This window comes from Callorhinchus milii, unplaced genomic scaffold, assembly GCF_018977255.1.
Source record: "Callorhinchus milii isolate IMCB2004 unplaced genomic scaffold, IMCB_Cmil_1.0 Scaffold1, whole genome shotgun sequence".
Taxonomy (NCBI): domain Eukaryota; kingdom Metazoa; phylum Chordata; class Chondrichthyes; order Chimaeriformes; family Callorhinchidae; genus Callorhinchus; species Callorhinchus milii.
In genome coordinates this window covers 122992287-123136465 of record NW_024704742.1, presented here as the reverse complement: position 1 = coordinate 123136465, position 144179 = coordinate 122992287, and the positions used below count along the sequence as shown (strand labels likewise).

Sequence of the window (144179 nt, the reverse complement as noted above, 5' to 3'; positions counted from 1 at the left end):
TTAAATTCACCTAACAGAAGCCTGTTTCCAATAAAATATCCCATAGTTTGCTTTGGCTTTCAAGTTCAAAAGTACTTGATTCTGTTTCCAAAGATTACACTACTTATAAACAAGTGGTTTAGAAACAGATAACCCCATGTACCAATGTTTTCAGTTTCCTTAGCAACAGTGGAAAGGTGAATTCCTCAGGAAATCAAGTGTTTTGAATCGGAAAATTCCGCTTGCTGTTAAGGAAGAATAAACTGAACATCAGCGTGAGAAGCTGCAAGTATTCCATGAAGTGAAAACCAAAGACTAAAAGCAAAACAGTGTGTGTCCTGGCTCAGTTGGTAGCACTATCACCTCTGAATCAGAAGGTTGTAGGTACGAGCCCCACATTGATACTCTGAGCTCAGGATCCAGGCTGACACTCACTGTGCAATGCTGGGGTAGTACTGCATTGTTGGAGGTGCCATCATTCAGACAACAAAAAATAAACTGATGTCTTGTGTACCTGATATCTTCTGGGGCCAATGATTCTCCAGATAAAATATGTGATTCACTTTATTGCTGTTTGTGGGACATTGTTGTGTGCAAATTGTCTGCCACATTTGCCTACAAAGCACACAATCATCACACTTTACAGTGTGAAATTCTGTCAAGCATTTTGAGACATTTGGATGACACGGTAAGGCAATATATCAAATGCAAGTATTATTATTATTACTATTATTAAATACAAAGAGTGTCAGTCAACGTTTCTGAGCATGTTGTTTGCCAGAATTGCAAAACAGAGTTCATATTGAAAGCATTCTGCAGATAACTAGTCAACCAAAAACATATCAACAAATTAGCTTGCCCCTTGTTGGCTGGTGACTCATTTTATCCTATTTATATCTGCCAATTTCATTGCCTGGTTCCGTTCCACTGATTATTACTGGGTCACACCTAACCATTATAGTTCTAACATCAAGCAGCCTAAAGCCTTTCCCAAGAAGAATACAAATGCTACAGTGTACTGTAACTTGTAAAAAAAACATCCCTACTGTTGTTGAAAGGGCACCATGAATGTATAAAACAGAAATGATTTTCTTTGTTCATCTTCGATCTTAATCCTTCCTTTCTACATTTCATTATATTTCTTCAGCATTTGAAAGTATCAGAAAGTAATATTCATCTTATACTAACACAAAATGCATGGGAATGTTAAACAACTTCAAATGTTAATGTTCAGTTCATGGAATTAAAATGTAACATGTATGTTCACAAGAAGATACTTACAGAAAAGCACTAGCTGTGTTCTAGTGTACAACTATATGCCAAAGCATTGCAATTTATCTTGTACTGTGTAAAGCTGCAAGTTAGTATCTGAAGGAAACATGAATCACTGGACATATCCCTTTGCCAATATGAATAGTTTTGACATAAAAGTTGGAAAGCATTCAGTTACAATGCTGGAAGATCTGCAGATAACTCACATGCAAGTATCAGATAAACTTCATCTTGCACGTAGAAAGCACTTCCTCAATTAAAATATAACAAATTGTTGAAATGAGACTTCTGATGCTTCAAACCATTTGCACTTACAGCCACTAACAATAAGAATAAGAGCACAAACAAAATCTCAGCTGCNTTTTTTTATCACGGGAAGCACCTTTGATAAACAGCGATTTACATTATTCCAAGTTTAGGACTGATATCAACAAGTTCATAAATGAATTCAAGTCAATATGTTCTAGAATTGGAACATGTTTTTCTAACTTTAGTGCATATCGTAGTTTCAATCTATTATTAATAATCCATTATTATTTTGTGTTAATATTATTTGATATTATATTTTGGTGGTATTATGTATTATTTCAAGTTAGCATTATATCATGTTAGCATTAGGGTTAGTATTTTGGAAGGATGAGATCAAATTTGCTGAGGGGCCTTTTTCTTCAGAATCTATCTTTTGATCTTATGAACAAGCTTGTCCAGCAGGGGTCAACAGATAGTGATCAGAGCAAGAATGCTGACTGATCTTTGTCTTCCTATTCCTACACAAATAAACACTAACAGACTTGTTTGACTGTGAATACGTCAAAATAAAATTGTTGCTTCAGCAGAGAGGCTTACTTAGCCTTGCATGCATATAGACGTGAAACAAAATACAGTACATATAAGGTAGAATGTATATGCAAGTAATGAGGAACCCTTACTACTGAAATGGCTCTCATCAAAGTCACCAATCAAGAACTGTGACCAGAGGTCCCTCTGCCTCTTTGTTTGGGACGTCCTCCTGACGTGAAAGGCGCTCTATAAATGGAATCTTGTTGTTGTTGTTGTTGTTGTTATTCGGCTATCCTATCTCCTTGGGTAGAAGGTAAGTGGGATCTCCTTAGAGCTGAACTGGCTCCAAGGTGACATGCCTGGCAATGGAATGTCAGAATCGAGTCAACCCTCTGTGGCAGTCTCGGTAGTCCGGTTCCTGAGCCAGGTAGATCCATGGTATTCCAGGACACTGATGATGACAGTACAGCCATCTTGGCTCATCGGCAAGACCTGGAAGGGCAAACCAGTCACTTGGGGCAGGGAGTCATCCCACTCAGCTGCTGTTAACCCTGCTAGCCAAAAGCCCCAATGGGTAGGGTGGTCCTAGCTGGACAAGCAGCAGGAAAGCTTGCCAGACAGCAATATCAATTGCAAGCTGTGCAGGTTTAGCTGGTTAGACTCCAGCACACACGCTGGAATCCCCAAGCCTTAGCTCTTGCCAACCTGCGCCTTCAGAATTAGGTAAGCAACAACAACAATAACAACTTGAATTTATATAGTGCCCTCCACCTGGACTGCGTCTCAGAGCGCTACACAATAATGGATCCCGGCGCTGAGCCAGGGGGAAGGGGAGGAAGGTGACCAAAGGTGCGGTCAAAAAGAAAGGTCTTCAGCCGAGTCCTGAAAATAGAAAGAGAGGGGCGAGGTGAAGGGAGTGAGGAAGGGAGTTCCAGAGCCTCAGGGCATAGTGGCTGAAGGCACGGCTGCCGAGGGTGGAGCAGAGGACTCGGGGGACGAGGAGGAGGCAAGATCCGGAGGACCGAAGGCAACGGGTACTGTTTTGAGGAGAGAGGAGGTCAGAGAGGTAGGGGGCTGCAGAGGAGTGCAGGGACTTGAATACAACAACAAGATTGCATTTCTAGAACGCCTTTCACGTCGGGAGGACATCCCAATACGAGGGTGAGGATCTTGAAGTCGATCCTCTCTGGGATAGGCAGCCAGTGCAGTTTGGCAAGGACTGGGGTAATCGGGGAGCAGAGTTTGGTGCGGGTGAGAATGCGGGCAGCACAGTTTTGAATTATTTGGATTTTATGGATGGTAGTGGAAGGGAGGCTGGGGAGGCGGACGTTAGAATAGTCCAGCTAAGAGGTGACAAAGGCATGGACCAGGGTTTCAGCGGCTTTTGGGGAGAGTTATTGGCGGAGACGAGCCATGCATCGAAGGTGGAAGAAAGCGGTGCTGGTGAGGGACCAGATGTGGGGGAACAAGGATAATTGGGGGTTGAACCGGACGCCTAGGTTGCGTACGGGTTTGGAGAGTTTTAGGGGGAGGTCGGGTAGGTGGAGGAGGTGAGAGCTGTGAGATTTTCGACGTTGACGAGAGCCAAAGAGTATGGCTTCCTTCTTGTCAATGTTCAGCTGAAGGAAATTTGCGCTCATCTAGCCCCTGAGATCTGACAGAACATCAAGGGATTGGGGGTCGGAAAGAGAGGTGGAAAAATAGAGTTGGGTGTTGTCTGCATACATGTGGAAATGTGCCCCATATCTGCGGATGACATTCCCAAGAGGGAGCATATAGATCAGAAAGAGGAGGGGGCCAAGGATGGATCCTTGGGGTACACCGCAAGTGACTGGGTGAGAGCGGGAGGAGAAGCCGTTTGTGTAGATGTACTGCTGGCGGTTTGTGAGGTAGGACTCGAACCAGGCGAGTGTGGTCCCACTGAGGTGGATGACGGAAGAAAGGCGGTGGAGGAGGATGGCGTGATCAACTGTGTCGAATGCAGTGGAGAGTTCCAGGAGGACAAGGAGGCAGGTTGCGTCCCTCCAGAGAGTGAATGTGCATTCCATTCCAACAACCTATCTCTGGGATTTCCATGTGTAGGTGGGATGCATGGAAATCTCAGTTTGGTTTGGATACTCTGAAGCATAGTGATGGGTTCCCTCATGTCTCAGACATCCAGCTGACCCAAAAAAAAGCCACTACGCCCCTCACCACTAGTCAGCCTAATCTGTGAGGTTAAAGTCCCAATGTGGGGCTTGAACTCACAACCTCCTAACTCAGAAGCTATTAACTGAGCCAATATATTGTGTATAGTTAAGGCATTGATTCAAGCATTACACCATCTTTCAAATGAAAAAAAATGGAACAGTGGAAGCTGCTGCACCAGTAGGAACTTCTGGTTTGCAAATGTGGTCAGTGTCTTTGTCAGCTTATTTACCAGCTGGGGAAAGCAACAAAAAGCTAGACCAAAGGTCAGAAAGCAAAAGACCGACTACAAACTGAATTTGTTGGTCTTTCATTGAAACAGTTCACAACTTGTGAATAGTACATCCTTGGGCTGAAATTCTGGTTGGTGTTACTCATTATGCCTTCATAATAATAATAATCCTTGCATTTGTTATAGAACTTCATTACGTCGTTGAGACATCTGAGAGCGCTTTACAGAATATACTGTAAAGTGAATTGATTGAACATTTTGTAGGCAAAACGTGGCAGTCAATTGCACACAGCAGTGTCCCACAAACAGTCGTGGGTTGAGTGAACAAATTCTTTTTTTTTGAAGGGATAATTATCCCCCGGAAAAACGATCCACCAGTTGACGAACAACTGGGTTCCTACTTACTGCTCGCTAAACAGAGACTCGTGGAGTAAGGAAATTTGCCTAAAGTTTCGCCCTGCCCGGGAATCGAACGCCAGTCCTCTCGCTTGCGAGGTGAGTGCTCTACCCAATACGCTACAGGACTCCATGACATAATTGCCTTTGGTAATTATAATGGGGCAAATCCCATTCAGCAACTGGCATCACTACAACACTACCCGTAATGCTGGCCGGAATTTCAACCCAATTATTTTCACCTCTAAATAGCTTCCTCACTGGAGTGTGGTAGAAGTTAAAGAACAACCTGTTCTCAGTAATAAGTGACACTTACTATCTGCTCCATTTGCTTACATGCAATGACTCCTCCAATCGTGCTTATAATGTGGAATTCAGACATTTCCTACCCATAGCTAGTAGAGTAGAAAAATCTAAATGCAATTTATTTTTCCTTTGATGATTAATTCTGCATTCTGCAGGTGTTTCTTAACAATCTCAACTGGAAAGTTCACTTCACAAGTTTCATAAAAAGTGTTTCATTGAGTCACAATTGCTAACTCTCTTGTTGGGGTACGGTTATATTCAAGGACTGTGCCCAAGAAGGCATTGTGCATTTGTAATCTTGGCAATGAGTATTGGCAATGAGTATCAGTGCAGGAGGTTGTTGTTTTGCTGTTATCGAGTTTCAGTGTTTACAGCAAGTCACACGTGCAGCGCAATAGAAATTTACGCTAATGTTGGCAACTGGGTTTAATGATTACTGTTTTATTTGGATTGTCGTATTTTCAATGGAACATTAAATTCAAACTGTTTAATGTAACAGAACAAAGCCAGACTCCCATCGTCAGCTATCCTTTTTAAAGTTTAATTTAAAAGAATTCAGATCAACTGCACCGTCCCTTTGGGGCTTTTATGCCCGCTTGCTAGGTTTGTTTTTGACTATTTAGTATTAACAGCGAGTGCCAATTACATCATTGAAGGAAGTAACTGCAAGGAGTTACTGGGCCAGGATTGCCAGGTGCTGAATTAATATTCGGCGATAGAATCACTTACCCCCATGAGTTTCAGTGCCTGGCTTGTTTCAATTAGGCTACTCGGCTCAGCCCCTGCATCAGAATCTCCTCCCAGGCCATTTGCTGATCTTGTTTTATCTGCTACACTTAAAGTAGCATTCAGTGATTCAGGGATTCATCCCTGAGTGTTCAATTATGTGAAACAACTAATACCAACATCAGCAAACTGGGGCTGGGTTTCTTCCCACTCAGCTCCTGTTAATCCTGCAAGCCAAAGCCTTGAAGGATAGGATGGACACACAGTGGAAAGCTTGCCAGATAATGCTCTCAATTGCAAGCTATGGAGTTTTTGCTGGTTAACCTCCAGCAGTAAACCGACACACATTCAGGGGTCCCCCAAGCCTTGGCTCTTGCCAACCTGTGCTTAATAATCTCCGGAATTAGGTAACTCAACAACAACTTGCATTTATATAATGCCCCTCATGCAAGGTAGCGCCCAGATGCTTACCTAATTCCAGGGAGGGAATGCACATTCCATTCCAAACATGGTAATTTTCATGTGTAGGTGGCATACATGAAACTTTCAATCTGGTTTGGATACTATTAAGCACGGTGATGGGTTCCTGCATGAGTCAGACACCTGGCTATGAAATAAAAAGGTGATTAAATCATCTCTGCCTGCCCTCCCTGAAATATTTTTGGATGCACTTATCATAGTTTAGTTGGAGTGGTGTTATTTTATTTTTTACACCTCCAGGTGTATATTGATAGAGTGTAAAAATGGCAGGGAAGTCTTTGCATGGTGCTCTGCCACCGTGTATGTGGACCTGATTTGTGCTGATTGCTAAATTAAGCATGTTTTCCATTGTGTCTTCAAATGGATTTTAACTATTTTCTTGAAATCTGTGGGTGGCTGGTGGGGAAGTTCAGACCTAAATCCATTGTTAAAGACAGGTTAAGGACAAGTTTCTAACCACAATTTCCGTGGATAGTGATAGTTAAGGTGTGATAATTGAAGAAGAAGATTGGGCTTAGGAGTATCACAATTTTGAGCCTTATGTTACTTCAGCCAGAGACTGGGTACTATATCTTTGTGTAGCCTGCTTGAGTTTTTCTAATGGCTTTGTTATGGCCTTGGGATTATTAACATTTTTGCTTTTCAGACTACTGTACCTTTAAGAGTGCTATGCGTATGGCCTTGCTTTCACTAATCGCTTGCTGTATAACTTGCTTTGTGGGATCTGTCATTCACCTTTCTCCATGGCACAGTGTCTGGTTACCTGCTGAGTTCTTTCCCACTGATCTCTGAGAGTTGTGTAACATTAGATGCAAAGAACACTGGAAACCTGTAGGTTTATTTTACTCCCAAATAATCTTCAAACCTATTTCTTATTCAGTGCAGTTAGGGCAGAACCCAGGAAACTCTAATCCACCCTGTTTATTACAACTGGCCTCCAACGGGGTTGTCAGGTTCCAAAGTGAATTTCAATAAGATTAGTATTGTCTGCTATTACACGTAGTCTGTAAGGGCTTTTGGATATTAATTTACCAGAGGTTCACTCTATCTAAATTTGCCTATTATTTGTAGAAGAGGGGTAATGCCATAAGTAATTTGTGTCTGAAAGGTGACTTAATGTGGTGTAAAACTAGAAAAGAGTGTTCTAAACTTTAACTGTGGTGTTTACTTTTTTTCCCCTCCTCCTCCAATTTTCTGCTCCACTGGAGGAGTTTGACTCATTTTTCTTCTACCCGGGAATGGTTCCAGGTGCCCTCCAGTCCTGTGCCTAAGTGCCCAGGTTGCTATTGTTTATATGTGTGCCTTGATGTTGAGTGTCGGCGGGCTTTTCTAACTGTAGAGGCAACACAGTTGAGTATGATTCAACCTCGCTCGATATCCACACAAATATATCTTCCAACTATAGGCTCTTGATAGCAATAAGGAACAGGAACCCTGGTTAATTATCCTCTCCCTAATCCAGCAGTTCTGAGGACAACTTTATCACTCTCATTATTATTATTAATGGCTAACCCTTAACCCCTCACAGAATAGAATTCAAACCTACAATCTGTTTTTCAATACTTCCTGTCTTCCAACATATAGCCTATACCCAGTGCTCACCATGCAGTCTCTTTGCCAATAAGATAAAATCGAAGGAAGCAAAGAGGGAAGGAATGATAGAAAACATTCTCACATAATAGTTTGCTATTTTACCTATTGCAGAATAGGAAATGGTCATTTCACCCCCAAAATATACAGTCAATTCACTTTACAGTATATTCTGTGAAGCGCTTTGAGACATCTCGAAGACGTGATAAGGCGCTATATCAAAATGCAACTGCAAGGATTATTAGACCTGTTGAACTGCTACTGGAGCTATTTACTCTCATCCCAAATCTCTACCTTTTCCCAGTAATAATAATAATCCTTACATTTTATATTTGTCTTTCATGTTGGGAGGATATCTTAAGCGCTCTGAGACACTACCCTGCGTGGAGGGTGCTGAACAAGTGCAAGTTGCTGTTGTATCTCAATAGTACTTCACACAATTTACTGTAAAGTGTAGTGACTCTTTACTTTGTAGGAAAACACGGCAGCCAATTTGTATATGGCAATATCCCACAAACAGCCACAAAGTGATTGATCAATTTTATCCGGGGGATTGTTGGCCAGGACACCAGGAGAAATTAATTTCTTTATGGATTACTTAGATTGAATGGTTCAATTAACCTTATACAGCTTTTCTTAATTTCTTCATGAGGGTGTGCTGGGAGGAAGAGGTCAGGGAGAAAATGTATGATTGTGAGTGTATTATCAGCCCAAACTAGAAAACGCAGACCTCAACAGACATCAAAAGCCTTTAAGTAAAAGATAAACTCCAAATGCCTCTGTTTACCTAGCAGTAAGTAGGAACCCGGTTGTTAGTCCATTGGCGGATCGCTTTTCCGGAGTAATAATCCTTTAAAAAAATAATGATTTGGTTACTCAAACCACAACTGTTTGACATTACTGTGTGCAATTGGCTGCAGCATTTCTCCCACAAAATATGCAGATAATTCACTTTACAGTATATTCTGTGAAGCACTTTGAGATGCCTCGAAGACGTGAGAAGGCGCTTTATCATATGCAAGGGTTATTATTATGATGATTAAGTAGTGATCTTTATGATAGAGTAAGAATATACCCTGACACACACAAAGCTGGCCTCCAACACAGGGTATGAGTTAGTAAGACTTTTCAGAGACAGCAGTTACATTCGTAGTATCAGACGACTGGCATTTGTATTATATCACAGATTAGCATAATTTGTAATCGCCCCTTTGCCAGATACCAAAAATGTTCATCCAATTAGTCTACTGGATAAAACAAGCTTCGCTCCAAACCTTCCAATTATTCCGCTTATTAGCAAACTGGAGCATCCGCACTTGTCTAAAGCATAAATACTCAGCTAATTAGAGCAATATAAATCTGGCCGCCACAGCTGGAGAAAAATAGCTCCGGTTACATTTTGGAAACTATACGAAAATTACTTGGAGCTATGGTACAGAAGAGTGTATCACATGATAAAGGTTTATCGTGAATTAGAAGGAAAAAGAGAAAGAAAGACTGGGTAAGGGTGTGGGTGACCTGGCAGACTGCCCTAGGTCAACAGCTGACTGTTGCCATAACAACAAAAGGATTGGTATTTTCTGCTTGTCAGTAATGTTCCTGTAGTTGTCCTGTGATTTCTGTTATGCCGGCAGCAGTAAAGCTGGGCTACTCCCCGGGTTCCCTCATTTTCCCATTCTGCTCAACTACATCGGCAGACAACTACCACCAAGCCTCAGGAAAAAGTGCAGGCCCCTTGCCAGATGCCAGCCAAGTAAGCCATCACAATGAAAGGAAATGTTAGGTTCGGCATCATAAACTTCTTTTTGGCTATCGGTGCAATGAGGCCAGGTAAAAGCCAGTTCATCTCCATCATTTTACATACATACAACTCCATCAAAATGCAGAGCATGATCTGAGCATCAGAAAATGATCTTAAAGTCTGCCGGGTAGATGTTTACTAGTTGAAGAAGAAAGTGCATTTTTATAGCAACTTATACTGACCACAAGTAATTACTGTCATGTGGGGAGATTGTTTTGTAAGAAATGCGGCTTTCATTTTACATCAGCAGCTTTTTGCACAAAGCAGAGTCCCACAAGCAGCCAGAAGGTGAATGGCCAATTAGTCTGAACTATTTTTAGACAGGATGTTGGGAGAAACCCCCTTTTTTCAGTGTCAAGTTATCTTTAACTTTCACCTGATCAAACACATAGGACCTTGGTTTAACTTTTTCCCAACACTGTGCTATATTGTCAGCCTAGATCAGGTTGGTCCAACATTTTGGCTGCTAAGGGCCGGATGCCCTATTTGAGAAATGTCCACTGGCCGCATAAGCAATATTTTTGGGTTTCCCTTCCAGAAACATAACATTAACGGGTTACGCAGGGAACGGGTGGGCCAGATGAAATGGAGGAGTGGGGGGTGCCAGATGAGGCTCGCACCACCAGTTGGACCACCCTGGCCTAGACCATAAGCTCATATCCCTGGTTGGGCCTTGAACCCACAACCTTCTGTTCCAAACGCAAGAGCGATAAGCTGAGCCAAGTGTGTCCCAATTTAATAATACTTCTCCATCACATGAGTCTTCAAATGAGGTGTCGTACCTTAAAAATGTAACAAGACATTGCAGTGATGAGGGATTGCATGAAGTAAGAATAGGCAACACGTGTTGCCCATGGATGGGAGAGCACTTGCCAAAGGGGAAGCTAAAAGATATCTGGTGATGTTAGATGACTCATCGTTCATCTTGTCAGAACAGTGTGCAAGACAAACAGGATGCTGGACTATATTGCCAAATCAGTTGAGTTCGGATCCCCAGATGTTATTCTCAAGCTATACACTGCTCTGATCAGTCCGCACCCAGAGTTCTGCATACAGCATTGGTCTCCGCAATAGAAGGGGGCTGCTGCCCAGGCATTAGAGGAAATGCAGATCCCAAATGTTAGAGGAATGAGCTATGAGCAATAATTAGAGCAAAGTTGGGCTCTCCATACTTTATGGAGATGCCTCAGAGGGGACCTTATATAGGTATATAACATATTAAATTAGATTGAAAGATAATCCCAGAACAATACTTTAGGATACACAAAGCCAGTATAAGAGACCTAGGTTTTTACAATTGCAAATATCAATTTCAGGCCAGACATTGGGAAGTATTTCTTTACCCAGAGGGTATTAAATTGAATTGGTGACTAAGAAGAGTGGTTGAGGCCAAGATTTGAAAATAAAACAGTTTCATGCTTTGATGGCAAGATGGTAATGTGGGTATTCTGGAAGGATGAGATCACTTGGGCTGAAGGGCCTTCTTCATCCAAAACGATCTTGTGCTCTTGTAGTCTGCTTGAAGATTGTTACATCTTCAACTGCTAAGAGTGACTCTGGACCTGTACTGCTGGTGTGTTGCAGTGCCACTGTCCCACCACTGAGCTGATGGCGGTGTAGGAAAAAGTTTCGGTGCCATTTCAGGCCGCATCGGAGCCTGAAATGGGTCCATCGGCAAACACTCCATGTAAAGCGTGAAAGGCAAAAGCGTTCGGTCTGGGTCGGCCTGATTGTGGGAGTAGCTTCTTTGGAGGAAATGCTTCACTATTTTTGCAATTGGAAGCAGCCTAACTCTTTTCATTTGCAAAAAGTCAAACATAGTATCTGCTCTTTATTGAGTGCATGGAACCATAGAATATTTACATCAATTCAAACCAAATTATTGAATCAGATTTCCTTTTTTACACATATATGAAAGGATTTATTTCATAGCCTGTCTTATTTTGAAACGCAAAGGATTAAAGTTCCTGTTTCAGATGTAAAAGATTGCATTTTTGTTTCAGGACAAACATCACACAAGCAGCATTTTGTTTACTTCAGCTTTTTCGATGCAGTTACAAATAGATGTGAGCAGCCGGGATGTCAAGCTTGGGGCTGTTAGCAGCTGCAGGCCCTTCCCCCTCTTATGCATGCATGCGTGCGTATCTGTCTGCCACATCTGGGTGTTCAATGGTGAGTGCGTTCTACAATTTGGGCTGCTATTTATGATGCCACATTAATAAAAGAAATCTGAAATAATATTTGTTGCTCTGTGGGAAGAGCATTCTCTCAAAGTTATTTATCCAAGCATATTAATGCAAATAGATGTACAAAAAAGCAATGTCAAAAGCCTGTGAGTGATTTATATTAGAATTAGCCCTTATAGTGCTAATATAAACTCCTCCCATTAGTCTCTATATATGCTGCTATAATAATCTCCAAAACAAAACAATAATAAATTGGTCATTTTCAATCCACGATTGTTTGTGGGACACTGCTGTGCGCAATTTGCTGCGTGTTTCACCCATAAATATACAGTCAATTCACTTTACAGCATATTCTGTGAAGCACTTTGAGACGTCTAGAAGACGTGAAACGCGCTATATCAAATACAAGGATTATTATTATTATTTTCTGCTCACTTTTGGTAACTCCCCATTAGTGGTGGAAAAATCTATTTAATGCAATGGGTGGTGCAGGGATTTCCAATAGTAAAAGTACCATCTCAGACATTATTGGTGCTTGAATATGTGAAAAGCTATGTTTAGATATATACATTTTCTTGATAATTTATAACTGCTGTAACATACAATGGTAACAGTTTCAGGCAGAGATAGAACACTGGGCCAGCTAACCTTGCCATCCAATTTCCTAAAGGATTCTTTTGACACATTTATCTCATCATCTAATAAGCCTAAATTTGTATAATTTCTAGGATTTTTTATAGTTCCCTTTAGAAACGTTTTAAAGCTCCTTTTTCCACCACCTGTTCTGTTTTGAGAACAAATGCTCTCTGCTAAAATTATAAAAATTCTGGAACATTCTAAAAGTTAATCGCAAGGATTTTCCACAATTTTGCACTTTCTTAAATATTAAGAGAAAATGGTCTTTTATACTAAAATGAGATGGAATCTCAAGCCTATAGAAGCTCATTTCCATTGCCCTGGGCATTCCCTCTTCAAAAATAGTTTCTTCTACTGTGTAAAAACAGCATTTTTCCAGATCTATATTCAGCCTAATTCAGTCTTTTAAATTAAAATTGAATATCAAGTTCTCCACAATCCTGAACGATCTCACATTTTAATATCTAAGTGGTCTTGCAGGTTAAGACCAGGTGGAATTTCAGGCGTTATATACCTGGAAGGGGAGGTAACTATTAATTGATGCTACCTTTAGCATGTCAGCCCACCACACTGGCGATTAAAGTAGACATTGAGTAAGACCAAATGCTCTGAATTTTTAAAAAATATATATTTTTGTTCACCCGGGTGTCTGACACATGCGGGAAACACATCACCAGGCTTCAGAGTATCCAAACCAAGCTGAGAATTCCATGCATCCCACTTACACATGGAAATTCCAGAGATAGATTGTTGGAATGGAATGCACACTCTCTCTTGGAGGGACATATCCTTCTTACCCAATTCCGGAAAGTATTAGGCCAGAGCCAAGGCTTCATAGAATCATAGAGTTATACAGTACAGAAGGAGGACATTCGGCCCATCGTGTCTGTGCCGGTTCTTTGAAAAGAACTATCCAATTCAATCCCACTCCCACCCTCTCTCCCCGTGGCTCTGCCAGCTTGCGAACCACAGAGTGTGCGTTGGGGTACTGCTGGAGTCTAACCAGCTAAAAACGCATAGCTTGCTATTGATACCTCTGAATTATACAAATATAAATGCATTGAAACTCTCAAGCCATTTACCAAATCAAAGGGATCATGAAAGACTGCCCAGTCACTTTTGAAATAACAGCAGAAAAAGCAAGAATCTGGATGGGAAAATTGTCTCTATGGAATATTGAAGGATACTGCATTGTGTTTGTACCAAAGGTAAAGGAATTTGATTTGAAACCAATGTAGCAAAGCACAACGTTTTGCTGATCCAGAATTTAAACATGTCACAAATCTATAATGTGCCAATAAGCAAAATAGAGAAGAGATTTTCAATCTTGCAATTCACTCCTGTATCTAACTCAGGATTGCGATTCAGATGATGATCATTGCTGCTGTGAATCATATACAATTTGATCTTCTGGACTGCGTTGATTCCTTTCTAATCAATTCCAATGTTTCAGTGTTCCATTATCAGCTTTTTTTTGCTCAATATTAAAGAATTTGATTTCAACTAATGGCAGGGTACCGACTGGGCTGTAGAACAGTATTCTTACCACAGATACACTAATACAGACTTTATTCACAAATTCCTTTCAAAACCCTGGCAGCTGCACAGTGTTCGAAGTGCACAATGTAAACAAACTGACATTTATGGCAATGAAAATAGCACCTATTTGTTATAAGTTTATAATTTTGCAGGTTTTATAAACATTCTCAGCAGGATTTCTCAGCACTTATGTCTTGGCCAATAGCCTAAAAAGTAATAATGGCTAAACTACAAAAGGCAGAAATCTATTAAACCCGAGTCTGCATTTATGGTTTGTCTCTGAAGCGGTGCTTCTTGACAAAAGAACTAGATTTTGGCATGGCTCCTAATGTGCTTGCTGCGTAACACCATCTTTCCTCACATGCAGTCAGTTAATAGGTAGGATCTTCCTGCAGTTCCTGAAATGCCTGAAAATGCTTTAATAATGACAATCCTTGCATTTGCATTTAGTGGGAAAAACGATTTGAAAAATATTTACTTTTTGCAGAGAAGGGAATTTCTCCCAGTGTCTTGGCTAACGATCCCACAAATAAAATTGGCCATTCACTTCATTGTGGTTTGTGGGACACTGCAGTGCTTTGCAATATATCCTATATCCTCCTGACATGAAAAGCACAATATCAAGTGTATGGAATTATTTTATTATTATTATTAGAGGAGCCCAGTGTGCTGAGGAGAACGTCACCCTGAGCCTCCAGTCCCTCTAGCCTCTTGCTCCAACCCCATTCTCCTGCCCATACCCTCCATGATTCCAACCACTACGTGCTGTGTTCCCCCCTCACTCTACCATTTGTGGGCAAGTTTCAGCCACTGTGCTCCCAAAATACCTTCACCTTGTCCCCTCTGTTTGCTAAAACCCTCTTAAAAACTAGCTTTTTTACCATGACTTTGACCAATGTCTTCATACCCCATTCCACTTTTTAATATAATAATAATGCATTTGATATAACATTTTAATATCTCACAGGAATATAAAGTGCAGTGACTATATATTGGCAGGTAACTTTCTTTCCCACACTGTTTCAGTGATGCATCTCTAAAGCACTTCAAGGTGTTACCCTGAAAGGCGTTATGGAAGTGTAAGTAGTTGTTGGTTTAATTAGAATTAGTGGCTTTCCTATCATATTTTAAACCAAAACCAGTTAGACCCATTATATACCCATTTTTTAGATGAAATTAATGAAGACAGCGCTTACTTATTTGGTAAAATGTGAAGACAGGAAATATATATATATTCTATCCGTGTTCAGTTCTTGCTCTAAGTTGGTGAAAATAATTTGTTTCACTTGAAAAGTATTCAGAATGGATGGGAATTCAGCACCAACTGAAAGGAAATGGGCAAGATTGTAAGTGCATAAATGGTCAAACATAGTCATATTGAATTAAAATGTTTTATTTGAATATTTGTTTAAAACATGTGAGCTATTATACTTTCAGCTAATATAGTCAGCGTCTGTAAATGAAGGCAACACTTCTTATTTGGTAAAATATTTAGAAGTGAAATATATATATGTGTATTCTATCAGTGATCAGATCTTGGCTCTAAGTTGGTGACAATAATTTGTTTCACATGAAAAGCATTCAGAATGGATGTGAATTCATCAGTAACTGAAGAGAAAGGGGAAAGAATACAAATGCGTAAATGCGTAAAGTCATATTGAATTAAAATGTATTGCTTGAATATTTGTTTGCAACGCATGAGCTATAATACTGTCAGCAAATATAGTCAGAGTCTAAGATAGGAACATAGGAAATAGAACCCCCTCAAAATCTCTTTGCCATGGTCTATGTACTACATCCTCCCCGAATCCTATCACCCCTCTTCCACTATATCTCTCCATATTTTACTCTCTGAAATAGTTATACAACTCTCTTGATACTTGTCTTTAATGATCACCTTTGAAGCTGACTTTGGATGACCTGAATAAACAGAAATTTCACCTAGTCTCAGGCTGTAGGATCATTTTGAATTAAAATTATTGCCACACAGAATTGAGGAAAATTCTTAAATTGTGTTTAATTTTTCCACATTTCGGGATAGGACTAGGTGAAATTTTAAGTCTGTGGTCCCTTGTGTTCAAGACTAAATTAGACAATACCTTTTGGGGGATAATATTTGAAGGTCTACAGTCAAATGATCTCACTGTTATTCTTACTTATTGGTAATGTTCAGCATTAAAATTATTATCAAATACTATCAAATTCTATTTGGGTCTAGATTCATTCTATTTATGTAGCATTTTAGAGCATCTTGAATTTGGCGAATCGTTGAATTCAGCCTCACCTTTGAAGCCAGTTTTCTGTTAGTTCTTAGAAGAAACGTACAGAAAACCGCCTTCAAAGATAAGGCAGCATTTAAGAATTTGTCAAATACTGCACCCTCTGAGATGCTACTTTTTGAGAGAGTAAATCTGGATCCAAGTGGAATTTTATTTCAACTATCAACTGATAAAGTCAATTCTTAAAAGATTTGTCCTGCTCCCTTGAAGGTGGTGACTCATCCACAGGTGCCCAGTCCTTTAGTGTCTCATCAAGTGTCCATTTATCATGTGGACTGTGAGTGAGCCATCACAGCTGAGCCCAGTCCTGACCCCACCTGACATCCACACCCAGGCATTTTCCAGCAGGGGCTACTGGAAATCAATCAGGAATGGGAACCTAGGCTCATTCTCCCTCCTCTCCTCTCCTCCTCTCCCAGCCGAGGAATGCTGAAACCAACTGCGGCTACCCATCCAATTCCCCAGATGAGATCAGCTAACTCAGCACAGACAAGGAAGCTAATCTGGGATCTTCTGATCTGTGTTGCTCAGTAGCACAATGGGTCATGTCTTTACCAACTTAGCTATCATGAAAAGATCAAAAAAAACTCAAAATTGTACAATTTTGATATCACATGAGCAAGTCTTCCATTACTGTTAGAATGTGTATGCTTGTTTCAATTCATTTTATTTTATTTTTAATCTAGTCTCTATTTGACCAGGAGTGTTTGGCAAAACATAATTACCACAGGATTTGTTCCTCCAAACAACACAGAGAGGCACACAGACTCACGTACACACTGGCAATGAAACAGAACACATGACGTCTCTGCAGTTTCAGAAACTCTCATTTCTTTCATTTCTGTTACTTAATGAAAGGAACAATTTATTTTCCACCCTTTCATGTGGTTTCACACTTTTCTTTTGCTTTTAACATGTGATCTTCTTTCAGATTTTACGATGAATATCAACTTCTGGAAAATGGGGAAAAGAATAACTGATACGCCAACATATGGAGCAGTTTCAGTTGGTGACCCTTTGAAAACTCCCAAGAATTTTACTTTATGATCCAGGTCTAACCCCAATACAACAAGAACAATTTACAGCACCTTTCATGTTGAGAGAACATCTCAAAGCAGTTCATCATGAGTACAAGCTGAGGAAGAGGGGAGCTAAGAAGGAGAAGGGGGGAAACAGTGGTTGAATTTCCAATCCAATCATTATCTAGCAACTTTGATTAAACTGGGATATGCGTGGATGTCTCTTTGACCATGCATTTAGTCACCTTTCCCCTCCCCACCTAACTCAGCTCCCTCTCTCAGGTTCAGGTCAAAGTGATATACAACTACTGTATATATATATATATGTAAGTTACATGTTGATGTATTCCAGATAAGGACAAGTTTGGGCTCTATTGTGATGTTCCCTTGGTCACATTGTGTTTTGACAGTCAAGACTTGGCTCACACAGGAAACAAACCAGTCTCTACAGTAAATCATGTGAATCGCTTTGAGACGTTTCAAAGATACAATAAGGTTTTGAATCAAATGCAAGATTTATTATGAGCATTGTTGTTAAAATTGTCCTTCAGGCTCAAACCAGGTGGAAGTTTGGGCCTCCAGGTCTTTGGGGCAGATTGTTTAAAGAATTTAATAATAATAATTCTTGCATTTGATACAGCACCTTATCACATCTTCGAGACTTCTCAAAGCACTTCACAGAAAATACTGCAAAGTGAATTGACTATATATTTTGTGGGTGAAACGCGGCAACCAATTGCGTTCCAAATTAAGCTAACCCTATTTTTTTTAATATTAAGCTATTGAGGAGTTTATATTTCAGTATTTGTGCACTCTACTTTTTTGCAGCTAATTGCTTGTACATTAAGTTAAAGGGCAGGATCTGATTCAAAACATCAGCTCACCTTGGGAACATGTTGTAGTTCAGCACAATAGCAGCATTAAAAGCACTCACAGATTTAATCTGAGCACTGGCCATCAGGCTTTTCCTTTTATTGAGCGAAAACAATAAAATCTTTCCTCAAAGCTGTTTCCTGCCTGAATGAAAAAAAGTGGAATCCAAGTCTTGCTGATCCCAAAGCAAATTTAAAGGAAAACATGTTTAGTTTTCTATCACAGCACAAATGAGAAACATATTTTCTGTGCATTGAATGCATTATTTTCCCTTATATTTTTATTGTCACAGTAGCTGGCGTCACAAAGGGAAACAATTCTCAGTAGGAAGCACAGAGCTTTGGAGCTTTCTTAACTTTCCGGGGATAAGGAGGGTTGAGCTACCACACTTCTGCTCTTCCTTTATTCAGATAACATTTAGCTTATTCTCGACGTGTTGCAATTTTCTCAGGACGCAACACTTTTACATGCCAAAAAATCAGAAGGAAAAAGTTACTGATCAAAACAATTTTTTTTCCCCCTTCTTGCTCTGCGAAAATCTTATGTCAGGCTGTTTTCACAAGGCAGTTAGTTAACAGCAGGTCCAATAGCTTTGTTTCTACAGGAAGCAGTTCAGTTCAAAGGGTGGAGGTTCTTTTTGTTTCTATAAACAGTTTGTGGAAAAATGTGCAAACATCAAGGGACCTGTTACTCCTGTGAGTTCTTCATCCAGAACCATTACTCAGTTGCCTCAGATTAAAAAAGAGTTACAACCCATTAAAATATTCTTGGGTGCATTGAGGCTGCAGGACAAGACGACACAGGTTTACGATAGCAAGGAATGATTTCAGAGCAGACATCAGGAAGTATTTCTTTGCGCAGAGATGGTGATTAACAGGCTTCCAGGAAGTGTAATTGATGTCAGGATACTCAACTCATTTAAAAATAATTTGATGTTGTGAAGGGAAGTTGGGATATTCTGGAAATGTGAGATCAAATAGGCTGAAAGGACTCCTTCATCTCTTGCAATCTTATGGTGTTGTGATTACACCTGCGTATACTACGCATTTTATATTAATTGTAGCACACACAAAAATATGTGTGCACCTCATCATTTAATCACACACAATTATCATATCATACACACCACACTCACTCACCAATTATACTCCACTCATATAACGATAATAATAATAATCTTTGCATTTGATATAGTGCCTTATCATGTCTTCAAGAGTCTCAAAGCACATCACAGAATATACTGTAAAGAGAATTGAATTTTGTGGGCGAAATTTGGCAGCCAATTTTCCACATATCCCCTTCCCCCCATACAGCACACACTCACAATATGCTCACCCACCTCATATGCATCATACTGGAAACACCATACACTCATACACCACCTTCTTGACTGAGCTGGGGTTTAAGAACTTGTTCTACTGTGTCGTACATATTAGGGCAAAATTACCTTGAGGCTAGGACCAGGAGAAATTGCAGGGCCTCATAAATGCTTCACATCGAGTTCATCCCAACCCACAACACCCTCAATGAGGGTGACTGGGTCAGAGAGGGAGAAAGAGAGAGAGAAAAAGAAAGAAAGAGAGAGAAAGAGAGAGAGAATGTGGATTTTTTTAAACAATTTTTTTTGTGAAATTAGGAAGAGGCAACCAATGTAAAATAACCAGAAGTGAATTGATTTCCCCATCTCCTCCCCCCTTTCCTTCCCCCCTCCCTCATCCCAACTCGCGATAGATTGAGCGCACAATGTGAAAGGATCTCAGCTGGTTACAAGCAAGAACAGTGAGGGTTGATGAGCTATCCTCTCTCTGTATGGGGGGATATATACCATTTATTCTATATACCACAATCAGCCCATAAATTCACACACTATACAGCCACCACACCACACTACCTACTGCACGCTAATCCACGCACACAATTATCACGTCATACACACCACACTGTCACACACCAATTATATCACACTCATAGAATAATAATAATAACCCTATATAATATTTACATAGAATTACATTGAATAATAGGGCGCAGAAATAAATAATTCAGTCCATTATTCTGTGCCTGTGTTCCACACCAGCCCACCCCACTCTTATTCCCCTCTCCCTCATTTATGCATCAGGTTTCCTCTTAAATACACTGATGGTTTTTGGTTCAATCATTGTTTCTGGCAGTTCCACATTCTAACTATCTTCTGTGAAAAGAAGTTGCTCCTAAACACCCTTTTTTTTACATCTGCTTGTGTTATCATATACTCATGCCCTCTAGCTCTGAACCCATCAAAATTTCTTCTTTCTTCTCATTTTAATATTTATTGCACAGAATAAAATTTGGAAAAAATGGGCAATGGAACAACATAAAGAGAAGATGCATAGCGATGTATTATATTAATTAAATTAAGTCTCATTTTAATTCAGTTAAGTTAAAATGATGTGTATAGATTAGATATAAATTTTACTTTTAATAAAGTAATTGCATCTCTTCCGCCCCCCAACTTCTGCTCTTATTTCCTCTCCTGAAGGCAATGACTCTTTACTGGAGAACAAATCAAGCATGTCAGCATGTCTGGTGCATCACTTAAAACACAATATGAATACTCATCCACTTACTTAGGGGTATCCAAACCAGCAGTACCCCAACATACACTCTGGGGTCCCCAAGGCCTTGGTTCTTGTCAACCTGCGCCTAATGCTTTCCGGAATTAGGTAAGCGGGATGCATCCCCCAGGAAGAGAGTGCGCATTCATTCCAACAATCTTATCTCTGGGATTACTATGTGTAGGTGGGATGCATGTAATTTTCAGTTTGTTTTGGATAATCTTAAACACGGTGATGGGTTTCTGCATGTGTCAGGCTGACCAAAAAAAGACGAGCCTGAGAGTTCCACATACTTGTGCATGCCACCTATGTGTAGCAATTTCCCCGTGTCCAGAATGGAATGCACACTCGCTCTTTGGAGGGAGGCATTTGGCTCACGTAATTCCAGAAATTATTTGGTGCAGTCGCTACAGTAAATCCTTAAAGCTCAAGCACAGGAATAGGCTTTCACATGGGTCGGGTGCTGAGCTGACCAACAAAATAATAAGATTGACTTCTGCTATAATGCCCTTGCAGTCAAATCAGTATTAATGCTCACTTATGAATATTGGCTGCCTGATCGAGGTACCATACACTTGTAGAACCATACCCCAGGAGGCAACAGTAGATCCCCTTCAGAGGGGAGGAGGAGGAGAGAAAAATAGACGGGAGAAAATCTTCTGCTATCCTGTCCCATTTGGTGGATGAGATTCTTAGGATCACAACAATAAACAACAACAACAACATTAGATATATAGAGCGCCTTTCACATCAGGAGGACATCCCAAAGCGCTCACATAATTCCAGAAATTATTTGGTGCAGTCTCCACAGTAAATCCTTAAATTTCAAGATCCCTTTAGATGGGAGGAGGAGGAGGAGGAGAATTGAGAGAGAGAAATAGTCAGGGGAAAATCACTTTCTATAATAACAACTTGCATTTATATAGCAGAGTTCTATGAAAGAACATCTCAAAGCGCTTGACCAATCTATTGGTGGAAAACAAATAGGAAAATCAGAGACTGTGTCCGATGCCATGGCTAAAATTGTACACTTGTTGGAGGGGTGTGAGGACACAGTGAGAGGAAGCAAGGCAAAGTTGTATTAGAGTGAAATCCAGGGTGTTAAAGAACATCATTTCTATTACAAAGGATTCAACAAATATAACTGGAGAGAGCTGGAAATTTTGCAGTAAATGCTTTCACTCAGATAGCAGTGGACCGCTTCATGTCTCCCATTCTGGAATCCCTCCATCTTATCCCTCTCTATTCCTCCCAACCTTTAAAGCCTACCACAAGATCTAACTTTTCGAGAGCAGTTTGCAGTCATCTTCTCCTCCCCGCAGTTCAGGAGTCAATCAGCGATGACAAGCACTTTGAGACATTGTCCCAATATGAAAGGCATTATATAAATGTAAATTGTTGTTGTTCTTTTATTCTGATTGAAATGGGCATATTGCTTAGCTGTCCAACTAATTAAAGCTTGTTGAGTTTGATTCAGATACATTCTACTTTGAAGGTCATGATGTTCAGTCTGGAAGAGACAGGAATCCCGTGTTCTCTCATTCATCCAGAAATTTGTTTTCCTTGAAGCCTCTCTGACAAATGTATGGGACTGAGCCAACTGAACCGTTCCAACTCACTGACCGAGTCTCAATCCTTCTGTGTTTTTTCAATATAGAGTATAAATCTGTTTGTACATGGCACATTATCATTTTCAATCTACGACTGTTTGTGGGACATTGCTGTGCGCAATTGGCTGCCGCGTTCGCCCACAAATATACAGTCAATTCACTTTATAGTGTGTTCTGTGAAGCGCTTTGGGATGTCCTCCCGACGTGAAAAGCACTATATCAAATGCAAGGATTATTATTATTATTATTATTATTATTATCATTGCTCTCAGATTTGGCTCTCTAGATTATACTAGGTACAAGGTATCAGTATGGCTCAGTTGGTAACATTCTCACCCCTGAGGTTTGGGGTTCACACACATACCCTTCCCGGCCAGGTCTTTGAACTCTAATAGTCCAGGCTGACATTCCTGTGCACTGCTGGGAAGTTCTGCATTGTTGGAGGTGTACTCCTTTCGATGAAATGTTTAACCAAGATCCTGTCTACTCAGGTGGATATTAAAGATCCCATAGCACTGTTTGAAAAGAAGCGCTTTGAGATGTCCGCTCAGTGTGAAAGGTGCTGTATCAAATGCAAGGATTATTTTATTATCCCTTTTCTCAGACCCAGTTCTCTAGACGATATTAGTTCCATCATGTTATTGCCACATGAATACAGAATAAATACTTCATTAAAATCCATGCTTATATTCTGTTCATAATTAATCCCTTCAAAAAAAGAATGTGGTCACTCAATCCATGACTGTTTGTGGGACACTGCTGTGTGTAATTGCCTGCCGTGTTTCGCCCACAAAATATACAGTCAATTCACCTTACAGTATATTCTGTGAAGGGCTTTGAGACGTCGCAAAGACTTGATAAAGCGCTATATCAAATGCAAGAATTATTTGTATTATATTATCTTAACCAGGCCAACTATTGAGGGTAAGATGTTTTATAATCTGAAAAGGATTAAACTAAATTCTGGTCTTTAAAGAAAATGAAAGGTGTGTTAGTATTATGTACATGTGCTATTTCTATTCTCTACAATTTCATCCTAATCTATTTTTTGAGTTGTTGACTGAAAAGCATGGACAGGAAAAGGAGTGTCTCCTCTCTCCTGAAAATGACTGCAGGCATGTTGCTAACGCAGCCACTCTTGTATGTTATTGGAGCTGGCAAAAACATCTACTTCTGATTCATTTATTAATATCAAATGAGTGTCTGTGCCTGGAGCATGAACCTACGTGGGTCTTCGGTTCATGCACACCCCCTTCCCAGTCAGGTCTTTGAACTCATATAGTCGAGGCTGATCCTCCAGTGCACTGCTGGGAGGGCTTGATCCGGTGACTTTCCTATCCAGTAAGGTCAGGGGAATTAAGCCATAACTCTTCAATGTTTTTTAAAGACGGTGCCATGTCTTAAGGCAGTTCATAGAAGTCACACTTCTCTACATCAAACCTTGATCCTCGACAAATTGGGACACTTTAAGGTGTAATTTGCAGGTTGACAACCCAAGTGTAAAATTTGTGGACTTGTGCAAATGCATATTGCTGTGCTGATTGAAATTTCCTCTGTCTTTACAATGGGAGAATTTGTTCACTTTTGGCTAAAATTCCAGTTGGCATTCTGCATAGCACCTAAGATGGTGCGCTGTCAATGTCACTAAAGGTGTAATGGGCAACCTCAGGCGAGAGGTTTAGCCCATCAGTTTATAACTATCTCTGCCAGTGCTCAGTATCCAAACAGTTTCCTTGAATCTCATCTGCACTACAGCATCTTAAGGACCTGAATCATGTCTGTCTTTCCCTGTCCGCCCACCGCTCCCCTCCTCCCCCTCATCCGTCTGTCTGTCTGCCCCCATCCAATTTTATTTCCTTCCTAATGAGAACAAATTGAGCTCAGCAAATTTGTCCTCATAACGTGGAGCTTTAATTAATAGAAACATTGTTGTTACTCTTCTCTGAATCCTCTTTAGTGCATCAGTGTCCTTTGAAAGATAAGATGGTCAAGTTTCTACCAAAATCTATCACACAGCAGTTGATAGCTCAAATAATATTTTAATTATATAATAATATTTTAATCCTAGGCTTATAATCGGATTTATTATTCTTTATTATTTACTTCTTATTTCACTTTGCCCACAAAATACACAGTCAATTCATTTTACAGTATATTCTGTGAAGCGCTTTGAGAACTCTTGATGATGTGATAAAGCACTTTATGAAATGCAAAGATTATTATTATTATAAACTTGCAACAAAATAAGTGTTAATAATCAGCAAGTCATAGACTCCACAATAATGTTCCAAATGCTATCCTCATGCTCGGGACAGCCCCGTGCTTGTGGAGCATCTAAACATCCATCAGAGCTTTATTTATTCTGTGTACCTAGAAATTTCTAGGGTGTGTCCTGTCTGGATCTGTAGCCTTGTAGACATTCCATCATTTAATTCTCTTTACAGCACGTATTCTACTCATATTTACATGTGTCAAGGATTCCTGAGACAATCTAATTGGATCTGGATTGATTGTTTGTAAAGAAAAAAGTAAAAAGTCTATTTAGCAGAATTTCCATTTGGAAATCTAATTAGGAATGTGAGGGCAAAAAACAAGTACAGTAATTATGATTAAGTGAAGAAAGGCAGTGTTGTAAAATACCCACAGCAACAATTAGGGGCATCAAACTTTCATTAGGTAGGTGCAATACACTGTCCAAATCTGTCTATTTGTGCAGGTAGTTGGATTGACTCATACTGTCAGTTGAACTTTTACTCTGCTGCCAAGTCTTGGTTTAACTTCTGTAACTATAGACAAACAAGCCTGAAAAACTAGTTCCTGCGCGGTTGAACAGAGGTCCATTTCAGTAACTTTAAACCACAGGCTTGGTTGAGGCCCAATTCTTTATAATTGTCCTGAATGATTTATTACAACACACCTATCTTGTGTTACACCGCAAAGCTTCTCGAGCAGTCGCAACAAGTCTGAATATTTTATCAATTCAGCAGACAGACACACCCAGATGATTCTACAGATGTCATTGAAGAGAGAACTCATATTGCTCAATAGAGCACAAGGCAATTATGAAACATTTTATCAGAGGGCAGCTGCTGAGTGCCACTCATCAAACCTTTCTCATTCGTGAAAAGTTTATGATTAAACAACTAATAGAAAAGAATTGAACAAAAAAGTAGCATTAGGGTCGAATTTGCAATATCTCTTGACTAATTTCTTAGAATTTCAACAGTTATGGATTTCTTATGCAGAAATCTGTTCAAAAGTAGCGTAATCTATACCATAAATGTATATTTTAAAAAATCAAAAGAATTAGTATCAATTGAAGTAAAATTAACTTTAAGAAAAATGCAAATCAATTAAGTGGCTGTACAAGTGAGGGGAATCCATTTCACCAGGACTAAAATTTACAACCCTTCATTATATTAAAACTGGAATTTATGCATCTGAAAAGGTTCTGGTATTATGGGATTAAGTGTGGGCTCATTTTCTCCACCAATTTACAGAGTCAAATAGCATTTTGATCAAAATCATTCTGATATTCAAGAAAAAAGTTTGTTAATGAAAAGACAACATAAATGACAGGTTGCAGACTTCTATTTAGATTTCTACAAGTTTCGTCACAGCCTGTTATAATAATAAAAAATAATCCTTGCATTTGATCTAGTGCCTAATCACGTCTTTGAGACATCTCAAAGCACTTCACAGGAGACACTGTAAAGTGTAGTGACTGTATATTTTGTGGGCGATTTTACAACAACAACCTGCATTTATAAAGTGCCCTTCACGTGGGGTAGCATCTCAGAGCGCTGAAGAGTGTACAGTATGGATGCTGTATATAGTGTATGTTGTGCTCATACCCTCCTACAACAACAGCAACTAATTACATTTGTATAGCACCTTTCATACCTTGGGAGGACGTCTCAAAGTACTGGATAGTCAGGGATTTGTTTCTCTAATATATTTATGATTGGAAGCAAACAAGCCCTGATAAAACCTCTACAATGTTTGAAAGGAATAAATGCTATTGTGCACTCTTCTATAAATAAGTAATTGATCACGAGTTCCTTGTTTCTAGTCATGTGATTCTGCTTACTTCTCCAATTTTCCTCACAATTTGCTGAACTCCTGCCAATATTGTCTTTCCCAGAAATGTTGCTGGGTATAGTTCCTTATTTGAAGTGAGCTGTCTTCATGATTGATGTCTTTGGCAAATCTTTCCTCGCTTATTTACCAAGCTGCCTCTTTGACCACGTTTTTGGTCATCTCTGCACTCCACACCCTCTTCAGCTTCCAACCACCCCGCCCACCCCACCGGGTATCCAGCTAGCTGCGTAAAGCGCTTTGAGACATCCTTCTGAAATGAAAGGCGCTATATAAATTGCATTGTGAACACTTGACATGATGCTACAAATCATAATGTCATTCTAATGAAAGTGACACATGGCTCTTCGCTCTACTCAAACAAGAAATCTGTCAAATACTCGATCAAAGAGATGGTGCTACTTTATTATATAATAATAATAAAAATAACCCTTGCATTTGATATAGCGCTTTTCACGTCGGGAGACGTCCCAAAGCGCTTCACAGAACACACTGTAAAGTGAATTGACTGTATATATGTGGGCGAACGCGGCAGCCAATTGCACACAGCAATGTCCCACAAACAGTCGTAGATTGAAAATGACCAATTTATTATTGTTTTGTTTTTTAGAGAGATTATTATTAGGTGTGTGGAGTAAGGAAACTTGCCCAAGGTTTCGTCCTGCCTGGAATTGAACTCAGGTCTCTCACTTGCAAAGCGAGTGCTCTAACCACTGAGCTACAGGACTCTACACCATATATTCCATCAAAGTAGCAGTAGCAGTGTTTGTACCTATGAATTTCTTTGTCTTGTAGCTATTGTTATGTTCCCTGCTCCAGGGAATTACAGACCCAAATGGTCTAGGTTTGATAACTGGTGTGTACAGAGTTAGCTGAGGCAGCAGAAGGGGTGATATAATTTGACATCAAAGTCACTGGAGAGGGAAGGGGGGAAGCAAAATCAGTCAGAGTTTCTGTTCCTCGTCATTATGCTTGCTGAAAAATTCATATCTTGACATTGGGCTCTTACAAGATGTATCCCACATGAAAATAGTCTGCCAGCAATCATTCTTCTATGCTCGCACAATAAGAATGGTCACTTGGGTCAGGTCCCAGATGATGGCTTCAGCCTGTGAAACTGTACCCCAGCAAGGGTGAATTCCTTCACAGAGAAGAGGGGAGATTCCATCTCAGCAGGAGTCCTGGTTGATATTCCCTTCTCTAATCCAGGGTCATTGAGACCAATTGCAGTACCAACCACTATCCCAAATGAGAGTGGATAAATCAGAACAGCCTTGGGAGGCATTTCCTGGTCTATGTGGTTGACCACATAAACCAGGAAATGTCTGCCCACCCAGTGAGTTAAATACCAAGTAAGTGATTGGGAAGCCAACAATATTTTTTCCAGAAAATAATTTTAGCAATGAGCTCAAATGTAAGGCCAAGCCTAATTTATTTTCTCTCCATACATCAATGTACTAAAAGGGACAATGCTCTAAAAGGGACACTCCATTATCGTACTGGGGTGCTGCATTTGTTGGGAGGTGCTGTACTTCGGATGAGACATGATAATTGATCCCATGATATTATTCAAAGATAATTTCTTCTGGTTTCCTGAACAGCAATCTTCCAGAAAATTGGAGGCGGGATAATGTTTATGGAGCTGCACTGTACACAAAATAGCTGCTATTTTTTTGCCAGTAAAAATAATCAGCAGACTTGACAAAAAATAAGGTAAAGCATGTGCTGATATGATAATGCAAGGTTCATATTCTTTCTTTCTCTTACGTTTAGAGTAAGAGAGAGTGAAATCCTGTAGCCTATGGTTAGAGCAAGCGAGATGAGCTGGGTTCAATTGCCGGGCAGGGCGAAACATTGGTCAAGTTTCCTTACTCCACATGCCTCTGTTCACCTAGCAGTAAGTAGGAACCCAGATGTTAATCAATTGGCGGATCGCTTTTCTGGGGGTGATAATCTCTTTAAAAAAATCAATAATAATAATATGGTCACTCAATCTATGACTGTTTGTGGGACACCTGCTGTACGCAATGAGCTGCCGCATATCGCCCACAAGATGTACCAAATGCAAAGATTATTATTATAGAGTAAGAAGGATTTTAATCCAACGATCTCAGAAAATCACACAGCAAACTTAAACAATAGATCACCTTATAGAGTACTGGTGAGTTTCAGTTCAGGAGATGATTTCTGGCTGTTTGGACCTTTTGAAAGCTACGGTTGTTCTTGCAATAGCATCTGATTGGGATTCTAGTAACTAATGGTGCGTGTCATGTTTAATTTTCGAACAGTGTTTGAATAGATTACGCACTAATGCACCAACAGATGTTGAGAAACATCTGTCTCCAACACCGATTCATAATTGCTGCCTGATTGCTTCTGAAAAACGAAAACCTGAAACTCACAATATTTACTAAATATTTTAAATTATACAAAAATAAGATCTCAATTTTATTTATATTTAAAAAGTGGTTTTGTGAACTTTACCCTCAACGAGTTTGCACAGATGGACCAATAGAAATACTGAGAGGCCAGAGACTGAAAGTCTCCTGAGGTCGCATTGTTAACTCAATAATTTCATGAGTCCAAACAAAGCCATATTCAGAAAGCAATTATGCAGTGACCTTTTGCTGATCAAGCTGCATCACCAGTTGTACTGAAGCTGACATTTTTTTATCCAGCTCCATTCATCACACAACATTTCAGCTCTCACAACTCAGTATAGTCCCAGCTCCTTCCTTTATTACTGCTACCAAATTGTTCTGAGCTTTGTCGCAAACATAGACATTCTAACATTGGGGTTGAAAAATACGTGTGGCGTATTTCCAAATTCAATTTGGGAATTAACTTGCTGGATTCCTCGGTGACATTAAACAACAAACACAGAAGAGGACAGAGATTCTTCCCACTCAGCTTCTGTTAGCCCTGCAAGCCAAAGCCCTAAAGGGTACATATGGTGTTCCTAGCAGGACAAGCAGTGGGAAACTTGCCAGTTTGTTCACAATATACAGTTTTAGCTGGATATACCTCATCTCACAATCTGGGGTCCCCAAGCCTTGGGTCTTGCCAACCTGCGCCTAAACCTCTGTCGAATTAGGTAAGTGGGATGCGTCCCTCTGGGGAGAGAGGCCACATTCCCTCTTCTGGTTCCCGGTTGGAGTTGCTGTTGTTCTCAACTCCAGTTATGGATCGCCACATATTAGATCTCAGTGACACATGCAGCATACAGTGGTTTCAATGCATCTTTTGACATGACCTTGTTCATTGTAATGAAATAACACTGGTGAAAATGATGCTCTTTAATATTAGGGAAGGAATTCTGGAAAAAAGTGTTGTTAATTGGGATTACTGCACGTATGCAGAAATCAGATCCAGTGCATCTACTTGTCATTTTTGAAATTGCCATCAACACTTATTGAGCTAAAAAAAATTAAATCTGATTAAATCTGTGGGGGCAGTCAAGGACTCCGAGATGGGAACTTTGCCACATAACGTCAGTCAAATTTGCAAACAAAGAACCTGCCTGAAATCGAGAAATGGGGTCTGAGATTAAATAACCACAATATTTCTTGGTGTGGTGCTTGGTGCTTGTCAGAGAGGTGTTACTGGATCTGGCAGTGTCAGTAGCTGAATCAACACACTGAGTGAGTGCAAACTGAAGCTTCCAGGATTAATGCTTGCGTCTCCATGGATGTTAATACAGTTCCCTCACAGTGCTGGCTTCCTCACTCTTTACTATAACTGTCTTCCACATTTCACTGTTTCACTTTGAAGTGCTTTATGACACCTTCAGACATGAAAATGTATGGATTATTGTTTGTTATTGTGACTTATTCTTCTTCACAATAAAAGTGTAATTTTGTAACTTCCTCTCCTTAAGGTGCTGAGGTCAACTATAACATCCAATTCCTGCCCCATCACAGATCAGCTAACTCAACCTAGACTTGGGACCTTACAGATCTGTTTGGCTTAGTTGCATCTGAAGCACTGAATTTACTATTATGGAGCTATAAAAAAGCTTTTAAAAAAAAGGTCATATGTCTTAATTTTTCACATATGGTGTAGAGAACAACAACTACAACAACAAAATTACATTTGTATAGCACCTTTCCCATCGGGAAGACGTCCCAAGGCACTGGACGTTTCAGACCTGAGCTGGGAATTGGTATTGGGGAGGGTAGAGGGCAGGGGGGAAAGGAGGGTGATTGAAGAAACGGTCAAAGAGGAGAGTCTTGAGATGGGTTTTGAAGGAGGCGAGGGAGGGGGGAGAGGCGGAGGAACTGTGGGATGGAGTTCCAGAGGGTGGGGCAGAGTGGCTGAAGGCCTGCCCCTCATGGTGGAGCAGGCAAGGCGGGAGACATGAAGCAGGCTGCAGCCTGTTGAGCAGAGAGAGCGGGCAGGTTGGTAGGGGGTAGGAGGTCATCACAGAGGTAGGGGGGGAGCAAGGTCATGGAGGGCTTTGAAGGTGAGGACCAGCATCTTGAACTGTATCCTCAGTGTGATGGGAAGGCAGTGGAGTTGGTCGAGGATGGTGGTGATAGGATAATGGAGCTTGGTGCAGGAGAGGACACGGGCTGCAGAGTTCTGGATGATCTGCAGCCTATGGTGGGAGGAATTGTGGAGGCCGACAAGCAGGGAGTTGTATAGTCAAGCCTGGATGTCATGAATATGAAAATGGAAGAAATATCTAATGGAATGAATTTGGTTTTACTGTGAAGTGTAGTGACTGTATTTTCTAGGCAAATGTGGAGGCCACTTTGCAATGTCCCTCAAACATCTATGAAGTGCATGACCAATTTTATCTGGGAGAATGTTGGTCAGAACACTGGAAAAACTCCTTTAGTTTTCAATTATTGCCATGGGATCTTTGATGAAACTTTGATGAAACATTAATTGTGGGTGATTTTTATCTGAACATAGATTTAATCTGCACATAGATTAAAAAAAAGAAAAAAAATGACATTAAACTAGGTGGAAGAGTAGGCTCTGAGGAAGATGCAAAAGATTGCAATGGGATATAGATAGGCTAGGGGAGTGGGCGAGTAGGTGGCAGATGGAATTTAATGTGGGGAAGTGTGAAGTTATTCACCTAGGTAGCAAAAATAGAAAAACAGATTATTTTCTAGAGGGGGAGAGATTAGATAGTGTTAGTGTTCAGAGGAATGTGGGTGTCGTTGTACACCAGTCTCAAAAAGTTAGTTTGCTGGTGCAGCAAGCAATTAAGAAGGCAAACGGCATGTTAGCATTCATTGCAAAAGGTTTAGTGTACAAGAGTAGGGAAGTCTAGCTGCAACTGTATAGGGCCTTGGTGAGACCGCACCTAGAGTATTGTGTGCAGTTTTGGTCTCCTTATTTAAAAAAGGACATACTTGCCCTTGAGGAGGTGCAGCGTAGATTCACTAGGTTAGTTCCCGGGATGAGGGGACTGACCTATAGGCTGAATAAACTAGGGTTGTATTCTCTAGAAGAATTAGGGGCGATCTTATTGAAACATATAAGATTCTTAAAGGGCTGGATAAAGTAGACACTGAGGGACTGTTTCCCCTGGTAGGAGAATCTATAACCAGGGGTCACAGTCTTAAAATTAAGGGTCAGCCTTTTAGAACAGAGTTGAGGAAACATTTCTTCACTCAGAGGGTAGTGAATTTATGGAATTCACTACCCCAGAAGGCTGTAGATGCTCAGTCCTTGAACATTTTCAAGGCTGAGACTGATAGATATTTAAAAAATAGAGGGATTAGGGGATATGGAGATATGGCAGGTAGTTAGAGTTAGGTCTGAAGATCAGCCATGATCTTATCTAATGGCGGGGCAGGCTCGAGGGGCCGAATGGCCTACTCCTGCTCCTAATTCTAATGTTCTTATGTTCTTATGTCCACCTGAACAGACAGACAGAATCTCAGTTTAACATCTAATCCAAAGGATGGTGTCTCCAACAGCATAGCTCTCACCCAGCAGCCTCGCCTATGAGCTCAAAGTCTCAAAGTGGGGCTTGACCCAAAACCTTCTGACTCTGAGCGCTACCAATTGAGCCAAGTTGACAATCAGTACAAAGTGAGAGACAACTGAATATGTAGGAAAAACAGCAAAGATAATAATGAAAAAAAGAGTAGATATTTTTTATTCACACTGTGATAATTAATAAACACAAACACTAATGACCAGTCATCCAACATTGGTTCCCACGTTACTTTTCCTGCATAAGAAAGCATGAGGTAATTGACCTTTCTCTTTCCCACTGATAAAAATCGTTACTGAATTTTTGTGTGTATTGTGACTATATTTTGGAACATATCCTGTTCAATTCTCCAATTTGTTTCCTGCATTCCTATGTTTGGTAATTTTGAAAAAAGGTAGATGAAATTCAACATTCACTTCATGGCTGTTAGTGGAACATTGCTGTGCCCAAATTGGCCTTCAAAATACACCACACTTCACCATCACTATATTTTACAGTTAATCCTATGAAGCCCTTTGAGATGTCATCCTGATGTGAAAGGTGCTAAATCAAATGCAACAATTTATTTTTATTTTTATGAACAGAACAGAATATAATGGTTTAGTCGTTTCCACCACTTGACACCTTATTTTCTTGCCTGACTGGTACTCTTTCTGTCTCTCTGCAACCACACAAAATTACATTAATGCACAAGAGACAGTTTGCCTGCACGTTGCCTGTATGTCTCATTAACATGCCCCTGTTGACAGATTCATATGAACGCTGGACATTAATATTGATTTTACACTTGTGGAAACATGCACAGCTGCACATAGATTTGTACACTAAAACAGGTAATGAATGTAAATTCAATGAAATTACATGGCACTATATAAGACAGACCAAATTCAATACAATTTAAAATTATATAGTACCTTTCATGTGGAGAAGATGTCTCAAAGCGTTTCTCAATTTATATTGTAAACAGGATTTCCATTAACTTACGTAAGTATGTGTATTTTTCTTAGCATTTTGCATTTCATCCTTAACTTCTGGAGGTGATCCAAATAACTTAACTCTTCAAAATATATTGGGACCCATACATAATATCCACCATGCAGATTCTCTTTATTTGTTCTTGTTTAACTGGAGATGATAGCAATTATTTTTCCTATCAGCAAGAGCAATAACAACAACAACAAGAAAATTATATTTGTATAGAGCCTTTCACATCGGGAGGACATACCAAGGTGCTGGACAATTGGTATTTTGGACCCGAGCTGGGAGGAGGGATCGGGGAGGGTGGATGGCAGGGGGGGAAGGAGGGTGATCGAAGGCACAGTCGAAGATGAGGGTCTTGAGATGGGTCTTGAAGGAGGCAAGGGAGGGGGCGAGGCAAAGATACCGCAGGATAGAGTTCCAGACAGTTGGGCAGAGTGGCTGAAGGCCTGCCCACCAATGGTGGGGTAGGCGAGGCGGGGGACATGAAGCAGGCCGGAGTCTGCTGAGTGGATGGTGTGGCCAGGTTGGTAGAGGGTTAGGAGGTCACAGAGGTAGGGGGAGCAAGGTTATGGAGGGCTTTGAAGGTGATGGCCAGGATCTTGAACTGTATCCTGTGTGTGATGAGCGGAGTCAGGCAAGGATGAGTGTGATAGGGTTACGGAGCTTGGTGTGGTATCCCATCTGCAAATAATGGAGGATTATTCCCAAGGGTATTGATACTGTTTGTTTTGACTCTTTCAAATGACAGATACACACCTCAGGACTTGAATTTAACATTGTCCTATCTCTCTAATGCTTAGGTAGGTTCTTGTGTTCCTATACTGAGATGCCTCATCAGACCTCATTCAAAAAAAACTACTGCAATAAAAGTGATTGCTCCAAAAACAACCAGGTCACAGAACATGGACTCCTTAAGCACCTCAACATTAATGCTGTAAACTGTATCATGCATTGGATAGTATAGAATGGAAAGGAAATCTGAATCCTTAGAGAAATAGTAAAAACAAGATTAAAAAATTGCTCAGAAAGAGGGTATTCTTACACATGCCTTTTATTACAAATAAACTTTTGCTATATCATTTTACTAAAATGATGGTATTCTAGGATATTATCATAGCAATGAAGTCTGAACTATCACTCGCAGTGTGTCCACTGCCAGTATTATGAAATCATGGCAGTAGTTGTAAAAATAAAGGGGGTTATGACCTTCTCCACACACACACCCACACAGCAGTTTAAATCAAATACTTTCGGTGGGAAAACTAAGACCTTTAAACCTCCACTATCAGATTCAATGCACACTGTATTTGTGTCATTGCTAAAAACAATTTGTTTTTCAAAATTCCAAAAAAAAGCCCAATATGATACCACCAAGAAATTCTTTATTTAATTAGCTATTCTTCTGTGTAAGGGTTGATTCCAGAGCTCCAACAATCGCTTCTTTGTAAATGCTAGCTCCAGTGACATGTACCACATGTACAGTATACTGTGTTTGCACTAAAAAGCATTTTCTATCAATTGTATCAAATGTATGCAAAGTATGCTTGCATCTGAGTAGTGCAGGAAATAGCAGCAGAGAACAGAGCTGGGCTGAGCGGATCTGCTTTACAAGTTATTCATTAAGGAGGAGCTCTCTGGAACTTCCTCCAAAAATCCCTCCACCTCACTGCCTATCTTTAAAGCGTGCTAAATCCTATTCCTCCCATCAGGCCATTGGTCACCCAGCTGCTCTCCTCCACCCTACACATGCTTCCTCACTTTGCTTGGGTTTCCATACCTCCGAAGTGCCTTGAATTGTTATCCAAAGTGAAAGGTATAATAATAATCCTTGCATTTGATATAGCGCTTTTCATGTCGGGAGGACGTCCCAAAGCGCTTCACAGAACACACTGTAAAGTGAATTGACTGTATATTTGTGGGCGAACGCGGCAGCCAATTGCGCACAGCAATGTCCCACAAACAGTCGTAGATTAAAAATGACCAATTTATTATTGTTTTGGTTTTTTTTTGGAGGGATTATTATTAGGCGTGTGGAGTAAGGAAACTTGCCCAAGGTTTTGCCCTGCCTGGAATTGAACTCAGGTCTCTCACTTGCAAAGCGAGTGCTCTAACCACTGAGCTACAGGACTCCACGATCCTGTATGATCTGATCTTGTTGTTGTTGTTGTTCTTGGATTACAGGGATTTGGCGGCACAAATTGGAGCTCTCATCTGCCGTCCCATGAAATATTTAGACAACACACAGACCAGGAAGGCCTTACGCTTGGTCCCCACTCTGTGCTGTAGGAATATGTCCACCTATATGTTAGCTGAAGGCAGGTTTGGGCCAAACCATAATTCCCTCCATTACCCACTCCCCACCATGTTCAAATAGCTTATTGATACTTACGGATCTAGGGCAGTGGTGGGCAATCATTTTGGTTGGCCAACAAAATATATTTTCTAGATTGAATATTTCTTGTCTTATGCCATAAATGAAGAAATTATCAATCAAGAAAAAATGGAAACAAAAGCATTGATTTAAAACAGACTCACCAAGACTAGTGGGAATATTCGGCACAATTCTTGACAGCCCCACGAGCCAATTCTGTCCACTGGACTAGAGTTACAGTTGAATGAGATATTGGAAGAGGGTTGAGCAATGTTAAGATGCACAACACCAAGTATAGTTGTGTTCAGGGCTGGAATATTACATTTTTCCAGATATTTTCAGTTACAGACAAAAGGAGTAAAAAGGGCAGGAGAGAAATCTATTTTACAAAGTTAACGTATGGTATGCTTTACCTTAAATGTCTTTTGAAATTGAGTCTACAAAAACATTAAATATGGGAACAGGAAAAATAGTCAAGAAAGAGTGTGGGCAAAGAGCAGGGAAATGGAATTTCGGTAAAGCTCCAGTGGGGTTGCCAGCACAGAAACCATGGGTCAAATGGCCTCCTTTTGAGCTGTAAGCTTTCTATGATTCTTTGTCATTCTCACACAAAAAATACCTTGGAATGTTAATAGAATGTTAAGTCCAAATGTCATTGCTCCTTAAAGCATAAAATACAAGTAAAATCATTCATTGCTGTCTTCTCTGACCAATGTATCATTATATTGTTGTAAAGAGTTTGCATCAATGTACTGCACTCATCTGACCCCTACTTTTACATGATTGCAAAAGTACAAAATCCTCCTATATTATTGCAAGATTGACAATTATGACAATAGAATGCTCATAAATGGACTGTAGTCAGTGTAGTTGTATGTTATAAGAAATGGAAGTAAAAGCCCAGTCAGATCTTATCCTATGCAATAGGTCAACACATGTTTAGAGCTAGACTTGTATATATTGGAATACCTACACTGTGGTAAATCCTAAAATAAATTGAGCCCTGGTTGGAAATTGCTTATTATTTTGTTCAATTACAATTCTTGACGTAATTGTTTTATATGAAATTAATTAGGAATTACAGAAAATATTTGTTCGTTATACCCATCAGAGCCAGATTAGAAATGATATCAGACTTGATAAAGGTTGTTGCATATGAGACCCACATATAAGTGGAGTGGAAGATATACAGTATATAAGTATATATACTGTGAAAATGATTCTTTTAAATCTGTGCACTGTACCAGTCTATCACCTGCTCGAATATGTTAAATATGGCAACTTGATACAATTGGTAATATTGTTGTGCTTTAAGAAGGTTGTGGGTTTCAAGACCCGTATTATAATTTGAGATTATTGTCCATGCTGGAGGAGCGCTGCATTGTCAAAGTTGCCAAATTTTCACTGAGACATAAAACCAAAGTCTCGTCTGCTTGTACAAGTAGACATTAAAAATCCTAAAACACCATTTGAAAAAGAAAGGATTCAGAAGGAAGATTCTCTTGTTGTTCTGGCCAAGCATCTCTCAGATTAATTAGTTATTCACCTTATAATGACTGTATATTTTCGCCCACAAAATATACAGTCAATTCACCTTACAGTATATTCTGTGAAGCACTTTGAGACGTCTCAATGACATGATAAGGCGCTTTATCAAATGCAAGGATTATTATTATTATATTGCTATTTGTGGGACCTTGTGGGACCTTACTGGAGCAAATAACTGCTGAATTTGGTGCTATAAGAATCTTTATTTCCATCTTACAGCAAATAATTAAAACAATTTTCTTAACACAGGCTTCACTGTATCTTTGCATCATTATTCCAAGCCTATTCCATCCAACTTTTCTCTGATATCAGCATGTAAACATTTTAGCTAGCTGTTAGACTTCTGCTCTTAGAGCTCCAATGTTTCAGTCAAATGCCCCCCAAAACAGGTTGAAGATTGCCCAATATGACAATGGAGCCCATTAAGCCACTTGATGTTTTTAACAATTCCTGGCATTTTGCAGACTGATTCATATAAGCTCTGACTGTGAGCCAAGCCCTGATTTTTGGCAGGTATTAATGTAAAATATTTAAATTTGTGTGCATTCTTCTTTTATTTATTTTAATCCCAGAATGACTGTTTGGAGGTATTATGATGAATGTGGCCATCAGTTTTCCCAGCTTCATTTTTGAATGAGATGCCATGTTTAAAGGGATGCTAGGGAGGAACAATATATCAACAACAACTTGCACTTATATAGCACCCTCCATGCAGGCTCGTGTTTCAGAGCGCGATTTGTTTTGTTACACGTGAGTGAAAGAGCTCTCTGTTAAGTGTCACTTCATCTAGTAATTCTCAATTCTTTCCATCAACAGGAACTTGTCTAGTTTCATTTTGAGGTTTCTTCTGCTATCAGCTACGCTGATGTTTTCCTGTGTGCCTAGTGCCTATTTACATGAAATAACTGGTCATTTTCAATCTACGACTGTTTGTGGGACATTGCTGTGCGCAATTGGCTGCTGCGTTCGCCCACAAATATAGTCAATTCACTTTACAGTGTGTTCTGTGAAGCGCTTTGGGACGTCCTCCCGACATGAAAAGCGCTATATCAAATTCAAGGATTATTATTATATATAGGGAAAGAGCTCTTTCACTCACGTGTAACAAAACAAATCGCGCTCTGAATACAGGGGTGAGAATTGCACCTATGATGTTATTTATCACAGCAGTGAAAATGTTTGCACTGTCGCTGTCTTAATTTATCAACTAGTGTGACTCCTTCACTCCCCAGCTGGAATCGGAAAGGTTGGTCTTGAAGCTGACTCACACTACCCATTAGATTTGGCAACTGCAAATTGCATTGTGCTGGGGTGCTTGGACAGTGGTATTCTTTGGTAACCTGCCAACTGGCACTTACACCACTGCGATCATGGCTGGCAAGTCCAGTGGGCAACTGCAGGACAGCTTTCAAGCGATAGCACCCGGATTTGATTCCCGGGCAGGGTGAAACCTCAGGCAAGTTTCCTTAATCCACACCAGTAAGTAAGAGGCTGGTTGTTAGTCGATTGGTAGGTCGCTTTTTCCGGGGGTAATAATCTTTCCCCTTAAAAAATGTGGTCACTCACTCCACGACTGATTGTGGGACACTGCTGTGCGCAATTGACTGCTGCATTTTGCCACAAAATATACAGTCAATTCACTTTACAGTATATTAATATTTGGAGTCCTGTAGCTCAGTGGTTAGAGCACTCGCTTTGCAAGTGAGAGACCTGAGTTCAATTCCAGGCAGAGGGCGAAACCTTGGACAAGTTTCCTTACTCCACACGCCTAATAATAATCCCTCCAAAAATCAAAAACAATAATAAATTGGTCATTTTCAATCCACGACTGTTTGTGGGACATTGCTGTGTGCAATTGGCTGCCGCGTTCGCCCACAAATATACAGTCAATTCACTTTATAGTGTGTTCTGTGAAGCGCTTTGGGACGTCCTCCCGACGTGAAAAGCGCTATATCAAATGCAAGGATTATTATTATTTATTATTATTATTATTCTGTGAAGCGCTTTGAGACGTCTCAATGATGCGAAAAGGCGCTATATCAATGAGGATTATTATATTACTATTACCTTAAATGAACACACAAATTGGAGTGAATTATAACAGTTAAGTCATTGTGATAAAATAATAGAATGTCTACATTGACTACACTGTTATTCAATAATTCTCCTGAGACGTGGTCACATTCTGATCATTTCTATTCCTTGTTTGATTTTCAGTTTTTTAATTAATAGAAAAATGATTCCTACATTTGATATAATGATATGGAATAACATTTAATTTGCCAACAAAATACACTTTACAGTAAATCCTGTGAAGCACTTTGGGACGTCTCAATGTGAAAGGCGCTATATAAATACAATTTGTTTTTCTTGATATAGCTCCTTTCACATCAGAAGGACACCTCAAAGCGTTTCACAGGATTTACTGTAAAGTGTAGTGACTGTATTTTGTAGGGAAATTCAATGTTATTCCAACAACAATCACACAGAGGACTGTTGCATTCTCAGATTGAGAAACATGGAAGGAACGACAGAGTTAGAACATTGTTGAATTAGTCTTTCTTGACCCAGATCCTTCATAAGAAAACACAAGAATTCTGGAGATTAAAAAAAGGATCAAAATGAACATGGTTAGATATATCTATTCCTTAAAATCTATTTTAGATTTCTAACATGTTATGTTATTTATTAGCTGGAGTTAGATTAGAAGATCAGCCATGATTGAATGGCGGGGCAGGCTCGAAGGGCCGAATGGCCTACTCCTGATCCTACATGTTATGTTATGTTAAAATCTATTTTCTAAATAAATTTCCCTGATCCAATTTTCTCCCTTCATTTTCTAAAGGGGTCACGATTGCAGATTAACATGTGTGCTCCTGCCTTTTCCACGTGGACATTATTCATGTGTCATCCCTGTTCGTTTCTCCCAGTGTTCTGGCTAACAATAAAAATTGGTCATTTATCGCATGCCTGTTTGTGGTACATTGCTGTGTGTAAATTGCACAAAATACATGGTCACCACACTTTACAGAAACTTTCTAAAGTGCTTTGAGATGTTCTCAACGATATAGGCACTATGTTAAATGCAAGTTTTTTTTGAGGGGAATGGGATTTAGATGGGAATTCAGACATGTCTGAAGAGATTTAATGTTGTTTGTCAGTACAAAAGTAATAAGGTGATGTGTGCAGGCAAGCTTGTAGCATAGCTTCAGTTGATGTTTTGGCTCAAATCCAATATAGCAGTCGACAGCTCACCTCATAGGCAAATTTCTTTTCCATAACGTGTGCATTTCTCAGGCACAAAGGCCAGAGCTGTAAGCTGTATTTTATAGGGAGAGCTCATGTTTGATGAATTGCAAATGTTAACCATAAGGATTTAATCTCAGTAGCTGCAATTAGTGTGCAGTGGTCGGTAGCTGCAATTATAATGAAATGTCAGAATGTAACACAAAATGAATTATAATAACCCTTGTGTTTGATCTAACATCTATAATATTAAAACATCTCAAAGCACTTCACAGATAATTGCTTTCAGTGACTATGTATGTGTGAGCAAACACAGCAGCCAGTTTGCACACCAATAGATTTCACAAGCAGCCATAAATTAACTGACCAATTAATCTGAAGGATTGCTAAACCAGACATTAAGAGAAACTCTCTTCTCTTTTTTAAAAAAATATTTTGGACTTGAGAAGGCAGACAGGATTTCGATTTAGCATCTTCAACAATGCCACACTTCACCCAAGTTAGCTAGGTTTAAACCCATAACCTTCTGGCCTATAAGCAAGAGTGCTAGTGATTAAGCAAAAGTTGAATTTAATAATAATCCTTACATTTGCTTCAGTGCTTTTCATGTTGGGAAGATGTCTCAAAGTACTTCACAGGAGTTATTGTGAAGTGGAGTGACTGGGCACTTGTAGGCAAATGCAATTGCCAAATAGCACACAACAATGACCCACAAACAGCTGTGAAATAAATGAGGGGGAATGAGGGGGAAACAAATTGGGAGATTGTTGGCCAGGACACATGGGAGAAGTTTCTTTGTCTTTTAGAATAATGCCATGGGATCTTTAATTCACTGGAACAGGCAGATGGGACTTCAGTTTAATGTCTTATCCGAAGGACAGAACTTCCGACAATGCAAAACATCCCCAGCACTGCATTAGAGTGTCATCTTAGACTATGTGAGTTCAAGTCCCAACGTGGAGCTTGAATCTACAATTTGCTGACTCAGACATGAGAGTGCTATGCACATGCTTTTAAATTTCTTTTTGTTTCTAAATTGCAAAACCAACAAAATTATTGTGGACTGAGGTTGTTCAGGGGCTGGAGTACACACCTTTTTTATATTTTCATTATCTTGACTACTAGGTTACAGTAATGCCACCTCTCAGCTGGTAAGATGTAACCAGTCTTCTTGTGAGTTAGATAGAGCCAACCAGAAAAATTGCCAACCTACCCTTGTATTAATTGGCCTACTCTGCTTTGCAGAGGCACACACTCCAGTTACTGGCATTGCTAGTAACAGGGATGCACAAATAACATATCTGTTTGAACATAGTAACAAACCCTCCATTTGTTTCAGTGCTAGGGTAGAAAAATGGCTGAATTATGCATAAGAAGAATAAACAATAATAATGGCAAAACACAGTGCCATTATGTGCTTGCATTAGGTGTTCATTTTGAATTATCTGAATGTTGAGAGTAGAGTTTGGATAAGCAATGAACTGCAACATGAATTATTCATTCATCGTGTTTACAGAGTCAGTCATGGGATTTTCACTTTGCACCCAAGGATAAACGAACTGTAGGACATGTCCTCCATAATTCTTCTGTAGTCATTGATGTAATATCATGAAACATTTTACAACACTCATCTTTTCTTGTATAGATAATCTTTTTTTTCTGTGTAGACTTGGGGGCTGGGGAGGGATTGCAACAAGTGATTGTCAACAGCAGTCAATGTTCAATTCTCAAAACAACTTTAGTTCACAAAACCAAACAAAACATTACACAAATCAGATTGAGAAAATAAACTCAGAACAATTCTATTAGATACCTCAAGGCATCAGAACAAGAATGCACCAGCTCAGAGTTTGGAAGAGCAATTTCAGGACAGATACCAGGAAATATTGCTTAAAGTGTTAGAGTTAATTGATGACTGGGATGGATTACCAGTCGAGGTCAAGGGAGGTTGAGGTCAAGACACTAGACTCATTTAAGAAACATGTTCAAGATGTACCGGGAGGATAGTAGTATTCAGTAGGATAGGTATTCTGAAAGAGTGATATCAAATGAGTTGAAGGGTCTTTTTCATCCAGACATCTCCTTTGATCTTCTGAATGGTTTTGATGGCCTCAGAGTTTTAACTACTAACTAGTGCTGAGTGTATTTTTGGTTGATATAATAATATTATCAACGATAATATCACATCCCACAATCTTCCCCTGTGGTTGCAGGACAAAATATTGAGAAATACTAAACCAGTTAAATAATATGTTTAATCTATTGTTTACTCTGGGCTCTTTTTCTGTTCCCAGACCTTTGCCTCTCCTTGCTGCTTTTGTTTGCTGATCAACATAAGTTAGTCTCTAATATCTAAGCTCACACAGTAAAATGACCCGAGGAGTGAAGTACTGAACAGTAGCCAGTATCCATTCCCTTACATACACCACCACCAGTCAGGAGAGGTTAGAGAGAGGTGAAATATAATAACCAGCAGTCCTGAATCGTGCCTACCTTATATTTCAGATTGCCACATACAGACATGTACTAACATATGGGGAGTCCTGTAGCTTAGTGTTTAGAGCACTTGCCTCGTAAGCGAGAGGACCTGGGTTCAAATCCTGGGCAAGATGAAACCTTAGGAAAGTTTCCTTACTCCACACACTTCTGTTTACCTAGCAGTAAGTGGGAATCGATTGTTTGTTGATTGCCGTATCGCTTTCTGGAGTTTATAATCCCTTAAAAAAATATTTGGTCACTTAATCCACGACTGCTATGACAGTGGGACACTTCTGTGTGCAATTGGCTGCCGCATTTCGCCCATAAAATATATGGTCAATTCACTTTAGAGTATATCCTGTGAAGCACTTTGAGACGTCTCGAAGACGTGATAAGGCGCTATATCAAATGTGAGGATTATTATTATTTTATTATTTCATTTCAAATCAAATGTCAAAATCTTACGCATTTTAAGATTTTTATTATCAGAAGATCAGGAAGTGCCACAGGAGGTTGTGTATGTTTGATTTATAAATGTTAGATTTGATGGGTTTACCAGTACCAGACTACCAAAGGGATCACCTCCAATTGCATTTTTCAGTATTGGACAATGTAATACTTTCCTTCGGTAGCTCTATGCTGTTCTTTGTCAGGAAGGTGGGTAAATGGGGCTCAGAAAAGAGTGGTTGAAATATAGCAGAAGAAGCCAGGTGAAAATGTCAAAGTGATTGTGATGAAAGACTGAATGGGGGAGAGGATGAGAGGGATATATATATATATACAACGAATATATGGGATGGTTCAAAAGGAGATAAATAAATACTTGGGAAATAGGGATATTAAAGAAAATGGAGAAAAGGTACGGAAATAGAATTAAAAGATTTGCCTAAAGCTAATAATGGTGAACAGGCTTGATTGGCTGAAGAGCCTACTCATGTTCCTATGTGAAATGATGTTATCTTAGCTGTTCTGTTCAAAACTCCTGAATCTCAGAAGAAAGATAGCTTTTTATAATATTTTCATGATATCCTTTTATTTTTGTAATGTTGATTTTATAATGTGCATTCAGTTAAATCACTCCATGTGCTAGTTACATAAGAACATAAGAAGTAGGAGCAGGAGTAGGCCATTCAGCCCCTCATGGCTGATCTTCTAACCTAATTCCATTTACTTGCCCTATCCCCATATCCCTTAATCCCTTTAGCTTTTAAAAATCTAGTTGAGCAAATTGACTGCCAGAAATCTGACCATATTGGTTTAATGAGTTCAGAAGAAATTCCACTTGGGTCCAGGTTTACTCTAATTGTGTAATATTTAAGAACTTGCAGGATTTGGCAAATTCTTAAATACAGTCTGAATTTTGAAGCTGTTTTTCTGCAAGTTCTTTTAAGACTGAATTCGAACAATTTGCCAAATTCTGCGCTTCAAAATGTTGTATAAATAGAGTTAATCTGGACCCAGGTAGAAATTCGCCTTATTTTCTAGCCCAAGATCAATCTTATAAATTTCCTCAATGTCCAATTTCCTGTCAGTTTAACAGAAGAACAATGGGTTAATGAGACAAGGTGCTGGACTCAGTTGGGTGAAAGTTATTTTGCATAATAGTAGATGAAGCATTATTCCTTCAGGACTCTTTATGATATCATGGAGCTTGAACAGCTGTAGCAATATTCAACGAACCAGATGGAGAATGAAGCTTCACATCACCTATGCAGTGAACAAATCCCATTGCTTTAAACTGTGAATTAATTCCTTAATTAACAGGTAGAGTTGTTATGATAGGATCACAGGAGAGGTTTGGATGAGGAAGCCCTTTGTCCCATCTAATTTCATCCTTCTAGATCCATTCTAACTGTAAAGAAATACTTGCTGGTTTCTGTCCTAAAATTGTTCATCGCAATCTTCAATTTGTAACTCTTGTCATTTTGCTTTGCCATACCTGACATTGTTGTTCTCAGTTTCCTTTCTTAGTCCCAAGTAATATGTACCCCGTCTCTAAAACTCATCCCGGAGTTGGCTTGACTCGCCCCTTCCCTCAAGGTCTGTCTCAAGACCTTTCTATTTGATCACACTATCAGCCATCTTTCCCCTCACCATCCCCTTGTCACCCAACCCTTCAGCTTCCACCCCCAAACTTGAATGCAAACCTTAGACTGTTCAGTGCCCGGGGACGTCTCCTCATGTGAAAGACGCTATATGGATGCACATTCCACCCTACTAAGCCAGTCTGGAACATTGGCATCTTGTTTGACCCTCAACTATCGTTTCTACCCCACATCTGTGCCATGACCCGCTCTGCCTTCCCCCATCTCCACAACATCGCCCGGCTCCGACACTGTCTCACACCGCAGGCCGCCAAAACTCTCATGTACGTATTCATAACATCGGGGCTTGACTATGAAACTCCTTACTTGTTGTCCTCCCCAACTCCTCCCTCCATAGGCTGCAGACCATCCAGAACTCTGCAGCCTGTGTCTCTCCCGCACCAGGCTCTGTGACCCTATCACCCCCATCCTCGCCTGACTCCACTGACTTCCCATCACACAGAGGGTACAGTTCAAGGTCCTGGTCCTCACCTTCAAAGCCCTCAATGACCTTCCTCCCCCTACCTCTGCAACCTCCTAAACCACTACCATCCTGCCCCCTCCTTCCGTTCAGTGGGCTCCAGCCTGCTTCACGTCCCCCGCCTTGCCAGCCCCCTTCTACCACTCTGCCCCCAACCCCTGGAGCTCCATCCCGCAGTCCCTCTGTCTCGCCCCCTTCCTTGCTTCCTTCAAGACCCATCTCAAGACACTCCTCTTCGACCGTGCTTTCGATCACCCTGCTTTCCCCCCACCCTCCATCCTCCCCAATCCCGACTCCCAGCTCGGGTCCAAAACACTGATTGTCCAGCGCCTTGGGAAGTCCTCCTGATGTGAAAGGCGCTATACAAATGTAATTTTGTTATTGTTATATAATTGTAAATTTGTATTGTATTATAACATTGTAACATCTTATTTAACATTGTTTGCCTTTCACCGCACTTTACAATAAATGCTGTGAAGTGCTTTTAGGGTCATCCTGGTGGGAATGGTCCCTTTTGAGAAATCTCCTTTCAAGGCTAATTTTTGCCCATAAATATACAGTCAATTCACTTTACAGTATATTCTTTGAAACGTCTAGAAGACGTGAAAAGCGCTATATCAAATGCAAGGATTATTATTTTTTGCCTAATATGCACCGTTTTAGAGTTCTTCCTCTACTTTAGGGATAGTGCAGGAAGGTTATGCCTTTACAGATGGTTTCACATACCTCCCTCGGGAGATAACATCAACCAGCGCAGACGTCTGCTGATGGCTTCAAGGTCGCTGTACTTTCTGAGTGGGGAACGTCTGGACTATCACTCTCCCCAAAAAGCTAACGCAAGCCCGTGCCTCCTTTGCCATTCAGGGGAATATCTGAGGCAGAGAACAAAAGACTACGAATTGTGAGTGAGAAATAACTGTATATGTTTGAACTCAGGCATGAGCATTTGTTTCCGTTTTGCTCTTGGTTCCTGGAATTCTGCCCTGCAAAGTAAACGGGGCAGGGGAGAGGGATTCCAGGCACTCACAGCCTCAGGCTACGTGAGAACTGGTTCTATTTAAACTGCTTCCCAAGTAATCTGTAAACTATACACAACATTACAGGCTACTTGAGAAGCAGTTCAAATAGAATCAGCTCGCCTGAGGCTACTGGTGACTGGAATTTGCCCCAAATGTTTTCACTGGGTAGCGGAATCCAAAAAGAGAAATAACATGCATTTTATTTCATTTTCATAGCTCCTTATCATGCTGAAACATCCAAAAGCATTTCACAGTAATTACCGTCAAGTGTAATAATTGCCTTTGCAGGCAAATGTGGCAGTCATTTTAGTACACTTTAGTGTACTAAGGTCATTTTAGTCATGGGGTGAATGACCAATTCATTTGGAATGGGACACTGCTGGCCAGGAAACCAGGAGAAACTAGTGTCATGAGATCTTTAACATTCACCTGAGTAATGCAAGAATATTGGCATAACTATGTCGTGCTCCCCCATTGCTACGCTGAGACTTATCATAAACTTTGATTGCAAATTCTAATTTGGGGTGTGAATCCATAACCTTCTGACTCAGAAGTGAAAGTGCTATCAACTGAGAAGGTGCTATCAACAGGCTGACATCTCATTCATAAATAGCTGCACACAACAGTACAGGTAGTTGTTTCTAAGATGAACTGAATGACTTTTGTTCTCTGTTTGAAAATGTTGTTTGATCTCTAGGGAAGATATATAATCTGGAATCCACAGCATCGGAAAGTGCAGTGTTGTATTTCAGGTTAGTTTTACTAAGAGTGGTGAACAAAGAAATCAGTCAGCCTGCATCTCACCTCTTTTCCGTTTTCCTTTACTCTTGAACTTCAGCCTCTGGGCCAAATGTTTGTGAATTCAAGAAGCCCCACTTCAGGACTTGATCTGAAAGGCCAGGTGAAAAACCAGTGCCTACTGGGAAGTGCACTGGATTGCTCAAGATGCCATCCTTTGAATGAGATATTAAACAGATGTTCTGTTAGCCTATTCAAGTTAAAGATCCCATGATAATAGTCACAAAGAGAAAGGAATTCCTTCCAGTGTCCTGATCAATAAACTTGCAGGTTAGTTTGACATTTACATGAGATAGGCAGATATTTGGGTAGCAGACTTATTAAGGGATTTGGCACTGCAATTAAAAGATTTACCAAGATCAAATAATCTATTGGAATAGGCTCAATGGGCTGAATAGCCTCCTCCTGTTTTGCTATGTTTTACTAACTCTTAATGGATTTTGACTATCCACCTCGAGATGACGGGTGGGGGTAAGTGAGGTCTACTTGGAAGTGAAGTGGGTCCAAAGGGACTTGTTTGGCAACAGAATGTCAGAATCGAGGAAACCCTCTGTTGTGGTCTCAGTAGTCCAATTCCTGAGCCACGTAGGCCTGAGGTACTCCAGGGCACTGCTGATGACAGCACAGGCAGGCTAGTTTATCAGTAGGATTTAGAGGGCAGACCAGTCACTGGATCTTGCTGGTGGAAATGGCTGCTGTGTTTGCCTGCAAAGTGTAGTACATTTGACAACAATTAATTGTAAAGCAGTTGAGATGTTGCAACACAATAAGGAGCTATAAAAATGCAAGTTCTTTCTTTAAGCATTTGCTGTCCTTAGCACAGTGAGAGTTCTAAAGGAGGAAGAATATTTCACACTGTGCATGTGCTATCCAGCAGAGAAAGAGCATTGTGAAAGTATCTGCTTCCTTTTTAAATATTCAGCTTTGAACTCTGTTTTGCCTTGCAAAAAAGAAGAGTATGATTGAATGTAAACACCATTTGAGTCAAGGACAGCAGTGGTACAGTAGTAGACAGGCAGGCAACTCCGAGATGCTATCCTGCCTGAAGGGTGCTATATAATAGCAAGTTGTTGTGTCCTAATCATGTTAATCCAGAAATATGACTGCAGAAGTAAAAAGGGGAAGGGGTGAGGGAACAAAAGCAAAATTGTTGGAAACCCACATATGTCTCTGAAAGAAAAATTACAGGCACAGGACTGTTGGTGGTCTTTGTCTGAAACAAATAACCTTTCTTTCTATTTCAGTGATTCATTATCCTGCTGTTTATTTCAGCAGGATCATGACCACAGATCTTGTTTGCATCTATACTGACGGTATCTCCGCATCCAGAGATGTGGGAATAAATGAAATCCGGCAAGGATTTTGTTCATTAAAAATGCCCTAACTACATGATGTTGATAGTGATTAACATTCATTCATTGACTCAGTTCTGCTTTACTGCTAAGTTAATAAATCCCTATTTTTCCTCTGGTTAGTGATAGTAAGTGATAGTTCCTTCCTCTCTCCTGCTTGGAGTCAGGCTCCGTCACTGTTAAGCGCTGCTCTGCATGAAGAATGCTATATAAAGGCAAGTTGTTGCTGTTGTATTCCTGCCAGTGGTACCAGTAGAGAATCCACCACTGTCCACGTCCTCGATTTCACCCCTCACCCAGCAAGTAGTTTTAGCTACATCTAAATACATGTAAAGATCTCTCCCAATGGAATTACTTTTCCAGCTGCCATCAGCATGCCGGTATGCAGTGGGTGGTCTAGTCTGTTGCCTGCTTCAGTTTTCAAAGCTGCCTTTTGGCTGTGCTTAGTTTAAAAACGTTCCTCAACCTCCCCCCAAGAGGACTGGAACTTGTCCTGCTGATGACAGTAAGGTATTGTTATTCAGACCCATAGGCATCAGAGAATCACTGTGAACTACAGTGGCAAAGTTAAAGCCTGAGGTAGAGTTAGACCAACACATCCCAAAAGCATAACTAACAGCTAACAGAGGGTGGAATGAGCAAAGTACAGGATGACACAGAGGAAATAAGAAAGATTGACAGTAGTAACAGGGTAGCATAGTATACCATAGGATAACAGGGTGATGCAATGTGTAAACAGGTTAACTTAGTGTAACCGTAACACAATGTAAAGACTAACCTTGCAATAGGTTAACAATGTGTAACAGATTAACTGAAGGTAACTTTGTGTAATGGGAAATTAATGTAAAATACAGGGTAATAGTGTACCAGGAAACAGAATGTAACAGGGTAAGGCAATGTATGAAACAGGAATAATAAAGTGTAACAAAAATAACAGTGCAACAGAATAACACAGTCGTACAAGATAACACAGTAATTCTGGGTAAAATTATTGTACAAGGTAATCGAGGGAAAGGTGACAGCCTGGCTCAGTTAGTAGCACTCTCACTTCTGAGGCAGAAGGTTACATGTTCAAGCTACATGCGAGGCCTTTGAGTTCAGAGTCTAAAGTTAATCTAACACTCGAGGGAAGGCGTACTCAATTGTGGTAGTATTGTGAGATACTTCAATGAGATATTAAACCAAAGTTTTAGTTTGCAGGTCGATTTTAAAGGTTCCATGACACTATTTGTAAAGAATAGAGAGTTTCTCCCTGTGCCCTGGCCAACAATCTTCCAGGTAAAATTGTGGGAGAATGCCATGTGAAAGTTAGGTGTTTGCCTACAAATACACAGTTTATACACTTGACAGTAGTCCTCTATAAAGTGTTTTGAGACAGTTTAATGTTAAAGGTGTTATCTGAAACAGAATGATTAATATCTTTAATAGAGCAGGGTAAAGCAACATGTAACAGAAAGAGAAAATACAGGAAAGACCAAAGAGAGAGAAGGAAAGAGGCCCGAAGGTGGGAAGTATTGGATTTCAATGTAGAGACCTGATACTTCNAAAAAATGTGTTTTCTTTAGGTCAAGAATAAAACCAATAGATTCCTTAGCAATTAAAACCTACTTCACAGCAAGTATTATTTTTCAATAATTAATGTTTTCTACCAAATAGGGGGCAATAATTTCTTCAATTTTTTTTGAAAGATTGATCACTTCAACCCGTGACTGTTTGTGGGACACTGCTGTGCGCAATTTGCTGCTGCGTTTCGCCCACAAAATATACAGTCAATGCACTTTACAGTATATTCTGTGAATTCTTTGAGATGTCTCGAAGATGTGAAAAGGCGCTATATCAAATGCAAGGATTATTATTACTATAAATAGTATTTGAAATGATCCACAATGAGCACTGTACAACATGCAGCATCTGGATTCTCTCAAACTACTGGAGCTGGATCTGCAGAGCGTAAAGTTCCCTTCTGCCTAAGTCCTGCCACTGGGCTCTTTCCAGACTCCAACAGGTGACATTCTCAAAGTCATTTCTAAACGCGGAAATCTCCTCTTGAAAATGCTGAACATTTGTGCAGGACATTTTCTGCATTGCTTGAGCCATAATGAACCTCCATTCAGTTGCAGTTCTTGCAAATAAAGATGACGTCACAAAGCTTCTGACAGACCCAATGGTTCAATGTAAATGCATCAGTTAAAGCGGATGCTCGTATCCTTCACTTCTCAGCATCCACCCATTGTTCAGTTCCACTGTTCTTATAATAAATTACATGATCTGGAGAATGCTAGTTAGAAGTGAGATCAGAAGATGAGTCTTCCTACAAAGGATTGTGTGAAAATGTGGAATGCAAGCCCCAGAAGGTCATAGAATGCAGAATCAATTGGATGTTTAAAAAGAGAGGTTTTAACAGATACCGTGGAAGCAGCTTTAGCTGGACACCTGTTAACCTCAAATGTTGGGTCGATTGGACAAAACGCCCAGCCCGATTCATTTGTATTCTTATCTGATTTAACTATGCCAGTTAATTCGTACAACAATCCAATTAATCCCGACAAAATGGTCGCCACTGAATGTACTGACTAGCACCTTCTGTGTCTTGAGCAGCTCCATTCAACCATAGGCTTAATAACTTTCCCAGATTGGAATTTTACAAGGAGTCAGTCTGGTTCAGGTGGTTCACTCCTGCCTCTGGGTCTGAAGATTATGGGTTCAAGTCCCACTTCAGGACTTTGAGGAGTTCTAGACTGATGCTCAACTGCTGTGCTGGGGAAGTACTGGATTGTCAGAGATCTGTGGATAAGACTTTATGACTGTTTGTGGAACAACATCAACAATTTTGCATTTTCATAGGGCCCTTCATGCAGGATAGCATATCACTGAAACATTGCTGTGTGTAAATTAACTCCTGCATTTTCCTACAAGTTCACAGCTTTGAGATGTTTCAAAATGACAGGCATTATAACAAATACTAGGATTATTGTTATCTTGCATAAACACAGTTGAGTTGGCCAGCCAACAAGGTCATAATTGTGTGACTTCCTTCATGCCCCATTTTATAAACATAAATGTACATTTTGTTTCCTAAACAACTGGGATACATTTAAAATTAATGTGATAAGCTCCCCCAAGATATAATCAAGTCAGTCGTAACGTGTAGGAAGATCCCATGTTTCATCCCCTGGTCTATACTGATTTAGCTGATCTCTGCTAGGATGGTGCAGGGGCCACCAAAATTGGCCTTAGTAATATTGGGTTTAAGAGAAAACAATCAGGAGGATCATATAAACACGTAAACAGATACATAGTCAGAGAGCAATCAGATAAATTGTACATACTCGTAAATAGATGCATAGACTATACAGCTCTGAAACAGACGATTCAGCCTAACTAGCTGTTTATACTCCACATGAACCTCTACCCTAATCCGTCCTCTCTCGCCTCCCCCCCACCAACTTTCTATTCCTTTCTCTCTCGTATATACATCACTGCCAATATCACTATTAATAATTATTCTTGGATTTGACCACTGTTGACCAATTTTCCTGAATGTGCGTATGACCCTTATGGCCATGTTTAAAACAAAAGCACACAAACACTAGAAACCTGACAAGAAAATCTGGGAAATGTCAATCAAATGAAACGTTAACTTATCCTTCTCTTTCAAATGCTGATAGCCTGCTGTGCGTTTCCAGCATTTTTTGGTTTTGTTTAATATTGTGCAACTACCTTAAAAGCAAATTTACGTAACACTCTGCCATTGCCCCTGTAGATTCACATGCTTCAGCAGAGCCTAATTGTTACCTGCAATTAATGTCTTCCCTGCAGGACTAAAAGTATATGTCAGCGTCTTTCGATACCTGAAGTGCCTCAGGCTCTCATTGCTGGGGAAACTGCTGCATTTACATATACAGCAACTCCCATTGTGCTCGGGCTGCTTATATATTCTGTTGTTGCAGCAATAATGTGGATGGATTTCAGCACAATAAAATATTTCTACAAAAATCAAATCCATACTCTTAGTCCATAGATACATATAATGGAATGATTTACACAGAGAGAAAAAATAACATGTGCCATTATGGCAATTTCACTGAGACAATCAAATATAATCTTTGTTTTGTTAGCAGAAGCAAAACATTCTAATTAAAAGCATTCCAATCACTCACCAGATGTGAGTAAGTATATTGTCAAGGGGAGAATATCCATACATCTGAAAAAAAAACTATTATAGGCAATAGCAACGGGGAAAAGTATTAGATGCTAGTATTTATACATAACAGCATAAATTCCAACCCCCCAAAAAAATCATTGCTGGCCAATATTACCATTAACCAAAGTCACAACTGGAGTCCTGTAGCTTATGGTTAGAACACTTGGCTCGCAAGGGAGAGGACCTGGATTTGATTCCTGGGCAGGGCGAAACCTTAGGCAAGTTTCCTTACTCCGCATGTCTCTGTTTACCAACAGTAAGTAGGAAACTGGTTGTTAGTCAATTGGTGGATCACTTTTCCTGGAGTAATAATCCCTTAAAAGAAATAAGAGTAAGTCACTCAAGTCATGACTGTTTGTGGGACACAGGTGTGAGCAATTGGCTGCCATATTTCACCATCAAAATATAGTCAATTCACTTTACAGTATACGCAATGTATCAGTTCTGACAAAGGATCGTGGACCCAAAACGTTGACTCACTTTCCTTTCTCCATAGATGCTGCCTGACCTGCTGAGCGTTCCCAGCGACTTCTGTTTTTGTTTTCACTTTACAGTATATTGCGTGAAGTGCTTTGAAATGTCTCAAAGACGTGATAAGGAGCTATATCAAATGCAAGGATTATTATTATATCATTACAACTGACCAGAATTACTAGTAATCAATATCACTACTGGTCACTACAATTGCTGCCCAATATCACTACTGACTAGCATTGTCACTGTCTAATAGACCTAGTGGTCAATATCCCCAGTGATCAATATCACTAGTGATCATTGTCAGTATGTAACTGCTGATCGATAACTATTAATCATGTATAAATGCTTCTTACATGACAAATATAAGTTGCGCTTACTTTGTAAATCACTGACCACAATCCATTTTGCTGATGCAGCAGCCATACACCAGAAATTCATTTGCATTAACTTAAACATATCAATTCATTAATATCAATAATTCAGTGAGGTTAAATTGCAGTTCACAAACCTGAAAAAAAATTAGTGAAAGGTATTGATGCAGAAAATCAGCATGGGTTCTCAACCCACAATAGCTTTCAGTTCTAGCCTGGGAAAGAAAAATATCAGAGAGGACCGAATTTCATGGGATCCATGACCCCTGTGATAAAACTACATTCCTATTAATTTGCTGCTAGTAAAAGGGAGGACTGGGATTAAACTATGCACCACTGAAAGAATGTTAAATCTCAAGAGCATTCATCCCTATATCAATGTCTTACCTGGTATTTGATCTGCAAACACCATTAGACAGAAGTATGGGATAATAAGTGCAAACAGTGAGGAGTGCAGTGCTCGCCTATCTGAACAAACAGTCACAGTAAATATTTACAGTTAATGAGCTCTCAGTAATAAAATCAGCCAGAAAGAAACATATTTTTATACTGGATGTTTTCAGTCAGATAAAAAAAAATGTTATTGAATAAAATATTATAAATTTTGCAACTATCACATTGGCTGAATTGGTCTTATTTTATTTTATAAAAATGTTTTTTTTATAAAAATCGCCGGCAACAGTTATGAGCAGATCCCATCATACTGTCACAGCTAAAGTTGCAGTTAACATAAAAGGGCCTGTTTTACTCCCTTGCTAAGCCTTTTCTAACAAAGCACAACAGTGTACCATTAATAATTTCACAGCGTGAAAGAATGAACCATGAATGCACCCCTGTTCAACACAAATTTGTAGGCATCTACTTTTATTTTGTCTGCTTTCGTTCATTTAAAAAGAACTTATTGCGTCTTGTAACACTTTCCAAATGCTCTTCTGAACCTACATTAATCAGTCTGGCAGATTCTCAAAGTAACAGGCTTGAAAGGCTCACGAGACTCAGTGCCAGGGGGCTCAGCTTGATGTGTTTCAGGTGCTCTGTACTTTTTCCACCTTGAAACATGGAATTTCTAAAAATCTTAGCTAAGATCTTGAGGATCTTTTATAAATATTTCTTACACATCAATATTCTTGGTATCTTAGGAGTGCAACTTAGGACCGGAAGATCTTGGGTTTGATTCCTAAATGTCCACTCATCCTTTCTTCCCTTTGAGAGTAATAAAATGAATACAGTAAAACTCGCATAAGTCTGATCTGTATAAATTGTACAATCGCCTCAGTCATAATCTACACCAAGTCCCATTCACGAATTTATATTCTAGCAAGTTTGACATAACTCATACTTTGCACAAGTCATATTAAATACGACTGATACGACTTATATTAGATTTACTGAACCACCATGTCTGAAAGATATTCTACTGGGGATGGATTGAGGCAGGTTATAGGATCTCCTTGGAGATATATCATGGCAAAGCCAAATGGGCAGTACTGTGTTCAGTTTTAGGCACCACGCTGTAGTGAGGATGTCAAGGCATTGGAGAGGGTGCAAAGGAGATTTACCAGGATGGTCCCAGGAATCAAGGATTTCAGTTATCAGGAGAGTCTAGAGAAGCTAGGATTATTCTCCTTGGAGTAGACAAGGTTAAGAGGAGACTTAATAGAAGTTTTCAAAATTATGAGGAGATTTGATTGGGTGAACAAGGAGAAACTATTTCCACTGGTGGATGGGTCGGTAACCCGAGGACACCGAGTTAAAATAGTTGTTAAAAGAAACAGAGGAGAGGTCAGGAGAAATTTTTTCACACAGCGAGTTGTTCGGATCTATAATGCATTGCCTGAAAGGGTGGTGGAAGCCAATTCAATAACAACTTTCAAGAGAGAAGTAGATAGATATTTTGGGAGGACAAGTTTGCATGGCTAGTGGGAGAGAGCGGGGGAGTGGGATTGATTTGGATAGCTCTTTTCAAAGAGCTGGTGCAGAGCAGACACATAGTGTCAAAGGCAGCAGAGAGGTCGAGGAGGACAAGACGGCAGAGGGATCCCTGATCACAGATGTTCAAAATGTCATTAGTGACTTTGACCAGGGCTGTGGGCAACGCGGAAGCCAGATTGGAGGGGTTCAAAGAGGAAATGGCAAGAAAGAAAGGAGCGGAGCTGGGACGCAACGACTCGTTCCAGGATCTTGGAGAGGAATGGAAGGTTAGCGATGGGTCGGTAGCTGGAGAGGAGAGATGGGTCCAGGGAAGGTTTTTTTACAGGTTGGGGATGATGACGGCTGTTTTTAGTGGGGTGGGAACTGAACCGGTGGACAAGAAGAGGTTGATGATGTCAGACAGGAGAGAGGCCAGAAGGTGGAGCTGGGAGACGAGGATGGGGTTGGGGCCTAAGGGAGAGGTGATGTGGGGGTGGTGGTGGACGGGGCAGAGGTGGCTGAATGTATCCCCTCAATTTTAGTTTTGAGGAAATCCAGCATCTCCTCACAGTTGGAGTTTGAGGAGAGGATGGGTGTAGTGACTTCAGGGAAATGCAAATATGTTTAAATTCATTCACATTATGGACTCATAAATCAATACATTTGTATACACTGTATGGTATAACAAGGTATAACAAATCAGAACGCAAGCCAATAGTTTTCATTATGTAATTTTACGGTCGTTACTTATTCAAGAACATTTTTTACATTCCTTTCATTGTGTTATTCGAACTGGCTGAAATTTCTTTGTTTCCCTTCCACCTGCAATGCTGGTCTGTTTCCTACAGTTGATGATGCATTTTCCTGGCACCCAGTTCTGAACCAAATATTTTTCTTAAATTATTTTCTGAATGTAAATAGTCAACCAATGTTCTCCAACGGTCCTTGATTCCAAGTACTGGAGCCAAACAATATGTATTCACTCGAACAATTAGCTGCACTTTATATTTTAAACTTTGATTCTTCTATTTACCAGATGGTGCATTGAGGCATATATTTCTCTACACCAGCTGGCTACAGGATTCAGGTTGGCTCATTTGGTAGCGCTCGTGCCTCTGAATCAGAGGGTTGGGGGTCAGTCTCAAGTCAGGATTTTGAACTCACAGTCTATGTTCATACATTAGTACAGCACTGGGGGTGGGCTGCATTGTTGAAGGTGCAGTCCTTCAGATGAGATGTCAAGCTAAGATCCCGTTTGCTTGTTCAAGTGGATGTTAATGGTCCCATGGTATGTCAAAAGGGAAAGGAATTTATCTTGGTGTCCTAGCCAATAATCCCCAGACAAAATTGGTCACTCACTTCATGGCAGTTCCTGGGACATGAACAAATTGGCTGCTGCATTTGCTAACAATTACACAGTCACTACACATCACAGTAAAATCCTGTGAACTGCTTTGAGGTGTGTCAACGATGTAATAAGGTGCTATATCAAATGCAAGGATTATTATAATCTATAGTGGGTATATTCTATATACAACACCTTGCATTTATATAGCGAGCTACATGTGAGTAGGCTGGCAGGAGTGCTTATATGACTAATGGGAAATAAGGGGGTAGTTAAATGATTAGATAGGCACTTTTAATATAACTGTTTGAACCATGTTACCCATGGAGATAAGATACCTTTGCAGCTCTGTTATAGCTCAGTTAAAAAGGTATCACTTGGCATGGCACTGTGCAGAAATTGAGTCATCCTGGAGTGTAATTCTGCAGAAGCCAGTTGAGTTCCAGTACTTTGCCCAAGCAGGCGTTCTGACAAAGGGTTGTGGACCTGAAACGTTGATTCACTTTCCTTTCTCCATAGATGCTGCCTGACCTGCTGAGTTTTCCCAGCTCTCTCTGTTTTTGTTTCAGGTTTCCAGCATCTGCAGTATTTTGCGTTTTGTAGGCGTTCTTCATCTTTGAGGCTAGAATGTTAGGGCAGACCATTAATTTGGCTGTGGGAGAGCGACAGCCAAGATTAATTGTGTACCTGCCCAATGTGCACAATTTCCTGGCAGGATTCCATGGTACCAGAGTCAAGTCCCCAAACTGATTTTTCCTCAGCTCAGCACAGGAGCACCAAAGTTAATCTTAACAACTGGTTGCTGGCCTGGCTGAGTCAGCACAGACCAGCAATCAAACCGGGGATTTTCTGCTCTGTATGGCTTCATTTTGATCCACGCAATGTCAAAATACATCATTTTATTAAACACTGCCTCCTCATTCTGATTGACTATGAGCATGTTACATTCAATTGGAGTCACACATTGCTTTTTTTTAAAAAAACAAAAACTGTACCTAGGCTTTTATGAAATTGTATTTTAATTTAAGGAATTCAAAAGATTATAAATACTGTGATTTTAAAAATCTGTGAGAGGGGTGAATGGTGCAATTTATCAACAAACTCTCACTTACTGCTGCAGCTTTTATATATATCTGGAGCATTTGAGATAATCCAGACTGAAGAAAGATGTGTGTTCTCCTCTCCTAGAACACTATCTTATAGCAATTAGTGTGATACCAATGATGAATTGCAGAGAACTCCACAGACAGACGTATCTAACTAATGGTAGACATGGGAACGAGAAATAAACATAAAATAACAGAAAAGACAAACATAGAGATTTAATCATTGCAATTGAAATCTAATTTGCAGTATTCCTTTTACGGAATTTGCAGCCAGAAAATTGCAAATCGCCAAGGTCTGAAAAGAGGCAAGGGAACAGAAAAACAGTACAACCTGCATTTAAAACCGCCCTTCACATAGGATAACGTCTTGAGGTGATTTTATAAGCTGATTTCAGCTGTTTCCAGTTATTTTGTTCACTGCCCTTTTTTTTCCAGACTTTGCCGATTTAGGAGTCGCAGCTCACAGCCCATAAGGAGGTGCAGACCAGATGTTGAAAACCAGAAGTTGCAATTAAAGAAATCAATCGGGTTTGCAAACGTTGCCCAAGATTTCCTGATTTGGCCACGTTGTAATTCTTAATGTATCATTAGGAGGAACCTAGCAATTTGACAACTTGAACATTAATATTTGAACTTGAGGCTCAAAGACTCTGCCGTCTTTGCCACTTATCCTTGAATCTGGTTGAAACAGATGGGATTTTTATTGGTTTTCATTAAGGAACACTACTTTGCAAACTCCAAACTGTCTACAAAAATTTTTTAAATCTACAATTCAATTTATTATTTTCTAACCTGTGAAGAAAGTAAAGATTGAAATGTAATGAAGAATGGATTTTCAGTGGCATTTTTACAAACAGGAAGACACTAAAATACATTGAAATAATTCAAATCCTAACATGTTGACACTACTTAATCTTGTGATTTCAAAGTCTTAGCCAAAACTGATGAAAAGATCCTGATCAAATTGGGAATTTTGTGGAATGGTTGCCCATTTAAACTACCTATAGCTCGAACAATGCTAATTCATCAGGTTCAATGTAACATGCACATATAGCTAAGAATCTATATCCAATCCTGTAACACAATGCATTCAGCAATGTATTTGTTGGAAGGCATTGCAGTCTTCCTGGACTCAGATCAGCTGTGCTTTTTATAAGTATTATGAACAACAAAGTGCAATCTTTCTGACTGCAAATGCTTTTGAGAGAAGTGGATACAAATGAAACTCACTTTCAGCGTAAATACAGCACAACTGAGGTACAATGCTTAGTTTCCTGTTCATTTCATAGCAGAGGTAAGAAACAGATTGCAATCTGCACAGCAACACGTAGGACCTTTAAAATGTTATGACATATTGTTGATATTCAGCAACTGCACCAGAAAGGCCTAAGGACATACTGTCATATCACTGCCAACTGGCACATTTTCAACACAGTAGCCATCAATAATTTCTTGCTAGGACCATCTGATAGGACATCAGCCATCTCACAGTGGAATGTCAGCATTCCTCCCCACTTGTGTTTGCACAGTTGCGTCCCTCTCTTTAGAAATTCACCATTAATAGAAACGCCAGCACCTGCCTTGCACACCTCAGCCAGCCACGTCTCACAGCTTTAAGAAATCAAGGAGCAGAGTAATGCGTTTAACACTTTGTCAGCACAAAGCTGCTCTTTGCCTTGTTCCATCGGAGAAATGTATACAATGGCTTTTTTTTGTGAAAAGTCAAATTACAAGGGCAAAATGTAAAAAAAACCCTACAAATTGTACAGAAATGCATTGCATGCATTAGTTTAATAAACCAACTAACTTTTTATATGGCCAGTTTTCAACCCACTTGAACTGTTCAGCCACGACTGTTTGTGGGACACTGCTGTCCGCAATTGACTGCCGCGTTTCACCAACAAATACAGTCAATTCACTTTATAGTATGTTCTGTGAAGTGCTTTGAGATGTCTTAATGACGTGCTAAGGCACTATATCAAATGCAAGGATTATTATTGCGGTACTTTGATATAACTTGTTATCACATAAGCTTTCAGGATTCTCAAAATTATATCATTGCCAAAAGTACACAGAAACAAAGTATCTCATACCCAAAGTATCTAGTAACTCAGCAAATTGTTTACTAGAGTCCAGGCAGACCTCAAAGGTGANTTTTTTTAACATATGTGTATATTTTAAATAACATTTAGCATCTATTCTAGATGGAGAAACGAGAACCTTTGAAGTATCAGAACGGTGTCAGAGTTTCCTACAACATTCGACCTGTGTTAACAGGAAATGAGTCAGTTTTAACACCATTTTCTGTGCTGTCAATCTTTTAAATTCTTGAAGGCAATATAAAATGCAGTAGGAAATAGGGGTTGTGATGTGGAAATAATCACCAGTGATAATTATCCTAACACATCCTACAAATTTCCCCCCAATGTCTCTCTATTAAATTTTACCTTGCTTTTCCTGAGAGCACTGGTTCCATAATCACAGTCATTGTGTCAGATACTGCTGGAGTTCAACCAGCTAAAACTGCATAACAATGGCAAGTTAACCATTGTAGTTGGTTAAACTCCAGCAATACCTCAACATACACTCAGGAGTCTTAAACCTGGGCTCTTGCTAATCTGCACCCTATATTTTTAGGTAATCAGGGTGCATTCCTACAGAGAGAGAGGGAGTATGGAATTCCAGACATTCCAGATAATAATCCTTGCATTTGATATAGTGCCTTATTACATCTCCAAGATGTCTCAAAGCTCTTCACAGAATATACTGTAAAGTGAATTGTGTGTATATTTTGTGGGTGAAACATAGGATGTTGTTGCACTGATTTCTCTGTGTTCTCTGAGCATCCTGCTCTGTAATAAAAGAGTGGCTCCAGTGGTTGTTTAACCATTTTCATTTCGTTGTTGAAAATTAAGGGTATTGGTAATGGCCACCTTGCACATGCTTTAGTTACACATGATTTGCACAACTCAGAAAACTTGGCCCAGGTTTCCCTCGGCCAATCCAGGGCACCCAGCCAATTGTAGGTTCCTCTTGCTGCTCTGCCCTACAACAACAACAACAAGATTCCATTTATAAAGCGCCTTTCACGTCAGGAGGACGTCCCAAGGCTAACTCAACAATGACCATGGATCAAACCTGGGACCTTGCAGTCTGTACATTCATATTTAACACTATGTGCTTGTTGGTGCATTGATCCACTGCAAATAATTTCAGTAATTCGATTCAGAATATGAACTAGAGCCGATCAAAGTTACAATAACATATTGTTTAATATGGAAATTAACAATGCAATTTTGCAATACTCTTCCTCTCCTGAAAGCTGTCCCTGGTAATACTTCTAGTGCCTCACCAAAATGTATGAATAGTTACTTATATAATAATTATCAAGTGTAAATATTAATAATCCTTGCAGTTGATATAGCACCTTTAATGTTGGGAGGATGTCTCAAAATGCTTCACAGTCTAAAGTGACTATATTTTGCAGGCAAATGCGACACCCAATTTGCTCACAGCAATGTCCGATTCATTTTAAATGCAAGGATTATTATCCTATTCAGTTTACAATAAATCTAACAAAAAGCATTAGCTTACATTTCTCAATGTCCAAAACATATGGCGTTCATCACCCACGTTTTACATCTCTCCAAATGTCTTTGAATTTTATCTTTTTCCTCTGAACATCCTGCTTCCCCCCAAGGAATACTGTGGTATCGTATGCAAAGCTTTTTACTTACACTACTTCCATCAATATCATTTATAATTACGAACAACAAGAAGATCCCTGGGGCACTTCACTCTTCACACAACTGGGACCATTGGTAACTACCATTATTTAGCCAATTCATTATCCAATTAACAACATCCTCCTTTATCCCATGAGATTTTACTAGAGCCACAGGTCCCTGATATGGGAGCTTATAGTATCAGCCACAACACCAACTTACATCCTCAAAAAATCCTAATCTTTTTGTTATGAATGACGTCTTTCTTTTATAAACACATAGCTTGGATCTACTGCCTTTACTGTTAATCACTAAAAAACATTAGTTATTTTGCTATCTTGATCCTGCATAAACAATCTATGTTTTTCTCACACATAACTTTGGGACTGTTTTCGTTGTAGCAGATGAGGTTAAGGGAGGAATCTAAATGGAAGTTCTCAAAATTATGATTGTCTTGAAAGGATAAATAGAGACAATTATTGATCAGCAAGTTGGTCACAAGAGATGATAAAATGAGGATTTTCACAAGAAGAAAAAGGAGGTTAGAAGTCATTCAATGTTCGTCTCAAGACATACCTCTTTGACCGTGCATTCAGCCATCTTACACCTCCCAACACCCTTTAACTTCCAGCCCCATCTTGGGTGCCCAACTAGCAGTGTTAAGCACTTTAAGACATCCTCCTGACTATATAAACGCAATTTGTGTTGTACAACAACAACAATAAAATTACATTTATAGAGCGTCTTTCACGTCGGGAGGACGTCCCAAAGCGCTGAACAGTCAGGTGTCGGGACCCGAGCATGGGGGAGGGGTGATGTAGGGGTGAGGGAAGGCGGAGAGGTGGGAGGGAGACCAAAGGCACGGTCGAAGAGAAGGGTCTTGAGACCGGCCTTGAAGGAGGCAAGGGAGGAAGCGAGGCAAAGGGACCGTGGGATGGAGTTCCAGAGTGTGGGGGCAGAGAGACTGAAAGCCCGGCCACCGATGGTAGGGCAGAGACATGGAGCAGGCCAGAGCCCGATGAACGGAGGGAGCAGGCAGGTTGGTAGGGAGTCAGCAGGTCAGAGAGGTAGGAGAGGGCAATGCCATGGATGGCCTTAAAGGTGAGGATGAGGATCTTGAACTCGATCCTCTGGGGGATAGGGAGCCAGTGGAGTCGGTCGAGGGTGGGATGATGAGGTCATGGAGCCTGGTGCATGAGAGTACACGAGCTGCAGAGTTTTGGATGATCTGCAGCTTGTGAAGGGAAGAGTTGGGAAAGCTTATGAGGAGGGAGTTCCAGTAATCGAACCTTGATGTGACGAATGCATGGGTGAGGGTTTCGGCAGCTTGAGGGGTGAGGCAGTGGCGGTGTATGGCAATGTTGCGGAGGTGGTGGTAGGCAGTGCCGGTCATGGCACGGATGTGGGGGAGAAAGGACAGCTCAGGGTCAAACAAGGCACCCAGGTTCCTGACTGGCTTAGTGAGGTTGAGTGTGCAGCCGTGGAGGCTGATGCTGCCAGCGCTTGAGGTGCGGAGGCACTGGCACGATCCAATCAAGAAGGCCTCGGTCTTGCTGACATTGGGCTGGAGAAAGTTGGCCCTCATCCAGGACGATGTCGGACAGGCAATCGGTCAGGACACCAGTGTTCCTGGAGTTCAGGGTGGAGGCAGAGAGGTAGAGTTGGGTGTCATCTGCATACATGTGGAACTTTACCCCATGTCTGCGGATGACATCACCAAGGGGGATCATATAGAGAGTGAAGAGGAGGGGACCGAGGACAGAGCCCTGAGGAACACCGCACGAGATGATGCGGGGGCTAGAGGAGAAGCCGTTTGCCACGATAAAGTGGAGGCTGTGGGCAGCACAGAAACTCGATTGGAGGGGTTCATAGAGGAAGTGAGAGGAGAGGAAAGAGCGAAGCTGGGAGGCAATGGCTCTCTCAAGGACCTTGGATAGGAAGGGGAGATTTGAGATGGGCTGGTAACTAGATAGCTACGATGGGTCGAAGGAAGGCTTCTTCAAGTTGGGGGTGATAGTGGCTGTTTTGAGGGGGGAAGGAACAGTGCCAGATGTCAGAGAGAGGTTAATGATATCGGTGAGCAGTGGGGCAAGGAGGTGGAGCTGGGATTTAAGGAGAGGGGTGGGGATGGGGTCCAGGGAGTACAGTATAAACCAGGAAGGTCCCATGTCTGTGCTGAGCAGTTTCCACCAAGGTAAGCCAAAGTCAATGTATTGTGTGTTTGAAAATATTTGTTCAAAAATTAGGTCAGTATTACTCCTAAACAAATTCCATTTCTTATTTGAGGAAGGAGGTTAAAAGGTGTTTTGAAATACCTACCCAAACCCACTTATATAACATTTGTGTCCAAATCCAGCTGAAAAGCCCTGGGCCTTGCAATGAAAGTCTTTGATTCCCACTTACTGGAGATCAGTTTCATGCAGCAAATGTTTTTCTGGGGATACTGGCCTACATCAATCTGTTAAAACAGTGCCTGTTGAATAATCCCAGGGAAGTGGTTTTCATGCCATCCAAGAGACATCTTGTTGAAATCTTTAACTCCTCCATATGAAAATTAGGTCAATTTTAATTTCTATTCAACTTTTATGCCACCAATATGTGTATTTCGCCCCCAAATTTACAGTGAATCCACTTTACAGCAAATCTGTGAAGCGCTTTGAGACATCTCAATGACGTGATAAGGCGCTGCATCAAATTCAAGGATTAATATTATTTATATTATTTGTTATTATTATGTACTGCAGAATAATGTACACTTCTTAGCCTGAGGTCAAACTACATTTGCCCAGAGAACATAGAGTCACTGCACTTTACAGTACAGCCTATAAAGTCCTTAGAGACTTTCTCCTGAGGTTAAAGGCGCTGTGCCAAATATAGTGATTATTATTATTATGGTATGCAATGCCTGTAATTCTGAGCCTTTAATTTGCTGATAATAAAATCTTCAAGAAAAATGTGCTTTCTCCATTATATTGTCAAAATAATTATCAGTTACAAACTATTCCATTTTTATTACGATAGCAAACTGAACATCTGAGACAAACACAATTGTTGAAGATTAGAAAATAGCAATTTTGTAGTGTACAATGTTGGCATTGTGTTTCGTGCAATCTCTCTGTCAACCTGGTCATGCACGTTGAAATTCAGCCTATCAATAGTGCACATTCATTCCATTATCCATTCATTTTCATATCTGATTATAACACAATTTTTTTGGAGGAAAAAAGGCAATTGTTTTGGGCAAGCGTATATGAAAATATATGCAACATGTAACAACAGTGACAGGTATTGCATTGTTCCCTCTATAAACCCATATTGCACCCTAGTTTTCTAAAGTTAGGTTTTTCATGAAGTCTATGCCATTTTAGAGGTTATTTGCTCTGAAAAATTCCAATGGTCATATGGTCTGTGTTTTTCCAGACAGGGTTAGGTTAGGCTTCGTGTTTTAATAACAGATCCTTCCTGACTGCCTTCGGGCAGCAGTGTCCTGTTTTGTTGGTGTATGCATACAGATCTGGAAAGCTGAATGAGCACAGTTCTGTACTCAGTGACTGGAAACTTTTGAAAACAAAGATAAAACTTTTTGCTTTAAAATGTGGAGCTTCACAACATTTAAATGCAATTTTTAGATAAAGGTAGTGTGAAGAAAATCTCAGGATTTATATCTGAAATGTTACTTTTTAATGCCTCATTCTCTTCTACTTAATGTAGACTCACACAAGTGTACAATTCTACATGCACCAGGGAGCCCTATGGCACTTCATCCAACTGGCTGTTCTTCGTGTGTGAGCCTAGACAGAGTGTCAGCAGGTTAGTCAAGCATGGGTCGTCACAGCCAAGCCCGATCCTATCTATTTGAGATAACCATTTGATGTGCATTTTGCAGGCGATGTTACAGCATAGTGATCAGGAACAGAAACCTTGACTAATTTTCCCCTTTGGTAGCCCAAAGGTGAGATGCTGAGGTCAACTGTAGAGTCCCTGCTGCCACCCTGGACAGTGGCTAATTCAGCACAGTTGAATCAACGTTACATAATTCCTGGTCTAGATTGCTCAGTATCACACTGAGAGTTGCGTTTACAAACTGAACCATTGTATGTCACACTACGATATTGAAGTAAGCTAACACTTAGAGATGCTANTTTTTCCAGAGACAGCAGACCTTTTTTGAAATTGCGCGACAAACACCAGCCCTGCAAATACAGTACTTGACCTCCCGAAATCCTGCACTTGCCCACAGGCCAGCTGGGAGCACATGTGCCTGCCTATCAGTATCATCTTTAAGGTTAATGTTTATGAGTAATATACCGGTCTCAAGACCTTTCTCTTTGACCGTGCCTTCAGCTCCCCTTTCGACTCTCTACCCCCTCCTCGCTCCCTCCCTTCCCTCCCTTCCCCCTGACCATTTCCCCCCTGCTCGGGTCCTGACCCAACTGTACAGCGCCTTGGGACGTCCTCCCGACGTGAAAGGCGCTCAATAAATGGAATCTTGTTGTTGTTGTTGTTAAACTCTAATAAAATATTGGAAAGGATCAACATTTCTTTTACGATAATATCAGCAAACAACAAGAAACTGCATTCATCTCTACAGAAATAATACAATCCCAGAGCAGGGAAGGGCAAAATCTATGCTTTCATATTGTGTGGTAGGACTTGCAATCTGGGACAAACACTTACCTACCTTTATTTTTTTTAGCTTCTGTAGTGCTTTCTCTTCTCATGCATCCATGTCATGCATTCTCTACTGATATAAGGTTGAGCTGATAGTCTGGGATATTATTTTTATCAAGTTTAACCCAACTTCAACCTGCATTATAGACATTTGACATTATAATTTCCATGGGCTATCACAGACCACAGATTTATGTATGACATGTTACAGTATATGTGCTAGTATATGAATACTTAAATGAATTTCCACTATCCAGTACACAATATTAAACCTTAGTTAGAACTTTATAGAATCGTACGGAATCCAGACTCTGTTGTTGATCGTAACTGGAACACTCCAAAACATTAATGATAAGTCAGTCCTAATTTTACACAAATCTTAGTTTGTAGTAAAACTCACCGATACTTTTTTTCAACTATGCTCCCATCAATCTGTGTACTACAAGATATCTGACAGTCTCTGTGTGAGGGCTGAAAACGCAACTGTCAGCGGTTCAAACAGATGGCTTTTTTTTGCAATGGACCTGTGGCTACTGACTAGTATAATTTATGATGTGCAATATTTTTAGGGTCTTAGCAACCTTCTTTGATTTCAGAAACATTAAAAATATTTGCCTTTCCTTTTGTCAACCAAACTGAAAAAAATGAGTTTCCATTTTGAGAAATCTTCAGCCAGTGGAGAATGCAGGGTGTGATACTTGCTTTTAGTGAAACATAGTCAATAAGCTCTGACTATCAAAGTCAAATCGGAACTCCCTTCAGCTCTTCCTGTAAAATCTATTATCTGTAGCCAAAATGCAATTCTGCCAAGTTACACAGATATCTCAGAAAAGGTTAAAGCAACTTCACCAGGGAATAGGATCCTCTGACTCAGACATGTACAGTGGAAATACAAAATGGATGGACAGCATTTAGATATTCGCCCACAAAATACACACAGTCACATTACTTTACAGTATATGCTATGAAGTATTTTGAGACATCTTCATGATGTGATAAGGAGCTATAGCAACAACAATCACAGCAACAAAAACTTGCATTTGTATTATGCCTTTCATGCTGGTAACGTCTCAGAGCACTTATCAATTGCAAGGGTTATTATTATTATATTTTGTGAGTAAAGTATTGTAAATTCCTAGAACGAATACATTTTAGTTCCATATCCCATTTAGTGATAAGCATCTAATCCATTGTTTTGGATTGATAAAATTACATAATCGATTCTGGCTTGCACATATGCGGTTCTTATTAGAAGGAAATGAATAGACAATTGGAATTAGAGATGGTCGTCAGGCCTTTGAACTTCCAGGTGAAGCCAAATTGTTTCAAGCTTTAACTGCTCTTAACCTTGGCTTCAGAGCAGTGACCTGACAGTGAACTTGAACTTTGTGATTGGATCTCCCAAATTTCACTGAAGCTGAGAGCAAATTCCAAATGTTCATCCTCAAGCACCCGTTTTTCTCTACTGTTTAATAGTATAAAGTGTATTATTTCCCTTTAAAAATGAGCAAACTGAACATTCACAAGGCTGCAGTTCATATCACATGCTATGACTTCCCCTGATTAGGCATTTGATAAGTGCACTGCCCTAGAAGGAACTAAGCAATAGATCCCTGCTCTATGGCTCAGCCAAGTAAACACAAATGGGACAGCTATAGGAGCACAACAATTGCCATCATTCCACCTGGACCTAAGTTGGGGAAGTATTAGCTGTAGTTCCTGACCTCCTACTGGAGCTACATGTACACATGGGGAAAGAGTCATTTGTGTGTATATATGTGTGTTTATGTTCATGCGGCCATTGGTTTAGGGCAGGATTGGGCTTTGTGACAATACTTGTAAGATTAAATACCCTCACTTACTGCCCATGCTCACACGTGAAAATTACCATTTGGCCACAGTATTAGAGAGTCATTCACACCCATGGAACCAAATTCTAGCATAGGTCAATCAGTGCGTCAGGAGAAGAAAGGATAACATTGGGGCATTGCTCTATAACATTGCTTTTTTTAAAAATCATTCAGCAGGTCAAAGTACAGTATTGATCTCATGCTACAGGTTACAGGTATCTGCTTCAGTTTTTGTGTAAAATATAGGTTGAAATCACATTAATGAAACATTTGAGTTTTTCTCATTTTGTACATGATGTCATCTGAACCTTTCAAATGATTCCTGTCTTGTAACATCTACCTACCTACCTCCTGTCTTGTAACACACATCTACCTACCTATTCCTCTCTATATCAATCACAGTCATTACCCAGCTACAAACTTATTTATAGTTAGAAAGATAGTTCACATACTTACACATGTACATTACAGTTAAAAGACTATCTCTTTCCATGACCAATAATATGGCTGCTTTGAAAATGTAAGATATACTGAGAATCATAGCATTAATAGTAGGAACCTTGCTCCAGTACGCAAATGTGTAATAAATAAAGAAATGTACCAATAGTGTACAAATGCTCAAAGGATTTATTTTAAACTGTGTATTTGTAAGCAAACATGGCAACCAATTTGTGCATATCAATATCTCCTAACATCCCTTTCCTCCTTGACCTACCCAGATCCGAATTCAGATACAACAAAGTCAGATTTGTACAGGGTGTTTGCAACATATGAGCCACTCCACATCTCTGACACGTACACACTGGTCATTTGTGGAGTCCTGTAGTTTAGTGGTTAGAGCACTCGCCTCACAAGCGAGAGGAGCCAGGTTCGATTCCCAGCCAGGCAGGGCAAAACCTTAGGCAAGTTTTGTTACTCCACACGACTCTGTTTACCAAGCAGTAAGCAGGAACCCAGTTATTAGTCAATTGGCGGATCGTTTTTCTGGGGATCAAAATCCCTTCAAAAAAATAGTTTTAAGTAATAATTTGATCACTCAATCCCACAACTGTTTGTGGGACACTGCTGTGCAAAATTGGCTGCCGCGTTTCGCCCACAAAAATATACAATCAATTCACTTCACAGTATATCCTGTGAAGGATATTTGAGATGTCTCGAAGACGTGATGGAGTGCTATATCAAATTCAAGGATTATTATTATTATTATGATTATTATTATTATTATCTCCTCTCCTCAGCCTCTGATGGTACCAACCATGGTTTCATGATGAGTATTTGCAGACAATTCAGTCATGGGGATAGCATAGCACAGCCTGATCTTGCTTGTAAAAAAGGAATACGTACACATGACATTAGTTACTGTGAAGTATTTTGCAATGGTTTAACTTGATACCTAATAATAATAATAATCCTTGCATTTGATATAGCGCCTTCTAGATGTCTCAAAGAGCTTCACGGAATATACTGTAAAGTGAATTGACTGTACATATTGTGGGCGAAACATGTGATAAAGATGAAATGTTTTTCTTTCTCATTGACCAAACACCTCTTTCCAGCAGAGATCATGGGATAGTGATCAAGTCTGTTAATGTTCTTTATCATCAGCGAATCCAGCTCAGAGTGGGGATTGAGGCTGGATCTTTCCAGGTCTGTGTTTGTCAGTTTCACATCAGGCAGCGCAATTACTGAGCCGACAAAGTTTTAGTATTTATAATGTTGTGTGTAATTCTGTAATTCTTAAATGACCTAAAATAATATTTTTTTAAATAATTATTTAAGCTTTCAACCTGCATTGTTAGATTGATCCTGATACGAGCAGCTCACCTTTACTGAGCAAATATATAAAATTGGTTGATCTTCTTAGGATGCAAGTACATAACAATAACATCAAATGGCACCCCAAAGCGTTGGACAGTTAAGGATGTGCATCCGAGCTGAGGTTTAGGATCACGAGGGGTGGAGGAATGGGGGTAGGAGGGTGACCGAAGGTGCGGTCGAAGAGGAAGGTCTTGAGACAACTGCTTATGATACTTTTAAAAACAAGTACTATTCATCTTAGTGGCCTTTGCATGACCCCATGCAAACAGCAGAAAACATCCCATCCCCTCTCACTCTTCTGGTTGTAGAAACTGACCCGGTTACTCTGGGATTCTATTTTAACTTTGAGCAAACCCAGGTCAAACCCTAGCAAGAAGCTAAAATTAGATGAAAGAACAAACTTAAAGAGACCTGTTTTCAGCCTGTTCAGCAAATTCAGCTGCATTACCCTATATAGACAATGCATTTGCCCTACAGCATTTGGAAGATGTTACGCAACTGGATTTTAAATGTGTAATTTAATTTGCTTTAGGTATATTCATCATCTGTGCCATCTAGCTTTAAAATAAAATATGTAAAATGTAATACAAAAATTTGTTTTTTAATATTCAAGTTTATAGTGTAAAGAAATGTGTGAAAAGTTCTTTGAACCAAATAATTTATATGATTATTATTAATAATAATCCTTGCAATTGGTATAGTGCTTCATCACAACATCAATATGTCTCAAAGTGTTTCACAGGATATACTGTAAAGTGGATTGACCGTGTATTTTGTGGGCAAAATGCGGCAGCCAGTTTGCACACAGCAATGTTCTACAAACGGAGTGAGTGACCAATTTTATCTGAGGGATTGTTGGCCAGGACACCAGGAGAAACTTCTTCTCCTTTTGAATGTGACATGGGATCTTTAACATTCATCTAAATAGGCAGATGGGGCCTCGGTTTAACGTCTCAACCGAAGGATGTGTGACGAATAACAGTAAAAACAAAGAATCTGCATTTCAATATTTGTTTTTATACCACATATGTGATAATAAGCACTGAATATCAATCTGCATTGCAGTAAAATATGATTTTTCATGTTATAACAACCTCTGAAATTAACTTGACTACCTCAGCCTGATGCCCCATTTTACAATTAAAGTTCAATAATCTGTAATATAAACGTAATCCATAATAATAAAAAAACAATTGGATTCTGAGTTTATTCATGGAAGACTTTTATTACCACCCATAAATTCATCAATCATGGGGTAATAAAATCACCCTCACTGCGAAATAAATTGCACATGCCAAACTCTCAGTCGCATATCTCATTATTGTTTCCCTTTATTCTTCAAATAACATTCAATTTGTATGTTTGTTGCAGTGAAATTCTATTATTGAAATGAATAACCTGTTAGGAATATAAAAACAAACAAGCTCCCAGGTTAAGGTTAGTTACTGCCCGGTACAACACTCGGTGATACAGACCAAATGTTGGAGATTCAATTCTTCTCCTTGTTTGATTGCAGCTGGCTACAATTGGCTTCAGCAAGGGTTACTGCTCTTGATCTCTATCCAGAGATCCTTGCTGGAACGTGCAGTTTTAGACATTGAATAAGGATAGAATTAGGCTTGGGTGTGATGCCTCCCTTTGTCAAATATCCTATCGGGGCACACACAGATGTAATGGCCACTTGGGAGATGTGCAAATTTACCCCCAGCAAAAGGGAAAATAGAGGTCAAATGCTTTTAGGTTTTATGAGAAAAGTGGCCAAAAAAATAGAAGTAAATATTATTTTGTAAAAAAAACAGTGTTCATAAATTAAAAGAATTCAGAGCATCCTTTTATTCAATTTTTAAAATATTTTTGTTCAGAAGTCCAACAGAAGATGTTATCCTTGGTGACAGGAAATGCTGTAATCAACAAAATAAGGAAGTTGAATTAACATACAGTCTGAATCAGATCACAGAAAAACCCTGGTTTAAGGATTGTAACTGCAGATGTTAATTCAACCGATTCATACATTCAAACTCAGTAACTCCTCCCAGATAATTCCCTTAATTAGGTCACCAGAATCTGCTGCTTAAAGGAAAAGTACTTCAAACAAAAAGAAACAGCAAAAGTCTGTTGGAGCTTATAATTTTTAGTTATTCGTTAAACAAAGTAAAAGCTGCACAAATAATTTCATTTGGAAATTCATTTAAATTCAGACTTGGATGCTTAAGTCCCTGAGTGCGTAAGCTTGGTTCTGTTGGTAGAATTCTCATTTCTGGATCAGAAGGTTGTGGATTCAAGCCCCATGTCAAGATTGTCATCAAGGCTAAGGAATAAACATTGTTGGAGGTGCCGTCCTTCAGATGAGAAGCTAACTGAGGGCCTGTTTAGGTGGATGCCGAAGGGTCGTGGAGCCGAAACATTGACTCATTTTCCTTTCTCCATAGATGTTGCCTGACCTGCTGAGTTTTCCCCCTTTTTGTTTCAGATTTCCAGCATCTGCAGTATTTTGTGTTTTGTTTAAAGTAGTGTGTTTGTCGATTTTATCAGATGTGAATTGAGCCTCAAAGCCTATCAAACATTTATCAGTAATCAGATTCTCATGTTACCAAGTTCTCTCTCTACAGATGTTCGCAGGACCCATACTTCACAGTACAAGCACACATACAGATTCCCAGAGGCTGAAAAGAAGCTGCCACAGACATTCAAAATAAACTTTCATTACTCAGCTCAGCACAGGTCAGTCAAGATTACATGATGTGAAAGCTATCCATTGATGTACTTCCACAGCAGCCTGTAGTTTGATGTGGAACATGCGATTCCTGAGCGGAGCATGTAGTCAAAACTCTATTGTAAAGTCTATAGAATATGCTCCTCATGTATTTTCAGTTCTCATACTCAGTCACAAAATTGCGGAACCGGTTTCACTGTCTCCTTGGGAAAATCAAACAGACATCCTTGGTGACTAGCAAAATTATGAAAAAAACAATGAGCTGGCAGATGTTCTGAGGAGTATGTTGCAGCATTCCTCCCAGAAGGCCCAATATCTAACATGTAGTTTTGGCATTCCGCATACTTTTTTGATAGCACTTAATGTGAACCACAACACCCAACTGTTCAATGGCAGATGGCCTGGGATCTAGACAGGAGGGCACCAACCATAATGACTGTCATTTAATCTAATTAGGCACAGAGAGATGGAGTAAAAAGCAGATTATTTAACTTCCCCCTCCCCAATGGCTTAAAGATTTGTTCCGTACAAGTGCCTTCCCATAGGACGTGCACCATTTTCTCAACTAAAGGGCAAGCGGGCAGACTGCTCCCACCCTTGCCTAGAAGTCTATATTTTCTCCTACTCCAGTTTCTACCTTCCTCTTCTGAAGGTACTGATTTATAATATAATAATCCTTGCATTTGATATAGCGCCTTATCATGTCGTTGAGACATCTCAAAGTGGTTCACAGAATATACTGTGAGGTCAATTGATTGAATAGTGTGTGGGCAAAACTTATGTTTAGAGTAGAGTAAGGTTCCTAGAAATTACAGTAGTTGCTCTCAAGTATCTTGTCCAAGTAGCCATGACTCAGGTGTGAGCCATCATTGTGAATATGGGCAGATTTGGTGACTTTGCGGTGCAATAAAACAAAAAAAAAACTATTTCACAGTTCTCTTTCAAAAGTCTCTGAGATAGATTTCTATATTTCATTTTAAACTTTGGAATCTACTCCTCTTCCTCTCCTCCCTGCTAAGTATTCCCTATCATCCCTGTGATGAATCATTTCGAAACACTCATCCTACATGAAAGGCACTACACAATTTCAAGTTGTTATTACATAATCCTGTCAGTCAAAAAAAAATTAAATTCCACCCTCTTTGTTCAACACACAATGGTTATAGGGCTCAGCCAAGGATATGTGGCTTAACTTCAGATTTGTTGATGAAAACAGAAGAGGCCCAACTTCTCTCCTGATAATTCAAGACAATTTGCCTGCCAATTGGCTTGTGCCTAGGTCCGAACCCCTTCCAATTGGCCCCTTGTACATGGGTAATCCCAAATTTTGAGAGATATCTGACACTATATCATAGACAAGACCAGAGCCTGCAAAATAGGGTCAGTGACACCCTGCCTAGAATGTTCAGGTCAGAACAATTGTTAAGTCCTTGTTAATTATTTGAAAAGAGAAGGGTGTTTCTCCTAGTGTCCAGGCCAATAATTCTCCAGGTCATTCACATTTTGGTTGTTTGTGGGATATTGTGTGTATAATAATTGCTATACGTTTCTCCAAAAGAAATCACTGCACTTGACAATAATTACTGTGAAGTGTTTTGAGATATTGTGATGTGCGTGGCGCTATGAAATGCAGCTTCTTTCTACCTTAGTGAGTAAGTGTTTATTTTCAGATGTATCTGTTTAATAAAGACTTAGATTCTTATCTTTTTTGAGGGGGAGGAGAAAGAAGAATATGATAATGATGGTAAAATCCTTTGTTTGGACTAAATGGAGTCTTAGCAACCCAGGGTATGCCAATTAGATGAAACTGTGAGTCAGTCATCCAACAATTTGATACTGTGAATGGGGACATTTATGGTGGCAATGCTCTCATACATGTAAATCAACAACAACAGCAACTTGCATTTACATAAATGCCCTTCACTTGGAGTAGTGGAGTCCTGTATCTCAGTAGTTAGAGCGCTCGACTCGCAAGTGAGAGACCTGGGTTAGATTCCCAGTAGGGCGAAATGTTGGGCAAATTTCCTTACTCCATATGCCTCTGTTTACCCAGCAGTAAATAGGAACCTGGTATATTCTGTGAAGCGCTTTGAGACATCTCGAAGATATGATAATGCACTATATCAAGGATTAGATGCAAGGATTATTATTTTCCCTCCCTATTTGGGAGTCGCACTACTGCCTGACAATCAAAGAGATTTCTTTCCATGCTTAATGGTTTCCAGTTACATTTACTCAGAACTCGCCAAAGCAGAATTTCCGTTCCTGGCTAAGGAACCGGAGTATGGAGACCACCACTGAGGGCTGACAATTCCATATTTGGTTGCCATCACATCACCTTGGAGCCAGCTCAACCCCAAGTAGACCCCACGTATCCCATAGGAAGATAGTTACTGGTTGGTTACTTGACATTGAACAAGTGCAGATTTGAGACCTCACAAGGTGGAATAAGCACTCTGAGATGCTACCCTGAGTGAAGGGCATTATATAAATGCTAGTTGCTGTTATTGTTAGATTGCATATATGAGGGTATTGCTACCCTCCTCCTGCCCAAAGTTTGCACATGTATGCCTACCCATTGAACAATGAGAGCAGCAGTCGTTGCACACACAGAGGGTGTACATGGGGAGTGAGCAAAACTGTTTGTGCACACAGGGATATACATGGGGAGAGGGGCTGGTTTACAATTTCCTGAGAGAGAGAAAATGTGACCCACACTCCCTCATGTTGAGCCTCACACTCTCATTGACTCCAACCAGAACCGCTTCCTGGGCACCAGGGACCTTAGGCTGATACTCGTGAACAGTAATGGCTCTTAATTCGATTCTGTTGACCACTCTATCCTCCTCTACTGCCTCTCCACTCACCTGAACCTTCAAGGTTCTGTCTCTGAATGGTTTAGGTCTCATCTCTCACACCATCTCCAATTTGTTTCTGCCAACGGTTTCTCTTCCAGCCCCTGCATTGTCTCATGCAGTCTTCCTCAGGGCTCTGTCCTCAGTCCACTCCTCTTCAACCTCTATGTGCTCCCTCTTGGTGACCCATCCATAGACATGTGGTCAACTTCCACATGTACGTGGATGACACCCAACTCTATCTCTCTGCCTCCACCATCGATTCCAGGACAACTGATGTCCTGACAGACTGTTTGTCTGACATCAAGTCCTGGATGAGAGCCAACTTTCTACAGCTGAATGTCAGCAAGTCCGAGGCCCTCCTGATTGGCTCATGCCAGAGCCTCAGCACCTCAGGCACCGGCAACATCAGCATCTATGGTTACACACTCCACTTCACAAAGCCAGTTAGGAACCGGGGCATCTTGTTCAACCCTCAACTGTCCTTTCTTCCCCATATCCATGCCATGACCCTCTCTGTCTGCCCTTATCTCCGCAACATTGCCAAACTCCACCACTGCCTCACCCCTCAGGCCGCCGAAACCCTCATATAAGCATCTGTCACCTCAAGGCGTGACTATGGAAACTCCCTCCTTGTCGGCTTCCCGAACTCTTCCTTCCACAAGCTGCAGCTCATCCAGAACTTTGCAGCTCGTGTCCTCTCCCCCACCAGACTCCGTGACCCTCGCCCGGCTCCACTGGCTCCCCATCTCCCAGAGGATAGAATGCAAAATCCTCATCCTCACTTTCAAGGCCCTCCGTGGCCTTGCCCCCTCCTACATCTTTGACCTGGTGACCCCCTATCAACCTGTCCACTCCCTCCGCTCAGCAGGCTCCGGCCTGCTCCAAGTCTCTTTCAGCCTCTCTGACTTCATGCTTTGGAACTGCATCCCACAATCCCTTCGCCTTGCTCCCTCTCTTGCTTCCTTCAAGACCCTCCTTTTTGACAGTGCCTTCAGCCGCCCTCCTACCCTCTCTGCCCTCCCTCATTCCATCTCCCACGTTCGGGTCCTGATCCCTGACTGTTCAGCTCTTTGGGACATCCTCCTGACATGAAAAGCACTTTACAATTCTAATTTTGTTGTTGTTATTGTTGTTGTAATAAAAGAAAAGAGAAAGAAGTTTCTCCTGGTGTCCTGGCCAACGAATCTCCCAAAATAAAAATTGGTCATTCGCTCCATGGTGATTTGTGGGACATTGCTGTGTGCAAACTAGGTGTTGCATTTCACCCACAAAATACAGTGCGCAGTTAATCAACTTCACAGTATATTTTATGAAGTGCTTTATATAATAAGAATCCTTCCATTTGATACAGCGCCTTATCGTGTCTTCAACACATCTCAAAGTGAGATGACAGTGTTCTTTGTGGGCGAAATGTGGCAGCCAATTGCGCACAGCAATGTCCCACAAGCAGTCATGGATTGAGTGACCACATTATTTTTTTGGGAGCGATTACTACCCGTGGAGAGCGATCTGCCAATCGACTAACGACCGGGTTCCAACTTACTGCTCGGCAAACAAGAGGAGGCGCGTGGAGTTAGCCAACTCGCCCCAGGGTCTCGCCTGCCCGGGAATCGAACCCGGGACCTCTCGCTTGCGGGGCGAGTGCTCCAGCCACCGCCCTTCGGGGCGCCGTTATATTATTATGCCTCAACGGTGTGATAGGGTGCAACATCAAATGCAACGACTGTCATGATTAGTACAAGCAATAGTAACGTTAACGTGAAGAGTAAACGAGTGGCGCTGTGTGGGTGTGGAGGAGGGGGGAGGGGTTGAGTGGGAGGAGGAGGGGGCGGGGCCGCGCTCTAGCCCCGCCCAGTCCCCCCCGGCCCCGCCCCCTCGCCGCCTCCTCACTACCTGACCCCCGGCCACAACACACAAGATGGCGGCGGCGGCGGGGAGCCGGGCGGCGTTCGCGGACAGAGACAGCGGCGGCTCCTGCGGGACTCGTGGCAGAGCGGGAGGAGGAGGCGGAGGCGCCGGTGGAGGTGGAGGTGGTGCAGGAGGCGGCGGCTCGGAGGCGCGGGAGGAGCCGGGCTCGGCACAGCGGCAGTTGGCCTCCTACAGGAAGCACCTCCGCAAGGTGAAGAGCGTCGACTTCGACTCCTCGGTGGAGAAGCAGCCGGAGCCGAGCGCGGGGGAGCACTGCCCCGAGCCGCCGGCCCTCGGCGCCGACCTGCACCCGCTGCACCCCGGGCACGACAGCCGCCACACGGCAGCGCACGGAGGCTCGGCCGGCGCCATCCTCATGGACCTGACCAGCCCCCTCAGGTACTGCAGCCCGGGAGAGCTCCCTCAGCCCGGCTCCCAACCCCACTGAGCCCCCTCTCCAGACCCTCTCTGCCCTGATCCCCCTCTCCAGACCCTCTCTGCCCTGAACCCCTCTCCAGACCCTCTCTGCCCTGAACCCCTCTCTGCCCTGATCCCCCTCTCCAGACCCTCTCTGCCCTGAGCCCCATCTCCAGATCCTCTCTGCCCTGAGCCCCTCTCTGCCCTGAGCCCCTGTCCAGACCCTCTCTGCCCTGAGCCCCATCTCCAGACCCTCTCTGCCCTGAGCCCCTCTCCAGACCCTCTCTGCCCTGTTCCCCGCTCTCATCCTCCCCCTTAGGGCTGGTCCCTCTCTCCTCCCTGTGCCCAGGTCCAGACACCCTCTCCTCCGCTCTCACTCTGACCCTTCCCCAGTCTCTCCTTCTTTATTGTGTTTGTGGGGAAGAGTTGCTCTGCAGTTGAAAGGAAAGGGGATTTGATGTCCTGATCCCCTCTCCCGACCCTCTCTGTCCCGATCCCGACCCTCTCTGTCCCGATCCATGTTTGTTTCTATTACACAGTACGTTTTATTTTGTTTTTGGAAAAAAAATTCTCCTCGGAAACCTGGGAATGACGAGGTTATTTGCAGCGAGTTGAGTGCCAGGAGCAGAGTTAGTTGCTGGTGTTTCTGAAGGGGGGGGGAACGTTTCCCATTTTATTATTATAATAACAATAATAACAATAATAATTGGTGGTGATAATAAAGAAGGGAGTTCAGATCACCTTGTTATTTGGAAGTGAGGGGGGGAAGACATGGTGTACGTGCAATTCAGCATCTTGTGTGAAGCTAAATGTGCTCATTGCTGGTGGCGATGGTGAGAGTAAAAGTCCTGACTGGTTAGTGTTTTGGTGTTGCACTCTGACTTTTGAGGGGATGTTCCTGAAGAGGCTCGTTTTGCTGCTCAAAAAAAAATCTGAGGCCGGAGGCGGATGTCAAGCGCTCAGCCTTGAAGTAAACAGTCAACTCACTTTATTTTGCAAAAAAAAATAGTTGGAAACCTAATAGAGAGAGAGAGAGAGAGAGATCAGCAGCGCGGGGGGGCAGCTCCAGCTCAATCCTTAATGCCTTGAGGATGAAGAGGGATCGGATCGTTTCGGTTTGCTTCCCTGTCTATTTGTTTTATTTGTGTGTGTGTGTGTGTGTGTGTGTGGTGGTGGGGGGGAGAAGAGAGAGAAAAGCCCATGAAACCCCCTCCCTCCCCTCCCCTCCCTCCCCCCTGTTTCCTGTTGCAGGTTTTGAATGGGGTTTGGAGTCGGCTGCTGTAATGTGATCCCAACCCGAGCCGTCGGGGGACGAGCCCCTGTCGCAGTCCAGGCTTCACCTCCAGGGCTCACCCGACCCGTCGCTTTGGGTTCTCTGGTGGCCTTATGGCACACGAGTTTCACTCCCCGCCGCCGCGGATCCTGGGCTCCAAACCCTTCAGCGCCCGCCGCCCGGGGGTGTGCCGTAAAGCCTCTTTAAGATCGCGTCGCGCCGACTGGGAATGAATGGGACCTGACTCCTCGCCGTGAACTGACGCGAGGAGCTCTCGGTCGGGTTCAGCGACAGATCGGGACGAAACACACGGGCTTTCTGAGCCTTTGGTAGGTCGCAGTTCACCAGAAAGCTGCAGTGGTAAAACCCTAAGGCGCAGCCCGAGGTGGACCGTGCGAGCAAAGTACTGCAGTGGAAGCATTGGGAAGGGACCTGGAGTTGAGGTTTTTCCTGATGAAGTGCGTTTAAAATTTCAGACACTAGGCGTCTGAGCTTTCACACCTACGTGCCATATGGTCTGTGTGTAGACATACCAGATTCCTACACGCTTTTGGTATTTGCATTTGTGGTAAAAGCATAGACATTGACCCCTATAAGTGATCCAATTTTTCTGTGCAGGTAAATAGTCTATTTAATGCTGTGTTATTTATTGAATTTCAGCAAAGTGGCTGCTTATGAGCGTGTGGGGGGAGAAAAGAGATGTCAAGTCAGTTCCATGACACTGTGCAGCATTAATTGCATTCATTTCTGCATTGTTAGGAAATTTTTATGATTAACAGTAACTGAGATAAAGTAAATGGTACAAATCAATCTTGTGCATGGGAATTTTCACAAAGCACACACCCTCACATTAAAGTGTAGTTTGGAAATGATTTCAAAATGTAGCCTAACTTTTTTTAAAAAACTGAATTCAAAACAGAAATGGTGAATAATAGTGTATTTTGCTCTAGACCTCCTTTATGAGCTTTCATCACATTGAGTAAATTCTTAATATTGGTAAAATTGAGGCTTCAGGAATAATCATAGTTTTATTTTTAATGTATTTAAATCAGATAATGGTCAATTTGCATTTTGGATCTATATATAACCTTATGATGAGACTTTTTGATTTTCAAGTTCCTCAGTCCAACTTTAATTTGTTATATTGTAAATCTGGAGAAAAGAAACAGACATTCCCCAGAATTTTATGTAATTGTAGAACCTGCATTTAACATGGAAAGATAGTAGGTTTAAAAGGAAGCTTTGAAATGTTATGACGCTGCTGTTGGATTTATGGAATGTGTCTCTGCAGTCTTCTGGTTGTTGTTATCTGCTTTAAGAGTTTGTTTGTCGTCCGAAGTTTAGCCCCAAGTATAGTGTACTCTTTCAATATATTTAGATAGTGTGGTGAACTACAAATAAGGTTATTCACTCTACAGGAAAAACTCTGATGTGCTTTGAGACATTTCAGCGTGATAAGACACTATATCAAATGCAAAGATTTAGCATTGTTTAGATGAGGGAAATGCAAGCACTAACACACCCAGGTCTATTCAGTTTCTGAGTTGTGAAATGGCTTTGAGACCTTGTCTGAGTACTGATAAACTGAGCATTGACAAACAAATGTTAAACTTAACTTAAAAATGATTAAGATCCAGTCTTTGTAACTGCATGCTTGTATAAACATAACAGCATCTTAGAAATTGAGTCAGTCCCAACCATAATAATAATCCTTACATTTGATGCATCCTTCCTTTTATGTCGAGAGGATGTCTTGAAGTGCTTCACAGGATATACTGTAAAGTTGAGTGACTGTATTTTGTGGGCAAACATATACGACTGAAAGTAATGGTTGACTAAACCTTTTGTGATAATCTGTACCCATCATTTCTGGACAACTGATATGTGCAACTATTTTAATAGATGCTGGTCGATAGCAATATCTATACAGATTATTGTCTTTTAATAGAGAGAATCTGGTACAATTCACCAAGCCACGGTTACACTCGTACCCCAACATGCTTATAAAAATGCTGCCCCCTTCTGAAAACATCAAAGCTGTGCTGCAGGACAGTTTAATGGGTATTGGCTGCCCACCAACCTTGCCAACGTAGCCCATTGCTGATGTTATGAGCCGAGACAGCAATTACTGGAAGGGTATTAATAATATCACTAATATTACATGAAAGCCTTTCATCTGAACTTTCCAGTAATAGTGAAAGCACATAGGTGATGCTACTTGCTGCCTCAATTGAAATATGCTAGCTCAGGTCAGACGGGTGATTGAATTTGGAGCCCCCCCTGGTCAGCAGACCTCAGTTGCTCACTAATCTTTACATTAACTTTACAAACTGAACTATTGTGGGAGGCTTTCACACAATTCCCCTCCATCACACACACCTGAAAATTCTTTGCCCTCAAAATATACAGTCAATTCACTTTACAGTATATTCTGTGAAGTATATTCACTATATCAAATGCAAGGATTATTATTATATAACGTAGTGACCTGTGCTGTCTTATGGTTCCACGAGCTCAGGCAGCATTTTATTTATATGGACAAAGTGCTTTTTTGAGGTGTGAAGCCATATAGTTAGTGTTGGAGGGAGGGGAGAAGAGAGATGCTCTGATCCTGCCTTTCCCCAATATCCACGCACATGCCTTTTTTGTGGAATACTAATGATAAGGCATCACTTGACAATAAGATTGGCCATGCTCTGGTTATGTTGATATGAATATCATTCTGCAGATATGAATCCTTTATTTTTAAAAGTAGATTTGATAACCTCTTGATGTTACCTAGGGTTTGATTATTTTATATTTGCTTAATTGTCTGGTTTCATTGTAATTTCATAACTTGTTATAATTTGGCAAGGCTGTACAGAGTCAAATCTTGTTCAGCATAATGCAATATAAACCCATCTAAGAGTGGGATGCGTGAAATAGGATCTATAGTCAAGAAGGCTGAGGAAGATTTGTGTACTTAATCGTTTTAAATTGTTTAGACCTGGGCTGCCTCTACAAATGAACTGCAAAAGTATGGGAGGGTTGTGTATAAATCCCCATGATGCCAGATACTGTATTAACAGCAATCCTGAACATATAGAATTTCAGTCACAGGAAGTTTGAAATGGAATCCTTTCTAACCCTACATTTGTAATATTGTAGAAAACGTGTTGCATGTTTCATTTCATCAGTGTGAAATGTTTTAATCTTGCAATTCCTGCTACTGAGAAAATCTTAAATTGCAACTTGCCAGGAGACCTGTTTGCTACTGTTGAGCTTCAAAACAAATGCTACTGAGAAATGTATAGATTTTTATCCCAATGATCGAACCATGTGCACAAAAATGATCATATTGCTATGTAAGGTGAAGTGCCATCGGGGTTAAAAATGTAACTGGAGTCACTTTTTCATGTGTGTAAACATGGACAATTGTACACACAACTTCATTATAGCACTTCGGAGTTCTAGCACGAGAGAGAGAAAAGGCAACATAGTCTCTGTGTGAGGTTTGGGAAATCTATTGCACCAAAAAAAATTCTCTCCTTTTGTACAAGACGTTTGAAAGAAAACGTGGAAAATAACCGCAGCTGGATTTGGCATTGGTTATGTTGCAACTGTGAGATCTTTAATGTTCTGGAGCCTTGTTAATAGCTTTTGTGTCCCACTCCAGGGATTTACCAAGCATTAATGTTTGGAGAGTTAATTTGACCTCTACGTAATAGAAACTGGGAGTGAAGTTAGATCATAGAGGATATAGCCTGTGGTTAACTTGTTAGTTGGACTGTTTTGATGGCATGCTTTTAATACATCAAATTGTTATTGAATGGGAATAACGATAAAGATGTGCTGATTCCTTCATAGTTTTGTTTTCCACTCAGCAGATTGAGTAACTCTTAGCAAGAAGTTCCCAAAGAAATACTGATGATGAGAGGAATACTGATTGTTTATAAAGACAAGGTTTTACCATCTTCTCCTGCAGCAGATTGACTTAAGTAATTTTGCTACAGGGTACAAGTTTAGAGTCTCAACTCTATAAATGTCTGGGCAGTACTAAACAGCAGAAGGAGGATATTTTTATAACTATTGCAGTAGCTGCTTCTGCCGATGTTTCAGTTTAGAATGGCTGTACAGGGCTAGTGCTTCTGTTCATGGTTAATTTGGCATTGCAGATTTACATCCTTGGTTTTATTAATGTTGTAAGTTTTGTGCACATGATTTATTACAAATATTTCTGGCCTAAATATTGCTTTACAATAGTGACTGGTTTATGTTAGGAAAATATGGCAGGCATTTTGCCATTTTGACATGTTCCTCAAACTGTCATGTGGTGAATTACCGATTTTGGAGGGTTTTGGGCTATGGTACCAGGGAAAAACGCCCTTGTTTTCGAATAATGCCACAGGATATTTTAACAACAACTTGCACTTACGTAAGGCCCTCTGTGCAGGGTAGCGTCTCCGAGCACTTAAAAGTGGCGGAGCCTGACTGAGCCGGGGTGGGAGGATGGGGTGGAGGTGGCCATGAGGTTGGTAAAAAAGGAAGGTTTTCAGGTGGGACTTGAAAAAGGGGAGAGAGGGGGCAAGGTGGAGGGATTGAGGAAGTGTTCCAGTTTCGGGGTGTAATGGCTGAAAGCCCGACCTCCGATGGTGGGGCGGAGGGTGTGAGGGATGAGCAGGAGGCCAGTGCCAATCGAGCATTTTAATATCCACCTGAAGAAGCAGGTGAGACCTTGGTTTTAGGTTTGATTATTGGTGCTTTGTCACATGAACAGATCTCAAAGTACTTCATACTTGAGTTATTCTTGAGTGTAGTGAATGTTACAAAGGAAAATGTGTTAGCTAATCTTTGGCAGTGATGTCCCACCGATGACCAAATTTAATTTGTTTTTGTGAAATTGGATGCAGGAGGAAGATTGATCAGCCCTGATCTTTGAGAGAATGCCTTAGGATTTTCAATCATCATCATAATAATAATAATAATCCTTGCATTTGATATAACACCTAATCATGTATTTGAATCGTCTCAAAGCGCTTCACAGAATATACTGAAAAGTGAATTGACTATTACTTTGTGGGTGAAACGCGGCAGCCAATTGTGCAGAGCAGTGTCCTACAAACAGTCGTGGATTGAATGATCAATTTATTATTTTTATTGAAGGAATTATTACCCCTGGAAAAGTGATCCGCCAATTGACTAACAACTGGGTTCCTACTTACTGCTAGGTAAAAAGGCGCGTGGAGTAAGGAGACTTGCCCTGCCAGGAATCAAACCCAGGTTTCTCACTTGCAAGGCGAGCGCTCTAACCACTGAGCTCCAGGATTCCACTTCTAACTTTCACCAGTACAAACAGACAGGTTCTTGGTTTGACAACTTGTGAAAAGAATGGCCTGCTCCACCAATGTAGCATTCCCTCAATACTGGAATAGAGTGCCATTCGAGATTGTAGGGTCGAAGTCCTGGGCTGTTTTTAGAACCCACAACCTCTGACCTTGAGGTGAGAGTACCAGCAACTGAGCTGAGTTGGCAAATGTGACAATCACTTCAAGTTGTTGGTATCAGAGGAAACAACCTGCAGTCTGCTGATATTTCATTGCATAATGTGTCATCTTGTTCTTTCAAAGTGTCTGGTCTCTGGATGTGTACTAAACATTTAGTGTAGAAATCCTAGTGTGGTCAAGGCAATTAAAAGAAATTCTTAGGTTAACTGAAGAAGCTATAAAGTGAGTGTGTGTAAGTACACAGAAACATTTTTTAAATGTATCAAATGCAAGGTTAATTATTAATCACCTGCTTGCTCCTCATACCCTGTAATTATCTTCAATCATCTAATTTCCTTTTAATTGGTAAATTGCTTCAAGCTCAATTTGTGGTGGAAAATTTGAAATTCAAATCATCCTTTTTGTAAGAATCAATAAAACTGTCATCTTTAAACTCATAGCATGAAATATCATCAAAGTATGCATGTTAACTTTTATAGATTACATTTGGAAAGATTGTTTCTGGCAGCCAATATAATATAATAATAATCGCATTTGATATAGCGCTTTTCACGTCGGGAGGACGTCCCAAAGCGCTTCACAGAGCACACTGTAAAGTGAATTGACTGTATATTTGTGGGCAAACGCAGCAGCCAATTGCGCACAGCAATGTCCCACAAACAGTCGTAGATTGAAAATGACCAATTTATTATTGTTTTTGGTTTTGGAGGGATTATTATTAGGCTCTGTGTGGAGTAAGGAAACTTGCCCAAGGTTTCGCGCTGCCTGGAATTGAACTCAGGTCTCTCACTTACAAAGCGAGTGCTCTAACCACTGAGCTACAGGACTCCATATAGAAAGATAGTGCAAGTCTAGTAACAATAATGACCAAATTCATTACTGAAACAATTTGTCGCAGAAATCTGGAGGATATGTTGCTTTCAAAAATTTTATCTAGTCTCCTACAAGGTTTTTTAATACTATCCCAGCATCCAACTCATTAAAAATAGTGTGTCTGCTACTTTTTTTAAAAAAGTATACTTTGCCTAGTCCAGTGCTGTTTGCATGTGTAGTAGCAACAAGGGAAAACCAAGATTTAACTGGAGAATTGCAGGAACAGAATCTTAATAAAATATCAGCATGAAAGTTGAAGAACTGAACTGTTTCAGTCAAAAAAGTGCAAATTATTTCACACCATATATGGATGTGGAACCTTCAGTATCTAATTTTTTTTCTTGGATCATGTTACTCTTTCCTGGAACCCATATTTTGTAATATGAATCATCTTCTGTTTTGCTTTTTTTGTTCATTGATTGTGAACCCTGAAAGTGTAGCACAAACTGCACTGGGTAGAACTTTAGTTTTATCTATTTGCTGCATGATTTAACAACAACAAGCTTACTTCCAGTCGTGTAATGGAAACCCTTATACAAGGTGACCAAAAAGTCGGGATACCATTTATCTTAATAATAATGATCATTTCTTTAAGACATTCTGATGGTATCATGACTTTTTGCTCACCCTGTATTAGTTTATCTTTATTTTAAAATCACTCTTTAGTGGCTTAAGGCTTTATGTAGGCTGAGAAATGGTTAATTTTACTGATTACTTTTCCAATGTGTACTCTCTAATCAGTATTGAATTGTATGAAATAGGATCTTAAAGGATCTGAAACAATGTAGTCCTCAAACGTGTCAACTTTCAGCAGTTGTGTTTCTTTTATTAAAAAAGAAAGTGTGTTTTTCTTTCGCCAAATTTCTCTTTTTTTTCCTCTCTTGAAGGCATTTGGCTTCTTTATACCTAACCTTTCTACTGGAATGCAATTCCATGGTCACCGGGCACATCATGGTTTAAGTGACCATTATTCATGTGCAAGTCTTTACTGTGTTGACTGTCTTTTTGCAGCACTTGGGAAGGCATCACAGCAAAAGCCTGATCCTAACCTCATTTGACGGTTGCACATGCATCTCCATTTGCAATTGGGAGTAGAAAATCCTGCCTGATTTTTTTTAAAAAACTGGTTCACTGAGGCCAATTGTAGTGTCATTATCTGCCATGTTTTCCTGTATAATAAGTCACTACTCTTGAACAAATCTCATTGTGTGCAGCACTTTGAGATATTTTAACATGACTGTTTTAGCAAATGCAAGAACGGCATTACTATAGGTTACTAATTAGTGCTCCTGTAGTTTAAAGTATTCCACTAAATTTGGAATATATTTTGGAAAATCTGCACCACTGCAGATTGTTTACCTTACTTTGAATAACAGCCCACTCAATGATTATGCAGTTGGGCTCATATGACATCTATTGTGCCTTCAATGACAGCTGTTTATTAATTTATACTACAAAGAGCTGAGACATAAACCACACAATAATTGCAAGCTGCTCTTCTTAGCTCTGCTGTCTATATGGCAAAAGCAATATCCATTTTATTTACACGGCTTTTTTATAATGTTGTTTATCTGATGTCTCACTATTTGGAATGAGTTGAGTTAATAACCAAGATTTGACTTCACTTGCTCTGCTGAAATGTGTTCTGCAGTTTCTTTTGCATGTTACACAGTGGCAGTGTTACTTTGATTTTGTTTAAAATGGGTTAGATTTAAAAAAAAATGGAGTAAAGAATGCTGCATTGAAAACCAAATCTTGTTTCTCGGGCTGAAGTTTCACAGACTGTTTTCAGTCGTTGGCCCAGTGTGCCTGTAGTTGTGTGCCTGTAGTTGTGTGCACTATAATGCAGAAGTCATGTTTGCCGGTAACGTGATTCCTGGGTGGAGATAAGGTGGTGTGATCAGATTGAAAACATGGGTCAGTTTGCCCTGCAGGAAGCCATATGTGTGTTTCTTGCCCTGTCTGCAAATTTGCAGCCAAATTGCAAAAGCAGCAAAGTAAATGGATGAGGCATTAGTTATTTTAATCAAAATTTGCCATTAGAACTCCTTTCATTCCATAAAAAAGTAGTTCGAGGCCGATTTTGAACATTTGCTGTTGTCTTTTAACCTACAACAACTTTGTTTGCAGGGCAAACAAGGCAGTTATAGCAAGGCGGTTGTGCAATAAAACTCTGCAAAACTTTACTTGACCCTAATTTGGTTTGGTGGGTTGTATAATGTGTGTGTGTGTGTGTGTGTGTGTGTGTGAGAGAGAGAGGATGCGTGGATTTTCCTGTTCAAGCACACCAATGATGTGAACGTAAAGCTCTAGCAATTTTCAAGTTAGACAGTTTTTATTTTACACAGTAAATTCTGTGAGCGCATTGGGAAGTCCTCCCAATGTGAAAGGCGCTATACCGAATGCAAGTATTATTATTATCTATTTACAGATGATCAGGAGTGGCATAAATTTGATTGGTTGGTTGGTTCATTGATTGTGTTTCAGTGCCAATGCCTGTTTGGAATATTTTTTGATCAGTCACGTCAAAACCCAGCGCCATACTTAAGAGTATCTAAAGCGAACTGAGAGTTCCTCATGTGGAATTTCTCTGCGTCTGGAATGGAATGCGCACTTTATCCCTAAAGGGATGTGTCCTGCTTACCTAATTCCAGAGAGTATTAAGGGCAGGTTGGTAATGCTTGAGGACCCTAGAGTGTGCATTGAACTACTCCAGGAGTTTAACCAGCGATGTTGCAATTGAGAGTATTGTCTGGCAAGCTTCAGGCATATGAATGGTTTTCAAATTTTTTAGAACATGCCTCATGGTTTAGCATTACCGTAGTAATTTGCACGGTTTTATTGTGGTAGACTAACACATTTTGTCAGTAAGTGATCTGGGAAAAATGTATTATACATCATTGAAGCAATGCAATTTAAGACCTTTAATGCTAATTGACTTGTAAAATGTATTGAAACTAGCTAGAAATGTAGTCTTGTAGGTTTGGAATTGATTGTTTCAGGGACTAACGGGACATAATAAAACGTATTGGCAATTGTGTTTAGCCCTGCTCAATAGATTTTTCTTAATTCATATATTCTGTGGATGTATTACTTAAACTCATAGGTTTTAAGTCTTCGTTGCGTCATATGACATGACTATTTAATTGGAAACATTTTCAAATATTTCAGTAGCTTGTTGCCATACTTTGGCATTATCCAACATGTTCTGGCTCTTTAACAATTAGAATGCCTTGTTAGTTGTTTGAGATACCCACAGTCAATGTGAAGAACTTTGCGCTACATGCAATCCCATGTAAATAGGTAGAACAATCCTGCTATTTAGTTTGGTGTTTAATCGGGGATTGAACGTAAGGAAGAACCATGTCAATCAGACTGATAAACAGGAGGTGAAAAAGGTGAATAAAAACCAAGGCAAGAGAGAGACAATACTAAGTCTAAATTATACAGTACTAAGTGGAAATTAAGCCAAAATATTAGCACGGATAAAACCCTCTGGAAAAGGAATTGTGAAGCAACTAGGAAGATTATATTGAATAGATGGAGATTTTAAATTATGTTTATATATCAAAAATCTGAGAAAAGTATATAGTCACGAGGATAAAAAAATCTGAAAAAATGAGCACAGGGCCAGTAATTTGGTCTAATGTATTGTGGGAAGCTGTATATTACAAAATCAGTTATTCCATTCTATAATATTGAAATTGTGAAAACTTTGCATGATGCCTTGTAGAATACTGTAAGTGTAAGCCTGCATTTGTTTAAAAGAATACATAGAGAGGCAGTCTTAACACACCCCACCTGAGATTTCCTCGTCCCAATTTTCATACTTTTTAACGTGTTCATACTTTTAAAGTGTTGTGCGAATGGATAGTTTTGTCATCTCAGACTTTGAACGATTGCTTGCAAGTAGAAGAGTCACCATTTTAAAATAAAACAAAAGGAAGGGGGAGGTTTTGCAAGTAAATATCAAAATTGAAAATGTTTTGGGTCATTGAAATGCTTCCCAGAAAGGAATGCCACCCTAATGCTATCTAATTCTTTTCTGCTTCATTTCCAATTAATTGATCTGTGCTGCATTTATCAGGCAGTGGTTACCAAGGACTGCTAATCCTAACCTACATTTTAATGGGGAAAAAGTTTCAATTTAATACACATTGTGCACAAAAATTCTAGTGGTGGAAAAAAGTCATATTTCAGATTGATGGTACAGTACATGAAAGGCTTTCAATATAGAGAATTAACTTGGGATTATGCTATGGAGGCTGGGAACTCATTATTTGGCTCCATTCCATCAGAATGGCTGTTCGTAAAATGCACATTTATATTTCCTCAGTGCTTTTTTTCCCTAATCAGTTTTTTTTACTTGGAAACTGTACAACAATAATAATAATCCTTGCATTTGATATAGCACCCTATCGTGATTCAAGACGTCTCAAAGATCTTCACAGAATATATTGTAAAGTGAATCAACAGTATTTTGTAGACGGAACAACAAGGCATTTAATGCAATTTACCCAGTGTATGTGTGTCAGTTTTGCTATCGTCTTGGTGAATTCAAGGCTGTCAGTGGGAAGCTTTTGCAAAAGTGTTGCTTGTATTTGGTATAATGTTTGGCAGTAATAGTTCAACCATATTATGTGGTATGATCTTTTTTGTCTTCTCATGTTTCTTTTTCCCCTTTTCACCCCCCCCACCCCAATTCTTTTTCTTTCTCAGTAAAATACTCCAAACTACACTCAAGCATAGTACAGTGTGGTTTCTTTTCATCACTTAGTACTGAGGGTCCATATGCAACTCCTCAAGTATTTAAAATTCCAGTGTAAATTGCTTATAGACAGCTTGCTCTTGTTCTGTGAAAGACTGTGGGCTGTCTTGTTCAGAAATTTGTCCTGTTCCTTGTAAATGTCATTACTTGTGAAAGACCGATGAAGCAGAGTGTTGACAGCTGTTTGAAAATGATCTGTAATGTTGCTTATGGTGAAGACCCCGACTGGTAATATCTGATAGAAAGAAAGTTTGTTTTTGAATAAGGAGCTGCATTTCCTGTCAGAGGAAGTAGTGCAGATATGGATCTGTCAAGCGACTTTCTTCATGAAGCCTAACTATATATTTTTAGAAGCACCCATCCTGTTGGGGGAGCAGAAGGGGTGGACTCTTATGGTAATTGCTAATGCAGATACGAAGTGAAATGAAATGTGCAGCAGAGTGAATTTGGTGTTCATATGGAACAGATCAAATATGTAGCCCTACTGACCTCTTTAAATTTAGTCCAGATGGAGCGTGGCATTACAAGATCAATTTTAATTACGGGTTAATTAGTATGCTATTATCTATATGGTTCAAGGTCAGGATTGCCTTCTAGGCCAAACTTTGTACATTCACTGCTTTTTAAAATAGTTGATTACTTTCTGAAGCTTCAATAAAAAAAAACAAATACTAAATTGGTCATTTTCAATCCACGACTGTTTGTGGGACACTGCTGTGCGCAATTGGCTGCCGCGTTTCGCCCACAAATATATGGTCAATTCACTTTACAACATATTCTGTGAAGCGCTTTGAGACGTTTAGAAGACAAGAAAAGTGCTATATCAAATGCAAGGATTATTATTGTTAATAGTCTTATTACTAATAGGATTATAGCTCTTAACATTAGTATAATGGAACAGTTATAACTTGCATTTATATAGCGCCTCTCACTATTTGGTGATGGCAGCATCCCAGAACCCACCACCAATATTCATTTTACAATTTGTCCCTACCTGCAATGAAACCAATTTGTTCAAAGCTAGAAGGTCCAAGGTTCGATTCTCAGTCTGAGTAAATAGGGGCACTATACTACAGTTGACTTCAGCTCCCAAGGGGTGGAGAAATCTGCTGAAAGTAGAATATTAAAATGCTTACAGTGCATCAAATGGAAGCATCAAAGGAAAAACACCAAGGGCCAATTGGGGAGGGGAGGGGCGGAAGTCACCCATTGCAGACCTTGGACAGATGTATTTGAAATCAGCATTCCAAATTTACTGTGTTCTATCATTGGGGTTAAGTAAATGCTGTTTGATCTGAAAGCGATGAATCTTCCTTTCACTTCCCTGGTGGATAATTGAAATTGGCAGACAATCAAGGTTGCACTGCATTGCTATGAATTTTGGTACACAACATTTTAAATTAGTGAATATGAAGGGAGCGCTGCAACTTGCATTCAAACTCAAATGTAGTGAAATATGGCTCACAGAAAATGAAAGCCACACACATTTAAATAGAATGCATCAATTTACAACATCACCACCTTCCTGGTTTCTAATCCTTTCAATATAAATATGTTGCAGATTGATGCATTTCTGTTTTAATATGTGTAGCTTGATGGAGGCATAGTGATTGGGAGCTAAGTTGGGAGGAATAGGAAGATGGGTAGGCAGAGTGGGAGCAGAAAATGAGTTGGGGAGAACAGAATGGAAATGAGAAGATCGGGAAGCACTGAGATGGGGAGGAGCTTTAGCAGGGATGAAGTTAGGATGGGGAGGAGGTATAGCTGGGAGGGTTGTGTTGTGGGAAGGTAGAATACAAATGGGGAACTGAGTTGGAGTAATGGAAGCTGAGTTGCGGGAGGTTAAAAACCGAGAACCAGAAAGCTGACTGATCCATAGCATGGATGATCAAGGTTCCACTATCTGCTAAACGTGCTCCAATGTGTACAATAACCTGTAGTAAGTTTTGATCTTGTAGCTTGTGAATTGAACATAGCTTGTTCTCATAATTATGTGTTTAAGATTTCCTCAACTATGCATGAATAATTAGCTTTAAATCCAATACCATCTGAATTTTGCGTTATACTATGGTATATTTTAAAGCCTTAATAGGCGAGCTTTTGTAAATTTCAAACTGTATGGCAAGCGTGTGCCAAATAATTCTGGCCTAATGTCTGTAGTCATCGCCGACTCAAAATTGATGCCTACTTCCACATCAGTGGCTGATGGCTCTTAAGTGAATCATATATAGCCTTTTGTACAGACATAGAATTCATCATTATATAGAGGCCACGGATGCCTGGATTGTTTGTGTGTGAAATTTTAATGGTAGCACAAGTCTGCCAGAAGTCATGTCTCTTTAACAAGGTTGCACAAGCAGCTAAAATGCTGAAGGCAGTATTTGCAAAAGGCTTAAAACTCTCCCAAAGTTATGAAATTGCTGGACTTTTATAAGATATATTACTGGATAAACCGACAACCTCTATTGTTGCCACCGAGGGGTAGTCAAGTAAAATCCATTTTCGCACTACAATGGATAGTCCTATAGATACAGCATTTTTGTTCGTTGAAACAAACAAGGACTTTGCAGTGTTGCAATCCATTAGTGCATTTTGTTTCTTACAACTGGAGGGGGTGGTGGAGGTGGACAGAACTGATCTCAGTAGCTTGTTTTCACAACTGAGTTACTGCTGGTTCACAAATCTTAATAGTTTAGGAGCATTACCCAGCAATTGCTATCCTAATATTATAAAAATACTCATAGCATGTAAACTTTTAATCCCAATATAAAATTCCACATGAAGCTTGTCACAGCTGGTCCATACTGTATGTTATTATGCGGTGTTTACATTTCCCGATGAACACAGCAACATTTTGTTCAACTGTATTGTCTAAACTTACTTTTCTAACATGAAATATCTCTAGCTAGTCTGGTTATATATAGACAATTAGATTATCAGAAACGTGTATCACACGTAGGTGAGATTATTCATGTGATGTTTCCTAGATTTGTGGACACACTCAATATAAAATGTTAAGCTGATTACATCAGTGATCTCATTCTGCTTTTAGCAGAGCAGAACATTGACATGAAGCAAAGTTGGTGACTGCATACTGTACAGACCAGCTTCATTCTCAATTCTTCAGATTTTAATTTACGGTACAAGTTACATTTATACCACCTTTCCTGTTGGGAGGACGTCCCAAAACGCGTTTATAGTGCTGGATGGGCACTGAACTGAGGGTGGGACCCGGGTGAGGGGGGCGCGGGGAGATGACCGAAAGTGCAGTCAAAGAGGTACATTTGATTTTGTATGCAAATGTATTTATGTGTTGTTGTCTGGCAGTTTAAAAAGCAAGACTTGGACAAGTAATTTTGGCAGGTATATAGATGTAATGCTACATCAAAACTGACCTAAACCGCTGTTCTTCAAAATGTTTCTGACACATGACTGCTTCTGAAACATGTTTTCTAGCCTGTGGCCTGGAAAGTGCAGGCACCATGTGAACTGTTTGCCTTTTGGCTTTCCTACAAATAAAAATAAGCAGCCTTTTAGAATGGATACGTACATTGTGAAATGTCATGTCTTATCATCGTCTGAGAATAACATTTGTTATGAATATCAATCCAATCAGTATTTTTCCACAGCAGAGTTTTATACAAATATAATTTTGTTGTTGTTTTTACTGGAAATCGTCCTTGGGTTGTGAGCGCTGGATGTTATGCTTGTTGATATGGTTCACTATTACCTCAAATTACTCAGCAGATAACAATAATAGAAAGTTAAAATTGTGTTTCAGTAGTTTCTAATGATGGTATCTTGTGTGGTTTGAACAGCTGCTTTCTCCATTACTTGCAGTAAACCCAGATATGTACAGTATATGGTTTGTTTGAAACCTGTTGTGATGAATAATTGTGCTTTTCTGTTGGTTGATCCTTTGATACTTTGTTCCTTCTCCACATCAGTGACCTCCTCCACCCAGTCTCCAATCTTATCCCTCCTTTTGCTGATGATTCATTTTCCCGATGTTCATGTTCCTTCAGATCTTACACCCTCGGTACACATAACCCTTCTCTTCCCACAGCGCATTCACTGAATCATCAAACCTTGATCTCCTCCATGGGCAAAACAGGCCCTTGGGAAAACAAGCTGATGAAAAAAGAATCAAAGAATGAGCCATCAACAACAGTGCAGATAGGAGTGATTTGGCAAGGAAACCAAATAACTGCTTTGGTAGACAATAAGGTGCACTTTAGAAGTGCTCAGTGCCAGATCCTATCAAAGGCTCACCAATAGAATGGGAGTATAGAATATAAAACGAATGAGGCGATGCTTGTTTAAAATTGTTAGTTAGACTGCACTTTAGGAAAGATGTCAGTTCCAAAGATAAGTGTACAGGGAAGACTTACTTGAATGATACCAGGTTGAGTGGTTTGAACTAAGAGCAGAAACCAGAGGAACTGAGCCTGTTTTAACTGGAACAGAGTGTTGAGGTGAGATATAATTCTTGTTTTTACATTTCATCTGAGGAATGTCACCTCCAACAATGAGTTCAAGACCTGATGTGGGGTTTGAACCCACATCCTTCTGACTCAGAGATGAGAATGCTCCCAACTGAGTCAGGCTGACATACAATTATTGCTACTACAAATAATAATGCAGCAAAACTTACTACAACATAGCCCTATGAATCCAGTAACTCAGAGGCTGTGTTATACATGGAGTGCAGGAAAATATTGACTTCCAGGTAGGTGTTCAGGTTGGCTCTGATTCCACTTCCTGTGTACTATGCACAGGAAGCTCTTCCGATGTCACTTCCTGGTTCAATGCATATAAAGCAGCCATCATGCTGCTTGTGCATGCAAGCAATGCGCAGGAAATGACTTCAAAGACAACATAAAAATCAAGAAGGCAGCTATGTTTTAGTGCAGGAATCTGGCTAGTCAATACCGGTTAGCACAGAGCAATGGTACACCAAGGCGATAGGGGGTGGGGGGGGGGCGACTCTAATAGGGTTCCCCTGTAATGCTAATCTTCCTTGCTTTTTTTTAATAACACCTATTAATGTCAAGGTCTCAAAGAAAATTGTAAAGTGTACTGACTGTTTATTCAAGTGGGTGACATTACTATGACAAAAAATGTTGGGGATGATGGCTGTACTGAAACTGGAGAATAAGGTTATCTAGAGCTGTTCTGGTACGAATGGATTAACATTGCACTTTACAGAGAGCCTTTCTCAACAATTTGTGTTTTTCTCCCCATAATCATAGTGCTGCGTATAAATTGCTGGGAGTCATTTGATTGATGTTTCTGGTCAAGCCACAGATTCATAATGTTAAGTTAATGCCATAGTGGCATTTTGTTGCACCAATTGCATAATGTTACACTTCCTAACACAAAGACAAAATTGTTCAACTGGAGCAATTTTACTCAATTTGTTTGATGAATGTAATATTTTGATGTATTATTCTCAAAACCACATTTCCATATGCTTAAATGGACTTTCAGTCCCTTGTTGATCATAAATCTCATCTTTCCCTGATGTTGGCGGCTGTGATCTTGGAAGAGTCAAACTAGTTTTGTGTCCAGGGGAACAATGTTCATGTTTTACAAGCTGGCAGTAATTGAGTTGCTGAAATCTTTAATTCTGAATTTATAATCATAAACAATGCTTGGAATGATGGGTGTTCCTCTTTGTTTGCTTACTTAAATAGCAATCTGCTGTTAGTTTGAAACTTGGCGACTCTACTTGTGAAACCTTATTGCTGGTATGCAATCCGGTCTTGTTGCCAGTTTGAGTGGGTGTTTTGTGCTTCAGACGTCTTGTAAAAATTAAGCTGTTCTTTGTTGCCTTGACCTGATAATTTGAGAACAGATGTACTGTACATAGTTATGATGAGTACAATTGTTCCTCCGCTGGTGTTTACGGTAAATTTAACGTTTAACCTGTTTAAGATCATTCCAGTTTGAGAAAAAGATTTGTTTTTTTTAAAGACTTACTAAAAAGGTCTTTTAATCATTAGGTGCTGCAGTCACTCTGGCAATGTATTGAAACACAAATGTATGACACTGAAGCATTGTTTACCTCCACTAATCCTTAATGTTCAGTTCATGCAGCAATATTAGATGAGTCTTGAAAGCAAGTTAACTGTTCTCCTGGTTTTGTGCAAGATTTTGGGAAGAAGGGGGGAGAATTGGGAGATTTAGGAAGGTTTCAAAACAGTTTGTTCTGTATATTTACCAAATCTATTAGACGTTCTGTTTTCATAATTGGTGAATGGCACCACAATAAGTGTGTACTTTAGTAGGTATGTACAAAGGAGCAAAAAATATTTTCCCATATTTTCTGTTGCTGTGGTTGTGTTTTAAAGTGGTTATGATTGCTTCACAATATTTCAAGTTACTTTGGCTATCGTACACTACAGTGGACTGAAATGTAACTATTTTAATCTTTGTGGTGCTGGATGTCAGCTTGTTCATTTAGGTACTGTCAGATGCACATATACGCTTGAGATTGACCTGGTTGCATTGTGGGAACAATCTTCAGTCTGTTTTTCCAATTTACCGAATAATTAGTCTTTGGAGTCAGTTCTCAGCAAATGGAAGCCCACTTTCTTCGAACTTTTCACTTCCAATATGGGTGGTGGGAGTTGAAAGGAGAAACACATTTTAACCCTTGGGTTATTACTAATGATTTTGACTGTATATAAAAACAGATACCATGCTGAGTGGTGACCCTGCTGCCATACGTTCCTTTAACATGCGGTCTGAGCTATTTGGCCATTCTACCTCTATGCAGACCTGGCACATTGGCTTCTGGCAGCATTAGGACATAGATTGACTGGAGGTCAGAACAGTTTGATTAGCTCTCTAGCATTTCTGATTTAATCAGCTGTTCCCTTGTGAACAGACAGCATAAGCGCAGCAAACTTGGATCAGGAGATTTGGAGGCTTGAGGGAACAACCCACTCAGTATGCGATTGAAGGGAGATTGCCATTGATACAAAGATCATATTCTTCATGGTAATCCAGCATCTGGCAAAGAAAAACAGTTGCAGATCTAAGAAGAAATTGGGAATAATGTGATATTGGTAACTGATCTTTGTACCCCACTGGAAGAACATATATAACAGAGTGAGCACAAATTATAATTCTAAAACATTGTAAACTTAGTTACTTTCCTCCTTCTCTCAAGCCCCCAAAAATTTAAATGTTGGAGCCTGTACCTATCTCATTGTGAAATTCCACTCTTAAGGAATACCCAGTAACCACAATTGACTTCTTCTGGTTCATTCGTTTCAAAGATATTTTCCACCAAACTTGATTTGAATTCAATATTTTTAAAATTTGACTATGTCCAGTTATTTTTCTATTTTTCCTCCAATTGACATATTCCTCTGCTCTTGCTCATTAGCCTACTCATGCCTAGGTTTGGTTCCACTGGTTGCCCGCTCAGGTAGCTATTGTTCATATGTAAGCCTCGATGGTGAGTGTCTACAGACCACTCAACTAGAGCTGAGCCCGACCTCTCATCATTTGGCTGCCACACATGTACACAATTAGCAGAGGGTGCAGGAATAGACCAGGGCAGGGCACTGAGCTGGATTTCCCTTCCTTAAGCTTGGAAACATCAGGGCTAATTTAGTCTCCACGCCTGGTCCTGGCTATGAACCCTGGATTGGAATTTGAACCAATGTGAGCTCCTGGCCCATAACTGGAGTTCTGTCCACTGCACCATTAGGACTGCCCCTGCCAATAAACCATTCTAATTTTTTTTGTAATGTTTGTAATTCATAATTCAAAACGTACTGAGGGATATGGAGAAAAGACGGGGAAATGGGATTATAACATTATTGTTGTCATATTCCAATAAATGGCAAAACAAGATTGATGAGTTGAATGGCCTTTTCCTGCTCTTATATCGCGAAAGACTGTGCTAAAAAACTACTGAATATATCTTCTCACTTATAGTACATATCAAGCATAGTATTTTTCTGCCATTTTCTCCACACATAAATAGCTTTTAATATAAATCCAACATAAAATCATTTTCAGTATGTTGTGTGCCGCTCCCTAACTTTCCATCAGATGGTGGAAACATTACGCTGGGGCTGTTCACACCACGACAATTTACTTTTATATAGTGCCTTTCATGTTGGGAAGGTGACGCAAAGTGCTTCACATAGCTGAGTGGAAGCCTGAGCTTTTTTTGGTGGTGGGGGGGGAGGGGAGAGCCCTCCAGTAAGTACTCAAATATCTATTCTTTGTGTGAACTTAGACAGTTTGTTTGATCAAAGAAGCAGAGCCTAACACAAAACACTTTTAGTATGAGTTATTCAGTAGAATTGCTGGTTTATATTCACCTCTTCACCCTCCAGTTGTGATGATTTATATTCCCCTCCTTATCCAGATTCACGTCAAATTCAACATCATTTCCTTCTCATCTCATGAACACAGATTAGCTGGCATGTTTATCTACACAACATTCCCATCATTTCCAATTAATATTCTGTTGTGAAGTGCTTTGAGATGGTTACTTTAACTGAAAGGCACACTATAAATGCAAATAATTATATCAGAAATGAATGCTAGCTAATTTTCTTTCCTCTCCTCGACCCCAACGTGAAGCCCAGGGACAGGGAGGGCAATTGTACTTCCCACTGCCAACTCAACAGACTGAAGCAAGCTTATTCCTCATATGTATAATTTGATACAACACTGGGTAGTGCACCCACTCATGAGTCACTGCAGAGCTCTCACATGATTAACCCATTTATATTCCCAAATGCCACGAATTGCAATGTCGCCATACAGATGAAGTGGCACTGTTGTCTCCAGACGCAACTGGCATTAGGTCTACTTCTTAAATTGGTTCTTCATTCTACCTGTAGGGCCCAGACGACCTGGATATCAAATTAAGCCACAATGCAATTTTTACAGCGCAGGATGGTCTGCAGTTATTATCTGAACCATTTGTGAACAATCCAGCGACATGAACAGGAAATCTGACTCTTCCTGCTCCTGTGGTGCTGAGCATTGTGCATTAAATGAGGCTTCCAGCAAGTGCCATGTGAAGCAGAACTAATACAGTTGCAAATTGATTGTTACCAGTTTTAGACTGCTTGATCTATATTCTGGATGTTGGGCCAAATTGAAACAACTTGTTAACTGGGCTTACCCAGTGCTCTTCTTGGATAGCTGTTCGCTCTAGGCTCTTGGTTTGTGACCTAGATAGTACAAAAGTTAGCATGTTTTCCAATTGTTTCTACAGCAAGGAAGGAGAAGTAATGTTTAAGATGATTCTTCAGTGTCCATGGTTGTATGGATGCAAAGAATCTCATAAGTAAATGTGGGGGAAATGAAACATTGGAAAAACAATCTAAAATAACTTGCACTTTTAGCAATAGCGAAGCAGGAACCTAATCTGTTTCATCAGCCTAAAACATTTCCTGTTTATCAGTGAAGCAATTTATTTTTACACTAATAGACCTATTGGAACACAATTGCTTGCTGATGAATGCAGTACCAAATGGTAGGGGTAAGTAAGTGCTTTACTTTATCCATAGTTATCTGAATTAACATCAATGACCAGTAAGCACTCAGCCAACCTTCTGTCAATAGCTTCACTAATCGAGCTAAGTGGCTGCAGGAAGAAAAACAAAATAAATGTATTCGTTGAAGTAATCAAATTGCCCAGTATTCAGCGTCACTGAATTAATCATTCTACTTTTTTAAAACTTATACAGTGTTTAAGAGAAATAGACATAAGAATTCTATTTACCAATTTTGTACAATAATAATAATTCTTGCAGCTATATTTACATATTTTTATTTATATTTATTTTATTTTTTATTTATATATACATTTGTATATAATAAATTTATATATAATAAATATAAATTTTATTTATATATATTTATAGATAGTGCCTTCTAACTACATTGAGACGTCTCAAAGTGCTTAACAGAATTTTACTGTGATGTATGGAAACTCTGTATTTGTAGGCAATTGCAACAGCCAATTTGCACACTGCAATGTCTCACAAACAGCCATGACGTGAATGAGCAATTGTTTTATTTTTTTAACAAGTTCATTTTTCCTTCTACTTAACTTCAAGCTTCCTAAGTTATGAATTTAAGGTTGGAAAATTCAACTCCTAGCTTGAATGCTTTGCTTGGTTGTGTGTCACACTGAATTAGGTCAACGATAACTGTTTTATAATGAATGCAGAATATTGCTGTAGACCCCTAGGCACATGCAAGAAAATCTGACATGTCTAAGTGCTGAACTTCTGTGGAACAAGACTTCCTAGGAATCGGGTAAATCTCTGCCTATCTAAGCAAAAGTGACCTTCAGATTCTTGTTAGATTCCTAATCCAGTGACTCCTGTTTGTGGATGTGTCTCACCATGGTCATGTCGGAGTTTGGTGCAGGTGAGGATGCAAGTCAGAGAGATTTGAATGAACTAGATAGAACTTGTAGACGGTGGCACTCGGAGAAACCAGCAAGGAGTGTGTGCAGTGAAGTCAAGTAAAGTGATAACAAAAGGCATGAATGAGAGTTTCAGCAGTTTTGTGTTAGGAGGACAGAGGCAAACATGGTGGTGAAGGTGAAGAAAAGACAAGGTCTTGTCAAGGACCTAAAATGAGGATTAGGTTCTCCTGTTGATTTGTGTGTGCCCCTTGTTTTCACTCTTTAGATCCCTTTCTTGGTTGAAAAGAAAGTAAAGGTTATCAATCCATAGCTAACCTGATTTAGAGCAAGGTTAATCGCTTAATATTTTTACTGAGTGGATGATTGTGCCCAAGTGCTTTCTGCTACAAAATAATGACGGTGTTGTATTAAATAATTTCTGGAGCATGCAATCCGCCACTGAAACTAGCTTGCGACTACAGTGGCTTTGGATGCCGGGAAAACTGAACAGAAGCCAATTTTTGTTCGAGTTTCTGTTGTGTTCTTGCCCAGTTTAAGATAACATTGCCACGTTATGTAGGAGATTTCAGAGCTGTTCTGGCTCCTGAAATGCAGTGTTAGTGGAATATGGTTGCAAAAGGACTGCGAAAAAATTTCTGGACTTGGGAAGTTAATGCTGAAAGTAACGCTTTGCGGCGACCTCCCGACTTGAAAGGTGCTGCACAAATGTGATTTGTTGTAACAAGCTGGTAGTTTAGTTGTATCTCATTTTATTACTGTGAACAGCTCAAATGCACTGGATACGATTAGGTACCTAGATCAAATGCCTATTCAGATGAACGTAGAATCTTAACAGGTATAAAGTGATGGATAGCTTTTCTGCCCAGTATCATCTTGCTAAAATTGAAATGCACAAACATTTTGATGTGATATATTGTGTGTACATGATTGAATTACAATCAAAATGTTATCCTCCAACACACAGATTATATGACATGGTCATTGTGGTTTTTCACAATGTTAGAAGTCGATAGATCCCACCAGCGAGAACTGAATTTCCAAATACAGCTATTGCCTTCAGGCTGAATTGGCAAGTGCTCTTGACTGTTCTGCAGTCATATAGAATGGAACAGTAATGACATTACATGATCTATCCTCTGAGAACATTTGAAAAGAGTTGATGGTGCTGAGAACAAGTGATGCGTTTTGATTTGTCTTTGCTCTTTAGAGCTTTGCTTCTGGTTCGATCTTAGAAAATAAAAAGCAACGGCAAAATACTGGCAGTATTGGATTGCTGTTGGCTACTTTGATTTCACGTTGAGTATAAATGCCAGCATGGACAAGTTGAGCCAAATAAAAAGCGAGCGCAGCCATAATCGCAGTTAAAGGGGTACATGAATCAGAAGTTGTGCTCTCTGTTCAAATCTCCCCCCCCAGCAATGGGAGAGAAATATATTTACAAATGTTTTCTGTCTCGCTAATTGTCCTCAGGACTTCCCATTTCAGTTGCTTCAGTAAGTATGTTGTGTTTATTAGTCATGGGACTTGGTATTTCAGATTAACTTTCATGATTCACGCAAAAAAATGCACATTTTACTGTAAAGTGCAGCAGCTTTATAAAGCAATCTTTTTATTCTCGGTATAATACCTATGTTTTTGAATTTTGAAACATTTTAGCTACATAGGTGTTTTTGACAGTGATTTGTATTTAATTCACTGGAATGTGTTAGCCAAGTCTATGCCATTTCCTGTCTCTGTCAGCTAACTGATCTTAACCCTCAGTTCACACCTTTAATTTGGGAGAGGAATGTATTAATAAAGCGGCCGAACCATCAGGTATTGTAATACTGATCCTAAACCACTAAAATGAATAAAGCAATGTTTAAATAACTAATGTTTGAAAGAATCGTGCTTGCCCTGCCATTATAATTTTCCTTCTGTTCTCTGTTCCATTTTACTTTTTTTAATATTCTGGCCTTTCTAACTGTTTTAATCTTTTATTGAAAATCTATTACCACCTATGAAAGCTCCCTTTCTTCGTGCTCTCACAATCCTCTCTGACTTTTTCTATCCAAAGTATTTTTCATTCAGAGTGGGAAGAGGATCTGCAAACCTGTACACACGTCAGCAGGTTTTAGATTACAGTGGGGTGGGGGAAATCTAGATTAGAATATCTTTCCGTTTTTAAACAGTTTAACATTTCAGGATGCTTGACTGTTTAATTCATCAGGATGACCAAAAAGTCTTTATTTTTCAGCTGTCCCATTATCTAAAAACAAATCATTTATTTTTGGTCACCCTGTACTTGTTTGTGATGGATAAGCTATCCATCACAAGTCCTGAATGTCTGTTTTGTGTGTGTTTTGTTTATTCAGGAGCAGCAAGCCATTGCCATGGGAAAGCACATTCCAATGGGGGGAGTGGGAAGTAGGTGGTTTTAGAACTGTCGCTTCTTGTAGTAGAACATAACTCATTTATGTGGATGATTATAATGTGGTTTTAACTGGTCATCATTTCCCTCTCCCACCTGCATTTGCAGAACAAAAAGAGCTTTCTTGCTCAGCAGACCTGCGTTTTTGATATTTGAACATAGCAGATAGGCTGGCTCAGCTGTTTTTCCTGAATTGGTCGTGTAAGCCTGCAGTGTCCTTATGAATTATCAGCTCAGGTCTGCAAAACTTCAAACTGAAGCTACACTTTACCTTGGTGTATTGATGGAACAGCAATTCATTGTAGGCATGAGCTGGTATTCAAATATGTAATTTAAAGATGTAACAATTGCATGCAGAATACTCATCAAGTAGCAGTATTTTTCCAGTTTTGTCTTGAGCACAACATGTGAGGACCACAGGGGCGAGAGGAGTTTTACAGTTTTGACTGAGGTTTTCTTTTGCATAAACCAATGGTCCATGTGTATGTTTTCTTTTTGTAAATGGTGTGAATAATCCTTTTAAAAACAAAAAGGTTTGCTGAATTTGTCTGGCTATTAACATTACAGATATTGTGAGGAGTCTTGAATGAATTTACTCACAACACCAAAAGATTATGTTTTTAATTAAAAAAATGTTTCTTGGCATGGAGGTACAGAAATGGTATTCTAATGATGGCTCAAAGGAAGCACAAATGTAAACCGTTGGCATTTACAAAACCTGTTCCTTTATCTAAAAAGAGGCTATTTTTAGCAAGATTGATTAGATTTGCAATTACCAATCTATAAACTTTCAAAATGCTAGGTACAGGACGTTTTCAAAATTATGAGGGGATTCAATAGGGTGAAGAAGGAGAAATTATTTCCACTGGTGGGTGGGTCGGTTAACCTGAGGGCATCGATTTAAAATAGTTGTTAAAAGAAATAGAGGGGAGGTGAGGAGAATTTTTTTCACACAGCGAGTTGTTTGTTTCTGGAATGCATTGCCTGAAAGAGTGGTGGAAGCCAATTTAACAATAACTTTTAAGCGAGAAGTAGGTAATTATTTGGGGAGGACAAGTTTGCAGGGCTATGGGGAGACAACGGGGGAGTGGGATTGATTTGGACAGCTTTTTTCAAAGTCGGCACAGACACGATGGGCCGAATGGCCTCCTTCTGTGCTGTATGATTCTGTGAAAACATCTTTTGATATGGAAAGAGATTTATTAGGAGGAACATAAGACAACAGGAAAAAGCCATTCAACCCATCAAGTCTGTTCTACCAGTTTATTAGATCTTGGCAGATCTTTTAGTCCCAATGTCCCATGACAATTACATCTGAAAGTAAAGATCTTGCTTCACTTATGACTCAACCGGATATGGTGAGTGCACTCACACAGGAATCAGCATTTGTTTGAAGTGAGCAAGATTGTAAGCGCTTGTTTCTTACAGCATTGTAGTGAACGTATGGCCATTTTAAGCATGAATGTGAAAATCATCAAGTTCGCTGGATTGACATTGGCGGCTCCTAAATCTATCCGAGTCCCTGCATATATTTTCTGCCTTTATATGTCATATAGCTAGTAGCACTTGTGCTTTCAACCACAATAAGCGCAGAATATCCTTTAATGGAAACATAGGAGCATAAGAATCCACTTGAATCGAGGTTAAGCTTTACAGCATCTAAATTATTGATCTGTACAATTATTTGTTTGAAATAGATGTAACTTTTAAGATACAACAGGAAACTGATGTGGGACTTCTCTCCAGTGGAACTTTGTTTTGAATGATGCAGGTGTTTTCAGATTAACATGTTGACTCATTAAACTAGAGTATTCTCGTTCTTTTTCCTTTTGTGGTTCAAGTTTTTCAGTTCAATTTTCCCTTGGAATTTAGATGGAATGGGCCTAGTGTTTTTTTATATATATTTTACAGAAAGGAATGTTGCTAAACACGGATTTTAGTTTTCTTTCAAATGGAATAACTTGATTACTTAGGGACTTACATATTATAACATTGTAGGAAATGTGTGCTCTTTTTAAGCAGTACAATGTGATAAACATCTTAAAAGGTTTAAAAGAAAATGGCACAAAAAATCAAGTTGTCTTTTGCACGTATTATTTGTGGACTTGGTGTATATTTGAGCAAATTCTGTTTGCGTGCACTACACAACAACAACAACTTGCACTTATACAGCGCCCTCCACAGAGGGTAGCGTCTCAGAGCGTTTAACAGTGGCGGAGCTTGACTCCGAGCCAGTGGGGGGCGGGGTATGGCTGTAAGCATGGTCGAAGAGGAAGGTTTTCTGGCGGGATTTAGAGAGGGCGCCAGTTGAGCGGAGGTACTCAGTGGTGGATTGGCGAGTGAGGAGGTTGGAGAGGTAGGGAGGTGCTAGAGAGTGAAGAGATTTCAACATAAGTGTGAGGATCTTGAAGTCGATCCATTCGGTGATGGGGAGCCAGTGGAACCTGACTAGAACTGGTGAGGTATGGGAATGGAGTTTGGTCCAGGTAATTTCGCGGGCGGAGGACTTCTGAATGAGCTGGATCGTTTGAATAGTGGAGAGCTGGGGAGACGGTCAAGGAGTGATTTGAGTAATCGAGGCGGAAGATGACAAACATATGCACGAGGATTTTGGCTAATTGTTTCACTGATTGTGAATACACTAGTTACTTCAAAACACGATTGGCATTTATGAGCTTTTTCTTTGAAAATTCCAGGAGGAAACTTTTATTTTGACTTCCATTTCAATTTTGTAACTGCCCTTTGTACTGAAAGGTAGTTAGGTATTTAGTCTGGAGATGTGGATTCTGGGTTAGGAATGCATATAGGTGGGAACTTCCATTCTGTGCTGTAATTAAAGCTACTAAGTGATTTGGTGTCTAGACTACATCTGAAGGGTCTGTTAACTTTATTTTTTATATGGTTAATTTTTAAAACAATGTTATTGACCCAGACACATGCACTCGCAAGTGCCAGGACCAGCTTTGGAGTTGAGACTCCTAGCAGCTTAGCTATTTGCCCAAATTTATGTATTTCAAAAAGTTATTCAAAAATAAAAATTGAGTCCACTTCTCGAGAAATCCAAAAGTATACTTACAGAATGGAGCTTTCAAAGTTGGCATTCAGTTCTGTCACTTTTTTTAAATTTTGTTGTCTGACCACAAGAAAAAAATATTTGGTTTGCTGACCAAAAGGGTTGGCCACCACTGATATAAAGAAAAAGAATAGCATGCAAGCTCAGTAACCCTGCAAGCCAAGCATTGTTATGGATAAGGTGATCCCAGCTGGTCATGTACTGTATTTTTCAAAAGTCTGTATATACTAAGGTTTATTGTTGAATTCTACGAGTGTTGACTAGATATTTATAGGGCATTGTCTCTTAAAATTGATTTAAAGTCTTCTAATTGTCATTGATGTCAATCAGGAGGCAGGCCAAGCGTGCATGTGTGTGTGTGTCAGAGTTTGTGTGTGTGGTGGGGGTGGGGGCAATCTTGTTTGGAAAACAGCAGACTTGGTGTAAAATCAGAACTTGGAAGGAAAGTCGGGCAACGGAGATGTTGATGGGAAGCAAATCAGGCTGGGAAAAGTGCAACTAAATGAGGATAACTCTTTAAAACTGGATTTGTGCTTTGAAGTTCCTTGGAAATTAATGAACATTCAAAGCGGTTTACATCTCTAATTGCATCTAATTGGTTGTGTGCCAATATTTGCAATATGGGATAGTTAAACAGATTATTTCCTTGACTGGCAAAGATTTGTATTTTTAACCATTTTGTACTTAAACAGCTTATTTAACTGATTATTTATCTTTAGAATATTATCACAAGGAATCAAAATTGATTAATTGAGATAATATTCACATGAGCTACATTCTAATCCCACTCTTTGTTCTCATACCCTTTAATATCAGTAATGCACAGTGATTTGTGATGATGTTGTGTCCAATTTGTGGACTACTGGAGTCCTGTAGCTCAGTGGTTAGAGCACTCGCTTTGCAAGCGAGAGACCTGAATTCAATTCCAGGCAGGGCGAAACCTTGGGCAAGTTTCCTTACTCCACACACCTAATAATAATCCCTCCAAAAAAAAAAACAATAATAAATTGGTCATTTTCAATCTACGACTGTTTGTGGGACATTGCTGTGCGCAATTGGCTGCCGCGTTTGCCCACAAATATACAGTCAATTCACTTTACAGTGTGTTCTGTGAAGCGCTTTGGGACGTCCTCCCGACGTGAAAAGCGGTATATCAAATGCAAGGATTATTATTATTATTATTATTATTATTAATTTGTACTGGGACCAGGTGCAGTTGTATCCTGTTAATTTACAGTTTTTTCGTGCACTCCGCATGCACATTACCATAAAATTAGATAGAATCTACAAGTACTGAAACAGGCAGTTCATCCTAACTAGTTCGTGTTCACTAGTTTGCACTCCACATGAGTCTCCACGCGTCCTAGCTAACCTGTGCCAGTGTTAATATGCCACATGAGCCTCCACTGATTTTAATCCCCCTGTATGCCTTCTGTTCCCTTCTCTCTCCTATATCCAGATCTAGTAGATTGAGCTCCTCAATGTATTATTTGGTTAATTGTGAACTGAGAGCATACCAGACGTTCGACATACTCTTAACATGCAAAGGACCACTTAATGCCATGCTTGATGAAAGTAGGAAGAGCAAGGAAAATGAAAGGGATGCTGACATTTTGTGTGGCATTTGCCACTTTATACCCTCCCCTCTTTCAAGCTACACCTCAAAACATCCCTCTTTGACTGCACTTTCAGTCATCTTTCCCCTCCTCAGCTCCCACACACAGCTCCAGTGCCTAGGCAGAACAGTCAAGCGCTTTGGGACATTCTTCCTGACCTGAAAGGAGCTATATATAAGTGTAAATTGTATTGTATGTGGAAGGAAACATACAATATTCATGGTGACATTGTGCAGTAATATTCTTCATAGTCACATGCATTCTAGTACTCCGCGGCAGCACCAGAGGTATGATGCAAAGAGCAATTATGAATCGGTGGCATGTTTANTTTTAAATTTACCCCAACAGTTTATTTACACAGCGAGTACACTTTACAGAACGCATTTGAAGGGCTTTGAGACATTTTGACGCAATAAGGCATTGGATCAAATATAAGGAATATTGTTTCGCAAAATACAGTCAACCCACTATACTGTATATTCTGTGAAGCGCTTTGAGAAGTCTCAATAATATGATAAGCGCTATATCAAATGCAAGCCTTGTTATTAGGATTATTAAGAAAACTCAGTATAAATGTTTCAACAGAAAAGGGATGGTACTGTTTTTCTAGGCTATTGATGGTGTATCTTTTCACAGCTCACGCTGATCAGCCTCTTTGTAAAGAAATGCAAGGAGGTTGGAAAGTTTTCCCCTTTTAAACTAACTAAAAGTCTGCAGATCAACTTGGAAAGTATCAGTTAAGCAGTAGGTGGAAGTGATAAAGTGCAGCTGTCTCAGTAATGTAGGGGTTGCTGCGGAATTGAGCGTGTTTAGATTGTATTTATTGTGTATGACCTAGTAACTAACATTTTTGGTGGTTTTAGGAATCACTGTAAAAAGGATCCAAGTTTTCCACAGTGTCTCCTACAGGATTGGGTTGTAGCAATTGTTTTGTTCATTTTTTTGGTCTGATAGAAGAGTGGCTCTTTGGGCTTACAATACAACAAACTACAAGTTACATTTGAACAAAGTACAGTAGTGAGCACAATATAACACAAGTATCGTATCTGCATTGTTCCTCCATATTCACGTTACAGTATATTCTGTGAAGCACTTTGAGATGTCTCGAAGACACTATCAAATGCAAGGATTATTATTATATTAATGGTCAGTATTTCAGCTCTGATCAGTCTGCTGCATGGAATGCAACATTTAAAATCTGGAGCAATTCTGAGCTATTTTGTGTTACTTTCACTTTTGTCACCTGTAGTTTTTTTTTCCCTTTATCGTTTTGTTTGTCAAGTTAGCTGAATGTATATTGGTGTCGTTTTGTGAGCATATTGAGGAGTTATTCAATGTATTGTGCAATCTGCATTGTAAATATTAATGCTGCAGTAACACACCTCTACCACTGGAAAGAGCTCTATTTTCTACAAGTTCATCGAAGACTTGCAATGTCAGAAAAAACGCTTCTAGCACATCAGTCATCTGCATGACAATCTATTGTAAAATGTCTGCCCTTAAATACTGTGACACGGTCTGGTCTTGGGCCATTTCACGTTTCTTTCTAATGGATAGATATCTCTTCTCTCCATTCCCTTTCTATTAAGTAATATCAAGCACCAGAGAGGTAATAAATGTGCAGTGCAGTGAAAGTTTTGTTCCTTGAAGTGATATCCAATTAATTTATTTCGATAAATATGTTTCTCTCTGTTTTTCTTCATAACTGGGTTCTTGGTAGCCCTCTCATTTGCTTCCTCCCCACCATATGATATGTATGGTTAGGTTATACATTTAAAATTTAAGTTGATGAGGTTTGTTGTCAGCATTAGATTAGTGATAGACTTAATGGCATGTTAGCACTTCATAGAATCATAGAATGTTACGGCACAGAAGGAGGCCATTCGGCCCATCGAGTCTGTGCCGGCTCTTTGACTTTTATTAACCTAACTCACCAGCTTTCTCCTCAGAACCCTGAAACCTGTCTTCCCCAGATACCTATCCAGTTCTCTCTTAAAAGCTGTTATCGAATCGGACTTCACTGCCCTTTCAGGCAGATCATTCCAAATTCTAACAACTCGCTGAGTGAAAAAAATTCTTCTAACCTCCTCCCCTCTGCTTCTTTTGGTAGATATCTTAAGACTGTGACCACGGGTCACAGACACACCTACCAGCGGAAACAGCTTTTCCTTATCTAGCCTTTCATGATCTTGAAGACCTCTATCTAATGGGAAAAGTCCTAACTTTTCCAGCCTGTCCTCATAGCTAAGCTTCCCCATTCCTGGTATCATTCTCGTGAATCTCCTCTGTACTTGTTCTAATGTTTGGTTTAGAATTTGTTTTGCTCTGTGTTTTTCAAATGTAGATACCTAGTAGACTACTCAAACTCTGGGCAATTACTTTGGCAGTTGTATTCTGGTATAATAAATTAATTTTGAATTACAACCCAAACCCAAACTGTTTGAAGTTGAGCACTTGACATTTTTGAATGGACGAAATGGATTTTGTCTGACATTCATTAACTCTGATCCTTCATGTTTTCCTCTTCCTCTAGTCGTGATATGGAAAATAAAGAGACGCTCAGAGGCTTGCCAAAAATGGATGACCGCCCCGAAGAGCGCATGATCAGGGAAAAGCTCAAGGCAACGTGCATGCCAGCCTGGAAACATGAGTGGCTGGAGAGGAGGAACAGGAGAGGACCTGTGGTAAGCATAGCTTAGAATTGATTTGCTGAGGGATTGGCCCTGAATTGTAAACTGTTACAATGGTTTATTGTTTCTTTACGTGAATAGATAGTTACACAAATTGAGCTGGCATCACATTACTCTCTGGCTACAATCGCTGGGCACACAAATAATGTGTATGAACACCTTATGTTCTTGAGATACTTGTTCAATAAAACATTTGCTGCCCTCCTCATTTGACTGGGGATCCAATCGCTTGACCCAAATGCCACACAATGGTACGCAGTTCCTACCTGTGAATTCAGTACCTGATAGGTACCTCATCTCAGTGCTTTGTGTAATGATATATCTTCCTCAGAAGGAGAGGAAATACACTCCACCCAGACTAGTTTCCTCCACTTCTTGGCAGCTGGCTCCGGAGCGGAATTGCTATTTGGTTGTCTGGCTGGTGTTTTAACTGGGAACAGAATGTGGCACAATGAAACTTTAAAAGGATCAAGGAAAAAATGGACAGAGAAAATGAATTTTTACTTCTGAGTTTATTCAGATGTTTTTTGTTGCATTGTAGCTGCTCTGTTAATTAATGTCTAATCAAGGCAGTTTGCAGACAGAACCTGATCTTGGAACACTTGGCTGTTTTGCTTGGTATTGATTAGTGTCTGAGAGCAGAGTAGTGCTGGTTTGGCACTTTTATTAATGCTTACCTAGAGTCCCTTAGAAAGGTCTAGCCGTATCAAGGACTTCTTTGTTTACCAATAATAATAACAATAATAATCCTTGCATTTGATTTAGCACTTTTCACGTCTTCTAGACATCTCAAAGCGCTTCACAAAATATACTATGAAGTAAATTGACTATATTTGTGGGCGAAGCGTGGCAGCAATTGCGCACAGCAGTGTCCCACAAACAGTTGTGGATTGAAGTGACCAAATTATTATTTTATTTTTTCTTGAAAGATTATTATCAGGCATGTGGAGCAAGGAAACCTCCCCAAGGTTTTGCCCTGCCGGGAATCGAACCCAGGTCTCTCGCTTGCGAGGAGAATGCTCTAACCACTGAGCTACAGGACTCCAATGTGGTTAAAGGCATTACCTAATGTAGCACAAATGACTATTCCAGTCTTTACTGAGTTAACGGCTCTCTGCAATGGGCTAGGGAACGGGGAAACAGTCAGGATTACATTTATACACTTGTGAACATTTGCCTATAAAGTACACAATCACTACACTTTACAGTAAATGGTGTGAAGCGCTTTGAGATGTCCTCCCAACGTGAAAGGTGCTATAAAAAAATTCAAGAATTATTGCAAGTTGCAACAACTTGCGTTTGCATAGTGCCGTTCAAACAAAATGACACCTTGGAGCACTCCTATTATTAGGATTATACACGCACGCATGTGGACACAGTCAATACTCCCCTTTACCATCTACGATCACAGATGAAGAATGGCCATTTATGTCAGGTAGCATAGGCTACTGCACAATGATACTAAAGTGCAGCAAGAACAATGAGTGCATTAGCAGAGAAAATGCCAGGAATGACAAGTGCTAGATTATCATAAATATGTAGTCACATCATGTTAAGATTGTTGAAAGTCATGGAGTTATCAATATGCAGTTATAAATTTCTTAATGTTTGAATTGGTCTGAATATTATATAATGTAAATGTTTAAACATTCCACAAATATTGTGAGTCAAAAAAAATGGAATATTATTGCTTAAAGATGTAAACATACTTAATGTGTACCTGAATGTTTTATGTGCAGAAAATGTCTCAGAATAGAAAAAACTGGAGCAGTTTGTTCTCATTTATGAAAATGTGCAAATGTTTCAATTAATCTCTTGAGACCTATGTTGTTTGTTTCTCCTTGATGGTGGGTCTCCAATAAAACTTCAGGGAAATAAAACAAATTACCTTTACGGTAACACACAGTGGGGAATGCAAAATGCCAGACAAGGTCAAGTCTGAATGTGTTGGTTTGGTCTCCCTCAGTCATGCATTAAGTTCTGAGTGAAATGAATGATCGGAACATGTTGTAGATTAATTTTACAGAACCTTTATAGTTGAAGGTTTTGCTTACTCACGTGGAAAAAAAGTAATGTTTGTGAGGCTTGATTAAAACCAGTTTTTCTTTGAAAGCCTAGTCACAGTCACCTGAAACGTGCTAATGATGAACAATTTATTACTTTTTGCCATGCAGGTAGTGAAGCCAATTCCAGTGAAAGCAGACGGTTCAGCGGCTGATTCTCAAAACTTTACCACTTCCCCACAAATGCAGAGAGGGAGACGCAGCCCCTCTCCAAGCAGCTCATCTACTTCCATGACCTCCTCCTCCTCTTCCTCAAAAAATACTGCAAAATCAGAATCGCCGGGTGTGAGAAGGAAGAGGGTATCCCCTGTTCCTGTAAGTATTGAAAAGGAGAATCTCCACCATTTATATTTTTTTTAAAAAATCAGGGGCCCAGAAATCTTCTTCCTCTTAGCCTTCAATGTAAGATTGTGCAGAAGTTTGGAAAATTCTTAAATTCAATGTTAGTTGTGTATGAGTTTTGCAAATTGTTTTTAAAAAGAACTTCAGAAAATGGTTTCCAAATTAAGACGGAATAATTTAAAGATATTGCACTTTAAACAATGCTTAAGGCCAAGCCATGAGGAATTTCAGGCCTCTGATGTTTAAGAAAGAGCTTTAATATTATAATGAATAGCTTGTCAAATATTTGAAAGGGCTAATTTTTCTGAAGTGGCATTTGTATCTGTGATATTCTACAGTCACACATTTCGCTATCTGAAAAGGTGGGCACCCATACCTTTCCCTCAACTCTCCTTGTAGCTGAAAACTAATTTTAAAAAGGGGTTTAGGTTTGTAAAGTGATTCTTTTCCCCCTGTTGCCTGCAAGCATTGATTGAAGTTACCCAGAAGAAATGAATTCTAAAAATTAATGAAAGCAAGGTTTGGTCATTTGAGTTAGTTTTATAGGATAGAAGTGCCACAAGCCTTAAAGAATCAGTTAAAGTGGAGAAAGAAACAAACCATTGAGGTCGGAGAGAGAAATGTCTTGATTCTAATTGGAAATTGAGAGATTTTCTTTTTGTATCGGCTCACAGAAGCTGGAAAATAACTGGCTAGTTGGTGTCTGCACTGGTTGATATGGTTATAGTGTCAACTAGTGCTGCAGTTTGAAACTGCAACTTGAAAGTCTGAATTACATGTCTGAACAGCAGTTACTCACACGCAGCATTTACCTACTAGAGGCATTGACTAGTAGCAGTCGCCAAACATGCAAATATTTATTTTGTTTTTCCCAAACCCACTTACACTCTGCTGTAACAACCAGGATTCTTAATTGTTTGCTTCGTTATATTCCTATTTAAAATGAGGAGGTAATGTTCTCAGTTGGATTTTAGAAGATTCTTTTCAAGAACCTGATCGTGACCCAGACAGCTCTGAAAAACATTACACGTACATACACCTGCTTGGTGGAATACATTTAAAGCAGGCACCTAAAATAGTTTGACAAGAGCAATGTGAATAAATACAGGGTGTTGCTGCAGTCTGAAACCCTCTTTTAGTCAAATCTCACAAAACAACCAAAAATTATTCTCACTCAAATCTAAAAAAAAATTCTCTTCAACCTCCCCCATCAATGCAAAGGAATTACCAGCCATAAATAGAAGTTTTAATGCTGCATTAAAGAGAATTAGGTATTAGCGCACCCCTTTTTGCAGCAAATGAGCCAATTTCGATTTAAAATTTTTTAATATATAATCCAGCATGTGGCTGAAGTCATTCTATATTTGAAGAGTAAATTGACTGCTGGAATACAGAATGAGCAGTTCCACTTGTAAAGGTCAAACATTATTTGCCAGATGTTACTGTTACAGATGAGGACTGAAAAATTATTGTTCCAAAATCGAATAATCTGTTTAATTTTTTTTTAAAAAGCAAAAAACCTCCTGCAGTCAGCTGGTCAGGTTTGAAAGATTGGAGATCTTTAAAGATTCTCTTATTTTGTAGTTTCAGAGTGGGCGTGTCACCCCACCCAGGAGAGCTCCTTCACCTGACGGCTTCTCACCGTACAGCCCTGAAGAGACAAATCGCAGGGTCAATAAAGTAATGCGAGCACGACTGTACCTGTTGCAGCAAATTGGGCCAAACTCTTTTCTTATTGGAGGCGATGCCCCTGATAACAAATACAGAGTATTCATTGGTCCTCAGGTGAGTTGGCATCTTGTATTCATGACTTCTTGGCTTACATTGATTTTTTTGCAGGAGGAGTGGGGTAGAGGGGAGGGGAAAAAGGGGCATGAAGCATTGGTCAAGATGGGAAATAGGCACTTGAAGATGTCTAACCAAATAAAATGTTGCTTAAATATTCATGTTTCATTTAAAATCTTACACTTCAACCAGTGTAAATGAATTAGTAAGTGGATTGGTACATAGTAAGCAGGTACATACTTTGTAACGTATATCTAATCTTTCTAGACCTGCAGTTGTGGACGGGGAACATTCTGCATTCATGTCCTATTTGTTATGCTTCGAGTCTTCCAGTTAGAGCCATCAGACTCATTGTTATGGAGGAAGACGTTAAAAAACTTTGAGGTAAGCAGAGTAACAAGTTCTTATTCCTAATTTCTTCTAGGCTTCTGCAGATTTGTTTTAGCGTAATTTATCCTTTCCGTCATGACTGATTCCTTTGTTACATACAAAAGTCATCAAAGTACAACTGATGACAAAGTATTCCTCAGACTAATCACATGCTTGTATGAAATGGTTTGTGAAACCCCACACAAAGATGCAGATAATTTAGCAGCCAGACGTATGGTATTATTAGCAAATAGCTAATGTATAATCTACTCGTGGAGTCCTGTAGCTCAGTGGTTAGAGCACTCGCTTTGCAAGTGAGAGACCTGAGTTCAATTCCAGGCAGGGCGAAACCTTGGGCAAGTTTCCTTACTCCACACGCCTAATAATAATCCCACCAAAAACAAAAACTATAATAAATTGGTCATTTTCAATCTACGACTGTTTATGGAACATTGCTGTGCACAATTGGCTGCCGCGTTCGCCCACAAATATACAGTCAATTCACTTTACAGTGTGTTCTGTGAAGCGCTTTGGGACGTCCTCCCGACGTGAAAAGCGCTATATCAAATGCAAGGATTATTATTATTATTTTTGTATTTCATAGAATCATTGAATCATACAGCACAGGAGGAGGCCATTCGGCCCATCATGTCTAAAAAGAGCTATTGAATTCCACTGCCCCGTGCTCTCCCCATAGCCCTGCAAACGTGTCCTCCCCAAATAGTTATCTACTTCTCACTTAAAAGTTGTTATCCATTCGGCTTCCACCACCCTTTCAGGCAATGCATTCTAGATCCAAACAACTCGCGGATGAAAAAAAATCTCCTCACCTCCCCTCTGTTTCATTTAACAACTATTTTAAATTGATGTCCTTGTTTTACTGACCCACCCGCCAGTGGAAATAATTTCTCCTTGTTCACCCTATTGAATCCGTTCATAATTTTGGAAACTTCTATTAAGTCTCCTCTTAACCTTCTCTGCCCCAAGGAGAATAATCCTGACTTCTCTCGCCTCTCCTGATAACTGAAGTCCCTCATTCCTGGTACCATCCTGGTAAATCTCCTTTTCACCCTCTCCAATGCCTTGACTTCCTTCCTAAAGTGTGGTGCCCAGAAATGAACGCAATACTCTAGCTGAGGCTTTACCAGTATTTTATAGAGGTTTATCATAACTTACTGACTTTTGTATTCTATGCCCCTATTTATAAAGCCATATGCTTTTTTAACAGCTTTATCTACCTGTCCTGCCACCTTCAAAGATTTACTTATATGAACCCTCAGGTCTCTCTGTTCCTTCACCCCTTTAAGATTGTACCATCATCTTATATTGCCTCTCTTCATTCTTCCTCCCAAAATGCATCACTTTGCATTTCTCCACATTAAACTTCATCTGCCACGTGTCGGCCCATTTTACCAGTCTGTCTATGTCCATTTGCAGTTTGCTACTATCCACCTCACTGTTCACTACTTTCCCTAGCTTAGCATCATCTGCAAACTGGGAAACTGTACTCCCTATACCCAAGTCCAGGTCATTTATATAGATCGAAAACAGCAGTGGTCCCAATACCGACCCCTGGGGGACACCACTGCACACTTCCCTCCAGTCAGAAAAAACAACTGTTCACCATCACTCTTTGTTTTCTGTCTCCTGCCAGTTCTGTATCCATGCTGCCACTGACCGTTTAATACCATGGGATTCTATTTTGTTTGCAAGTCTCTTACGTGGCACTTCATCAAACACCTTTTGAAAATCCATATAAACTGCGTCAATTGCACTACCTTCATCCACCCTCTCCATTACTTCATCAATAAACTCTTATTTGCCTTTAACAAATCCATGTTGGCTGTCCTTTATTAACCCATATTTTTCAAAGTGAAAATTTCTTTTGCTCCGAAGTATAGTCTCTAGATGTTTCCCCACTACTAACGATAGCTTGTAGTTCCCGGGTTTATCCTTCTGCCCCTTTTTGTACAGGGGAGTAACATTTGCAACCCTCCAGTCCTCTGGCACCACCCTGGTGTCCAAGGGGGATTGAAAGATTGTGGCTAGAGCCTCTGTTATTTCCATTGTTACTTCCCTCAGTAGCCTACCTAGGATGCATCCCATCTGGACCGGGTGACTTATCTACCTTGAGACCAATAACCATTTTAGTACCTCCTCTCAGTTTATTATTATCTTAATTATCTTATCCCAATTTCTCTACCCTCTCCTTTCATACTGTGGCATTGGCCGCATCCTCTTTTGTGAAGACAGATGCAAAGTACTTATTCAGTACACCAGCCATGCCCTCTGCCTCACAAGAAGATTTCCTCTTTGGTCCCTAATTGGACCCACCTGCCTTTGACTAACCTTTTATTCTTTATATGCTTATAAAATATCTTAGGTTTCCCTTTTATGTTACCTGCTAATCTTTTCTCACACAATCTCTTTGCCCTCTTATTTCCCTTTTCAGTTCTCCTCTGTACTTTCAAGATTTTATTTGATTATCTTCTGTATTTTGGACCTGACATTTATCATATGCCTCCCTTTTCTGTTTTATTTTAATCCCAATTTTCTTATTCATCCGGGAGGTTTGGATGCCCTACCTTTGTGAGAATGTATTTATTCCGTCCGTGAACTATCTCCTTGAAGACTTCCTATTGTTCATTAGCTGTTTTATCTGCCAATCTTTCTTTCCAGTCCACCTTGGCTAGGTCCCTTTTTAAACTCATTGAAATTAGCCCTCTTCCAGTTGAGTAACTTCACCTTTGACTGCTCCTTGTCCCTTTACAGAAGTCCTCTAAACGTAATGATATTGTGATCACTGTTGTCCAGATGCTCTCCTACTGAAACTTGCTCCACTTGCCCCACTTCATTCCCCAGAACTAGATCCAGCACTGCTTTCTATCTCATTGGACTGGAAAAGTACTGATCCAGAAAGTTATCCTGCACACATTTCAGGAATCCTTCTCCCTCCTTGACCTTTACACTGTTATTTTGCCAGTCTATGTTAAAATAATTGAAGTCCCCCCATTATCCCTACTCTATTGGTTTTGCATCTTTCTGAAACCTGCTTGCAGATTTGCTCATCTATCTCCTTCCCACTATTTGGTGGTCTATAGTAAACACCTAACAGAGTAACAGGTCCTTTTCTGCTCCTTAACGCTAACCAAATAGATTCTGGTTTAAGACCCTCTAACACATCGTGCCTTTCCAAGGCCGTAACTGTGTCTTTAATCAATATTGTCACTCCCTCTCCATTTTGTTTCTTCCCTATCCCTTCTGAATACATTGTAGCCAGGAATACTCGGCTCCCATTCCTGCCCTTGTTTGAGCCAGGTCTCCGTTATTGCCACTACTACGAGTAGTAGTGATTGATCTCTGGTGTAGATCTAAATAGGGATTTGAAAGCACAGAAGGTGGGGAATTTATTGAATGATATTCTGTAATTCCTGTATATCAATATAGCCAGTGAACTTTGCTTTAGAGCTTATGGCTTGTGTGTATTTTTCCTCTTTAAAAAAGGTGGAGAGTCTGTTTCAGAAATACCACAACCGGCGCAGTTCACGTATCAAGGCTCCATCACGGAACACGATACAAAAGTTTGTTTCCCGCATGTCTAATTCACATGTGTCTGCTTCGTTGAGTACCTCGACGACTAGTACAGAACATAGGTGAGTATTCTGGTGCTTCATTTATGGGGTAGATAGGTTGTATGTAGTGAATTCAAGCTTTAAGAAGAAAGAGAAATTTACCTGTGCCAAGAGGCAGTTGGTTTAGAAGGGATGAGGGGCACGGGATCACCAAACATTTTTAAAAATGTTATCACATGTACAAGTAACCTCTTCCATCTGTATTGTCGTACGTGATTCTTGATGCAGTTTACATCCAATATACAAGTTGATGTGGTCTTTAATAATGTTTCAGATTTAAAACAATATTTTAAATAATCAGGGCCATTAGATCAGGTCCAAATAGAATGTGCCAGTGGGTGAGCACTGGTTCACTGAGAGCTTGAGTCGATAAGCTTGGAAGCGCCACTTGTCACATCATGCGTGCTGGGTTTCAGCAGGAAATGCAAGAAGTGACAATGTCGTTACTTCACAAGGGAAGTGACATCAGCAGAACTGCAAATAGTGTGCACGAGTGGAATACGTAGGAGTTCCTTCATCGGTAACCTGATGACCCAGACCTTGGTCGTATTTTCACGTTTCATTATAATGCTGTATCTGAGATATTGGACTCAAATGAACATGTTATCATGGAGTTGCTACATAAAATGACAAATTGAGGGATACTTTTCTCATTTTTGTAGCTTAAAGGATGAAGAAGAACAGATGTGCCCCATCTGTCTGTTGGATATGCTTGATGAGGAGAGCCTGACTGTGTGTGAAGAAGGGTGTAGGAATAAGCTCCACCATCACTGCATGTCAATTTGTAAGTGTTTAGTACTTTGTCAATGTTTAATTACTTTATAATATGTTGTTTTTCACAGCTTACTCCGCTTGGTACTTGATATCCTCATGAGAAACTGTGAGGCTGTTGATACTAAGTATTACTCTTCTGTAAATTTTACTTAATATCTTTGCTGGATTTCACTCTAGGGGCTGAGGAATGCAGAAGAAACCGGGAGATGCTAATCTGCCCTCTCTGTAGATCCAAATGGAAATCTCATGAACTGCACAGGTGAGAGCAGTCATTTTTGCTGTATGAAACTGGAGCTATTTGGGTTGTTGGTTGTATGGAATATTGACATTTCCTTTGTAGCATTTTCAACTTTAGAGCTTGTGACTTTTTAAAGTGAAACTTATATTTTTTTAAGACTTTTTTTCACAACTGCTGTAATGCTAGGACTATGTATTATCTTCCCATGACATCTGGATCTCCCTGCACTCCCCTCTCCCCCACCCCTCAGCTCGGGTCCGTAACTCTGTCTGTCCAGCGCCTTGGCACATCCTCCCGACGTGAAAGGCATTATACAAATGTAATTTTGTTGTTGTCCCTTCCAGTGATGGGGATGTGGGCCAAGGGTAGAAATTAAATATTATTGGATTTCCTTCAGCAGCATTTTTACCTTCATAAATGGCCATGCAAGAAGCTATAAGCAACTAAACAGTTTACTAGTGTTATTCAGTAAGAGGTTTAATTCTCCCTTCTCAGTGAGTTCTTTGAATGTTGAATTGGTAGATCTGGAAAGAGTAGTTCAGTGTGGTGCCTTTGGTCATCTTGAAGGGGGATCTGAACAGAAACCTCTCATACAACCTTCAACTAGAGAGGAGTCTGCCAGAGCAGTCCCTCATTTAACACACTCCAGGGTGAAAAAATATGTACATGTGACAGATGCAATACAGATGTTACAATTATTTAGTGCCTTTCATTTTGGGAGGATTTCCCGAGGCACCTAACAATACTGCCTTGGTACCTGAGCAGGGGGTGGGAGCCAAGGGGGTGGGAAGGGGCACGATGATCAAAAACATGGTCAAATATGTTGGGTCTTGAGACAGACCTCACATTACCTTGTACTATTGAAGGCTTATAGATGAATAATCCATCAACATGATTAGTTCACAATATAATTTATTACTAAGTTTATATTTTCGTATGCTTTTGTCTTTAAAAAGCTATGAATCACAAAGTTCACCGACTGTCCAGAGCCAACCGCTCCCGGTAGAGGCACAGAGACCACAGCAGGACAATGACATTAACCTGCCTCATTATGGGGTTCAACAAATCCCACCAGCATATAAGGAGCTGGCAGAACCCTGGATTCAGGTGAGGGCATTTCAAAAGTGTTGGTTATTTCAGAACAGGCTTAGTAAACAACTGTTTTAACAATCTAAATAAAAGCAAAATAAGTTATTTTGAATCCTTTGCTTTGACACTGTTTTCATGTTCAGATATTTGGAATGGAACTGGTTAGCTGTCTCTTTTCTCGGAACTGGAACGTACGAGAAATGGCTTTGAGGCGTCTTTCCCACGATGTTAGTGGAGCCTTGCTGTTGGCCAATGGTGAAATCCGTACTGGAAGTTCCTCGTGTAGCAGTGGAAGCAGCAATGGATGTAGTAGTTTGACGGGAGCCAGTGGATCATCTCAGACCGACATCTCAGGAGATGTAGTAGTGGAGTCATGCTGCAGTGTACTTTCCATGGTCTGTGCTGACCCAGTATACAAAGTGTATGTCGCAGCTTTGGTAAGTTTTTATGGCTAATTTCCTGTTGGGAATGCAATAGCGTTCTGTATACACAAAATATTCAATACATTTGTTTCCTGAACCGTTTTCGTTTTTTCCTACTTTTATAGAACACTGGGACTCTAGCGATCATTAAAGTTGCTGACCTTGGCTATTTGCACAGAGTGTTTGGAAGAACTTTGAGAAGTTCGACCTTTATGTCATTAATATGTTTTGCTGGAAGTACTGAGTAATAGGGAGAATGTTAAGATTAAATATTTTTCAGATTTAACATTTTTTTCTTGTGAGTTTATTGATTACTACAATTAGGAAACTGTGACTCATTATATAGTATTGGGCGCCAATTTAGTATTGTATTCGATATTTATAATCTTAAAGATTCCTCTGAGAATAACTTCCTTGGGGAACATTCAGTGTAATAAACCATCAAATATATTATTAAATTAAATCACGCCAGATTCAGAAGTAATGATAATAATCATCCTTGCATTTGATTTAGTGCTTTATCACGTTGTCGAAAATCTCAAAGCGCTTCACAGAATATACTGTAAAGTATATTGACTGTAATTTGTGGGCGAAACCTGCACAAAGTATTTATATATTTATAGTATATCAATATTTATAATCTTAAAGATTCTTTAAGATTTTGAAAAAAGTAAGGTCCAGGATCTATGAAATCGACAAAACTGAGAAGTAATTACTCAAAATAGATGCATTAGATTATAAGAATATAGACTGACATTCAGTTCTGTATCTTGAGCTTTTGAAGGATGGAATAATTTTATTGAAGAATTCTGACTTTCAACATGAAAGGTTTGAAACCCAATCATTCCTCTTTACTGTTTTCAACACTGGCCTTTTGAATTCATAATCTCTTCAGTGGAGCTGACATTTGCTTGTGGCATTTTGTTTAGAGAGGTTGGCATTCATGAACATAGAAAAAAGCATTGTTCATTTAGATTTATAGTCATGTGACTTGTAGAAAGGGTCCTCTGTTTCAGCACATGTGTATTATGCTGCTGGAGAAAAAGACAGGATCCAGAGCTATAAATAACTGATGGACAATATCAATGGTTGGTCTCAGAATACTGCAAAATATTTTTCTTCCATTGATTGAAATAGAAGGTTTTATATATAGGATGTGCCTTAATCATAATAATAAGTCTCCTTACATTTGACGCAGGCTTTCATCTCAGGAGGTCATCTCAAAGTGCTTTACAGGATTCGCTGTAAAGTGTAGTGACTGTATTTTGTAGGCGAACCCGGTAGCCAATTTATGTACAGCCAGTTTCTTTGCAACCTGCCTTGCGCCTTAAGGCAAACGTAGGCAGTGTGGATCGAGAATTAAACGTGGGACTTTTGGGGTTTCCATGGCTCATTTTCACATTGCGAGAGCACCACAAAAAATCTTCTAACAAGTTATTTGAAAACATGCCTACGCCCCTTCTTCCCCCCCCCCCCAATCACCCATCACGCTCACCATCCAACACCATCCCTGTATAGCGCTCCAAGATAGTATCCTATGTGATGGGCACTTTAATAATAAGTTATTGTTGATTTGAAAATATAAGCTTATTAATCTTTTACTTTATTGCTTATCAAATTTGCAGGCTAGCAACAACAACAAGATTCCATTTATAGAGCGACTTTCACTTCAGGAGGACGTCCCAAGGCGCTGTACAGTTGAGTCAGGACCCGAGCAAGGGGGAAATGGTCAGGGTGAGCGGAGGGAAGGGAGCGAGGAGTTGGGTAGAGAGTAGAGAGGGGAGCTGAAGGCACGGTCAAAGAGAAAGGTCTTGAGACCGGCCTTGAAGGAGGAAAGGGAGGAAGCAAGGCGAAGGCACTGGGGGATAGAGTTCCAGAGCCTGGGGGCTGAGAGGCTGAAGGCCCGGCCCCCGATGATAGGGTGGTTGGGGCGGGCGATGTGGAGCAGACCGGAGCCAGAGGAACGGAGGGTACAGGCAAGGTAGGTAGGGGGAGAGTAGGTCAGAGAGGTAGGAGGGAGCAAGGCCGTGAATGGCCTTGTAGGTGAGGATGAGGATCTTGAATTCGATCCTCTGGGGGATGGGGAGCCAGTGGAGGCGAGCGAGGTTGGGAGTGATGTGGTCACGAAGCCTGGTGTGGGACAGTACACGAGCTGCAGAGTTCTGAATGACCTGCAGCTTGTGGAGGGAGGTGGTGGGAAGGCCGGTGAGGAGAGAGTTCCCATAGTCCAGCCTTGAGGTGATAAAGGCGTGGACCAGAGTTTCAGCAGCGTGAGGGGTGAGGCAGTAAAGAGTTGCTTTGGTGAGAATGTAAAGAGGTTTCATTCACCCTTGCTCATCGTTGAATCGTGCCACTTTGTGTGGTATAAATGAGTTCACCATTTTAGAGACTAGCTATTAAAGTACATTCAAATGAAATCCTCTGAATTCCATTTCTAAATTCCTTCTTTTACCACAACTGATTAAATTATGGCAAAATGTATTTTCCTTTATGTCGTGAGTATTTTTTTAAAAAAGACACTAGGTTCAGTTGCCTTGAGCTGGAAGAATAAATGCTTTTAATTAAGAAGCTGAATGAAGTTAGCAGACATTTATCACTTGAAACGGATGAATCTGTCTATGTGGCCCTGATATTTGCTGATGAAGCAATTTGCATTGATAATTCTAATTAAGACTTTGCACCTCTTCAGTTTGTACTGCTGTGGGTGGCAAGTTTCCAAAAACAACGCATGGCTCTAAAAGAGCTGTGATGATTTAAGAATAATAGAATGTTTGCTCTTATTCATCCTGCACAGCTATTAACTTGCCAAGTATAAAGTATGGAGTCTTCATATACTGGACTACTTTAGACTTTATTCCCTCTAGAAGTTGAATTGTGTAAAACTGTATCAACGGTCTATCAATTCATTCAGTATCCTCCAGATACCATGATAATTCAGAAGTAGGGCAAATATTCCTAATAGACTGTCTCTTCAGTATCTGCATCCTCCTGATTTTTTCCTTTCCCTGGTCTTTAGTGCCTCCTTAATGTGACTTTACACATTTATGCTGCTCTGAGGTGCGAACGTTCTCAATCTATTCCAATAGAGATTTCATCCAGTAAACCCTTAACACTGCTCAGCCATTGTTCTCCAGAACAACAGCCTGACAGACCTTTAGTTTTTATTTATGAAGGTCTGGAAAAAAAAAATTGCGCTCAGTTTCTCCATTTTCTGTGGGCATTGTGCTCCTTGAGGACTGGTACCAGACCTCTAACAATGTTGTTTTGAGTCTCCTTCCAGGATACACTTGCTAATATCCTGAAGTCCCTGCTCTCTACCCGACTCCTTCACTTAGCTGAATGCCCAAAATTCATATCAACACTTGTGAGTGGTGAACCTGCACTTTCCCATGACTGACACCCAATGGTGCCTATATCCAAATGTTTATTCAAATATTCAGATGCATACATTTAATTTTGTACTGCTAAACTGAATTTATTTTAGTACTCTGGTTCCATCTGTTGCCCTTGTATGTAGGCAAATGGGAGGCATAATTTTTTTTAAAAAAATAGTTGGATACAGCTGAATGTTGCTCGATCATATAATTGATCCCTTGTGGCCTAGAGTAGCTTTCCTGCACTACCCATAAATATCATTGTCATTCACTTCATGGCTCAGTAAAATTCAATATTGACATTCACTTCATGGCTGTTTGTGAGACATTGTTGTGCACAAATTGGCTACCAGGTTTGCCTTTAAATACAGTCACGACACTTCATAGTAAAATCCTGTGAAGCACTTTGAGACTTCTCAACAACGTGATAAGATGCTATACCAAATGCGTTGATTATTATTATCATTTCTTTAATTTTAAAAAATGGAAAAAAAATATTTAAATTATTTCCAGAGTCTATTGATCATTATTTACTGCCATTTCATTTACAGATATTTTTGTGGGGAAATTTGAAACTATCAAGAGCTTTTAGTGGGTAAATTTGGCATCAAAGGCTGACTGAAACAATTAATATGTTAGTATAATTTGCAAAACGTTGGTAAAGGTTGGTTTGAACCAGGTGTTATAGTAGTTAAATTATTTTCAAAACTAGGTTTGTTCATTCACACAAATTGCATTAGAAAGTTGAAACACTTGGTAAATAAAATGTTACTGAGAATTTTTTTTTATTTTTGTAGAAAACGTTAAGAGCCATGCTGGTCTATACGCCTTGTCATGCAGTAGCAGAAAGAGCTCGACTTCAGCGACTTCTCAGGCCAGTGGTGGAAACCATATTGGTCAAATGTGCAGATGCGAACAGGTAATGAACAATACGTAGATCTATAAACTTTGACCACTTTCTGGAATTGAGATCTCAATTTCAAAGTTAATGACTGCTTTTGGTGGATTACATTTTGCATTTGATTACACGACAATAAATCCTACTTATAAGCCTTATTTCACTTTAAGTATATTCAAGAAGTTAAAAGCAGCTTTAAAACTTCCCTCACTTTGTTTTTTGGTTATCAGAGAATACCCATATATAGAGTAACCCCATTTTAATGTGGCTAGCTGGGTCCAGTATTTCAGTGGCTACAACCAAGTGTCTGGTTAGCCAGCCAGCTGTGTGAAGCACTTTGAGATGTCCTCCCACTGTAAAAGGTGCAATATAAATGTAAAAATGTACTCTTCTGCTCATTTAGAAAGTTGTGAAAATTATTTTGCAGCCATTTAGCAACTAATTTATAGATGGAAAGCTCTGAAGATCTGTGTTCTAGTTTGAGCATAAATTACTGTAAAATGTGATTACTATGTTGAAAGTAATAAATATGGTATTTTAACTTAAAGGCATGTCCAAAAGCGAATGGTTACCAAGGTTTGTTTTTTCTAATTTTATTTTCAGCCGTACAAGTCAGCTCTCTGTGTCCACACTGCTGGAACTGTGCAAAGGCCAATCTGGAGAACTTGCTGTGGGCAGAGAGATTCTCAAATCAGGCAAGCTACAGAATTGCTGTTTCAATTAATTTAAATTTAGTGCTGCATCTTTGTGTAAACATCTATTTTAATGTTGTTTGTGATACAGTGCAGCCCCATTATAACACACTTCACAATAGCACAGATTCATTAATAGAATGGCTGAACTTTGCTCATGTGCAAAGCAGGAAGTAATGTTGGAATGAACTAATGATCCAGATGATGGCTATTGTAGCTTCCTGCACTGAAAGAAAAAAATGCGGTTCATCAACTTACCAATAACATAACTTAAAGCTTTGTGTATGAGCAGACGGTAGCAAGTGGCATAAGCTTCATGTAGGTACCAAATGTGCTTCATGCTGAGTGAGCTAATATCAGCTGGGATGATAAAGATGCATACAATATGGCCTTACTGTTTCTGCACTAGAGAGGGGAAAAGATTAGCCAGGTGAACAGTAAGCACTGCAAGAAGTGGATTAACCTGGAAATTGGGTAAGGACAGCTTCAAATACATGTTATGACCCTTGTAGGGGATTTCACCATCACACACTGGTGAGAATGAGAAATTAATACTTGGTGGGTGTTTCAAAGGGCTACTGATATTCTTGGAACCATATTCCAGTCAACCCATGTCCTTTAGGAGAGGAGCAATGGGACAGATTGGAAGAAGGAGAAAAATAATCATCATATGCAATATCATATGATGCATATAGCCAATGTGAAATTATTTTTGCTTTAGATCAGTCGACATCAATTTCCGTCATGGGTCCGCTGCAGTTCTTGTGCATTTGGTCATACTGCTGATTATATGAAAGAAATTGTAGGTGTAGAATGTATTTACTGAAATTTAGACACAGTAGTAGATCTTATGGGGGAGTTTTAACTTCTTCACGCAGAGGGTGATGAGCATATGGAACTCACTGCAAGAAGCTATGGTTGAAGCAAATAGCATCCAATTTGTTTAAGAGAAAACATGAGATAGGGAATAGATGAGGGAAATAAGAGCGTGGGGGGATTCATTTGGAGTATGGACCGGCATGGATTAGTTGGGCTGAACACTATATAACTATGTAAATGTAACACCCGTTTGTTTCCGTTTATTTTTACAGGGTCTATTGGAGTTGGAGGTGTTGACTATGTCTTAAGCTGTATTCTGGGCACTTCAACAGAGTCTATGAATTGGCAGGCTTTGCTTGGGCGTCTGTGTCTTATTGACAGATTGTTACTGGAATTTCCTGCTGAGTTCTACCCTCACATTGTTTCTGGTAGTGAAGGTCCAATTCCACAAGCAGACCTTGTGGTAGAAAGGTTTGTTGTTTCCTCTAAATTATATTCTTTTGATCATACAGTAGGGTTAATTATATGAATTTCTTATTTAAAAAATACAACTGAAGACGCCTAGTAACAAAGTACATTGCCATCATCACTCCAGCTCGAGGGGATCACCAAATAGATTGAGTTGGCATTCCCTCGAGGCACTGTCATTGACTTCAGAGATTTATTAAGTAAGAGATCTGTTAAGAAATATTACAAAATTGATCCAATCTTTCAATACAAAACCAGACAAACTTCAGTGTTGCTTTCGTAAGTCTGTGTATGTTTGCATTATCTGACAGTGTTGTTATAAGCGAAAGAGCCTGACCACACAAAAGTAGCCAATATTTCTTGACTTCCTTTTCAAGGGGTTTAAGCTTGGGATTCTTTATTTCAGAGTTTATTTTCTGATATTTAATCTATAGTTTTGCTGGTTGATAGTGGTTCATGGATCCTACAGCAGGATGTATTAAATAGAGGTTTGTAAAACTTCAATTGTGTAAATTTAAGTTGTATGAACGGATACCTTCTCAAAGGGAATGGAAGGGAAGATATCGGCAGATTTCAGAGTGTAATTTTTGGAAGTAATTTAGGGGCATCTGCAATCTTTATGTATGTATGTTTATTTTATGAGAGCAGTGATAAGGAAGTGCCATTTTTTATTTCTCTATTCTCATCTAGGTATAAGAAGCTACTGTCTCTCTTGAACTTTGCACTGCAGTCCATTGACAATTCCCATTCAATGGTTGGAAAAATGTCTCGCCGAGTGTTTCTCAGTGCTGCACGAATGGTTACAAGAGTGCCTCATGTTTTTATGAAACTGATTGATATGTTGAGTGTAACCAGCTCAACTCATTACACACGGATGCGGCGTCGCCTGATGGCTATCGCAGAGGAAATGGACATCCTTGAGATTATTCAGCTGGGGATGGATGACATGTATGCCACTGAAGGCAGACATGATGAATTTGTAGAGCCCTCAGCACCACATAACTCACCAAATGTTACAGAAAACAACTCATTAGTCAATGCATTGCAGTTATCGGGAATAGCAGTAAAAGGGCTTAGTCCAGACCGTGACACCAGAGGTGGTGTTCGCCAAGAAGATGTGGGAGAGAGGCGAGGAAGTATTTCTTCAGCAAGACTTCCAGCCACACCAGTGTCCTCTGAGCAACCAAAGACAGCCATCCAGACACGCCCCCGACCACTGAGTCAGTGTGTCAATCACTCTTCATCAGCATCATCATTAAATCATTCCCAACCTTCATTCCCATCATTGCCTTCCCCTTCTTCAAGCCATTCAGCTGGATCCACAGCTACTGATGGTTCCAAATTGAGACCTCAGAGTTTTGTTCCTAGCAAGCTTGCATCCTCGTCCCCAAAAACACAACGTAAGTTTTCTCTTCAGATTCAAAAGAACTGCTGTATAGAGGCCTCTGGGGGCAAAGAACCTGAAAAGCTCTCTCCGGTTTTTACCCAAGCACGGCCCTCTCCATCCAGCCAACTTCACAGACCAAAAGCAACTCGGCCATGCCAGCATGAAGCAGGGAAGTCACCAGTTGATTTAACCAGAGGCACTATGATGCTTGATCTGAAAGAGCTAACACTTGGTGACCACTGCAGTAACAATGCAGTTATTCCAAGTGATGATACTGCATTCACTCCGGTAGAGGATATCTTTCGTCTGGATACTTCTGCAGAGCTGAATTCCAGTATGGAGGACCTGCTGGAACCTTCGACACCGACGTGTGATAGTACAGTGACGTTTAAATCTGAAGTTGCTGTACTGTCTCCAGAGCAAGCAGGAACTGACAGTACCTACAAGGATGATGTTAATCAGAACCAGAAATGCAAGGAAAAACTGGAAGCAGAGGAGGAAGAAGCATTAGCTATTGTCTTAGCTATGTCAGCATCTCAGGACGCTTTGCCAGCTATTCTTCAACTGCAGGTTCAAAATGGAGAAGATGTCATTCTCATTCAGTTAGATGTAAGTGTCTTCTTCATTTTCACTTCCTGACCTCTCTCCCTCTGCACACATTATTATTTCCTTGTCTTTATTTATAAACTGCAATATTTTTTTCCTCCTCCCCTCCCCACAAGTTATAATATATGTAAACACAAATACACACACTTGTACACACAACTGTTTTGTTAGGTAATTCCATAATAGAGGACTGAAAATCATGTTGGAATCAAGAGCAGCAATGTTAAGTGTTCATTTCTAAAGGGGTTTTTCAATTCTAATCATCAGTCAGTGTCTCAAAGCACTTCACAGAATATACTGTAAAGTGGAGTGACTGTATTTTGTGGGTGAAAAGATCTCTGGTGTTTTGAGATGAAAACTTACTGAGTTTCAGGAGTTAAGGAGAATAGAAGCAGCAACACCTTGTGTCACACTAATTCATAGCTTTCTGGGGAAATGCAGTAATTGAGGCTTCTTGGGAGGCAGGGTAAAGTAACTTGACAATCCACCAAAGGAAGGTGACAAAATTGCCATTTCCTTCCTCGGAATGGGGTAGATCTAAGGGAATGCATATGAGTTATGTCAAGTGCTGGGTTGTAGCACATTCAGTTTAATGTTTCAGTTAAAATATAGTCTGATGTCCAACAGGCTGTTTAATATGAGAAATTTGTCAACAACACCATGTTGGATAGTTACCCATGGAGGAGATGTTTTGATATATATCTTTTGGTATTTTACAAAAACTAAACTTTTTCAGATCCCAAGAGAAAACTGAATTTGTTTTATCTACACGTCTGTGTAGGTCTGTTGCCAATATTGTTGACATGTTCACATTAATCTGAAATGTAACTTAATAAATGCTTTACATAGTTTCTTAAAAATAGTCAAACGTATGCTCATTTATAACTTTTTGTTCATGCTCAGCTGCCAACTTTAGCTGTGTTTAATACATATCCAATTAATATGTTTAGTTTGGCAGGAGCATCAATTTTAGGATGCAAATTGAATATAAAAATTGATTCTCAATAAAACCTTTTTGCTTGTAATAATTTAATTACAGACACCAGAAACTCTACCTGGACATACCAAAGCAAAACTCCCTTACAGAGAGGGGGTAGAATGGTTCAAAGGTCAACAGATCGGCCTTGGGGCCTTCTCTTCATGTTACCAGGCACAAGATGTAGGAACGGGAACATTAATGGCTGTTAAACAGGTAATTTCAATATATTCTGCCGATGCCTCAATAGGAACAGTTGGGGGGGTGGGAACAAATATGTCTACAGTTGTTTAAAAGTCCAAAAACCACTGGGAGTCAGAGGAATCTGGTGCGGGGTGGGGAGTAAATCGGTGTGCACAGCTTTTACAGGGAGAGAGAACGGATGCAGTATTTTGGATGAGTTGGAGATTGTGGAGGTTGGAACTCACAAAATTAAATCACTATCAACCACAAGTTGGGTCCATTTCACACTTGTTGTTCCAAGGAAGAAAACTGGATTTACTCCTTGGTTCTTTTTCTGACTTGAAAGCCGTTTACTGTTCTGTTTCAGTGCTCATACTGTTGCTTGAGATCTCACTGCTGTCTCCTACAACCAAACCAGAACGAGGCAGCCTGTATATCAGAGTAAAAGATCACTTGATCTCTTTACCCCCCCCCCCCCCCCAACAACGCACAGCTCCCAATATGTCAGCTATTTGTATGAATATCTAAGGCATTGTCAGTCTATGCTTCTAAATATACTTTATTGACCCGGAAACAGGTGACTTATATCAGGAACACGTCATCTGAGCAAGAGGAAGTTGTGCAGACGCTGCGGGAAGAAATCCGGATGATGAGCCATCTTAATCACCCAAATATCATTCGGATGCTGGGCGCCACCTGCGAGAAGAGCAACTATAACTTGTTTGTTGAATGGATGGCAGGTAAGATCTCATCAGATTATATAAAGGAAGTGACATCAACAGTGACTTCATGACCTGGAACTTGACCATCCTGACTTCCTGCGGCCCACAGGCGTTTTAAAGATCTAGTGGATTTTGAAATTTTTGGGTAAGCCATTGTTCGACTCCACACCTCAATCCACTACAAGTTAACCCAAGTTCTAAAAGGGTGTTGTCTTCCTCTATTGTATGTTAGACATCCTAGAGGCACAACATTATTCTTCAGTATATTTTCTACTTTTGACTCCTTGAATCCGGTTTTGAACACGAGACAATTGAGTCATGTTTCAGAATAATTAGGTGGAACATTGTGCTTTTAACATTTTTTTTAAAAAAGGATATGGAACAGCCACAAAGCAGTCAAAAGAAAATCAATAAAAGGGAATGCACTGTAAACAGAGGATTTGAAAGATGAAATGGTTCAGTTTGATAAACAGGATAGGTTTCCTATTGAGGAGGATAGGAAACGGTTTGAGTTTTTGAAATTGTATGAGTTAACACTGTGATTGCCAGCTGCGGACGGAGAAAAACACAAAGGCAGAATTAGTGTTGTTGTGGACGGACCAGTTTTCATCTCATGATGCTGAAAAACAATAAATATATCACAGTACTAAAGCTTCCAAAACATTAACTATCGTTTATTACTTTGGGACGTCCTCCCTACGTGAAAGGCGCTCTATAAATGTAATTTTGTTGTTGTTTTGTTGTTGATATATTAGCCTTAAACCACTAAAATATCAGCTTGATGGGATGCTTTGCACAGAAATGGGCCATTTGATTCATCAATTCTGCCTTAGTGTTTTTCTCCATTCCCCTGCTCCCTGCACATACCCTTTAATATGCTTCCTCTTCAAGCATCTTATTTAACTCCCAAGTTTGATCTTTTAATGGGGAAAACTGCATCCAAACCATACGGTGTGCAACACTTGCAAAGGTTAATTGGATAAGATGGAAGCTGACTATGGGTTGTCCTAGAGTTTTATAATTCTTTTATAAATAAAATGCAGTATTATTTTATACAAGTGGCAATGTCTGGAGCAATGATAAGTAATTTCTGATGTGTCTATACATACTTGGCTTCTGGTAGTTCTGGTACAACCTTTTTTTTCACAGACATGTTGTTGGTAATTAATTGCTGTGTCCCTGTCTTTACCTGGGTGTGTTTGATGTATATTCACATTTGCTGCCCAAACCTACTCCCAATCCTGACTGGTCTTTTTGGATCATAGGTGAACGGGACATGATGATCAATCTTCAGGCTTATTTTTGATTAAGGCAATAAAAACACAGTAACATGTCACTGCAACCTTTTGAAATGAAGGCACAAAAATAAATTTAGATGGTAATGTCAAGTATCTTTTCACTGTCATAATGCAAGAAATTAAAATGTGAATGAACAACAAGAGCAAGAGGGGCAGTTTCAGGGGTTGTGACAGACATGCATCAGGAAGTATTTCTTTACACTGAGCAATTGACAACTTGTGAGCACCCATAGGTGGGATTCTATGAACCTGCTGTTACTCTAAGGGTTAAATTGATTGATATAGTCATAATAGGCAGGTTCTGTGATCGATTTCAGAATCTATTTACATTGAATTTTTGTTTGCAGGTGGATCAGTTTCTCATTTGCTGAACAAGTACGGAGCTTTCAAGGAACCAGTTGTTGTTAATTATATTGAGCAGCTGTTGCGTGGCCTGGCTTATCTCCATGAGAACCAAATCATCCACCGGGACATCAAAGGTAAAAATGCCTTGATCCTTGGCCAAATACGAAGCACTTCAAAAGAGAAATGGATGAAGTGAGAGAAGTCCCTGCTGTGAGCAACTAGGCTTTGTGGTGCTGTCACAGGGAAGTTAGAGGAAGATCTTGCTCTGACCTTTGGTTTTGAAGCCTTGAACTGAGTGCAGACCAGATCCAATGACATGGTTGCTACTTTTAAGAAGACATGCCTCCCTGCAGTTGTCAGGGAATGAGTTCTCTTCGGAATGTATAAGTGCCATTTGTTAGAATATTTGGGGCTGTAACTAGGGGAAGGTATTCGTCTCCCGTGCCGAGGCTGTGCTGACTTGTGGCCTTTTGTTTTCTAGGTGCCAATTTGCTAATTGACAGCACGGGGCAGAGACTAAGAATAGCAGACTTTGGAGCTGCTGCCAGGTTGGCATCAAAAGGCACTGGTGCGGGCGAGTTTCAGGGGCAGTTGCTGGGAACCATTGCATTTATGGCACCGGAGGTGAGAAAAAATAAAACCTGAATGAAACTTGGAAGTTCTATTTCTGTACCTCTTCAATTATTCAGTCTAACAAAAAAAGCCTGGAGTTCACCTATCAACACAAAATGGGTTCAGCCTTCAATTTATGTAAAGGAAGGACTTGACCTACAATCAATCTCTGCCAGTGTTGCTTTTGATGTAGCTGAGAAGCAAGCGATAGTGGCACACAGACAGCAACTGTACTCTTTCACAGTCACAGTTCCTCAGCCCCCCACCTTTCCCCCTTCACATACCTTCCATTGTATTGGTGATGTATTCCTTGGGATGTTTTAGGTTAATTTCTTCACCGTTGGCATCTGTAGCAGTCATGTGCCATTCCACGGCGATACGGAAACAAATCTTGCAAGATTATTATCACAAGTTTGTTTTTGTCCCATCTTATTTTCAAAATCTTTGGTTTGTGAAGACTTTAGGGGTGGGGTAGGAGAAGTTTACCCATCTTGCATTCAGTTATGTTGAATGCAAGGCATTGAGGCATGAAATTTTATCAGTGTATTAAAAGTACGAAGAAATCACAGCTTCAGACGTTCGGTGATACCTTTGTGAATTGGTAATCGAAACTCCAGGAAACCCAAAGTCCCTGTAGTTAGAGCATAAATTAGAGCTTCCTGATCAACTCCTTTAAAACAGAAATGTGATGAATTGGACATTCAGTAAAGAGTTCTTATGAAGCAATAGATCTGAAACAGCCACCTACTTTCTCTTTCAGATGCTTAGTTTTTGTTTTTATTTCAGATTTTCAGCATTTATAGTTTCATTTATATTTTTCTAAGGAATGTGCCTTGTTTCACATTGGCTTTGATTCTTGGTCTAGCTTCATTTATTATTTGTGAAACTGGATTTGGTATTGGTTTTAATGTCTACTTCATAACGCTGTATGCAAAACTAGATCTCAGCAGTAATTGACATTAGTCATTGTTATAGTTCCTTACTGTGGTGATTATTGTTTAGGTGTTACGCGGCCAACAGTACGGCAGAAGTTGTGACGTATGGAGTGTTGGCTGTGTGGTTATAGAGATGGCCTGCGCTAAGCCTCCTTGGAATGCAGAGAAGCACTCCAATCATCTTGCTCTAATATTTAAGGTAGGTGGATTGATGTCAAATTATCCAAGTCAAATTTGCAGTGCATACAGCTTTGTGGAGTCCTGTAGCTCAGTGGTTAGAGTACTCGCCTTGCAAGCAAGAGACTTGAGTTCAATTCCAGACGGGACGAAACCTTGGGCAAGTTTCCTTACTCCACACACCTAATAATAATCCCTCCAAAAAACAAAATAATAAATTGGTCATTTTCAATCCACGACTGGATTGACACTGCTGTGCGCAATTGGCTGCCGCGTTTCGCCCACAAATATACAGTCAATTCACTTTACAGTGTATCCTGTGAAGCGCTTTGAGAAGTTTAGAAGATGTGAAAAGCGCTATATCAAAATGCAAAGATTATTTATTATTATTATAGCTTTACATACCAGTAGATCAAATTCAATAGTAATTAATCCTTGCATTCAATGTTGCCTTATCGTGTCATTGAGACGTTTCAAAACACTTTACAGGATACACTGTAAAGTGGATTGACTGTATTTTGTGGATGAAATGCAGCTGCTAGTTTGTGGCCAATTTTATTTGGGGGATTTGTTGGCCGGAACACAAGGAGAAACTCCCATCTCTCTTCGAATTGTGCCAAATATACAATTTGGTGCAATCTGCTAATGGAGACACCTCTGGCCAGATCCAATCTATTTTTGAATCCCCTCAAAAGTATAAAATAACTGTGTAACTTTGCCATTGGATTGTTTTTATTTAGTGGCTCAAGAATAGCCACATTGATAATGTTGTTGGCAGTTTTAACCTTACCATTTCAGAATTTTGCCTCTCCCCACTCCCTCCCCCCCAACTACCAACTTTTGTGACAATGGTTAAAGCTAATGACGACTGTAATGCATATTGGAAACTTATTTCAAAATTTGCATCTTATTTCTTTAAAAATGGGAACAGATTGCCAGTGCTACCAGCGCCCCAATAATTCCAATCCATTTATCACCTGGACTGCGGGATGTAGCTCTCCGATGCCTGGAACTCCAGCCCCAGGATAGGCCTCCATCGCGAGAACTTCTGAAACACCCAGTCTTCCGAACAACATGGTAACGGGTACCCATGGCAAATGAAAGCTGTGCTGAAGAAACTACTGAAAAAATCAAAATGCCTGAAGATGTGTCGTGGTGCACTGTAGAACTGTGTAAATGACTGGCCTTACATAAAGCAACAAAGGCCAAAATGATCCTGTGTCTCAACGTATGACTGCCACACATGGATTTGTACCTTATAACAGTATGCAAATATGGTGTTCTTACTTGCTAGTTGTGCCTTCTTATTGACCAGACTCGTCCTCAGCAGTGAGGTGTAGGTTTGGGCTTGTCTGTCAGATAGAAGCTGTGGGGCAATTAAGTGAGAACATTCTTCTGTTAGAGCACTTTTTCAGCAAATCCTCGCAGCTGAGATGCTCCACAAGGTTTTGTTGTTTTATATATCTGTTAAATTGCCACTGGATGTGGCTTATGGTTCATGCATTTCTAAAGTAAAACTGAGGGTATGTCCTGTTGAAATCACCAGACTCTCCTATCTGTTAAACCTGTTAGCAAAATGATTCTGTAAAACTTTTTTTCTGGTTTTAGAACCCAAACTTTTTAATATTCATGGACGCCAACTTATGTAATTATCAAGTTATTTTGTTGGGGAAGGCAGTGAACCAGAAAGTAGTCTTCAAAGTTAATTGGGCAATTTAGGCCGCTGTATCTTGTCCATTTTTCTGCAGATCATTTTGGCTGCTGTTGTAATTGAAAGGAAATTCTGTGGTGTTCATTTCTCGCTTACTTTGTTTAATTTTCAGGGAAGGGTTAAGTTTGAAACTTGTTTTCAAAACGTGTATTTGTAAAAAAATAAATAAAATAAATTGCCATAATTTAGCTGTTTTGAGTTAAGTTCCTGAAAAAATACTGTTTGCAAGCTTTTACAGTTTATTGAACATGTGTCCTAGCTCATGTAAAGCACGTAATAGATTACCTTTACATGTCTAAAGTGATCACTGCCCTTTCTACAGAACATTTCAATAGCAACTGCTGTATAGTCTCTTAGTTCAGATGATGAATGTTAAGCAGGAGCTATGCCAGATGAAACCTGCTGCTGTCTTATTTGCCCCCTGTCTTGAAGCCTTTTTATTGAACTTTAATACAATATTATTTATCTGTTGAACTTTTGTTTGCTGCTGTAAGATTCTGAAATCTTTGCAAAAATGTCTTACTGTCGACCTTTTTTTAAGAAGTCTCTTATTTACATTCAAGGATTGATCTGCAGTTTTCCTTCAGGGAAAGGCTAGCTCCTTCTTAACTCCATCCTGCTTTAGACTGGTCGTCTCCCTATTCCATTGCAGCTTTCATTGCACTCTCTAATAATTTTAGTGTGACTGGACTGCCTTTTGGATTAGTGATCTTGAATTTTAGTAGTCACTGACTGATATCTGCTTGCAAGTAGAATATGTAATTTAATGCAGTAAGCTGGGAAACCGTTCCTCGTTGTTGTTAGTGGGCTTGTAATCAAATTGTGTGGTGCTTTACTAGTTTATGGCTATTGTTTCCATCACCTTATTTTATGAAGCAAAGAACGAGAGAAGACTTGGAACTTGTCCTGCACTATTAAGTCGCAGGTCCTCTGCCATGAAACCTTTTTTAAAATTATCTGCAGTCCTGTTTATAGAAATGTGGGCAAATTTTTAATTTCATCAAATGAGTTTTTCTTATCAAAAGAAGTATTGTCCAAAAGGCCACTAACGGACTGAAAAATGTTACATGAAAGGATCAAAAGAGATCACATCAAAGGGCCTGCCTCTTAAAGTCAAAATCCTGATAGTTGACCTATCCTTATGCCAAATCTATGTTGATATACCTACATTCATTCTTCTAGTATTGAAGAACAGGGTTTTTGCTTTGACTTTTCAGTTGAACCGAATTATTTTAGATGTGTTTTGAGAAGTGATCAGCTGTAAAAGCTTGCATCTTTTAAACATTTAAATGTGGGGATTTTAACTCTTTGAGCAATACGTCTTACTGTTGTGATAAATTGTGAACCACTGTTATCCATTTTTAAGTGTGGCATGTTTCATAAAGGATTTGAGTGTCAAATTGATATATATGGGTAATACAAAAATTGAAAATAGCTTTTAAATATTAAGGGGTTTGGGTCCCCATGTTTCATTTAAAAACTGATTAAAATGTGAAGCCCTGAAAACATGTGCGTTATATTTATATATAAAAAAGTATCACATTCCTAACTGGTTAAAAAAGGTGCTGTTATTGCTGAAAGAGTTAAAATATGTATAGATATGTTTGTAGCAGTGACTCCTTAATTTATTGACCACCTGGAATCCTATTTTTGCAGTGATCCTTTCAAGTCAATAAGTTTTTTTTTAAAAAAATGTGTTCTTTTCTTGAGCTTTAAATGATGCACTCTTGCCATTTTATACTGGAAATGTTTTTGTCAAATTTTCACTGTGTCTGACAGAAGCATTAAACTGATGAACCTCGGCTAATCAGTATTACGTCATAGATCTCAGCATCTAGCTTGTTTAATAAGTTGATGCTTTTTTTATTACCAAGTTGCATTTTAATTGAGATTGTTTGCATTGCCCTCAGCTTGCTGTAATTGTGATTTTTTTTGTGTGTTTTTTTATTTTTTGCCGACGTGATGTAATCTTATCTCTTTGGATCAGAGCTGGACTGAAAATGTAATATGTAATTATTTGTGCTGGTCCTGTTATGTTATTTGGTACTTTCTTAAATTGTAAATAACGTCTACTGCTGTTTATTCCAGTTTCTACTACCTCAGGTGTCCTATAGTTTTTCTTCTACCAAAGTACACTTTCACAATGAAACTATATTTGCTATGTGACTGTAATTTCTAAGACTTCCAGGGCTTAAGGGCTAACGTCTATTAGCACCTTACTGTGCAAGCAAATATTTTTAAAAAATAAATCTCTGGGGTTGAAAAAATTGGCTAAATGTATCCTTTGTAATTTTAAATATATCGAAATATTTTAATTATTAAGATTTTTACCCCATGTTTTGAAACATTTTATAGCATAATTTGGACCTATTTTGGTGTTTTGTCTTTCTAGTAAATAAAATTTTTTTGGACAAGTTCTGCATCTTTTGTCACTTTTCACTGCACACAGTATGCAAAACTAATCAATACAGTGCAATACAAAACGGTAATCAATACAGGGTTTCAGCTATATACTGAAGAGTACTGGTACAGGTAGATGAGGCCATAAACAACAAAATTACATTTGTATAGCGCCTTTCACGGCGGGAGGACGTCTCAAGGCGCTGGACAGACAAGTTTCAGACCCGAGCTGAGGGTAGAGGGCAGAGGGGGGAAGCAGGGAGATCGAAAGCATGGTGGATGAGGAGGGTCATGAGGAAGGTCTTGAAGGGGGCAGGGAGGGGGTGAGACGGAGAGATTGCGGGATAGAGTTCCAGAGGGCGGGTGCAGAGTGGCGGAAGGCCCGCCCGCCAATAGTGGATGTGAAGAAGGCCATAGCCCGCTGAGCGGAGGGAGCAAGAACATGGAGGGCTTTGAAGGTGAGGACCAGGATCTTGAACTGTATCCTGTGCGTGCTGGGAAGCCAGTGGAGTTGGGCAAGGATGGGGGTGATAGGGTCGCGGAACCTAGTGCGGGAGTTCTGGATGATCTGCTGCCTGTGAAGGGAGGAGAGTTGGGGAGGCCGACTAGCAGTGAGTTTGCGTAGTCGAGCTTCGAAATAATGAAGGTGTGTATGAGGGTTTCAGCGGCTGATGGGGTCCTGGACTTTGTATCCAGAGGGATAGAGTATAAAGGCGAGGAGGTAATGTTGATTTTGTATAAAACCGTAGTTAGAATACAAATGGAGTACTGTGTGCAATTCTGGTTGCCACACTTCTAGAAGGATATAGATGAAAAGAGTAGGTTGACTTCAATGATACTGTGGCTGGCAGATTACTGCTATGGGGATAGCCGCGATAGGTTACACTTCTTTTTGCAAGAGGAGAGATGTTTAAGAGGGGACCAAATGGAGGTGGTTCAAATTATAAAAGGGTTTGATAAGATTAGCATAAATAGGCTGTTCCTACTTGTTGGGGAGTCCATAACCAATATACACAAGTATTGAGATAGCGACAAGGAGATCTAAAATAATTTGGGAGGACATTCTTCATACACAGGGTAGTGAGATTGTGGAACACACTACCCAAAGCAGTGGTTGATTCAAATTGTATTGATGCATTTAAGAGGAAGCTAAATATTCATGTGAGGGAGAGGGGAATAGAGGTTATGGGAGGGAGTTGATGGAGACTTATGGAGTATGAAAAACAGACTGGTTGGGCGTCCCAGAGAGCTTGATATTGGTGCCATGGGGCAGGTGACTATAGGCACGGTCGAAGAAGAAGGTCTTCAGGTGAAGGAAGGGCAAGGTGGAGGGATAGAGGGAAGAGTGTTCCAGAGTTTTGGGGGCACAGAGGGCACAAGGCACATGGAGGAGGCTGGAGCCAGTCGAGACGGAGTGAATGTAGTTTTGCTGATGATTGTACAGTACTTGTATAACTTGTTTACTTGCTAGAATGAATAGGTTCTGGCTTTTCTTTGACTGATGTCCTTTCTCTGGTTTAGTTACATGGGAAAAAGGAATGTGCAACAGGGGGCCTGTGTTATGTGAGACCTAAGACAAAGAAGTGGTGTCGGTGAGTGATAATTAGGTGGCGTTGCAGAATGTTCAAATGAGATGGTCATTGTTAGGTGAGACGTTAAAAAAAAATTGTATCTGTGAGACAACCAGATGGTGTTGAGGTTACGAAAACTTGTTTGTTCACATATATAAATATGGGGCACTAGCTAAGCTGAAGTTGGAGCAGACCCAGGAAAAAAGGCAAGATAAGAAAAGAAGATACGACTTAAAGAAGAAAATTCCTGCAACTGTATATTCTGTTCTCTGGATTAGTAACTACAGGTATATGTTTCTGTATTGTGCACACTGCTACATAAAGGTTGTAAAATTCCTTTTCTCATGTCTGTGTGAGATTTGATTGTTTTGGGATCTCGAACCACACAAAGACTCACAAGTTTCCAATTCAACAATTTGATTTAAATTAATTACAATTAAATAATAATAATAATCCTTGCATTTGATATAGCACTTTTCACATCTTCTTGACGTCTCAAAGCGCTTCACAGAATAGACTGTAAAGTGAACTGACTGTATATTTGTGGGTGAAATGCAGCAGCCAATTGCACACAGCAGTGTCCCACAAACAGTCGTGGATTGAGTGATCAAATTATTTTTTTCTTGAGGGATTATTATCAGGCGTGTGGAGTAAGGAAACTTGCCCAAGGTTTCACCCTGCCGGGACTACAACGATTGAGAAATCCTTTTTCTGCATGAGAGTGGCTATTGAGAAATTCCTTTTTTAAACAAAAGCTAGGCATAACCTTAACTGACAAATTATCATAAACTAAACTATAAATACACAATTGACCCATTGCAGTTGACATGGTGGAGTTTTGAATTAATCGGATTTTATTCATTGTGGAGCTGGGGAGAACAGTCACAAGTAACTTCTGAACAAATCTATTTCTGGAGTTTTCCCTGTCCTTTCTCAAGCGATATGGGCTGCCATATCTTCATTTGCACTTTACAAGAATGAGGACCACATTGAATGATAACAGTTTTGTCACTTGGATGCCCAACTCCTTAATCTTATCAAGATTCCTCTGTATTTGGTTAATCTGGTGCCTGTCCTTCTTAACTCTACCTGATTTGGTATCATCCACAAGCACAGTGTCTATTCCCTCCTCATATCAATTATATATTACCCGTGGTCACAGTCTTATGATATCTACCAAAAAAAGCAGAGGGGAGGTTAGAAGAAATTTTTTCACTCAGGGAGTTGTTCGAATTTGGAATGATCTGCCTGAAAGGGCAGTGAAGTCTGATTCGATAACAGCTTTTAAGAGAGAAGTGGATAGGTATCTGGGGAAGACGGGTTTGCAGAGTTATGGGGAGAAAGCTGGTGATTGGGGTTAGTGAAAGTGACTTGCTCTGTCAAAGAGCCGGCACAGACTCGATGGGCCGAATGGCCTCTTTCTGTGCCGTAACATTCTATGAAGCTATGAATCTATGAATGTTCACCATAAATAGGGCTAGCCATACCACTGGTCACTGAGACAGTCTAGTTCGTTACTTCTATGCTACTGACTATGTACATTGGAGACCTTAAGGAGTAAGATAGGAAAAGGGGAACAGAAGAAGGCCAATCAAACATGTTGTTTCTTATGATTCAAACTCTTTCTGATCCACTTCAGAAGCTATTCCTTCTCCCATTTCAGGCCTTACCATCTTGTGCACAATTCTCTTGTGTGTGTGTGTCTGTTGAAAGCTTTACAAAAAATCTAAATGTACAGTGTCATAGTACCCTCTGTTTCCTTTGTCCAGAGGTCTGTAATGTTTGGGGGAACTACCCAATAGATTTGACATACGTTAACTTTCTGAAAGCCACACTGAATCTCTCATATAATTACATATTTTTCCAGGTGTTTCATTGTTTTTGCTCCCTCAGGATGTAACAGTTATATAGAGCATTGGTCAGACCTCATTTAATGGACTGAATTGCGTCCCCTTCTTCCTGGTTTCCTATGCCCTTCCTACGCCCTCAGCAACAGACATTGGACTCACCAGTCTGTAGTTCCCTGGGTTAGCTTTTGCCTCTTTGTTTATAAATTAGAGTACATTATCAGGAAACATCTCTACAGGATAGCAGCAGGTGAAAGAAGATTGAGGAATAAAGTGAATAATGTATTCAAAAGTTGACCCAGTTACTACACAGGACCTATCTTAACCAGAGCATTATTTACAGCCCACTACATCAATTGGCTAGCAAAGGGGTCTTTGAAACCAATCAGATGCCATTTTTGAAAATGTGGTCCCACCGGGAGCTCAGGACATGCATACATAAACAAACACGCACCGTATTAAACTTATATTTTACATTTTAATCAATGACTGAACAGTTAGCATATAAAAAGGTGCCTTGCTTTAGATGAGACATAAAACCAAGGTCCTGTCTACCTTTTAAAGTGAATGTTAAGGAGTCTAAGCACTATTTCAAAAGAGAAGGAAATTTCTCCTGACCAACAATTATCCAAATAAATTGGACATTCACCAGTTGACTGTTTGGGGGTCATTAGTATGTGCAAATTGGCTGCCATGCAAGAATCATAATTTAAAAAATATAATTAATAGAAATTATGGATTTAATTAATGGAATGGGTAAAAGAGCACATCAAAAAGGGCTAACTATAAATATATAATGAATTAAAGTGTATATTTTAGTCGTGTATTATTGCTGATAGGATGACATTTTCTCGTTGATATTTTTTGAAAGATCCAGGACCACTTTGCAGTTAATGATGGATAATTAAATGGAGTTTTAACAATGTTAATTCAAGCAGAGACTCGTCTCAATACTTGCATTCTTCAGGTTTACGAATGTCTTATGGATGCTTTGGCCATATCTTTTTAAGTGGCCATATTTCGTTCTTTGGTTTCTGTGCGTTTCATTCAATCCAATATTTAGCTGTGAATGGAGCACATTTGACTGCAGCAAATGTTTCAACACTGTGCAGCAGCACCTCCCAGTGGCCAACAGTACAGCTGAACCAGCTAAAATTGTCAATAGTTTTAATGTTTATTCACAAACCTGACAATATACTATGTATGGAAATAGGGATGTTGTTTCAATTTAATATTTACCTGTGGAATAAATTGTTCTATTGAAGATCACTGGTGTGCATTTTACACAGTGCTTTATCCATATGATAGGCTACTTTAATTCAGCAACTACCTTTTTTCACTCTTGAAATACATTAATTATTCAATCATTTGTCCTCTCCTAAGAATGAAAGGTATTTTCTTCATTAATACAATGCTTGATTGACATAAAGGCTACAATGAAAATACATTGTAATAAAGAAAAAAAATGCATTTTTTATAGTACCTTATCATAATGAAACATGTCATTGCTTTATAGTAATTACCGTCAAATATCATGGCTGTTTTTGTAGGCAATCATGACAGCTATGTC

General features: G+C 39.9%; 1 protein-coding gene across 1 annotated transcript; it reads left to right on the top strand.

The window, feature by feature from the left end:
- Positions 1-77864: 77864 nt before the first annotated feature.
- map3k1 (mitogen-activated protein kinase kinase kinase 1, E3 ubiquitin protein ligase) lies at positions 77865-139205 on the top strand. The gene is made up of 20 exons (XM_007892237.2): positions 77865-78253; positions 110718-110868; positions 113049-113252; positions 114864-115064; positions 115332-115448; positions 118938-119086; positions 119728-119849; positions 120017-120098; positions 121034-121184; positions 121310-121603; positions 125760-125881; positions 126464-126555; positions 127644-127842; positions 128530-129835; positions 130872-131024; positions 131569-131731; positions 133359-133490; positions 133838-133980; positions 134971-135102; positions 136012-139205. Exons 1-20 carry the CDS (start codon positions 77865-77867, stop codon positions 136159-136161), a joined length of 4452 nt encoding a protein of 1483 aa, XP_007890428.1. The 3' UTR covers positions 136162-139205.
- Positions 139206-144179: the final 4974 nt, after the last annotated feature.

What these genes read in the sequence shown, in the direction of transcription:
- map3k1 (XM_007892237.2), top strand. Translation starts at nt 77,865, where the DNA reads ATGGCGGCGGCGGCGGGGAGCCGGGCGGCGTTCGCGGACAGAGACAGC. An exon ending in GAGTATTCATTGGTCCTCAG is followed by an intron (nt 115,065 to 115,331) that starts GTGAGTTGGCAT and finishes TAATCTTTCTAG; the next exon opens with ACCTGCAGTTGTGGACGGGG. An exon ending in GTTTGTTGAATGGATGGCAG is followed by an intron (nt 131,732 to 133,358) that starts GTAAGATCTCAT and finishes TTTTGTTTGCAG; the next exon opens with GTGGATCAGTTTCTCATTTG.